Source organism: Lonchura striata, chromosome 9 (genome assembly GCF_046129695.1).
Source record: "Lonchura striata isolate bLonStr1 chromosome 9, bLonStr1.mat, whole genome shotgun sequence".
NCBI lineage: Eukaryota > Metazoa > Chordata > Aves > Passeriformes > Estrildidae > Lonchura > Lonchura striata.
Window position 1 is genome coordinate 23,014,419 of NC_134611.1, and position 143,826 is coordinate 23,158,244.

Genomic DNA, 143,826 nt, shown 5'->3' on the forward strand with positions numbered 1-143,826 from the left:
GCTTTCCCTAACACTGCTGTAACCAGCAGTGCATACAATTAATCGTGGTGTGTCTGCTAATGAGGCTAAACGTGAGTGTGAAACACTTGTGACTCTTCAGTTTTTAATCTGGTGTCATAAGCACTGGATAGTCTTTAAAGCTTTACAAATAAGGTGAAGGACTACAGAAGACACTGCAGCTGTTTTGTATTTGCTTTATTTTTGTGTTCATTCTAATTCTTTGTACCTACGTTCTTACACTGCTTTTTTTCCAACCTTTTTGGAAAAGCTCCATAACTAATGTGCTAAATATGACCCTGTTTGTTCCTGATTTGAAGCCTGAGAAAACCTCATTTTCAGTAGTAAGCACTATTCCACACAAGATACTCACGAGAATGAGACTGCAGTCTTATGTAGCAGCAAATTAAATAAAGGTTGTTGGAGGGTAGTTCCTTTTTATGGAAATCAGTGTTTATTTTTCTTTAGATTGTTCTTTACAACTTTCATTTGTGCGTAACCCTTAACAAAATCAAGTATTTCACTGGTGTTTTTTAATTTATAAGCAATTCTCTGAGGGGTACTGTGTAAGAGACAGGGTATTGAGGTATACTGTCCAGAACTGCAGGGTTTTTTATGCCCATTTTTACTCAGTCTTTCACTACAGTTTGATGTAACACATTTCTAAATCAGTGCTGCACTCTGCTTAAGGAGAGTTTGAATGAGCAGACTAGAAATGGCTTTAGCAACACCCTTGAGCAACAGAAGGAAAGATGGAACAGTCTACAGGCTACTTAGAGCATCTGTAGAAACAGAGTTTCTGTTAAAGCCTGAGATATGTAAACACATCCAGCTAGACTGGTGAATCTAGGAGGCAAATACTACTACATACTGAAGCCCAGCTGTCAAATGCTTATATACTGCTTATATGACTTGTGCAAAGCTAAAACTACAGTTTTCATTGTCAAAAAGTTCTCATTTATGGCAATTAGCTGCAGCCTTTGTAAGCATCAGAAATGAACTAACATTTCTTTTCTTCCCTGTAAAAATACGTGCAAAATAACCTCTGTTTTTTCAATTCCAGTAGTATGTCATAGCTATTAGTATGATTATTTCATGAATGTCACTTTGTAAAATGCTATCTTTAAGAATATTTTAAACTTGTACAACTTAGTTGCTCTAATCAAGATTATGTACTCATTTTAACATTTGAGATCAAATATCAAGGCTGCAGTGACATCTTGTGGCATATTTCTGTAAAGAAGCAATTTTCTTGTGCATTTTAGCACTATATCCTGATTTTTTATCACAGATTTTTTTAATATATATTTTAGATACCATGTTTAAAATCCTGTGTTGCATTAACAATAATTTCAACAGAACATTCAGAAGCGGTAATGATTCCATTTAGACTCCAAAATATTACTAAATGACACAGATAATCTCTCATAGAAATAATCACATGCATACTATTTTGCTTAAAATATAATTTTTTGGTACTGTATTTTCAGTAAAGAATCTTAAGACATTTTTATAACTACCAAGGGATAAAAAAATCCACTTTTTTAAAAAAGCAAACAACCCCTTTTGGTTCCAAACTACAATGAATTATGGCTGGAGCTTAAGTCTTATCTTTGTATTTTCTTTGCTAGCTAAGACTAAATTATTAAATCTCTTGGTTATTTTATGCATTTTCTTCCTTCATAAGTAGGCCTTACCTAAATTAAATGAATGTATGTTCCAACAAGTACACTTTTTTTAAAAAAAAGAAACTTTGGTGCTTCTCCTGAGTATGTAAACGTTAGACATCTTAACACTAAAAATTTTGGTCAATAATCTGAAAATAAACACATCACAAGTCTGCTTTCTGTATTTTATTTCACAATGTTGCAAATTAAATTTAACAGTATCATTAAAAGCTTGTTCTATTAATTCTTTCACTGATACAGAAGAAACCAAAACAACTCCTTCGCTCCAGGAGAAGCCCAGTACTAAGATTTGGCTGAATTGACAGTTCATTTCACATTTCAAAAATAAGGTTAACAACAACTCTGAGTCTTCACAACTCTGGTTGATACTGCACAGAACAGAAATTATGGAAATTTGCATTTCTAGAAAGATCATAGACCTGTTTGTATACTACTTAGCACTACAGCACAATAATTAAAAACTACTTTTCACTATTACAACAAAATTAAGCAGACTTTACATTGCCATGTTAAGATTCCGCCCTTTAAATCTTACAAAAGTACTAGGAAGACTTCACTTAACAGAAAGCAAATCCTTTAATACCGATAGAACAAGGCAAAAGATTACTTAATTCCCCCCAAAGACTCACACCCTGCTGTAAAGAATTCGTCATATTTTTCACTCTTAGTTCAGCTCACTTATTACAAAAATGACAGAATATACCATTTGTGCAGATGCTATTTGTGTACTAGGTATTAGCTGTGACTGGTTGCCCACAGCTACCTTTGAACTGATTCTAAGAATCAATTAAAAGCTGATGCAGATGAAACTAAATCTGCTTTGGATGCCAAATCTGATTCTGTGACCCAGGAAAATCACTGTCTTTTATTCTCTCCTCCATACCACAAAAAAAAAGCCCAACCTTCCTGCAACTTCATCGGTAAAGGTTTGCCCTGTCTATGTCAATAGAAGGCTTCCAGAATTACAGAGTCCCAGTCCAACAAAAGCCATTTAACAGCGGCTCTGTTTCTTGCTGTAAATAAAGTCAGGGAATTCAGAGACTGATAATAGTCCATTCCTGTCAAATATCACGGTACCTTAAAATACTTTTGTTCATAATGCTTTACCAATTTATTGTACATTTTAACTCTGTTGTCATAGCCACCAAAAAACAGAGGAAACAAGGAACTAAAAAATACATACTCATTGAAAGAGTACCTAAAAAAAGAGTAGACCTGTAAAATTACAAAATGTTGAACACCCTGCTCTTACTAGGAACTGTAAATAAGAATTTTTTTAACTAATTGAGGATTTTCCTGGGTGCATGTTTGTAACAATGTATATGCAAAATATCAAAATAAAACTAAGTACTAAAGAGAATATTAGTAAGTAACATTCCATCCTATTCTTCTGGCTGCTTATATAAGTTTCATATTTCACATATTAATTTTCTTATATTTCCAACCTCTAGGATTTACCTTTCAGCTGCTTGCAGTGTTTCAGCAACTCCAGGCAAATCAATAATAGAAAAAAAAAAGCCACATCAGAGATCATTTTCCATTAACTGAGCAGGAGTAGATATTGTAGGCAATGGTTTAAGGACTATCTGAGATTAAGGTGACGTACTCTTCTGGCTTTCATAGCAGCTTCAAGAACATCTCAGAACACCGAGTAGCTTATATACAAACTTCAAGAGGGTTTTGTACAGGAGGCCAGAAGCCTGGCCAGCAGTTCACTGTAGCTCTTCTACAGCTTCACTGGAAACTGGGTAGGAGTGGGTGAGGAGTGGGAAGGCAAGGAAGCATCTCAAAATGTAACTGTCACAAATATGCCTAGACCTCATTTGACTGGATAGGTATATTCAAAGGAAAAAAAATCCAAATGTTAAGATCTGAAGTGCATTTTTGTCTGCATGTTTCTGAAGAACTGGCCTAATTAATTCGAGTAGCTTTTCAGGTTTTAAGGAAAGAGGATGAATTTATCACAGCTAAGCATGACTATATATTTTTTAAGTTTTCTCAAAACTTACCTTTGTGAATTAGATAGAAAGGAAAGAGAGTACATAAAAAGCTTAGTGGAGACAAAATCAGAGGCTACAAAGAGGGATGGCCAAGATGCAGTAATTACACCTTCTTCTCTCCTTGAACTCAGTACAATTCACTGAGTATTGTTAAACATTTAACAGCTTAAACTCATTGGCTTACATTTTATTTTTGTGATTGGCATAATTAGGAAAACCAAACTGAGAAATCATGATATTAGAATATTTTAAGGGCATGCCATCATAAATATTAACGAGTTTATTTACACAGTAGGATCTCTGTAACAAATGCTCTGCTCGGTGCCACATTCCAGAATAGCCACTGTTAGTGTCTTTTTCTAAATTTCTTATGTCAACAGGCTTCACAAACACTCCTGAAGGCTTTCCAGTATGCTTGGCTACCAGAAAATTCATGGCAATATCATCACAGTTTTGAGTTTCATCTATTAAGGCGTAAACTGCTTCTGGCTGATGTTGAAAGTCTTCTAAATACCCACTGTGAAAAAATGCTGCACCGATAAGCACCATAGAATACTGATCTCCATTTCCCAGTCCAGGGTTCTGCAGTTCAAAGCTGCCATAACTGTACACGCCTGAAGGAGTAGAAATGTGCTTTCTAGGAACAAATCCCACTATATGCTCTGGAAATTGCTGGAAGAAAAAAAGAAATTCAACACATATTTCACACTGTGGGGTGATCATAAGTGCGATCATAAGAGATTTATGCATTTTTTAAATGAAAGAAGGACAACATTATTGCCAGGAAAGAATGAAATTGCTGGCATATGGTCCTTTGATCTGCATAAATGTTGCAATTAAATACTGTTCCACAAAACTAATAGTCTGCCTCATTCCACATCACATAGTGCCAACAAAACATCTACCCACAACTGGCAGCTGTGTATTTGGCACTGAAAATAACTTTACAGACAATTTCTGTAAACACACAGACTACTACACATTTAAATAAATTCAGCAGTTAGCAACTTCATGGTTTTGTAAACTAAGAATTAAAATTTTAAAGTTACAGATACTACTAAAGAACAAATTTTAGAAATTTTGCAATTTCTACTATTCAACACTTCAAACTTCCTAAAATCTTACTTTAAAGGTAGAAAACCAATGGTAGAGCAGTATGATACAGTATTGCTCTAACTAAAACTATTAATCTCAAGTGCAACTCACAAACTGCCTGCCAAGTTGCAAAACATTACCTGCCAAACGGAAAAGGCAAAAGCAAGGTCATGAGCACTGACTAGTGTGTCATCATCCATCATTAAAACAGCTGAAGGGAGGAAAATAGGAGAGAAACTTTTAATTGATCAAAAGATTGAATACATGAGCACAGTATGCAGCACAATATTTGACTAATGAAATATAAAATTTCTACAACTATTAGGCTGAATTGCAATTGCTTGAAAAGTAGACTGATAAAACATAATTAGATTTCAAAGCTAAAGCAAGTTTACAGCTTTGTTGTAACTGGAAGCAAACCTAAGTTCTAGATTATTTGCCAGGCTGTTACAAAACTCATCAACCTTTGATCATCTGTAGTACAGCTGGAGAAGTATGTGCTAGAAAACTTCAGAGTGTTTGGCAAAGCAACTTAAAATTCTACTAATCTTGTGTAAACATACAACTAGAATAAAATTAGATACTTTTCTTTAGCATATACACTACGTAAGCAAGTTAAATTGCCCAGGAAACATTCAGTATTATTAACTACAGAAGGAAGACTCTTTGCCTTAGTTTTAGACAAAAGACTACCAGGAAGTGGAAAAGGAAGGATATTCTTAGATCTGAACTGCAGATGCATTAAAACTTCTGAAGTTTACAGTTAGCACAGATCTTACTGCAGTAAGCAGAACACTTGGGAAGTTGAAGTTTCCACTGTCTTTCTAGAAATCATGTATCTGGACTAGCAAGCGTGATAGGAAGGGGGCAGTAAATACAATTACCTTTACTAATCATGAGTAGGGCCAGGTCTGTAATGCAACATTTGGGGTTTTTTTCCACTTGAAACAAACAGGATTTATTGTTGTACACGTCCTAGAAAGAGCTTAGGAAGAATATTTACATGAATACCCAAAGAGACTGGGGAAAGTACTCCTAAATAAAAGGGTGCGTAATTCAAGATAGAAAGCCGACAGCTGGGGAGGGAAGTTTCTCAGAAGAGCAGAACATGCTTGAGAACTTAGTTTTAAGAGGAATGGACTAAATCAAGTCTTTACCAGATGACTTAAGTCCAGATTAGTGCAGACAATCAACAAATAACTTACATTTTGAATTTCAGTTTATGTTACAGAAGGAAGAGAAGCTGAACTACCTATGTCTGCCTCACAAAGGAAATGGAGAGCTGTTGCAAAAGACCTTGAAATGCATTTAACATTTTTCTTTCCTTTACTCTTCACTGACAGCCTGGTGGTGGTATGCACTTGGTATCAGAACACAGGGTTCCTCTATACTACCTACACTTTATGAAGTGGTCCAAAAGATCCATTGATTTATTACACAGTATAATTCAACCATCTCTCTTTTAGCATTCAGATTTCAAGCATGAAAATAATATTAGTAATAATGATATGAACTGCTGATTACCTTTTGTTTCCAAGTCAGGGAAATTCTGCAGTCTGTTTCTCATACGATTTACAGTTTGAACTTTAAAGACAACAGGGACAGGATGAGGCCCCAAGGAATTCCACATTTCCTCTGGTGTCTTCTCACCAATGTTGTTCCACACAACAATTACTTTATGTAGGTGGGGGATTGCTTGATAATGATTTAAAAGCTTTAGCAGTAAGTCAGTTCTATTGTATGTCTGCATAATAAGAGTGAATGAATCCAAGGCAGACTGACTCTGGATTTTTGGTTCCCTTCTTGAGTTGGGCAATTTGTCATCTTTGATAGTGGGAAGCAAAGCTGTTAAAGCACCTGCCACAAGAAGCAAGACGATGATCACCACAGAGGTGAAGCGCAGGAGGCGGATTCCCATGACTCTTCCTGGAAGCTTACAGAAGTGAAAACACCTTTAAAACAAGTAACAGGAAAGGAAGTCATTACACTTGTGTACAGTTTTCTCTCTTGATCAAAACTCCCAAAATATTAAGTACATTTTCATTAAAGTAAGTAACTAAGGACTTTAGCATTTTGGCAAATTACTTTCAACTATCAAGACAGGTGTTCCTGTTACGTTTACTTGCTTTTCACTCTTTTTGGTTAACTTTGGATTTCATTGTTTTGTGAAAATAAATCTAGAGTAGTTCTTTAAAATGTTCATTTTTTCCTATTTTCTTAGTACTACATTTTTGATTGAACATTTACATATCTCACCAAATCTATCCAGCTGAAAGTAGAAACAAATTTGTACAGAGATTCAATGTTTTCAGCATTGCAGGAGCTCTACCTTAACTGAGAAGCAAAAAGGAGAGAAGGTGCCTTCTCCAAAGCTCTGGCAGGAAAGAGGAAATAAAGTGTTCACTCTTTTTCCATCGCTCAGGCACCACACAGAGCAATTTTTATAACTGATTAGCTGGATGTTTTGTCAGTAGTTTGTATAATGCTTGATAATGGTAATCAGTACAGAAAATGCGATGCTGATCATACTAAGGTAACAGTACACAGATGGAGCAAAAGAAACATTCCAAATGGAGTAATGCAGGAATGCAATGATCTCAGCAACATCTAGAACTCGTGAGAAATAGGCAATGCCAGATGTTAGGTGCTACCTATCAGCTAACTGTAAGTGTAGATTTAGTTTAAGGCAGAGGTTTCTGCATCCTCATGATCTTGGAACTAAACAGAAGCTCTTATAAAGCAGCTTCTAAAAAGATAGCCCCTCAGATGTTCTTCACACAGTGATACGATATCCTGAATTGGAAGGGACTCATGAGGATCACTGAAGTCCAACTCCTGGCTCTGCACAGCAAAGGCCCCAAAATTCCATCATGTGCCTGAGGGCATTTGGACTCTCTTTAACAGCTTTATATCCTTCTTATACTGTATTCTTATAAAAATGCACAGAACAACCAAGAGGTGAGGCTTCATCAGTGCACAGCAGGACAATCCCCTCCCTTGCCCAGCTGTGATGCTGTGCCTGGTGCCCCCAGGATGTCCCTCCTGGCTGCCAGGGCACTGCTGACTCGTGTCCAACTTGCCATTGACCAGGACCCCCATGTCCCTTTCCGTGGCACTGCTCCCCAGCCTCTTGTTCCTAGTCTGTACATCCAAGGCTGCCCCAATCTAGGTGCACTTGTCTTTGTTGCACTACAGTTTTCCTTTACTCCTTCTTATCTTGCAATATTAGTGCAAACTGAATAGAAGATGAACATTCTAAGCTTGCTACTAACTCATCTATACATTTTATTTTAATACCATTACTCATGTATGCATATTATTCATGCTACCCTGTGAGTAATTTCTAGGTTTTCAGCAGGGAATTCTGGTCAAAGTCAGTGATCCAGGACAACCAAACAAGTACAATTTTTGAGAGCGTATCTGTATATATTTTTTTTCACAGAATTTTGAATAATTTCTTTCCAAAGTGCAAATAACATGCTTGAAAATATGAGTGTAAATTATTTTAGTCTAAAATGCCTTGCTACTTACCTCATTGTTGCCACGTAGGATTGTTTTCCTTGCTTCTTTTTACAGGGCAAGTGTTTGTGATCTTTGAATCTGCTGGAAATGAAAGGCATTCTATAACTGGAGATCAACAGTTATCCACATGCTACCCAACATTCTTTTACAAGTAAAAGGTCCTTCTGTTATTGACTGATATATGGATTCATGGCAATTCTCCCATTCCTGTTCCTAATGCTCAGTTGAATAATTATCTCTGCCTTTCAATGAATGCTCCTGAAAGAAGACCAGATGGTTAAAAAGAAAAGAATAGCCTGTTTCTCTGCTTGTAAAATTGCTGCTTTGCGCCAGTGCAATGTCTGTGTGTTCCATCCCTAAGTTCAGCTATGGAGATATAAGTAGGTCTTCAGAATCTGACAGGTATTCCTTTGTTCATTAGGCACAACTAAAATATATATTTGGCTACCAGTCAGGCAAATAAAATTTTATCCCAATATTTTATTTTCTGGGTCATACCCTTCACACTCCCACTAAGATTATCAGTTGTATCAGAGGTTTAAGACACAGCATTTGGTCTTCCCATGAGGTTTGGCAGCTTGGAAGATATGAGTGCAAGCACATAAAAGAAGGATATACAGGACTCAGGACAGCAGTGTAGGAAAGCTGTGCTCCTAGGTTGTTGGAGAGAATTTTGTTCCTTTAAAACTCACCAAATGACCAGAGTCGTTAATTTTGATTTGATAATGGTATTATGAAAGTTTAGAGCACAAGAATTTGTTGAATTTATTGAATAACTGAACCTCTGTGAAATTCCATAAGAGTAATTTGTTCGGGCTATGTAAATTTGCTTCTTAAAACTAGATTTGTTATTTGTGTATATACCAATCTGACTATGTCCACATATACTGGTCTCCCCAAATCTGAGATCAAATCTTACTATGACAAGATGTCACTGAAATTGTTTCCAGAAGCTAACTGCTTGTTCTGGTTCATTTTATAGGGAACAAACAATCATGCCCGACTTTTAAAAATTATTAGCAGCAGTGGCAGCAAAGCATTTATGAGGTCCTCTATATTCCCATCAAATGAGCTTTTGAAGAAGTGAACCTCAGATCCTCTTTCAGCAGTTTGCAACCTAGATGCAACACATACCAGTGCTATTGTAATGATTAATTAAACTTTAAAAGCATATTTGAAACGAAAATATAAACACTGTTTGCTGTTTATGAGACTTTGCTTGCCATACCTTCTAGTGGTTACAATAGGTGTAGTGATAGGCAATGATGATATTACTATATATTCTCAAAATAAACGCCTATTTAGATGTTTTAAAATTAGTATCATGGCACTTTCTAACAAGCAAATGCAGATGTTTTGCCAATTATGAAATTTCAATACCAGATTGACCTCTTTTTAAAAAGTATACAATAGTACCTGCAGAGAACGCAAAATTGACGAAAATAAAATCGCTACATCAAAGACCAGTTTTTTAATCCTCGTTCCAAGAAAAAGAGTTCTGGAACGGGGTCCCCTTCCCTTGGCGGGCAGCACCTCTAAGAGCACCCCGCAGCAGCTGCTGCAGCACCGCCCGCCCCGCTCGGCGCCCCTCGCCCACAGCTTCGCTCACGTTCCGCAGCCGCCGCTGCCGCCGCTTCCTCCGGCCGGGCTGTGCTCCGCAGGGGTCACCGGCAGCACGGCAGGGCAGGGCGGAGGAGGCACCGGCCCGGCCCCGCCGCTCGGCCCCGCGCCAGCCGCTCCGGTGACTCAGGGGCGGCCGTGCGGGACCCGCTGCGGCGCCGCCGTGCCGCTTCCTGCGGTGCGTCCCTGCGCTTCCTCCCGGCAGGCTCCGGCCTGTAGGCCGGGTGCTGCGGCGGGCGGAGCGCTCCGGCGGCTCCGGCTGTCACGCACCGAGCGCGCTGCGCCGCCGCCCCGTGCCGAGCGCTGCCACAACAGCTGCGCTGGGAGCAGCCGGCATCACAAGCGGGACGCGAGCGAGCGGCTGGCACGGGACGGAGAGGAGTTCACGTTTGGGGCGTGCTGTGTTTCCCTAGCGGGCGGCGCAGCCCCCGCAGCCCCGGCCCGGCCCCCGGCGCGCCCCCTCAGCCCCGTGCCCGGCGGCGCAGGCGCGGTGGCGGCCGGAAGCGGCGTGTGGGCCGGCCGGGCAGCGCTCCCGCCCCGCCTGCCCGTGCTGCCGCCCGGCGCGCCGCGGCCCCGCCGCCGGAAAGATGCTGCCGCTCTCCGTCAAAGACGATGAGTACAAGCCGCCCAGGCTCAACCTGCTCAGGAAGGTGTCGGGCTGGTTCAGGTGAGTGGCCCATGGCCGGCCAGGCTGGGCGCTGCCGGCGCCGCGGCCGAGCCCCCGTGGAGAGGCTGTGCTGGCTGGTGCCGAGGCGCCCGGGCCGCCCGGCGAGCGGCTCCGGTCTCCTGGCGCCGTACCGGCGGCCGGTGACCCGCGGTGTGCTCCGTGCGCAGGTCTATCCTGGCGGACAAGACTTCCCGCAACCTGTTCTCCTTCCTCTGTCTCAACCTCTCCTTCGCCTTCGTGGAGCTGCTCTACGGCATCTGGAGTAACAGGTAAGCGGGGCGGGGGCGAGCGCGGCTGCGGCGCGCAGGAAGCGGCGCGTCCCGCCCGGCCAGTGCCACGTCTCCTCTCGGCGGGGCCGGGCCTCCCGCCCGCCGTCCGGTGGGGCCGCTCGGCAGAACCGTGGGGGCCGCTGGAGAGCTTCCCCCGACAGGAACCACTCTCGTGGGCACCGACCGGCGCCTCCGTCCCCTGTGCCGGGTCCCGGCAGCGCGGCGGAGGCGCTCGGGCAGTGGGGCCGCGACTCGGCGCGCTGCGGAGGAATGCTGTTCGGAGTGGTTGTTGTGCTCGGTGCTTTGCTGAGGAGGAAACCCGGCCTTGGTCCGATTTACGGGACTCGGGGGCTGTGGCTGCTGTTTCCCACAGAGAATCTCTGTTGGGGAGTGTGGCTTCATCCGTAGGCTGATGCCTGGATATGCTGCCTCAAACATCCTTGTCTCGAGGGAGAAACAGGATTTGACACATGCTTGTATAGCTGAGTGATACTTTACATAGCACAAAAATTCACAGGAGTGAAAAAAATGGAAGAGACTTGACTAAATTGCTACTGAAAAAGCCGTAGCGAAGTATAAGAAATGCAGAATAACTTCACTGCTGGTGTATAAAGGTAGAGAATGGGCAATGGTGCTAGTATTTCTGTCATGCTTCATTGGCAATAGAGTAGTTGTTTTATGATGATACTTTAGTCTCTCTTAATAGTTCAGCTCAGAGTGGACTGGCATGGAAATATCATCTAAGTCAAGCAGTGTCCTCCTTACCAAAAGCTGTACTATGGACATAAATTACTGGACCTCTTAAAAGTCTTGAGCGAATGCAGTGGTGTGGATTTGGAAATGGTTACATCCTAATATTTGCAATGTTGTTCTGAATTACTCAAATGACTATGAAATATTCAACTCTGATTACAGTAATTGGTACTGTGAACCAGAGAGCATGCAGTGCTGTCATGGGCACAGACTATCTTGGCAGCACCCAGACCATTTTGAATGTGTTTGGTTTTGGTTTTGATGCTGATTCACCTTGCAGTTGTTTGAGGGTTATTGAATACATAGTCTGTCTATTTGAGTATGGATTTTTTTTTCTAATAACTCAGCAGATGTAAATATTTTTCTTAGCTGTTCTGTTATAAAGAGCTTTGTGTTCATGTGACTTTGTTCTGATGTCTGTCTTTTAAACATAACAATTTTTTTGGCAGTGTGACCTTAAAAAGTCCTGTATATGAGGTAACTAAACTGAGAAACTTTAATGACACTCATAGAAATTTGTCACTGAAGAGTATGGCATATTGGAATTCAGAAGACACTCATTTTTATTCATACTTGAGATTAAGAATGAGGATTTATTGAATAGCCATTAACTGAACCTTTTGTTTATATTTCAAGTTAGTCGTTTTGGGTATTTCTAAGTCTAGATTTTGGTCTAGAGCAAAACAGGGCAAGTACCTCTTTAGTAGAGAGGGGTAGCAGAGAATATGATGAGGAATGTCTTCAGTCAAAGCAGACAGGTCATGCCTTGGAAGAGCGAACACGTAACAAGCAAACAAGGAGTCCTATAAGGAGAATAGTTTTGTCATTTTGAAGACACAGTTCTGTTGCTCCTTGCGTGAGAAATTCTGAGCTTCTGTTTGCCAAATAGATTGTTTTCTGAACTCAGAAAAGAGTGTTGTCCAAATGCTTCTTGAACTCTGTCAGGCTTGGTGATGTGACTGCTTCCCTGGGGAGCCTGTTCCTGTGCTCAGCCACCCTCTGGGTGAAACATCTTTTCCTAATGTCTAATCTAAACCTCACCCAAGTCAGCTTCATGCCATTTCCTAGAGTTCTGTCACTGGTCACGAGTTTGCTGGCTGAGAGCTTGTTTGCTTGTTTAAGGTTGAAATTTGCTACATGTGCACATTTGTTTAATTAGAAGTTAAACTAAATCAGCTGCAGAAGTGTCTTTATTTAGACAAAGTGTGTTTGAGTACAGGGTTTCTACTAGTTTATATTTTGGATGATGAGTTTGGTTCTATAGGAGTTCTTGCATTCTTGCATGCATCCCATGTTACTGGTGGTTCACTGTATTGGCAGTCGATGACTGAATCATTTGATCACTTTAGTAATCACTTTGTACTCATTTTTTCTAAGGTCTTGTTACTTTACAGGTCACTTTAAAAAGCCTCAGATGAAATGAGATTGGTCTCTTACCAGGCTTCCTGCTATTAGTGTAGCTCAATGACTTGTAGCTGTACCTATGATACAGAGCGTGGTTATGCTACGAGGTGAATTGCATTGCAGATGCAGTCTGCTGAGCCCTGCTGATAAATCCACGTGCCTCTGGCCACCTGGAATTGTTAGCTTAGGTCTTGAAAGCAGCACAGCTGTATTGGTGTTGCACTTAAGGTAAGTCTTGCCTTAGTGAGATTTGCAGGTGTGAGCACAGTGCCATGGTAACTTGCTGCATTATTTCTGGTTCTAGAACTTGTATGGGTTTTTTGTTAGAGTAGCAGTCCTTATAAAAGTCTCTTTTCCAGAAGGTTCTATTAAAAAAAAAAACAACCCAAAAACAAACAAAAAAAAAAACCACCAAAACCCTATCACCTCAGAAAGCTGTAGTTCTCTCTGCTTAGCAATGCTTATTCCTTCCATTTCACAGTCAGTACAACTAAGGGTTACTGTCACTAATTACCTTCTACCTGAATATTTGATGTGCTTTGTGGTGGGTTTTTTACCTCACTGGATTTTCCTAAGTGCTCAGAACCAAACCTAAAATGAGCTGTTTCCCTAAAGTTGTCGCCTGATTTTGGGGAGGAGGAAGATGTCACCAAAACCCTTCAAGAATTCTACAGCCAATTCTATTTTGCTGCTTCATAGGCATCCAGCCTGTGGGTCTTGTTTTAAAGTTTGTTTAGAACAGCTTCATCTCTCCTGCTTTGGTGGCTACAGCACCTTTAGGACAATATACCATGCTGTCATCCCTCTGCCTTAAATGTTATAGTTGTGTGTATATATAAATAAATAGAGCAAGACAATCTTGTCTCTCCTTCAAACCTACTTCTTCCTCTATTGACTGTTTCACCTGAAACACTTAAGATTAATCTTTTAATTATTTTCTGTGAGGCTGAAATGGTTTGGCTTTGTAATGTGAAGTGGTTGGAACTTTGGCTAATGAAACTTTGTATTTGACTTCAATGTGAATATGTGTCTATCCTCTGGAACTCGTTAACCCACTAATTGCTTCCTGTGCTTCAGTTTCCAGAAATTGAGTTGTACATGTAATTATTCTTAGATAACCAAAAAACTGGGAAAATGGAACTTTTGGGACTATTGATTAACAATTGCTCAACAGTATCTCTCTATCAAATGTCTTTTAAAATATGAAGCATTGTTTTTTTGTTTCGATGCATGTACTTCCCTGCAGACTTACAGAACCTGTTCATGAGTAATTTGGTAATCTTTGGCAGTGCTTGTGTGTGGTATTAACCCCAGTTTACCTACAGCCTACAAACTGATATGGGTTCTAGTGACTGGCTACCTCATGATGCTTTGAACCTCTTAGCATGCTGGTTCACTTTAACTGTGTTTCTCAATCAAGACTGACAAACAGTTGTGTATTGGTCTTTAAAATAAGTCATTTAAGATGTGGTCTCTCAGTCTCTGATTCTTCAGCCTCTAGATCTCAGAGGTGTGTATCTCCTAGTTAGTATCTTGCCACTGCTAAGGCAAAGATTTAAAGTTGAATTATGTTGATGAGAGATGTGGCTGTGGGTACATCTACTCCAGGGATTTTGGTTTCTCCTTTCACTATCACCAAAATCATATGCTAGGAGGATTTTTTTGCTAAGCACTTTTCCAAAGTGCCTTCTCTAAAGCTGACAAAAGCAGTTTTGGCATCATATTTGTGTTGGTGATGAAGTGTGGATTGCTCCTCTGTGCTAGCAAAACCATGCCTGAAGCTTAGAAACAGTGTATTCTGCTAGCGTATAAAAGATTAATGTCTCTGGGGCTTTTTTTTCATACTCAACATGTAGCATATGGAACATAACAGTTTTTTTCCTGTTCTCTTTCAGTTTAGGTCTGATATCAGATTCTTTTCATATGTTTTTTGACTGTACTGCTCTATTGGCTGGATTAGCAGCTTCAGTTATTTCAAAATGGAGGTCAAACGATGCTTTCTCATATGGGTAAGAAACTTCAGGCTGTTACCTTAATGTACTATAGTAAATGCTTAGGTAGTTATTTTTTACTTACAAACAAAAGCTTTTTGTAGAACATGGAAAAACTAGTTGAAAGTGAGATTTTCTTTAAGGTGAGCTGTGCAAACATCTAAGTTAATAGAAATAATAAAAATATGAAGGCATTGCTTTTGGGAAGAAGGTTTATCACTTCCAAATTCTCTCTGATCATACTAATGAAAACAAGTTAGAGAGCAGAAAGTTGTCCTGTATTCCCATGTATTAATGACACCAGTGGACAGCAAGCAGCCACATCCTGGGTTTGTCCTCACAATGCAGTGAGGAGCATTACAGGGATTCCCAGGCTGCTGGTGTCCCACTCCTTTGGAACAGAAGGTTACAACTGAAAGGAGCCAAGTCTCAATGATGCTGCATTGGAGATTATAAGGCATGATTCTTGGAAGCAGCAGGATTTGGGAGCTGTGATTGCCCTTTAAACAGATCCTCAGGGCTGAGGTGTGTCATCCCAGACTGCCCTTGGTGGATTTATCTGCTGCAGCAGGCGTTTGGCAGGCACTTGGTTCTACTGAACATGGCAGCTGTGCCCTGTAAAACAATACTGGTGGTACGATATTATTAATTGGTAATACTGATTAACAGCAAATGACTTAAACAGCAAACAACATGGGCATTCCCCATAGCATTATTGATCTGTCAGCATTTAGCTTCAGCTGCCTTGCTTAAGTGTGAATCATATAGTTTGAAACTTAAAGCACAGTTTTATATAGCTGGAAACTCCAGTGTGCATAGAAATCAATTTAGAGAGAATTGTATCATGAAATAATTGCAGTGAAAGCATGTTCTGTATTAATTACTGCTGAGCATTTAAACAGCTGGTGTTCCATTTATCAGAGAACAGACACACTTTAATAAAGTCTGATGTTTGCCACATTGAAATTACTAATTATTCTAACCTGGCAGTTTGTTATTGTCAAAATTTGATGTTTGAAATAATTAATTTGTACTTAAAACTTTTACTGAAAATCCACCTTCTAGATGGAAGCAAATTAATACATGTTGGTTTGATGTTGAACATAGCACCAGAAAACCTTTGATTAGGTTTTGTGTGCTTACCTTAGTTTGTGGCTTCCAAATTATATTTATACCATAACTTTGGGTGGACGTAATTTTAAATGGAAAGATTTTGACATACTGAAAGATTTCTTTCATCTAGATCAGAGAATGGCTGATCTGCATCAGGTAGTTTCTGTCCAAGTACAACATGGTCAGTTTTATAAATTCATCCGTAATTTATGTCATCTTCCATTTAGCACATTTGGTGTAATATAACTGTCTAAGAACTAGAAGATTGCACTCCAGCCTCTTAAGTTGCAATTTTCAGCATTTAAATAAAAGTGCTATTACTTTTTTTTTTTTTTGTTTCTTGCAGTTATGTTCGAGCAGAAGTACTTGCTGGTTTTGTAAATGGCTTATTCCTCATCTTTACAGCGTTCTTCATTTTTTCTGAAGGTGTGGAGGTATGTTATGAAATCAATTACTGTATTACGTTGTATAATTAATATGGATAAACATTTCTGGTTTTAATAGGAATAAATTATTGAAATTCATGAATTGAACATTTAAATTATGTTCATAACTTGATTAGAAATCTGATTTGAACAGAGAATAGGCTCATCTGAAATTGCTGTTTAATGACAGAGAAACCCAGCTTTTTCAGTTTATCTGTACTAGCTTCTGCAATAGTGTATTTTGTTTATGTGTGAAGATTCTGTGAGATGGAGCCTGTCTTTTTTTTCAGCCAGTTAAGGATGTCTTAGTGAGATCTTCCCTTCTCATTGTTAGAGAACAAATGAGGCTAAGAAAGAAAGGCCTAAACTAGTCATTCAGAGGATAGAAGTTAGTAATAAGTAACATGCTGAGAAGTTGGACTAGCTTGTTAAAGAAAGAACACTGTTCTCCAAATCTTGAAGTCTGATATAAATGGCAAGTAGCAATAGCTTAAACATTTACAAGGGCTCTTTTGCATTTTTTTTTTTTTACGTGATGGTTAAGGTAAAAATTGCAAGATAGAAATTTAGATATTAAGCACAACATCAAGGATTAAGAGTAAAACTGATTACTATTTCTAATCAGTTTGAATTAATGCTTTTGCTTTTTAATAGGAAATACACTATAGATTTGTTTAGACAAACTTAATAGTAAGTCTATTGAGTTTTTCTTTTATTAACAGAGAATTGGGAAGAGTTTTTTCACATTGATAGGCTTGTAAATACTTCAAAACCAGTTAAAACTGGGCTGAAATTGCCTGAAAGCTTGGGAAAATTTCAAATGTAAAAACAGGAGCAAAATTTACTAGAAAAATTAAAAACTGTAACATGGTCAAGGGTAATGCTGAAATATCATTCTCTTCTTGCTAATCTAAGCTCCCAGGCTAACTATTCTCTTTGCTTGTGATGGTAACTCTCTTTCTCTCAGTTACTTTAAAATTTTACTGTGCTAAACGTTCTATTGTCTTGCTATTTACTGCCTGTACCTTTGATCCTTGTGGAGAAATGGTGAATGTTGTTCTCCTCTGCCAGTAGTAATTTACACTCATCAACACTTATCTTCAGATGCAAATTGTATTTTGTCTATAATGTCTCATTGAGAAAAATATTCTAGAGGAAGTAGGGTAAAAAAGAATTGAAAAAAATCAATCTAGATTGGAGAGTTTTAAAAAAATGTCATAATTTGTTCTGAGTCTTCATTTCATTCCCCTCATTGCCTCACCTTTCTAAGGAGAAAGGAAGAAATGCATTCTAGACTCTTAGAAGTCTTATAGGTGACTTAAGCAATCTACATACTGCAAAAAACCTGAATGCTTTCAGATGGTGTTGAGCCATATCCCACAGCATAAGCAAATCTTATGATAAAACTGAGCTAGACTCAGAATATTCTACTGTACTTTCACAGCTTTAATAATAGAACTTTATTTTCAGACACTGTGGGTTGGTCTGTGTATCATCCCAAAAACTGTAAGTCCTGAGTAATTTTAAATTATGTCTGTATATATGTTATATATGAGAATGCTCCTGTATCTAAGTAGTTTTGTGGTGCCTTTTAATAGTATAAAGGGATTGTAAAACTCTACATTTGCTTTTTGGTTTGTTTCTCCTTTTTCTTAGAGAGCCCTTGAGCCTCCCGATGTGCATCATGAGAGACTTCTTCCTGTTTCTATACTGGGATTCATTGTAAATCTGATAGGAATATTTGTTTTTCAGCATGGAGGTCATGGGCATTCACACAGCTCTGGTAGGATGTAACTTCAGTGCTGTTTCCTTTCTTGTTCCCCGTGTTCCAGGGCGTTATAATGCCTCAGTGAGAGCCCCAGTATTGCATTTGATGTCTTGTTAATGGCAATCCTAGCCAAATATGTATGTGACCTCTTGCATGTTGATTTCTGTGTTTTATTACCAGCCCTGATATGCCACTGTTGTACTTCTCGTGTTAATACCCACTAACTGGAACACCTAGGAATCCAGAAACTGCTTTCTGTAGTTCATGCACTCTCCTGCACCTTATTGAAAGAGATTTGCAGGCCATCTTTTTAGACAAATTTAATCTGGGCTTAAGCAAGGTTCTGGCTAGAAAATTTAAAACCAGTATTTGAACCAAATTTTAAGCATGAGATGATTCTGCTTCAGATATTTCTCAACTTAGTGTCTTTTGAATTGAAATGCAGAATTTATTTGCCTAAATACACGTTGTAAGCACTCTGAGGTTTTTTCTGCAAATCCTGTGGGCCTCTCTTTGAGCTTAACATATAAATTTACATAGACTGGTGGAAGAACATAGTCTTTGGTCTTTAAGCAGCAATCTAAACTTGAATTTTTAATCTGCAAATGACAGTTTCTGCTTTCTTAAAACACCTATTTTTAAAGTGCTTATATCTAATAAAGTGTACATTTTTCAAATTGTACTAGAAGTCTAGCACAAGTCTCAGAAGTGGGAATGTATAAAAGCACTTGACTTCTCAAACCTGGTATATTTTATGTATCTATATATACATATATATATAAAATATGTCTGCACACCAGAGTCATAGATGACAAACACCTTGTGTTAAATTTCTTATTTAAAGCTATACCTTGAGATGACCTAAAAGATGAATAGGTTTGAATCACTGAGAAGCAATGTAAGTGTAATTTTATTCATCACTTATGTATTCATAAATTTACTGTAATGGTGATATTTGTTTATAGGGCATGAGCACAGCCATTCTCTGTTTAACGGTGGTCTCAGCCATGGGCACAGTCACAGAGATCATGGACACAGCCATGAACATAAGCATTCCCATGGACACACTCATGGTCATGGCCATGGACACTCTCATGGTCAGGATTATTGTCATGGTAAGTACTGAGTTGATATCTCAGACCATCCTGACTCAATGTAAATCTGCAATTTTACTGAAAAGTAAAAAGAGCATGATGTCAGCTGGTTGTGATCATACATGGTAGTAGCTTCATTAAATGTCTAGTATGCTCTGCCACCATCATGTTTTATGACTCATTTTGTGTTTTCCTTGCAGTAATGTCAGTGGTGGTTTTTAAAGATTTTGCTTTACCTCTGGTTTTTGAGTGTGCGCTGTAATGTTGTGTGTTGGCAAAAGATGGAACGGCTGTATGTTATTGCAATGTAGTGAAATTAGGTATCAGTTTCAATATGCCCTGATTCAATGTTTCATTAAAATCAATTGACAAAGTTGAACTGTTTTGCTACTGTTCTCCTTTTCTTTAATTTTATAGTATATAATTTTGTAGTTTGTATAATTTTACAGTATTAGACAAAATGAACTAGTGAACTTTGGGTACTTATGGATTGTTAGTTGTACTTGGTTTGTGATCTCTTAAATAAGACTTTCCCCATTTTGTGTAGTTGTAATCTGTTTTAAGATTGTTATGGAAAAGATGGTTGCTATGTAAGCTATGATGAAATCTTTTCTATGAAGGCAAACAATCTGAGAAGAGACATTCATGTTAAATATGGTCAGTAGCCTTCACTATGGGAGAAGAGGTTGTGTAGGTAGCACCTATTTGAAGCAATGCAAATTAAAGCCTTGTGGTAATGCAGGCTTGTCAGTCCTTCCTGCCTGAGCTATGAGTTGAATCTGATGTGACTCAAAATGTACACATTCAAAGCAGGAGTAGTGTGGGAACTGGCAGACAGGAGGTGACAAAGAGTATAAAAATATTGTCCCTTCCTTGCTATTCTTAGAAAATTGGCATATGTCTTCCAGTAGTCCTCCTGGAATTTGGCTGGAAAACAGGAGCTCCCTGCTTCTGCCTCTTCTTTGCCTTCCACATGGCCCCCACCTTTGCAGACCAGTGAATATAGCTATCTGTGTTGTGGAGTTTGATATTCAAATCAGCTGTTTTGTAAATTATTGTATATCTTCACTTTACTATCCTTTAACAAGTTCTTCTTAAAATATCTTTCAGATTAATGCTACAGAGGCATAAATCTGCTTGGATGAGATTTTTTACTTACTTGTTCCTTCTCTAAGTCTTGTATTTTTACTTTAGTTATAAAAGCAAGCATTTATTATTTCTGGTTAGCAAATCTGTTTGAACCTACTCTTCTCACTTCAGTTCATGGTTTGTGTTTTTGAGGGGTCTTATTTTGCTACATACTAGCAAGGTCTTACCTCTCTGTTTAAATTAAGAACAAATGGAGATAATTAATTTTATATATCCCTATGTAGAAATCTACTGTATAAAGGGATGTATTTTAAAAAATGCATTTTAAGACTTTTAACTTAACTGCTGCATTAAAAAACAATAGCTTGAGTAAAAGCTGGTCATTGGGAGCAGCCTGTCTGTCCAAGACATTTCTGAAAGGAAGAGTGTAACAGAAGGGCCACTAGAGAGCCTTTGTTTAGGTTAATGTGTCAATAATTGCTTTCACAGATGACCATTCCCTTGAAGTAATGGGTGGATCCAGCAAGCAGATTTTACAAGGTACGATGAGAATAATAAATATGATGTCTTATTGGTTTTATCACATTCTGCCTGCCTGGGTCTGTCACACATCTGTTACAGAAGGTTCCTCTGGATAAATGCGATGTTTTTCTTAAAGGAGGTATTTAATGAAGTTCCATTTCCCTTGTAAGCAGCTCTGCTGTCTTCTGTACATAACTAGATGTTGAGACATTCACAGAAGTTTAGATGTAATGCGCTGCCAACGCAGTTTAAAAGAGACATCCCAAAAGCTGGGATTCAGCTTCTGTTATTGATGCTGAAAAATCAATGAAAAACTAGGAAAGAGTAATTAAAAGGAGAAACCTAAAGAGCCTAATTGCAATATAAGTTCTGTAACATGAAGATGCAGATTGATATAATTGTTAAAGAGTACCTGAGCTTAAAACTTGCATTTCATTAAGCTCTTAAAATTAATTTAGAGCAGATGGTAATGCATCTAAATTTCTTGAAGTGGTATTGGAGTCCCTGATCTCTTGAGCATTAGTTATGGATAATTTAGATGTTGATTTTGAGCTTTGGTTGGCTGCTGTCCTTCTTTATTTTTCTTTTTTTAAATGTTCAGAAGTTCAAGGGAGATAATTATGAGATGTAGGAGGTAGCAATTATTTGGCATACCCAAATGTATGTAGGGTTTTCTCTTATTGAATTATCTTCTGGCTTGTTTGTAGTCCTTGAGAAGGAGCATTTACAAGTTCTTCCAGAATTTACAGTACACTCTTATGTATACTTAGTGCTTCAGTTGAAGATATTTCAAAGTCTTTTTGTGAAACAGTCATTTTAATTGAAGCATATTAAAAAGACTTGATTTTATTTTAATTTTTCAGTACTGGTGGAAAAACCCCACCAAGTGATGTAAAATCACTATCAAGACAATCACAAGCCAGCACATCCCACCAGCAGATCAGTGCCTAGGGAAGTCTGAGCAGCAGCTATTTGGGCAAGACAGCACTAGTGTTATTGGGGAGCATGGTGTTGGGTGGTATGAAGTGTCCCTCTGGTCCATTTGGATCAGCTGGCCTGGCTGTGTGTCCTCCTGGCGTCTTGTCCACCCCAGCCTTCCTGCTGTGGGGTCATGAGAAACAGAAGGCCCTGATGCAGGCTGCTGTGGAGAAACCCAGCTCTGTCCCAGCCAGCCAGTACAAATGCAGACTTGGAGAAATCCCCAAAGAGATGGTTTATAGCGGTGTGTTGTGTTTACAAGAGGGGATTACCTATCTGGAGAATTGCATCGAAAAAGCTGTTTCTGAATGACTTCCAGTCACTGCCAGCAGAGAGCTCCAAAGGCTAAACTTTGACTGGCTGCAAACTATGTGTTTCTTTGTACTTGAAGGAAGTGTTATTCTTCAGTATAAGAGTAAGGCTTTTCATGTCTGCAGTATTGTTTAATTCTCAAAACTATTTGTCTTGGATTTCTTTGCCAAATAACTTCTAGGAGGAGGTGTCAATTAAACATTAGCACATGCCAAAGCTTTGCACAACTGTTTCTGTTAACAGTCTGTCCATCTTATACAGACCTCACTACTGTAGGCATCAGGGAACATGAGTTTCTGTACTATAATAAGGGTGAGTATTGAATGAAAAAAGTCTAGCTGCAGCTGTTAATCACTGTTCAGGTTAATAGCCTTGTTGTGAAATGCCCAATACTGCTAAGTGCATAACAGAATGTAAATTCTTCAATTGGCCCATATTCTACAAATACATTAAAATCTTTGTGTTTGACCCAAAACTGACTGTAAATTTAAAAAGTATAGATCATATTATCTAGTTCTTGAATCGTCTTTTTGTAAAACATCTCTGAAAAGCTCCATTAGCTTTAATAATAGCAAGTTGTAATGGTATCACTTGATCTCTTACAGGTGTATTCCTGCACATTGTGGCAGACACGCTGGGAAGTATTGGTGTAATCATATCTGCCATACTGATGCAGAACTATGGTCTAATGATAGCAGATCCTATTTGTTCAATGCTGATAGCACTACTTATAGGTGTAAGGTAAGTATCACTATCACTGGTATTTGGTAGGATTTTTGGTGCTAGTTACAGCAGAAGTATCAGCTCAGAAGGAGAAGGAGTTTTGTTATGCTAATGGTTTACAACATTTGCTTTTCTTCCAAGAGTGGTATGTTACATTCTGTACAGCCATTCTGGTGAGCTCTTACATGATCTATCTTTCTTTCCTTTTTCTACAGCTACAACTTTCACTCTTAAATCTGCATATTTTGTCCTTTGCATAATATTAGAAAAATGTCTTTCAGGTTCAAGCTGTAGAAAGATTCATCATCTCTGTACATGCTTATATAAACCAATGTACTCCAGTAAATGGAGCAGAATGGTTTCAGGGCAGCAGGGTTGAGACTGCTGGCACAGGATGTGTTCTTGTCCTTCACAAATCAAGGCTGCTAGGTTTTGATTTTGTTTTCTTATATTGACAAGAACTGTCTTTTACTTAGCATTTGCACTCTGAGATATCTTTATTCCTTTTAAGATCTGATGGAAATGCTTCACATACTTCTGGATTTCACAGTTGTTTCTTACCAAGTTCACTGTGAATGTGAAGCTACTTGGATTAGACTGATCAAGCAAATATTTTATTGAGTGATGTTATGAGGCTTTTTAGGCAGCAGTTTCAATGGTGCCATAGGGCAGTGTGCCACAACACCAGTTACAACCTAATAACTTCTTTGTGTGGTCAGCAGTGGTGAGTGTCATCTGATGAACTGCAGCTACTTCTGCTCATACCATGTATGGCATGTTTATGGCTTGTGCATGGCAGCATTCACAGGATTATTGATGTGAATCTCCCTGTTAGTCAAAGTAGGGCAGCAGGCTTCAGACACAATGCCCACAGAAATGTTTGTGCTAGAAATCACTACTAAATCACCACTTTAATATGACCTTCAGAGATTTTGACTTCAACATTCTGTAATTTCATAAATGACAAATTATTACAAACTATTTCTAGTACTGAAATCTCAAAAAATGGGAAAGAAAATGTGCAAGTTTCCAAGGGAGAAGAAATTATTGCCGAGGTAGAGGTAATAGCTGAATAAAAGGTTTCCATACACTTTGTATTCTAAGGGTCCAGCTTTGTGTACAGCAGAAAATAACCACATGAATGACAATTCAGTTTTTTTCTTCCATTCATACAGTAGTTGAAATTGCATTCCACAACAGAGGTGTCATAATAATGCTGTTATATGTTTTCTAGCACAGATAGAAGGAACGTTTGAGACCCATGTTCTATGCTGAAAATGCTGGAAAAGTTCACTCTTGGATGTGTCTTGATCTTAGGCCAGACTTCAGCCTATAACATTATTTTGTTGGTCCACAATGTTGTAAATTATCAGTAGAATAATTCTGCTATCAGTGGAGTCAGCTGCATCATAGCTGATAGAAGCAAGCCTGCATTTTTTGCCATCTGACACATCCTGGCACACCAGTGGAGCAAACACTAATTGCAGGGTTGGGTGGTTTTGTGTTGGTATTTTATTTGTTTTATAAGCAGCCCAACAGACTGAACTATTGGTATTTTTACTTGAAATGCACTTTAGGATCATAATAAGATTACTGGCAGTTTCAGATGGCTGATGAAAACTTGAGTCCCTTTTTGTGGTGTTTGATTTTTTAGTAATCTTCATTGACAGTTCTGGTCATAAATCTACTGTTAATTTTGCCTTATTCTTCACTATGCTGTGTTTGAAGTGTCCTTTAAGAATTAGTGCAAAAGGGTTTTCAGATTTTCCCATAAGGTGGTCTTCTGTAACAGTAATATGGGAGCTTAGGTAATGCTTGCTAGGATATATAATAGTTAATCTTTTAGAGTCACCTAAGTCTAACCCAGAGGAAAAAAACTACTGAAGTTCTGTGAAATTTAAAATCTGAGGGTGTGTCTAGTGGGGTGGGGGGGAGGGATATTTGGGGTTTGAGGTTTTTTTTTCTAATTGTCAGTCTCCTCATGGGATACTTGTGGTTTGAGGTGGGAAGGACTGGGATGTTCAATTTCTAGTAAAGGAGTTGCTGTCGATTTCTGTGGGTCAATTTGAAACCTTGATAAATAATTTTTGGGGTAAATTTGGCTTCAGGTTAAATAATTGTCTTCTATTTCAAATAAATGTTTGTCGATTTTGTGTCCCTTTTACTGTTAAACCAGCTTTGGTAAGGTAAAGTGGAGAGTATGTGTGTGCCCCAGCAAGCAGATCCCATTCATGTGTGTTTAAAAATCAGGATGTTCTGTAATCAGGATCTTTGTGGCTCTAATAAAAGAAATATAGTTTTGAGCCAGAGATGCAACAGCCAGTCTGATAAAGTTTTCAAAAGTCATTCAAAAGCTTTAATGGTATTCAGGGACTTTGCCCTGATTGGAGCTGTATCCTCCAAGTTACTGCTTAATGGTGTGAGTTTGACTCAGAGAGTCTGCATGGTATGAGTGAGGGGTAGGTTAGATCCAGGACTTCTATTTCTCTGTTATTTTGTTAGGGTGCTTTCTTGTTGTGGGTTTTTTTTTATTGTGTTGTAGTTTGGTTCTGTTTGGAGTTTTGTTTTCATTTTTTTAATCTGTATTCTTTATATGATACTTTTGTATACAAAAGAGTAAAGGCTGAGCAGAAATCCTTATTGCCTTTTATGGAACTATGTCTGGTGAACCAGTAGAATATCAAAGCTGTTGCATGAGAATGCAGAGGAAAATGATTGCTCTTAATCCAGGATTGCTTGTGTCTGTGTGAAATAACTTCATTATTCATTTGTTTTATACTGAGTGTTTGCCTGCTTCAGTGTTGGGCAGCTCTCTCTGGTTTCTTTGAGCCTTGCCTGCTCTTATTAGTGGGTCTTCTCTGTTCAGGTTTCTTAAATGATGGCCACATTTTCCAAAGAAATCACAAAAATACCAGTATAAGATGATTAAAAATCTCACTGGTGCAGTGTAAAGCTGTACAGACTCCTCTTGATAACCTGTTTTGCCTTGTGCATGTGTAGAAGAGTTAAGCAATACTTCTTCAGAGAAGTCAGGCAGTGCTTTTAAATCAAATGGTTGAGCCTTCTTGTAGACATCTCTAATTAGTGCGAATTGTCAGCTGCTGACACAGTTGCTCTGTTGCTCCTGTGATTCTTTGCTGAGGGTGCTCTAGGCTGATGTTCTCTGCCTAACTCCTCATAAGTTAGCACAGAACATTCTGACTGCATGGTGAAAATCCTGTGTGGATCTGAATTTTCCTGGATGCAACCACTAGTATCTGATGATTCTTTCTTTGATTACTCTGTACTATCTCATGCAAGTAAAGCATAAATAGCACATGCTTAAAACAAAGAAGTCTGTTTTACCAGCATTTAAAATATTTTTAACAAAAGCTTGAATTGTAGTTTAGGCTGACACTGTTTAAGTTTTTTCCAAAGTGTTGTCCACATAGTTACATGTGCCTTGAATCAATAAACAATTTCCCAAGTCTTTGAACTGCTGTTAATATTTCAAACTAAATAATAATTTAGTTTTTAACATTAATATTCTAAGCCTTATTTTGAAACGTTGAAGCAATTTTAGTATTTCATTCAGCTATGTGAAACTAGTCACCACGCAAAAGCCACAACTCTGGTATAAATCAAGATTGTCCTAAACCACTATTAGACCCACATGTTTCTAGAAAGGCATAATAGACTAAATCTGATACTAGGTTGCACAGAGCAGGCAGACTGCATATTAAGTGGTCAAAGAAATGAGGCAATTTACTTCAGTCATTTAGTGAAGTTGTTTCCATGGGTTACATAATTTTTGCATAAAATCTTGAGCTGCTTGAACATGATATAATATAAAAGTGCTTTGGGGGAGGGTGTGCTTGAGGCCTTTCATGTTGGGGGCATAGCAGTATAAAAAAAAAAGACTTATTTTTAAATTAAGTGCTGCGTTCCTTAGGATTCAGAAGGAATTTTCTATAGCAAAACTCCTCCAAACTGGCATGTTTGTTGTTGGTGTTATTTTAAGCCATTATTGCTAAATGTCAAGCACTACCTTTATTTACAGGGTAATGGTACCTGCCAGCCTTGCTTGAAAATCAAGGTACTACATTGTTATGAGAACAAAGAATTCAAAATCTGTAAAGCAAATGGTAAACCTGTGGTCCTTGTCTTGAGCAAAGCTTGCAGTCTGATTAAAATTGCCGTTGCCTAATTAAAAATTCATTGAAGTTCTGAAATAGGCCAACAGTCTTCACACTGTGGATATGGACGGTGGCTGCGAAAAAAAAAAAACAACAGAATTCGGGAAAATGGCTGTAGATTTTGAGCTGTGGTATTTGACAGACCGTAGCTGGTCTTGATCCTTAGCAATGTTTGTTTACTTTCCACAAAACCTGTCACAAATACCCCCTCTTTTCTGTAGTGCTGAGAGCACTGAATGAATTTCCTGCTGTGCTCCAAGTCCAGTGTCTGTCTAAAGGGCTCTTTACCTGGAGTTGTTTTCAGTTTCACAGTCCAAGGTCATCACAATGCCAGGGTCTTGCTGGCTGTGCCTACAGAAACAGTGGCATAAACAGGATGGCACTGGAATGGGCATGAGTATTATCTGAATGGGATGCAGGTTGAGTAAGAGTCTAATGTTTTCATTCTTAATTTTTAATCAATCTATGTATAGTGTAGTGGTAGGCTTGATTTATCAGATTCAAGTCAATAGTTCATTTTGATTTGTTTGAAAACTTTTCACTTCTGTAAGAGTGTATGTGCAAGTGTGATGTACTCATACAATAACTGCCTTTGCATTTCTGGCTTTTGCAGAGCATATGTTTTTATTCCAAAGCTTGCTGCGAGTTATTTCCTCTTTCAAATTTTATTGTCTTGTAAAAGAGTGTGATATTTTACATTTAAGGCTTGGTAATCAGAAAGCAATGGAATTGTGTCTGCTTTAATAACAAAGCTTACTGACTGCTAATGCATGAGAAGGCTTTAAGGTTTTTCACTTGGTGAGAATTCAGCATTGTTTTCCTCAATAGTCTTGTAAATTAAAACAAGCAAGTGGGGAAGTACCAGTGCAATAATTGGTGTGGAGGCAACAAGTTTTTTTTTTTTTATTCATTAATGACTAAGCCAAAGAAAAGAAAGCTTTGACAAAATCTCTAACCATATTTTCAGCCAGCTTGATTTTGTCATCCCTTATGTTTTCTTCAGTCACATGAAGTGGAACTGCTATTTCTGGGGCCTCCTAGTGATTAAGTAATACTGGTTTTAGTTAATGTTTGAGAAAAGAGCATACTCTGTGGAGTTTTTGTTTTTAAATTAAAGGTTTTGTACTTCAGTGATATGCATGAAACAATGGAAAACATCAGGCTTCATAAAACTGGATTCTGTTGCTTGCTGTGTTAGTTTGGCTTACAGTAAGATACCATGTGAGATAGCATCTCTTTGGATGCAGAGGGGCATCCATGGACACCTTTGCTCTGAACAGCATTTGTGAGGGCCTGTCACATCACTGCAGCTGTCTTTTGGCTTTTCAGCTTTGCAAAAGATAAATGTTGTATCTGAGCACTGGCTCTAAGATACAGGAAGAAGGTGTGACCCGGGATATGCTTCAACTTTCACCAACAGTATCAAGCCACATCCTGATTTACTCTATTCTTTGGACTTGTAAGATGTTCTTGTTTCATAGCCTTTTCAAATCTACTTTACAATTAATTTATCTTCCATCAGATAATGTACATCAGTTTTATTAATGTAAATAAGTTGTACAAATTAGACATTTTTGTTAGCTTTTTTTCATGGCTATTCTCACTCTTGGTGGTAGGTTTCAATTAAAAGGCAGACTACTACATTTGCTATTCCTTTAGTTGTTTCCCTGGGAAAAAATATGCAGCCTGTATGTGTGTGGTTTTTGAAACCTTTGGATACATATGCTAGAGAGGCCTTGTTAAATTTATGGGAATGGAACAGTGTTCAAAATTCTTGCATTCACTTTGCATCCTGAACTTGTGTGTTGGTCTTTCAAGGTTTTTATTAAGAAGCAAACCTGCATTTTAAATAGGGAGTTAAACTAAAATCAATTCATCAGTGGAGTGTGTTGGCAGCTCCAGCTCCCTTTGATGTAATGCTTGTGACATGGACATTATTTAGTGAGATGGGTCCATTAATAAGAGAACTTTTTTTCCCTAAACTTCTGTAATCCACTGTAGAATGTGACACTCCAATTAAGCTTCCTTTAGACAGATTGACAGTTATTGCATTGCTAAATGTTTGTCTTGGTGACAGGTCTAGCAACTCCTGCTTACCCCTAATTGCTTCTTCCTATTTCTGAACTGATGCCTTGGTGGCAGTGCAAACGTGGGAGGCCATGTGCTGGAGGGCACCGGGCAGTGAATTTGGCTGGAACAACCATTCTGCCTGCAAGAAGACTTAATTTTAGGGTAGTGGCTTTTCCAGGGGTTCGTTAGACAAGAGTTACACAGCCTCTCACTCCCTCCTACCCTGGCCAGGTTTAGCCAGGGAGTGAGCTGAGCAGTCCATCAGCCAGCACTGCCCCATGTTCAAATGGAAACACTTTTAAGAAAATGATTAGGTCATCTGTTCACATCTGCAAATACACAGCTGGTCTGTGCCATGCATTCCACATCGCTTCAGGAGATTTTAAACAAAGGTTCTGGAGTGTCCTTTAACAACTGGTCCAGATAACATTACAAATGTTTCAGGTGTGCTTTTGATCCCATAACTCCATGGGATGTGCAGCTGTAATGCCAGTGCTGAACTCTGAAATGAAGCTTACAGTTTCTGCTATATATAATCACTTTCAGTCCAGAATGTTAGGTGACTTGCACACTTTTGAAACTAAATTGCTATTTAAGCTTTACTCTTGGGCTACAGATATTTGTCATCCACTTGAAAATTTTAGAATGCTCTACTGAACCAGACATGATGTACTACTCCTAAACAAAAAAATCCCCATGCTGAATACTTACTAAGAGTATAACCTATTAGTCGTAGCTTCAGGGTATAGGCTTACTGCTCTCCTGGTTTTATTAAAAAACAAGAAGTAATAATAATAAAAAAGGGTATTAAATGTCTTCTTAGTTTGCTGATTAAACAAGACCATTTGGCTAGGAGGGAACCTCTAATTGCTTCCAAATGTTTAACCCTTGAGCTTGGATGAGACCCTACACTTAGTTCACTTCAAGAATATGCCAAGTTGTCTGTTTCTGACAAAATAACTCTGTTGTAGCTGGACTGTTCCACACTAATTTTCTTTTATGATTACCCCATTATTATCTTAGTTCATAAGAAAAATATGCCTTAAACCAAACACAAAAGCAAACCCAATTTCAGTTGAGTATTTTTATGGTTGCTTGTGAATGATTTGCCATTGAAGTTGGTTTTGAACTATACAGCTGCTTTGTTGTATAACTTCCTAGACACCAAGAGATTTCATCTAAAATCCCATGATTAAACCATTAATCTTTTGTGACTGACCACCAGTTGACTCTGGAAACTGTGGGGGAGAAATAATCTTGCCTTTGATAGGACACCATTGTAATTCTGTCAATCCTTTTATTTTCTGTACTGGGTTTTCATGACAACTTTCTCAGCTTCTGCTGGAAGAACTAGAGAAAAATTTCTCAGCATTAAGGAATCTTAGGTTACTCCTTGCACCTTTTGAAAATGTAATAATAGCTAATTTCATTTTTTCTTTCTAGTATTGTTCCACTTTTAAAAGAGTCCATTGGGATTTTGATGCAGCGAACTCCTCCTTCCCTGGAAAATGCCCTGCCTCAGTGCTACCAGAGGGTGAGCTCTTAAGCTGTTTTTGCTCTGACTGATCAAGCTGCTGACTGACTGAGCCTCAGCTGCGTATGAGGATATTTTATGATGTTTTTCTAGTAAAAGGAATGATTTTATGATGTTTTGCCAGTTAAAGGTACCCTAGAATACACAAATGGAGGTACCAATTTAATTAAGTTTCCTAGAGTACTAAATTGCATGTAGCTTCACCTCAGTTTCTGTTTTAAAATTTTCCTGTTAGTTCAAAAAAGTAGATTCTGAAGCTACTCCTCCCAAAGTGCTTTGTGCTTATACATAACATTGAAAGTGTATTTATAAGAATACAAAGATTACTCTGGATTTGATTTGTTCTCCTACTTAACTTTCCTATTGGTATGCCATGAAGTGCCTTTGCAAAGTTAATACAAAGCACTTGAGCACTTGAATGAATGCTGCCTTTCCTTGGGAGTTACAGACTGTAATCATCACGTGGAGGGTTTGCTGAAAGTGGAAAGAGGAAACAACAAAAGGATTGGCAGGACACATCTAAGACCTCACAAAACTGTAAATGATATATGAATATATTTCTGTTAAACTTAGAATCTCACAAATTGTTTCATGGCAAAATAAGCACATTTGCAAAAAGAGCGGTTTTAACTGGATGACATCTCAAATCCAGACTTTTCTCTCCTGACCACCTCTATTTTTAGAAATTGTTTCAGTAAAGTGTATGTAGAGTGTAAATGCAGCAGGGTACAGAATCACAACACATAGAGAAAATCATGACCTGGACACAAATCCATATGTTTCAACTTCCTTACAATAACTGAGATAGTAATGAAAAATTTTGGTAAAAGATGACAAAATGCACAGGGAACTCTAAGTAAAAGAACGCATTGACTTTTACAATACTTTCTGTAAAAAACCATAATACAGAAAATTATTTTCTGAAATACACTTTCTAAAATTTGCCTCTATTTTTAGGTGCAGCAGTTGCAAGGAGTCTACAGTTTACATGATCCACATTTCTGGACCCTCTGTACTGATGTTTACATAGGGACTTTGAAGTTACTAGTAGCTCCTGATGCTGATGGAAGGTGGATTCTAAGCCAGACTCACAATATTTTTACTCAGGTATGTCTTATCAGTGGACGTCACATCTCAAAGTGTAAATTGCTTGATGTGACATTTTAATTTTTACCAAGAAAGGTTAAATATTTCTGAGTTTGGTATCTGTTTTGAAAAGCCTCCCTGCTCCAGCTGTATAGAACAGTTTCAAAATACTCAGTTGTGTAGATGGAATTAGTGTACCTCTCTGCATTAGTTTTTCATACCACTTTATAGGAATAACAGATGTAATTGTCTCAGGTGTATCAAATGGGGTTGATCTATATTGGACCTGTAAGGAACTAAGAAAACAGATGAGGCTTCTCTTAGGAATGAGTTTCTCACCACAGACCAGACCTACTCAGGCTTTTCACTGCATTGTCAGCTTGTACATGTGATGGCTTTCTGGGTAGATTCATAATGTAGAACTGGTTTGAACAACAAGTCCCATGTTTTGCTCTTGTACTTAGCTTCATTTTAAACTGACAGTTCTTGAAGCAGCTTGCTTTGCAGGAAGATAAACTGGCACAAAGGAAAGTAAGAGTTGCTTTTGTGCAGCTTCACATGTGGCAGTCATTTAGGATGAATCAGAAGAGGTAATGCAGCAAAGCTAATGTTGATACATCATTATGTGTGTGCACTTGACTGTGTGAAGAACTCCTTACTCATCTGGTGTTCTCTGAGTGATATGCTAAATGTGGAGATGAATTACAAAAAAATAAGTTGTTTAGGTTTTTTGCTAGGTCATTTACTGATGTGGGCTGATGTTCAGGACAGGCAACTGCTTTGGCTTTACAGTGTTTTTAACCCTCCTTCCTTTTTCCACAGGCGGGAGTAAGGCAGCTTTACATACAGATTGATGTTGCAGCCATGTAGTCAGTTTCTGGAATGGTGCTGTTGGACCAAAGTTTTCAGTACTGTACTGGTGTAGCAACACTTCTTGAGACAGAGCCTGCCTCCACCACGTCTGGAATTGACTGAATAGATTTCTGCCCTTGGGCTACGGAGGAAGTTCACTTCTAAGGAGTAAATATTGAATGAATGTTATGGACTTTGGGTCTTGTTTTTTTTGGGGCCCCTAAACTTGTACGTTTTTGAGGGTTTTTTTTACTTAAGAAGATTGTGGTACTGGAAACCCTGTCATGTCTTCAGTAAAGCTGCTGAAACCACTGCTCATTCCCATAAAACCAGTGTTATCGGCAATTGGAAACTTGTTTTGTAGACAATGTCACAATGGCTGACATGCTTCAATATAATTGTATGTTTGTACAATTGTTTGTACTTTGCAAACTTAATGAACCAAACCATATTGGGTTTTCAAAGTGCCTTTTATATCAGGAGAGCTATTTGCCAGCATAAATATGGAGCATCAAAGGGTTTTACTACTTTTACAAATAATCTTGTATGCATCTGGTTATTTACTAGCGATGTATGCGGGGGGGTTGTGTACTTACATAACTGTAGATGTTAGGCTTCCATTATATTTGCATCTTACCAGACAGGAAAATTCTAAATGTAAAAGACAAAGCTGTTGTGAAGAGACTTGCCTCTGAGACAAGCTGGGTATTTTGTTGCACGTCTTGTGAAAATTATTTTAGTTCAAATATTAGATTTAACTCCAATTCTTAAGTCTCTTCATACTGCTGAGAGTATTGAGACATTACATGATGTTGCTAATGTTCAGTCACTTAAACAATGGGCAGCTGAAGGAAAATGCTGGTGATGGAAGCAATGCTTGAAGTTTTTTATTTTCCAAATCATATGGTGGAAAAAAACTAAATCCTGAAATTGTGGAAGGTTAAGTCTCCTTGATTTTAATAGGTTGCTATAATTTTTATTAGTGATGAATTTCAAATTTTGCCTTTCCAAATATTGAAAATAGTTGTTTCTGGCACTTATGCCTGAAATGGAAATAAGGACCACTTTTCATGCTGTTTTAGCTTATGCTTTTCCCAGGCTGACAAATCTTTGACTATTTTACTGCAGCCTTGTATGTTTTCGTAGGGGAGAAAATTCTCAGTGCAGTAAGGGTTGTTAGGTTGGGGTTTTTTTCCCCAGAAACATTCTTCTGTCTTGTATTTACTAGCATTTGTAATAATTTTACTCAGATATCTGAGTGTCACTTTCAAAAGCAATCTGCTATGTTTGGTATTACAGATGATAGTTCCACTATGCTGTAGTAGTTCACTTAATGGAATACTTTTTAAGAGGACATTTTACAAACAGAACATGGTGAAGTAAAAAGCAATACAGGCATTTTTCTGAGAAATCATAGCTGCCACTGATTGGTATGGATTTTACGTTTATTTTGGTACCTGTCAGAGGTAATACTAAAATCAAGGCCTTTAGAAATTTACAGTGTCTGCGTAGTAAGTGCTAGGCACTATGAAATTACTGAAGATTGATTTGCAGAAATGGTTTGTTTGCCACTGATATTGTTGAATCCATCACAGATATGAAGAGTTTCTTGCATTCATTCTGTTGTTCCTATATAACTCCTGGTTTCTTTTTATGTGAAACCACAACACTTGCCAAATTTGATGGTGGTTCCTGAATTTTCTAGTTGAGATATTGAAACATGAATGTTGATTTTGTCCAGATCTTGGGTGTGTACACTTGTGCTTGGAACTGGAAACTGGGTCTAAAAAAAATGGCAGTACAAAGCTACCTATAATATTGGTTTTAATCTTTGCTGTCTCTTTCAGTTTTGAGATCCTTCCATTGCCATTTCTGATCCCGTTTGCTTTCCCTGGGGACACAGGCGCAGAGTGCCCTCCCAGCAGGCTGCATGTTCTACATCTCTTTCCTGGCCTGGCACTCGTGTCAGGCTCTCTCCCTGTCCCACCTGGCAGATGCTGTGCCAGGCCCAGAGTTCCTGCCTGGAAGATGGAAGTTACGTGGCACAGGACGGGGTGCAGGAATCTGTTTAGCAGATTGGAGCACTGCAGTTTAAGATACTATGTGCGTGTATGTTCAGAGAAGGTGATGAAAATCCCTTGTGATTATAGGGTGGAGGTACTGTTGTGTAGAGTGGTGCCTATATTCTGCTGCTTGCTGGCTGCCAGCAGGACTTCCTCATTTTTTAAGAGTTATTATTACTGCTATTTGGGGCTAAAGAAGATCAACTGATATCACTTTAAAGGCAAGCAGCAGACAGATTCATTGCAACTGTGTCGTGATCCAGTAGCAGGCTTTGGTTTAAGTCATCTTTACACCAGCATGTTTCAAGACTGACTGTTCCTGGACTTGTTGAAATGCTGTAGTGCTGCCCAAGTTGCTGAGCTTGGCCACTATTTTAGCTTCTTAATGAAAAGACAACTGCTACTATTTGTTTCCAAGTGAAAACCTTGGCAAGAGTGGCTGTTTCTTTGATGGTGGTGATGGTGTTCTTTTAAATGTACATCTACCAAATTTTTAATATGGGAAATGGAGTGAAAAAGTCTGTAAGCCTTTTACAATCACACAACAATTTTAATAACTTTTGGTAACTGTTTTTGCTTATTATGATTTAACTGATTGTTGGAAGCATATATACAAGTCTGAGTTTTCTAGCCAAGCAAGACAGCACTTCATTATGTTTAAACATTTATAGTAAGAAATGTATCATTGGTTTGTCAAATGTAACTGGGGATAGTGTAGGGAAGTCAGATTCAAAACAGACTTTAGCCTTTACAGGCTTTCTGAAAAAGGATAAACATCACAAAAACACAGTGTAGGACATGTTCAGTCAGCAACTGCAGTCACATGTAGTATGTCAGTAAACAAGGGACATCTGATATTTTTTTCACCTAAGGGGATACTTGCTCAGGTTTTAGGAGAGTACAAACCATGCAGTTGAAAGCAAAAGTGCAGCTTTCCTTACCCTGAAAGCCAAAGCACCATTATTTGTGTTTTGCTAATTACTTAACAGTGGTTGCTTACCTAACACTTTGCTATCGACACTTTATTGGAGATGTAAGGCAGGATTTAAACAAAGACTTGTGTGAATAGCTGACATCCAGAGATGGGTGAATGTCTGCAGATCATGTGCTAAAACTCGGCTTCCTGGTACCCACTTCTGAATTTTGAATCAAGTTTTCAAAGTGTGGTTTTCTCATGTTTCCATGTAGCTGATATTTAGTGTGGGGTTAGGTTACTGGTCTGTGTTTGTGGGTTATTTTTTTTTTTTTTTGTGATTGAGACTAGTAACTTAAAACCCTATTGTTCCAAAGACCAAGCCTGCAAACTGCATGAATTTTACCACACCTACAGCAAAATAAGAAGATAAAACAAATGTTACAGGGTGTCTGTATTAAAATGCCTCAGTGTTTTTTGGGCTACATAACAGTGGAAGAAAACTCCTCTTATGAATATGCACGGTAAGGACTGGTCCTTTATAGGCTAATCTGGTAAGTGTACAGCTCTGGATAGACTGGCTCCTTCCATCAGGAGGGCCCCTACAGAGAGTTGAGTTACTCGTTTGATTTGCTAAGCTAAGATGAAAAGTAAATAAATGACTTTGCTTTTTATGTTATAAAGCCTACTAAAGCAAAAGTTCAGTTGCATCATTAGTAAAAACTGCTGACACTATTTTTACACAAAAATTGAAGCTGCTACTACTAATAAAATAGACCTTAGTGACTTAACATTCTTAATTTACTTTTTTTTTAAAGATGTAAAGCTGGGTTTAAAGGTGAAGGAAAATTAATAGTTTCTCTTTTTAACTGTTGTAAGTGAACCTGTTCTGGGAATGTAAACAAGATACAAGAGGAGAGAATCGGCTGCTGAACTGCAGTTTTCCATCTTCTGCACATAGTGTACAAACAAATTACTGTAAAGTCCATGCTTTTCTTTCACAGTGCAGATTTTCAGTTGCATGCTTTTATAAAATGCAAACTCTTATCTTTCTTCATGACACAAAAGTCTTTAAAACCAGTTCAGAGCAAAATTTCAGTTAATAATTAAACCCTGTTCTGTTTTCTCCAGCAGCCATTAGATTGCTATGATTCTTGATTATCCCATTCCTTTAAACAGAATTTTTTTTTTTTTCAATAATCTCTCTGATCCTCAATACAGACTCAGTAGTTAATTCCTCCTTTACACTTCTGTGAAAATCCTTATCTGCAGATTGCTGAGGTTTCCTTTTGGATTTGTCCCCTGTTCAGGCTGTTGCAATGCCCATCCCTGTGGGGACCTCCTTGGCCAGACACTGCTATAATGTGAAGCAATGCCAGCCATGCTGGGCCTGGCATGTGAAGACCAAGTCTTGCTGTGTGCAAATACTGCTCAACCTACTTATCTGTTTCAGTGAGCCACAAAAGGTTCCTGCCTGTGTGGTAATTTGGCTGAAATAATGTGTTAAAAGAGCTGGGTATTTCACTTCCCGTGTGCATTGGAGCCTCTCACATGTGTGCTGGGATCTTGTACAAGAGTTAAGTGAATCACTACAGTATCTTGGCTGAAGTATGAAATAATGTGAATGAAGCGATTGCCAAAATAATTCCTGGTAGTATACAGCATATTGCTTGCCTTTACCTTTAAATTACAGGAATTACTCTGAGCAGTGAGCTTCAGTTCAATAGCAGAGTGTGTCAAAGTACCTGTGAAGAAATCTGGCAGGTAACACAAGGCAGCTCACTAAAATTCTGAAGACTATGTATGATTTTGTTCTGGAATGCTAATGTTAGTAGCTTAGCCACGGCTTGTCCAAGTGCAATATTAAGAAATTTTTAATGTAATCTTTTCTACTTGAATACAGTCTATATAAAATGTTAAATATCCTATATTGCTGAAAAGATATGGGATCAAATTTCTTTCCAATAAATCTTCAGTTTAAGAAAAATATGCGTACAGGTCTGCTTTGTTTTCATCATACTGTGAAGAATAGTTGAAAAAGCTGATTTTGCAGTTTGTTTCCTGAGACTTGGCTTGAGGTTAATTGTGGTTGCTGCAGTTGAGTCTAACCCTTCATAAATGCTAGCATTAACATACGAAGAAATCCAGTTCTATTTTAAGTTGCAGTCTTCTGAGCTAAGAGATTCTGTGCAGCTTCTCCCACTCTTTCACCAGCTATCCAAAGGGAAAGTTCCTGGTTTTCTTTGGCTTAGAGCATTCTCACCTGCCTGTATTTACTCTCCCAAGGCAAAGATGGACACAGACCTAACAGGTTTTGCACACTAATGTTTTCTATTGGTAAGAGAACTCCTAAGTTTCTGCAATGTTGAAAGGCAAAATTTGATATCTAATGCACTTGGAACAATATATGCAGTAGGTTTGGTTAATGCACTACAGCAAGTGATGCCACACAGATACCTGGTACTCCTCTTACCCTAGTCAGCAGCCCAAGACTGGTGTGGATGTCAATGATCTGAATCAAAGCTTTAGAAGTTTCTGGAGGTGTCTGCAGGGTAGAAGCTGATACCAGCAGGTGCAGTTTGCAGCCTCAGGTAAAAGCAGGTCCATGTTCCTGCACTGTTGTCCTCAAGCAATATAGAGTCTAACTACAGTTAGACAAGTCTTAAATAGTCATAGTGATATCTTTATGCTGTTATGCAATTAAAGATGGAATAAAAATGTAAATCCTTGTTTTTATTTAAGTAGTCCTTTGACATGCATTATTTTCAAAACTGGAACTATCTACAGAGAACAGTTTAAGCATTTCCAATTCCAGAGGATGCATAGTGCCTGTAACAATTAAGGAATGTAGTGGAGCACCCAATTCCACAGTGGACATCTGCTGTAGCGTGCCTGAAGCAATCTTCTCATCTAGAGCACCCACACGAGCAAGGCCAACACAAACTGTGTTTTCAGTAATTTCTGTAAGAAAGAAGATTAAATGTTTAATTTATTGACTAATGGTCACATCATAAGGGAAAAAGTACTCAAAATGCTTAAACCTTAACAATGTTTTCTTAAACTTCCAATTATTACATTATTGGAGTAGCCTAGAAAAGAAACTTGCTCTTCAAAGAAAATAAAGCTTAAGGAAGAATTCATTCAGGAATTGTGTTCAAGTTGAGGGAACTGCTGCTTCTGATTCCTTCTAAAGGATGTAAAGGATAAAATTAAGGGGTTTTCACTTTTAACAGTATTGAAGGAATAAACTAAATGAGGAGTAGACCTAAATGAATTTGTTAGCAAAAAACTATGACACAATTTCATAATCTTGATTAGCTGCTGTGGTTTTACCCTTGCTTTCAATAAATATTTCACAGTTTGCTGTCGAAGTGTTAAGAATTCAAGGTGAAAATCACAGTTCTGCATCTTTGGGTTAACCTAGATTCCTGCAGGTGTTCACATAGAGCAGAGTGTGACCAATCTAAGTAAAACTGAGCTGAGATTTTTTTTAAAGCTTGACTGATCTAAAATGCTCAGAATCTTTCTGCCTCCTGCAACTCTAATGGCTCAAAGAGCTCACAGTTCCACATGGATGGAAATGGTACAGGGTTTCCAGGCTTTGACTGTACCTCCAGGAGCCACCAGGGCACCTTCATTGATGTTCACTGAACTGTGCTGGGCTGAAGCTTGGCTAAATCCATCTCATGACCAGGATTTAAGGCAGCCCAAATCCACTGCAGAGCAGAATTCTGGGAGTCAGGGGAAGGGAGTGGAGTTCAGAGGCTCATCGAGGGGTGTGACTGGAGAGGAGTGGTAGCAGACAGAAGCAGTCCAATCATACCTGGTTTTTCTCCTTGGAGTCTTCTCTTTTGAATAATGGCAAGAAGCTGTTCTGCAGCTTGATTCACACTCATGTAACGTGGTGGCTCATAAATCTTTCTCCCTCTGCAGGGAAGGAAAAGCAGAGAAATTTCACATACAATTAATTTTGTTATCCTGAACAATCTTACAGCTTATTTCAAGAGACCTCTAGACCAGCAGGTTGAACTTAAACAGGCCCAGGCTCCCAGGCTGGGTCTTTTAGACAAGAGTGGAAGTTTTAAAGAATACAGAAATCTGTTGTGCTCTCACCACACCAGTGAAACAGATGGGCTCCAGCTGCCAGATCATTTAGATCCTAAAAGCAAATTCAGCTGCTAGAAGCAAGATGCAGGTTTTGCAGCTACTCTTGAAGGATGCATTAGACTTAAATCCAAGGGCATACAACTGTTGTTCTGTTAAATGCCCTGTAGACAGATGATTACAGACTAGAAATATATTCCTAAATGAAATGGTGCTTTCCTTGCCAACTGTGGATTCAGTCAAACAGATTTTATTTTGAAACTCCAGAATAAACAAACCTCAATGATACTGTGAGACTTCACAAATGTTAATTTAGACCAGTTACAGCATGTTTATAGAGGAGCCATTTATATTCACCACTGTGAAAACATATAGATTGCAGAAATGAGTAAGATGTGGCAAAAGCTTTTTGAATACAGTTAAATGAGCATAAGAACATTTTCCGTATATTGCTTATTTAACTCTTTAAGAAGGGTGCTTGTATTCTGCACTTTGCATTGTTCCAGCCAGTGTACGAAGAATAAAATTAGAACACTGTTTCAGATATTAATGTTTCAGGAGGTGACAGAACAGTAGAGAACTAACACTTCATTCACCAAGAGGAAAGTCTATCTCTTTCTGACTTAGTGCTTCTCACAGGAACAGTTATAAAAAAGATCATGTTCTGCTGCAATTCCATTCAGTTACTATAAATAAAGCCAGACCCTATTGCAAGGAACAAAAGAGCTTCACTCTTTGTAAGAAACAGAAGACAGGGGCCACAAAGAAGCACGAGAGAAGTGGGCAGGTAAGTTCAGTATTAAACTATGGGCAAAGAACCTTTGTTCCTTGTACAGAAAAGCCTTTGTAGGGGCACTGTGTGTTTCGATGTATTTTCAAAATGGTGACTCACTTCATGAGATTCTCCAGAGACTGCTCCTTCACTTTAATATCTGTAGAACAAAACACATTAAAACACAGATTTCCTACAAGTTTCTTACTTGGTTTTCTATGTAGGTGAAACTTTAACAATATGGATCATACTGTATTGTTTCATCTGTTAGTAATCTCAAAATCCTGTGACTTTATGCATGTGATTTTACCCAATAGGGCAAATTTCACAGATTTCAGAGCAACAGAGACAAATAAAAATCCTGGTAAATATACAAGTAGGCATATTTACCATCAGACAGTTAAATACTAGCACATTTGAGCACACCAGTTCATTGGGACTACTCTTAAATTATGAGCACATTATGTCACAGAATGTAAAGCAGTCTGACTGCTCGACAGCGATTACATCACTGCCATGCAGGAACCTGACTTTCATTAGCACTTCCTTCCTGTGCCAATCAAAATTTAGAACAAGCTTCTGTTATGGGAAAAAAAAGGATTTGGGCAAAACTGAAATAGAGGAGGGGTCTGGTAGGTAAGACTCTGCAGAGCTGCAATTTTATTGAACAAATTGAACATAATCTTTCCAAGAGGAATCCAAATATTACTTCCACTCAAACACTCCTCCTCCCCCAAAACTGTCATAGAGAAATATGGATACATTTTTAACCTTGAATAAGTACTCCTTGTTACAGAATCAACTTGTAAACCAAAGTGACTCAGATGAAAGGGGGTAAAATGCAAAACCCCACAACTCTAAGTGCCCAGTTTACCAACTTGCTTCTACATCCATGAAGTCACTTTCAGTTCAAAAGTTTATCAGCACTAACCTTTTTAATGCCACATTTGCTTATCTGGTGATCTAGTCAGTTGGGTAAACACTCAATACATAGATTAAAAGGCAGGAGAGTGGCTGCTACTCACCAAGTAAGCACAGGGTGTGCATTCCATTCTGCCTGTTCTTCTCAATCTTGTCAAAGAAGCTCTCTGGCTTCCATGTATCTGTCCAGAACACTATGGAAACAGTTTCTCCAAAATTGTACAACTGTAAAACAGAGCAAATTCAGTAACATACATGTGCAATAAGAAAAAATAAGAGCATGCAATAATGTTAAAGGCCAAGTCATGAGCTACCTGTAAAGTTTTTACTGCATTCATTTTTCCAATGCATAGTTAGTAACTTTCTATTTCTACTTTCTTTTGTTACTCAATTCTGAAGTCCTTTTAAATGCAAAAACTTTGTAATATTATCACCAAAATTATGATTTGTTATTTCTTACTTGGTTAAGGTTAGACAGCTTGGAATAATGCCATAATTTAATGTTTTGATTCTACTGATTAAAATGGCATTTTGCTGCAGATGGAAGCTCTAGCAGGCGAAAGAAGTTACATTCTAAGGAGATAGTGGATATGAAGATCTGAAGACAGATTGTGCAGGAAGCAGAGAGGTACAACATCATTTATGCACATATGGTAAGAATATTGCTAGCAGATTCTATGTCAAGCATACTCACTGATTCTGTTCTCAGTCTTAACACATTTATTACTGTAAGTCCCTCATCTTGGTGAAGACATTTGAAGCACTATTCTTACCAATCATCTCTGATGATGCAAAAGTGAATGTCACATGTAACTTAAGGCAGTAAAGTAAATTTGGCTTGGAAGTAGTTTTTGCTCTGAAATAGGGGAATACCATGCATCAGTTTGGTCTATTTAGCTCTGGACTGGGGCCACTCCAGATGGATTTTACAGTTTGCCAATATTCTGTCTGCTCAAACCCACCAGAGAAACAAGAGCTACACGGACTACCCTTCTCACTTTCTCTGTACTCCTGGAAGGAAAAGCTGCTTTTCCAAGCCCATGAAAGGAGACAAAGGCACTGTGTGTGCTTTGGCAGAGGACCCTGTATAGAAGCAGCTCTGGCAGTCCTGTGCCATGTGGGGATTCCCCTACACATACTTCTGTTACCGTGGCATTAGGCTGTGGCTTTAACTCCTTTATGCTGGTAGAGCAGAATGTAAATCACAGCAGAAACATGTTTCTTTTCAAAAGCTCAAATTTTAACCATTCATGCTGATAAAATTGATTAAAAGATTCCTGGAAGATAACTGAAAACATTTCCTCTTTTAAGTATTTCATTCTAGCATAAGGACAAGAACATATTGGGTACATTTCACAACCTAAAGGTTCTTCCAGTAAAGTAAATACAGGTTGAACCAAATAAGTTGGTCCTGATGTAACTTTCCTGATGTTAGTTATTTCAAGGCTATGTTCTAGAAAATGAAAAATCAAACTATGCTTTGCCTCTTTTTCATGTGGCTGCCTAGAACTCATTCCCATTTTGTACCAAATCTGTAGAAAAACTATTATTACAAGAAGTTTCTCCCCTTCACTGTTAGAGCATCTGGGAGCAAGATACCTTTACCTCCCTGGTAGCATTCCTGCAATCTTCCAGAAGTGCTGCAATGTCTGATACCAACCTAAGTGCTTCCCATCAGCACCTGAAACCACTGCAACCACCACTCTAAAGCAGCAGTCCTTGTTCAGGACAGAAAGTGGCCTCAAATAACCTTAAATCTTACCATGGCCCTTTGGCATTTTGATAAACCAAGGAAGAAAAACTTCCCCCTCTGCCCTTTAGGAAAGGAAAGGATACGCAGAAATGGGAAAAATGTAATTATCTGAGAGGTATTATGTTGGGAATCAGAATCCTAAACCACTCTGCACATGTTGAGAATGAGTTGGACATTCATCTTTATATCATACAGTGCTAGTTCTGATTGTTATCATTCTCTTTTCCATTACTCATTACAAAGATTCTCCATCCTCTTTGCCAACAAGAAGTTAAGCAAGTTATCTTTTTTTAATACAAGATTTGCCAGTCATTCACTGATCTGTCCTTTGTTTACAGGGTTTTGCATTAATACTGAAGCCTGGATATCAAAAAAGAGTAAAACATTTTTGTCAAAAATTGCCTGTCTATTCAGTAGAAATACCCTCAGAATACCTCCATGAAGAATTGATATCACAGAAAACTGTACTTAGTCTCAAAAAAAATACACCTGTATTCTCAGCACCTGGAAAGCACAGAAGTAAGTTTTTATACCAATAAGATAGAATAGGATATATTTTATTAACCTCCTAGAAATGCTTTTGCAGTTTATACCCCTCTACTAACTAAACTTGTGAAGAACAGATTTCCTAGGATTAATGTGTACATATTCTTACTTTAAATTACAGAGGGAGGAATACTACTTTGGAAAGTCCCTGGTACACCATAAATCTGAATGCTGAGGAACTAAACTAGTAAGTGGGATACCTCTATTGTGCTTGAATACTTATAACCAATTACCTTATAAACACTTCTACAGACACAAACCAATATTTCTTTCTCATCCAGTATTTGATCTCTGCAGATGTGTGACATTAAGCAAACACAGGAACTGCTCTTCATCAGGGAAAGCTTGCATTAAGAAGGACATGACTGTATCAGAATTTACACTTTAAATGCTCTCCCTGTACCTCATGCAGAATTCAATTTGTTCCTAATTTACTTTCTTCTGCTGTGCTCTAATTTACACCTTTTGCACTTGTGCGTGAAGTATCTGACTTTAAAGAAATGCCTTACAACAGAGAGAGCAGTAAATGCCAAAAAATGCACTACTATCCCAAGGATTCAGGAGTTACAGAAGATAGCAGGTTCACTAAAGACAAAGCCCACTGAAATTAAAATGCATTCTTTCCACCAACCATAAAAGGGTGCAGAGGGTCCCAAAATCCCAGGAATCACGCTTCTCACTGAAATAGAACTGACATGTTTGTTAACCAAGGAGTGTTACAACACGACTAAGGATTACTGCCATGCTTTGGGACTGTTCATGAGTTCAGTAAGATGATGAGCTGTGTGCATTTGCAGATGGGATCGGGCTGTACAGTGGCTGGCACAGCTCTAAAGGGAGGCAAAAGCAAATCAAATTTCAAAGCCAATTTCTGTATGCTGCACTCTACACGAAGCATGTGGGGTTTAGGAGAGGGCAATGTGTGGTTTATACAAGCCCCAACATCTGAGGCATCACACTTGCACTGAGGAGCAGATTTGTTAAAGTGCCTGCATTCTGCACAGGCTCAAAAGTGTCAGAATTTCAAAGGGGCACAGTGAAATGGTTGGACAGATACTTCATGTTTTCAGCTTGGAAACCAAACTTCTTACCTTCTCCTCAATGCTCAAAAACATCACAGAAAAGTTTCAAAAGGTCATTTTGAAAGACCTCAGTCTTTGGAAATACCCCTTTCTCCACACCCTCCCCCCAAGTAGTAACTGGCTTAAGCAAAACTCTGTGCACTCAAATTTTGCAATGCAATAGCTCAGGTCAGCAAAGGAAGCCAGCACTCTAGTCTGAGGCAATGCCCTGCTGCTAGAGTTTTCTGCCTCATAAAATACTGCAGAAAGCTGTTCTTCAACTCATAGTTACATCACCTCAGAACACCATATAACTTCCTATTTTATTTACACACATGATATGAAAGAATGACTGACAACTTTTGGTGCTTGTTTTCTGTTAGTATTTTAACCTTTCTGTTAATGCTTTTCTTACTTTACTTCTTTACACAAGCAGAATTGATTGCAAATTGAGAGGCCAGAATGAACTGTGAGAGAAAGTACCATGATCTCACCTTAGAAAGTCTTCATGCAAGTGGAATTTCAATGAAACTGCTGAGCTACTTTGTTAAAGACCAGTCTGAATGATATCAGATACATGAAACTGTCCTGATCAATTGTCCTCACTTGAAATCATGGTGTAGTCAATCACCACAAAAATTTAGGGCATAAAAGACGGAACAAGCTGGGACTAAATAGGGAAATTAAAAAAGGAAGATCCACCAACCCCTCTAAAAAGTACTAAAGCAAGCAGGAGAGAAGATGCAAATTAATATTAAAGGTCAGTTGGCCAACAGCTGCAGAGAAACCAAGAAGTCAACATTTCAAAACACAGACATCTATTTTTACAGCATCTTTCCCAGAATTATTGCTGTATCAGCTTCAATGGTGACACAGCAATTTTTCACTTAAGAATCTATCTCCTTTCCTAACATTCCAAATAGCTTCAGGACTGGTCACATGTCTGGGGTTCTTCCCAAAAGAAGGAGTTACTGCATTCTTCAGACATGCCACCATACACAACCAAATACCTGAGACCTGGTAGGGCTGAAATGCTATGGAGCTATGCTCTGGTCACAGGTTACACTGCAGATGGTTCTCACAGCACAGGTGAATTATGGAAATTCAGACTCTTCTCAGCCTAATCACAACCCACTGGTAGGAACTAAGAGGCTTTTTCTCCTAAGACTTTTCCTCAATGGATTTAGATACTGCAGAGAACCTTGCATAATCCCAGGTTACTTCCTGATGGATCCCAAAGAACATACCCAGAAAAGCTAAGGTATATTTTCTTTGTCTTTGTCACAGGGGTTCTGACATGATGCTATGCAATGTTCATCCTCAAAGATAAGGAACCTGAGTCAGGTTTTTCAACCCTCCAGACCACACACAACAAAGGGCTCCTGCTCTTCTTTGTATTATGTATTGTTGCTTGATAGCAGCTTAAGAAGTAGTGCGATCATCAACAGAGGTAACAAGAATCACTCAATCTTTGTTTTTGCTTGGAATTGGTCATATGAAACAACCACAAACCTAGCTCTAGCCCTTTACGCTACCTTATTTAGTACCAAGACCTTTCACAACTTCAAATGCCTCTTGTGAGAAACCTCACATGAAACTGAAATGTTTAACCTTCACTTATATGTGCTTTGACTCATTTTTGTACTGCAAGCCAAGAAACCACCCCAGCTGTCCCAAAAACTCCCAGTCCCCTTAGTACATGCCAGAGAGAAAGGACCTGTGAAGAAAACACATTTGGCTGAGGGAAACCCACTCCACATAATTGCAGTCTTCAGAAGGCAGCTGAGACAAATCACATAAAATCAGTTGAAGGGACAAGCACATTTTGCTTTGGCTGCCTCTTGGATCTGCTTAGGAAATAGCCACTCCACAAGCAGAACAAAATTCAGCTATCAAAATACTGAGAAAGCAAACTTGAATAGGAGAGGATTCGCCCCCGCAAGGTAATGCCACCTTATCTTTAAAAACCTTCTAAGATTCATTCTGTCAATATCAAGCAATGTTTCCTTCCTGCCCTGAAGGTGACTTGGGTTACTAATATGAAATGAACATATCTAAAAAAAAAAACCAACTCCCAAACCTGATTAAATAGATGTTTCTGGGTCATGTTTGCTGGTGACAAATGGCACTAAGTTGGACAGCAATTGTGAGTAATTAAATAGTGTGACTAGCACTGACTTAACCTTTCATTGGCTTGAGAAACAAATGCCAACTTCTTAAAGGCTAAGAAGCTGTTTGTAACTGAAAAAATAACCAGTGATGGAAAGCAGTTTAACAGTCAGTAAATTTTGTGTAAAGCCCCTCCTATTAGAGCAGAGTGTTTTTGAATATTCGGGCACACAGAGAGGGTGGGACTCAGAGGCTCCACTCCTGCAGCTACTACATGGTTTCTATTTGACTATGAGCATAGTGATTAATGATAGCATCCTTCACCTTTTCATCTTTAAGTAACATTTTTCAACTTGACACTGGAAATGTACTCACCTATTCTGCAAAAACAACACAGTAAGCATTGCTTTTGCATTTAAGTGACCAGCTGCTAGCAAAAGGGCTATTTTCTATTTTATAACTGTGTTTTACAAGAATTAAGTGGACTGCAAACAAAAAACCCGAGATGTGTCACTTGAAAAAAACAAGGGCACATGCAGATGTTTGTTCTGAAGCTATTCAGGTGGAAAGTGGGTACATCTCAAAAGAAAGGCAGCTCTTTGCTGTAACATGTTTTTTTCTTAGCTACCAACCAAATGCTTTCAAAACGAGCAACACCACTCCAAAATAAGCATCTCATTTTAGCCTTTTATCTCATCCTGTGACTGGCCTCCAGCTTTGCACTTCAGTTCTCAATCCTCTTTCTTTATGTTAATGCCATGATCTCAAGCCATTTCAAGTTGCACCATTCCTTCACATGCACCACAGGTCAGAGTGATACAGAATCTTCCAGACGTGTTTGATCACCAATAGTTCTACCTCAAGGACACACTACCAGCCCTGGGTGAGAGAGAATTCTGTCCTGAGAGCACCACTGTGGTCAGTGACCTTCCCAAACCAACCCAGATGTCACGCATATTAGAAATGAAGGAGAAATATGCAAATTAGAGATCCTAATTTTCCTGCATCTTTATTCTAGCACTAAAAGCCTTAGTGATCAGCCCTATTCTGAAAAACAGAGTGGGCACAGGTAAAGCCTGTGCTTCCCTGGCAGTGTGATACCAAAGTGCCTGACTGTCCTCACTGGTGGTTGCTCCCCACTACAACAGGAGTCAGAGTGACAAACACACCCACGTGGCAGACTCCAGACAAGGGAGGTGAACCTGCAGAGAACATGCTAGGAGGCACAGACATAAGAATAGGTTTCATGGCTTCTCCCCCATAACTGTATTCATTTGTTTTTAAGGGAAAACAGCTTCTTCAGCCTTAGAAAGAAAAATTCTGCTACAGTGAAGCACAGCAAAAACAGTGTAAAAGAGAGAGGCACAGCAAATCACAGAGCCTTATGCACAGTCAGACTACCACTTTGCAAAGTTATACTATCCCACCACAGTTTATCAGTCTGTGAGAGCTTCCAAGAAGTTTAATTTTCAAAATTAAAGCCCCACTCTTTTTTTCAGTATTCCAAAACAGCTTCACTAATTCTGTTAAATGAGGAGGACAGTTAAAAAAAGTATTTGAAAATACATATGCACCCCTCTTTATTATTTGGCAAGAACTACAACTATGGAATGAAGGTAACAAAACATCACTGATGCTGTACCAACCTCACTAAATCACTGTACAGGAAAACTGCACAGTACCAGAATGTTTTTGGCTGCACAGAAACATTGCTCTGATGACCAGAGATGTTCTTGCTGTAGCTGCATTTCACTGATGGCCTAATCAGCAGTTACAGCTCGCTACGCACATGGCTCTCTGAATGGCGTATAAAGGTGTTTCCTGTTTTTCTCTACTAAGAAAGAGAAAGGGTTTGTATCACAATCAGATTAAAACAAGAAAAAAAGCAAAGCCTTTTCTGTGGTGAAGCAAAAGAGGAATCCCTTCTATACTTGACAGGAACTTTACAATTTGAGACACAATAACTCCAAAATTAAATTGATAGCAGGAGACAGCCACGGAATGTAGAGGATTTGAAAGAAACTATAAACTTCCAACACAACTCTAGTTAATTCAAAGACTACTTTTTTGTAAAATATACCTCACTTGCTGTTTACACCACTAAAGAGCAATCAAGACTTAAATATACAACTGGTTATATTCTGCCTGGTAATACAATCACTATTTCCTAAAATGCCTTATACGACAACAGGAATGTGGATTTAGGAGAAGGCAGCCCCTCCCAAGCCAGAATGGAAAAGGGGACTAATGCCAGAGTGAATAACATCACATTTCCTTTATGGTCTGCTCTATTCAGCATGGGATAAGGAAATAGCAATCTAATCTCCAAAACTCTGCATATGTGAATAACCTTATGGACTGTTTATAGTATACTCATGTTAGGTTTCTGGTCTTTTCTCTCAATTAACCTAAAGACTCTATACTGCTCCTTCCTATGTCTGGTTAAATTGCAAGGGAAGCAAACTTTCAGAAAATTTAAAAAAATCTCTTTGGGCCTTGCATCTTCCTCCCTCATGAATGTAAGAGAACATTAAAGAAGAGAGCAAGTAGTAGAAACTACTTGTCAACAGCTTGACAGGAGAAGCAAACTTTGCACCAGCAGCAAGCCAAAAGAGGAAGGGTGAGCCCCAGCCACAACTCTTGTTTTACCCACCCCAGTAAGTGCAGTCATGCGACAGCTGCTGTCTGCTGTACAGCAGATTTTAGACACCAAAACACAAATGTAGATTTTAGACACCAAGAAGCCTATTTCCTTCCCAAAAGATAATTTTGCCCAAGTCTTGCAGCAATAGGCAGATATCACTAAGAAGCTGCTCACAAGAAGAATTATAAAGAGTGTGAATGCTGTGCAGCATTCCCTTTAGCATTAGCTAACAGGACAGGTGTCACTGCATTGGTTTTGAGCCAGGTGAGACAGGGTGCTCAGATTTCTAACCAAAACCAAAGATAATACCCAAACTCCTTGCAACAGATTTTCTGCTGTTGGCCAGCATTATTATTTGAATGGAGTTTGGAGTATTGGAGTTAGTCAGTGGAAATTGGAAGGTACCAAGTGTTTGCTGAAATTTAAAAAATTGTATTCTTTTGTGTATTGCTAGGAAGGAATTCCTCCTTCAGTGATGGAAAGTTATTGTTCAAGCCCCCAACTTGTCTGTAGTACATTTACACTCCTGTGCTTGCTTTTGGCTTTTGTAAAGTGTGAACTTGGTTTCAGGGTCCCATACACAGGGAATCATTCTGAACCTTGAGAGGGCAGGTTCTATGTCAAAGTGAAAACAAGAGGGGGAAGCTTCATCTAATTTATACGTGATTAGTTATGATTTATACACTGCCACAATATCTTTCATGCAGTAAAAATAATAATGGACCTATACATGTGTAAAAGGAAGTATTTTCTTGGGGAACACTAGACCTTTTCTACTTTAGCTATTCAAGATGCACAAAAACTCATTTGTTTTACTAGTCCTTGGCTAGGTAAATCCCTCTGCTCTCATCAGATGGGCAGAAAGTGGAGACAGATCAAATTTATTAGAGAAAGAGTGCATCATATTCAAGGCTTCGGAATTATGATCTGAGTTGGACATATATACATGCTTGTGCATGTATTTCTTATATGACAAGATCAGCATAGTTCTCTACAGGATAACAACCTTATTTAAGACTAAATGTATCAGGTATTACCTGATACCTGTAGAAGGAAGCCAACATGAGCAAAGCTTTATCTGTAAAATAACTTTAAATATCAAAGGCTCCTGGGGCTGAAGGAAGTTAGAAAGCAGAAAAGAAGTGTTACTATTCATTTTCATATGCGCTCATCAAAAGGGGCTTTTGTTGACAAGTGTCATGCTAAAAGGAAGTGTTAAAAATTCTAACATTATGTGTACAGCTGGTACAGATCTTCAAAGTTGGGATTGCAACATGCACTCCCACAGCAGTAGAAGAGCTTATCAATTCTAAGCTTAGCAGTTGTGAAACAACATATATACACATACAAAATATTACCTGTAAGCCACAGCAGCCCACTGCATTCATTATTGAAGCATTATGAATGACCTTGTAAGGAATCCCCAATTTTACTGCACGTAGCACTAAATCACTGTGTGTTGTGGCCCTGTGGCAAGAAAAGGAAGGAATTAAACATTGAAAACATGATGTTGTCAAGTGTTACTATCACTCTAGTTTGTTTTGAAATAAAATTAAATCCTTCACAACAAGAACAATGCAGAGGTGGAAAAATGGCAACAATAACCTAGTGGTTACAGGAAAACAAAAACTCCAGTAAGGCTTCCATATCATCTTCCCCAGCTGAAATGCCAAACATCATCAGTATGGTACAGCTCTTTGCAGCTTTCTGGCATCATTAAAACTGCAACACTATTACAATGTTACTTTATAAAGTAGCCTTGGCAAGTACTTGGAAAGGAAAGTTCCATGTATCCTTTGTCTTCTGCAGATGTCTGTTGAACATGCATTGAACTGTAAAGGTCAACTCTGTTTGGCACAAACTTCCACAAAGCTCCAGGATTTTGTTACTGGCTGTACAGCCAGGCCCTCTCCCATCTGCACCAGTGTGTGCCAGGAAAGCTCCACGCTCAGACAAGAACTCCAAACAGACAGAGGAACTGCATGTTTACTTAGAAAAAACATCCTTAGACGGAATCAATTTTTCTAATATTTAGTCCAGATTACTCAAATTAACAATGCCGAAATATGAGTGATAAGGTTTATTCTGAAAGAGTTAAGAATATTGTAGTTTCAAACAGAGCTAAGTTCAGCTCCAGGTCTAATGCTCACTGAACACATTGCAGTGATTGACAGCCGCAAGAATTACTGGGTTTGCAGTTTAAGCAGTTGAGATTAGAGCCTTTCTAAAATGGTCAGTACACATAGATTAAGCAAATCTTTGAAGTGCAACAATGTTTACATATGTATTTTGCCTGTATGTATGCTTATATGTATGTAAAATATGAAAATGCACCTAACACTTGCCTAAATTTATTAGACTGGATCAATGACCTTAATCATCTCATTCCCAAGGTGAGACCACACACTTTTGTGTAGCCATTCCAAAGAAGGAAGGAAAGAAATAACATATAGCCATCAGAACAATGAACTAGGAAAATTGCTTTCACCCTGGCCTTGTTCAATTACCCTAACAGAATTCCCCTGATTCTAGCCTGATAATTTTGGTGCTGCGTGTCTGACCAGCACCCAGTCAACAGATCAGGTGTTTCAGACTGGAACACAAATGTGGCAGCAGCTGGCAAGGCTGTAAAGATCAATATTTTAAAAAAGAAATCAATTTCAGTGGAAGAAAAAAAAATTAGGAATGTGAATTTGGGAAATCTGACACCCTTATACAAAGAGGCTCCCAGACCTAGGAGAAGGCAGTAAAGTGATCTGAACCAATACTTTAGTTACTACACAAACATTGCTCCTGACTTCCAGAAGCAAAGGTGATTTAAGAATGTCTACTCTAAGAGAAGAGCAGACTGGTTTTACAGCCTTGTGTTATTCCATGCACATACAAAGGACAAGGAGCACTGGAGGATTTTGTGGTTATGCTAATACCAACCAAGGGATCAGCTGGCTTTATTCACTGAAATTTGCTCCAGCCAGTATTTTTTTTCTCCCAGTAGATCTGTCTATAATGACTGTAGCTAAAGGCAGAAATGCCCTTATGGGCACTCAGTTAACACCAGGAAAATTTTCATGGAGTCATCTCTCCATCCCTTCACAGCCAAAACTGCAGCAGTATTTTCTGTCACTGATACAGAGGTTAAGTTTTTTGGGTAGCAATAATATGAATGTTAACTCCAGCCTAGAGTGGTGGACTTTCCATTGCACTACTAAAGTTGTCGGGTTCTGTAGCACATCCATCCATGGGTGTAACCACACACAGATAAAATCTTCCAGTGAGGATGACAGGGCACAGCCTGCTTTATCACTTTGACCATCAACACCTGGCATCTCCTGTGGCTGCCAAGTACTCTGCTCACCTGCAAATATACTTAAAAGTCTGTGATCAGATGCAAGTGGCTTCTGTCCTGCTCCCCCACCTCTGGCCTCTCTTAGGACAGAAACATTCAGTCCTCTGTCCTAGTAACCCCTAAATCCTTATGGTTCTATGTGAGCATAGGAGCAGTTCTAGCTGCAGTAGTAAGAGCTAAGAACATAAACATTCAAAAAAGGGGCAGTTTCTAACAATAACCTAATATGTTAACCAGAACTGAAGTATTTTGACACTGAAACTAATGATAACTGAGGCAGATCAGAATACTGCTTACAAGTTGCAGCTACATGTAATCCATGTGATTTGTGTTTTTCATCTTGTGTACCTGTATCAGTCACTGGATCACAGCACAAGGATACAGGTAACATGCCTCTGCACTCTGCACGAATCCTAGTTTGAATGTAAACATGGACTGCAAGTATAATTAATATTTCTGAAATACAGGGTCATCTGCCCATACTTAGTTTAATATAATATTCGCTTGCCAATTGCCTTCAACCTATATTTAAATAAATTATCAGCTTTTGACAGATGTGCACGTTGCTCCTTTTTTCATAAACTCAATTTTTTCCCTCACAAATAAGGTTCTCAGATTTCATTTTTCTTGTACCCCTTACCACTGTGGTATAAATCTTGCATCACCAGCTGGAGATTAAAAGCTCTTCTGCATGGCTTGACATTACAGATTGATGATGCCTGACCAAAGAGACAGAAGGAGATCCTTCTGGTCATAGAAAAAGACTATACTTTCCATCAGGAATAAAAAGTGGAAACAAAAGGCCTAATAAATCAACAGAAGACGTGATTTTAAAAACTAGCATATATTAAAGCAAATGATACGACCAATAATCTGTATTGATTCTAAAACAACGGAGTATAAAAGCTGCAGTTTATAAGTGCAAACAGCAACTAAAAGAATATTCCCCCAAAACAGCACATCTTATTTATGTGATAACCCAGAATTTCTTCTGTTAGCAGACAAATCATGAGGCAAAGCATTTGTTATAAAAGGTAGCACAAAGAATAAAATGATAATGAATGAAATTATAAGTATCTGCTGAAGGAAAGATTCATACATCCTGGAGGGTCTACATTCCTATCTATAATGGACATCTGGGCAAGGAAACTCCAAAGCAAGATAAAGTGTAGACAATTATATGTGTATTTTTAATACAAAAAGGAATATACAGACATAAAAAGTGTTTCTGGTCTGAAAATCAGTTCCCTCATAAAGAAATACAGTTACAGAGTTGGCTTCTTCCTATTGAAAAAAAAGTGATGAAGCTATAATTAAAACATTGCTCTGTCTTACCCAAATGGATCACCAACCACAAGAAATGCGACATCACAAACATCAGCTTCTTTTAAAAGGCTATCTGCTTCTTGTTCCACCATTTCTCGGTCAGCCAAAATCAATTCTTTTCCATAAAACTCTTCCTATAAATTGAAATTGATAATAAACAACAAAATAAGACACTTAGGAATGTTTTTGTATGTCTCTGGGTGCTCACTCAGGAACACAGCCAATGGACACTGGAATAGGTACTTTCATTATTCTCCCCAGCAGCCTGCCCCATGTCTGGGAGAACCTCACCTCTGCTTGCAAGAACACCTGAGCTTTCCATAGAGCAGCTCCTGAGCTGACAAAAACTAGTGAATGTGAACTGTATCCTGATACTGACTTGGTGTTCCATGCTTTCTGTGTCAGCTGAGGAGCTGCGCCTAAAGCAGCGCAGTCCCACCTGCACTGAGGGTACGTGGGTGTTCTCCAGGCAGAGTTAATTTAACTTGCTGCTGTAAGGCACCCCCTCTCCCAGCCTGAGCCTAGCTCTTAGGCTACTTACAATACTGGCACCAAACCAGGTACAAATACCACACTGGCTGCATCACAACCTGTTCTCTCACATTTTTCCTTAGTACATTTTAGCTAACCACATCTAAGGAATGACTTCATATTAATCCTTCATCTTGAGCTCTCTTTAAGAAGTACTTTACCAAATATACAGGTAAACATGTATTTGATCATGTCCTTAATTTTTCTTTAGCAGCTCAGTAATCATTGTGTCTCTTTGTACATTTTAAATGCCTTTATTTTCAGAATCAACTTCACACATGTAAATGAAACTTCAGTTAGTTCTAGAACATGTTTTCTGATCATACTGAAAACATCTGCCATGTCATGTCACCATGCATTTTACATGCTCTTTACATGACTAAAGTTTTTTTTCCGGGGCAGAGATCAAGAAAGGTGTTTTTGTTCTAAGTAGGCGACAGCAAATTTGGGTGGTATTACAAATATTAATAAATTGATAAAACAAATCAAGTCAGTTATCACCCAGAAAGGTTTTCCTCTGACTTCTGTGACTTCTTTGCCCACACAGAACAATGACTTGATGAGAGAACTGTAACACCTGTACAGAGGTAGAGTGGTACTTCCATAAAAAAATCCATCCCACAGTGAGAGTAATAGGTATGGGACCTCTGTTACCAGGTTACATGCCCTTCCCTGAAAATGAGTTTCTGCTCATTTTTGAGTAGGTATTCCTAACTGTATAAAATCAGGATATTATTTTCTTCATGAAGCAGACTGCAACCTGTACAGATTCAAGAGGGGACCAAATAAATGTGTAAGCAAATCTTGTATCTGTGATTTGGAACCACTGACAGTCACCCTGGAGTAATGCTGAGATCTGTACTGAACCAACTAATCAGCAAACTGATCTGTACTGAACCAGCAGCAGCAAATTTTGACACCCCACTGGTTTTCATTAGGTACATCAGCCCAGATGCACATCAGCACAAGGGGAGCTGGGCTGTAAAGCAGAGCACTCCATAACACTACACATCCCTTTCCATGGGCTGCCATTGCACCAGCCTGGCTTTGGCCCAACACTGTGAACATGCCCCAGAACAGATTGGGTGCAGTCCCAGGAACACAACTTTCAGTTTGGCTTCATCCAAGGGAATCTATTTGCATGCTTCGAGACTGCTCCACAATGCTAATCAAAGCATGCTAAGTAGAGAATATATAAAAAGTAAAATGCAGACTCACTGGGAGGTCACTGGGTCCGAACAGTTCTTTCACCAAACTCAGGGCCAATTTGGATGGTCAACATCAAATAACTTTAACATACATTTTAGGCCAACCCAATAAACAAGCAAGTCTTGTCATTTGAATTTTATGACCTGATTTTAATACCATCAACAGAGAAGGATTTCTGGGAAGCCTCTGCAGGCAAAGATCTGCTCTTCTTGAGAGTTTTCCTCTAAATTTTCATCGTGCTTAGGAGAGAATGACCTTCAGATTAGTAAATAAACGATTCAGCATTGTCACTTGTATGTAAATCAGGCTGTATTATAAACAATTGGCTATTAAATCCTATATTCCCTCTTAGGTGTTTTAGGTAAGACAACATCTTTGTTTTTATTCATTTTTTTGTCTCATCTTTGGTATTTCAAGGTTTGCAAAATACTTAAAGCAGTAAGAAATATATTATAAGAAAACCCAAAATAACCACATCAAAAACTATCAGCAGTTTCCTATTATTCAGTGTTAGATTTTCAGATGGATAGGAACCCATTAATTTTTCTACTGATAGCAAATGCTCATTTTGAAAAGTAAAAATCTCCAAGTAATCCTTTCCATTCAGCAGTTTTCCAACTATCAAACAACCACAAAGAAGAACATTTTGTTTTCAATGGAGTGACTGCAATTTAGACTGCTTCAGTGTACTGAAAAGAAACATAAACTACAGAGCATATCTGCATACAGCAGATAAACCAGAGATGCTCCAAATATCCTAGCCTACCTTGTACATGGAAACCACATAATGCTTATTACAAGCTGTAGGTCTCACATGCTCTATGTATCTGCAGCTCTGCATACAGGTACATTGTGGCCATACAGCACCAAGGCCCAGACAGCATCAGCTTATTCAGAGGCAAGATCTCTGATCTGTGGGCAGCTATGTTGTTTCTGGTATTATTTCAGCATTAAACTTCATTTTTCTATGACCATCGATGACCTCCTCAGAGTTATGATTAGCAAATTTTTAGTACCCTTGTCTTCCATGAGGTGTGTTTACTAACAAAACCTTTATCTCCATGTTGTCCAACAGCCCATCTCTGACTGAACTGTGCCTGTTCTGGGAATCCCAACCCGGTGAGGCAGCTTGGCCCATGTGGAAACGTGGAAATGTGAAAATGTGACATAAACAAATTGTTATTCCCGGCAGATATGCCAGAACACCTCAGGCTGATACAGAGGTGCAGGGCTTCAAAACACGTGTTTATCTGGTATGACTTTTGGGTGGGTTTTTTTGTTGTTGTTGCTTTCAAACAGATTAGACACTTTCTAACTAAGTCCTGCAGTATCTCGGGGTTTGCACATATTGGTAGGTTTTGACATGCAAACTAGTTGCCAACAGTTGTAGGAAGGTCCATTTTATTTTTGCTGCAGTCTTCTTGCAAAGTAGCAAACCAATTTCTCCCAGAAACCATAGTATGTGAAGGTCACGTATATCTTTCCCCCGGGAGCGGGCCCCGCCGATTTCTCCCGCGGACCCACCAGCCCCAGCACGCCTCGGGCCTGCGGCCAGACCTACCAGCGCTTCCTTGCCCACGGTGAGCACGGACGTGTAGGCCTCCAGGTACACCCTGCGGCAGCGCCGCACCGCCTGCAGCCCCTTCACCGTGATGTCCTGGGCATCCCCCAGGCCCAGCCCCACCAGGTACAGCATGCCGGGGAGCGCCCGGCCGCCGCCGCCCGCAGCCGGGACACGGAAGCGGGCTCGGCCGGGGGGCCGCAGGTCCGGGGACAGCCTGGCTCCCCGCTGCTCCTTTCCCGGCCGCCCGTTTCCCGGCTCCCCGTTTCCAGGCTCCCGGCCGCCCGTTTCCCGGCTCCCCGTTTCCAGGCTCCCGGCCGCCCGTTTCCCGGCTCCTGTCGCCCAGCTCCCGGCTGCCCGCGGCGCCGTTAAGGCGCATGGGCAGCCGGGAGTTGTAGTCCCAGACGCAGCCGGGTTATGGCATGGGCGGGCAGCCCCGGTCCGGGCGGTGTCCCCGCGGTGCCGGTCGCCAGCGGCCGCAGCATCCCGGTGCTGGGGCTCGGTAAGTGGCGGCCGGCCCGCCCGGAGCCCGCCTCGCTGCCGGAGGCGGTGTGAGAGGCGGGGGTCACGCCGGGCCCGGCCGGGCCGGCTCGGCGGGTTCGGCGCTGCCTTGGCCCGCAGCCGGAGCCGCCTCAGGGCGGCGGGGCCGGAGCCGCCTGCCGAGCTGCCCGCGCCGGGCCGGGCGGGCCCGGTCTCCTCCGAGAGCCCCTGGCTGCCGGGCGAAGCTCCGCGCTCGGGCCGGGCGCGACCAGCCGGGCCTGCCGGGCAGCGCGGGGCTCACACCCCGCTCCCATCGCACCTGCCCGGGCCGGGCGCGGTGTTGTGGCGGCTTGGGAGTGTCTTAGGAAGCTTGGGAGCACACCTCTCTGTAGAGCAGACTCTCGTGGTAGAATTAACCTTACTGCGCCTGTTCAACAGAGATCCTGCGTAGGAATCTCAGCATCTCTGAGGCACAAGGGAATGGTGGTTGATGAGAATGATGAATATTTGATGCAGCTCTTACACAGTCACTGTGTAGTGAGCAAAATGGCTTATGTTGTTCAAAAATTGCTGGTTTTTTTTAACACTTACTGCCAATTTACTTTTCTTGGAGATATTTTCATAAAATTGAGGAAAAAAATAATGTAAATAGTCTTTTTTAGAGAATGGACTTGGTTGTCTTATGTCCATTTTTTCAGTATATGCTGAACTGTGCTTCAGACTGTCTACAGAACCACCTTTTTATTGGAGGTTGTAATGCATTTCTTGGGTTATGGGTAGAATAAACTGTCTGGAAAACAGACATGCAGAAAGACTCCTTTGTACTCTCCACCCAATAGCTGTTCCCTGTCCTTTTGCTGTATTGGAAAGTTCTGAGTAGTTTATTCTTATGCCTGGAGTCATACCACAGTAGATGGATAGTGGCATACAAGAAAATCAAGTTTGAAATTTTCTGGCCCAGTAACTTTTGGCTTTCCAAGAGCTTCTCTTGACTCTCAAGGAACTTCTCTTGGCTTCTCTTGACTTAGAGTGGTGGTGTTGTCATGAGCGGGATTTAATTCTTTGGTTTCACTTATTTGTCTTGCTGGAGTAACACTTTACATACTGCTTTATACAGTCTGCAGATCTTCGAAGATTTTGTAATAGATAGGAAAAGGAGGGAGGAAAAAAAAAGGTGAAACTTGTCACTCTTGCGTTTGTGGTTATAAGCTATAAAAATCACAATAGGCAGCCCAACACAATGGGATCTTTATGGTAGCTGTTCTCACTTAATTTCTCTTTTCCACATTAATGGCTTATTTTTGTTACAGTCTTACTGCATTAACTAATATTTGCAGTGCAAAAAAATTTACTCAGCTATGAAGTACAGGCAGGTTTTCTTAAATGAGAATGCATTTTCTGTAAGGCCATTTTCTGCAGGATTTAAGATTTGTTTGGCATTTCTTATCCCTTTAAGCATGCAGACCTAATTGTTATATGGTGCCTCAAAGACTACTTTAATAGATATGGATGTTGCATCTGTTGCTAGATAATCTTTCTAAGATCTTCAGAGAGATAAATATGCTTAATATGCATAACGATGGTTTCAACTGTCCAGTTGTGCCACCTGGAAGGCAGCTCAGATAGCTTTGCAAGTTATTTGGAGGTGAGGAAACCCCTTTTGTAGTGTCTGAGAGCTGAATTAGGAGATAGGTAATGTGTTTCTTGTGCAGAACATGTGACTCAAGAGAGTGCAACCACACTTGGAATAGGATTCTGTCAAAATTATCTCTTCATGTTCAGGCTTCAGTTATCAAAAGGTATTTGTGATGGTGGTTTTTTTGTATGGTTTCCTTTTTTTAATGTGTTTCCATGCCATTTGCATTCCATGTCATTTGTATAGAAGTTCAGTAAGTTGGTCAAGGTTTGATGCAAAAGGGAAGATGTGAGGAAGGAGGTTAAGTCTTTCATTAGGTTACCATTCACTTTCTGGGGCTTTGTGCTCTTGTATAAGCTGTTCTTAGTGAGAAGAATCCATTTCCATTAAAATCCCTAGTGAGAAAGACAAATTTTTACACCAGAGGAGGCCATGGAGTATGCAAAATGTGTGTTCAGTCTGAAGGGTTACTTGGAATAACATGCCAAATTGTGTACATCCAAAATCTCGTATCTACTTAGATGCATATTCTTAGTATCTTGTATCTGGCAAGAAGACCAGTCTACTAGCAATGGAAAACAAGCTGACTTGCCTGAGAAACCAAGCAATTATTATAAGGCAGCTCACCTTTTTTTTAGAAATATGTTGCATGGCTAAAGTTTTAATAAAGAGATAAAAATAATCTGCACCTTGTATATTGTCTGATTCTGAAAACTGCTAGTAACCTTCTGTTTGCTATGGTTTAATGCTATCTGTTGTGTTAGCCAACATTATTCACCTGCAGAGGGTCAGGCGTGTTTATGGTCATTTTCATTACAAAGGCTGCTTTCTACTGGAGTAGGCTTAAGTCTAAAATGAATTGGCATTTTGGCCCTAATGCTTGTCTCAAGGGTAAATCTGTGCCCCAGAGAGTACATTACCTCACAGTGGCTGTAGATTGCATTAGGAAAAGGATACATGCACTATCTTGCTGCTAAGATTAGTGTTTTAGAATTGCATGGCAAATAACTGATACAAAACCTGACACTGTTTAGAAGTTACAGATGTAGCCACATTTTCCATAGGAGCTACATGTGTCTTAGAATCTGTTGGTGAGACTTTGTACTATAGTAGAAAATTACATTCTTACAGTTTCTTAACTACAGAATATTTGGTGTTTACCTAAAGCCGGGTCCTCCAAAAATTATCACTTGTCAAAATGGCATACACAGTATCATCCTTGTCAGGTTTTGGAAGAAAAATGCATAATTTGAACTGTTCATGCTTACTTCTGTAAGTAGGAAGCTCTCACTTAGACAGTTGTCACTTCCTTTTTTTTAAGTCTGAGGAGTGAAAATGCCACTCTCTATAGCATTTGATTATAATTCAGTAGCACAGGGGCTTTTCTTCCTGTAACTGAAATACTAAGACTTTTGTCAAGGTCATGTGTGAATGGTTGGTATCTCTTCAGGATTGTTTTGGTGCTTTCTATTGAAACTCTCTTCATTCCCTTTATATGGTAGTTATATTCCCATTAGAACAGGGATTTGTGTGTGTGTGTGTGTGTTTTTCTTTGTTAATTTGTGTTTGTTGTTTTGTTTGGGGTTTTTTTTAGGGATGATAATTAAATTTTGGTGGCTTGATCAAGTAGCCAGTGATTTCTTGAAAATATGTGCTGGTGATACCAAAAATATATAAAATCTTTTTATATAAAATTAATTGCATACTTGTTTGGGAAGGGGCATCAGGACACAGAATTACTAAACAAAATAATTAAGTCTTTATACTCATTGTGCCTTACTGAGGTCATACAGAGTGAGTATTTTATCAGGAGTAATAATGTTCTTTAAATAAGGTCATTCAAGAATGCCCAGCATCATTATTGTAGGTACTGTAGCTGGGAAAGCAGTCAGGTACTGCTCTGAGCAGTTTTTGGTCAAACGACCAGATCCTGCAGGAAAGTAATGCACACACAATCCTCCCAGACTCAAAGGAAACAATTAAAATATCTCTGTCCTCATTTCAGGGTGTTTCATAGATAACGTTCCTGATACTCTGCTCTACCCTTGTCTAAGTAAATAAATCGTAAAAGTAGGTTTTGTCTGATTTTTACTGATTGCATTTAAGACATTGCATCATTTGCATTGCAGCCACTCAGGACTTGTATTGTTCCCAGTTCTTTTCACAACAAATAGACCTCCTGGCAAAAAGCACAGAATCAGATTGCTCCACTTTCTTTGCATCAGACCGTGTTTGTTTTTTCATCAAAATGCTACATAAATTTAAATCTTAATGCTGAATGGAAGTAGTTTAACATTCCATAATGTATTAGTAATCTAGTTACCTATTTCTTAATAATTAATCCTAGAGTTGCTTATTCTCATTCGTAAACATAGCTGTGGTCAAAAAAAGACCCAGTTCTGCTGGACTGTGCATTCAATTCAATGGCAGTAGAGTCAAGCCTTCACTTGTTTTCATTTTCTACTGTTAATGCTTTTTTTTAAATTCATGGCTCCTGTTTCTTCATGGCTTTGGTTCTTAAGGAAATTTATGTAACAGTGGTCCTGGTACCAAGACCTATGGCACTCCCTGCTATTAATCTTATCCTGTAATAAGAATTGGCTGTTTATTTCTTCCCTTTTTTTTTTATGTCTCAACCATTTTTTTTCTCTTGAGGCTCTGCTTCTCACCCATGGTTACCAAGTTGCCTTAATAGCCTCTTGTGATGAACAAAATGCCACCTCTATAAATCTTTCTGTCTCAATTCATCCACTGTTTCAGTAGATCTGACCTTGAGAAGTTGTACTTGATCTTTGAGGGCCTCCAGATATTTAAGGTCTCTTCTGTAGGGCCTGGGGCTGTACCCCAGGCAGCTGGGTACAGAGTGGAGCAGAGCAGTGTCCTCTCCCAGCCTGACTGACCCTGTGAGCTCCTACCTTCCTTGCTTTCTTCCAGCCTCACCTCCTTCCAGCCTGCTGCTGTTTTACTCCTTAAAAAAGACTGGATACTATACAATGTTGTTTTAAGGGGTACTAATAAATGCATCTGGGGCAAAATGCTGGGCCAACTTTTGTTTACATCAGAGTACACAAAACAGAAATATCCTTTTTTTTCTGAGGGAAATTGGTGCTTTGTCTCTGCTCTCTTGTATATCTACAAATCTATGAGGTCAGCTTTTTATATGTTTGCTGGGGATTTTACCTTATATTATGGCATATGAACTGTGATTTAATAGTAGAAAAATATCTTCCTTTCTCACACTGGATTATTTTTGGTAATCACTGTATTGCTGATGTGATACAGATGAATTTTAGATAGCCTTCCCTAAGTTTAAGTAATAACTCAATTTACTGTATAATAATCAAAATACTGTTTAATAAATCAATCACTGTTTAATAATTAAAACTTCTGCTAGTGTAAGCAGAGGCACTTAATGTGTGTTAAATGCTTTTAACTTTTCTTTGCCATTAAGACTTTGAAATGTTACAAGCCTAATTGCCGAAGAGAAGAAAAAATGTTTTGTAAGCAGTTTGAAATTAACAGAGAAGCAAGCTGCAGTAGATATCGGTTTTTGTATTTCAGCATATTTCTTTAGTGTAAAAAAAGAATATACCAAACTTTGGGATGGGGTGAAATAGAAAGCTAAGCTTTATCTTTCAACCTTCATGCAACAGATTTTAGTCATCATACCTTTTTTTCTTTGCCAGAGCTTGCTAGCATAGTTTCTGCAGCATTGGCTGGTGCTGCTGTAACCTGAATTGCAGCAGTTCCTCTGTCACCAGATGAGGAGAAGGGAGGTATTAATTCCCAAACTCTCTTCAGTTCTAATGTTTATGCAAAGTACAGCACAGGGAGTGATACAAAATCCTCGTTAAAGGGAAGTAGGGAGAAAAAGGGGAAAGCCCTTTCTGTGGCTTTGCAGCAGTTTCATAACTTGAAGGTCTGTCATTCTTAGTGCCTGAATGGAGGTGCTTTGCATTCTAATGCATAAATTTCTAAGGCTGGATATGCAGTGTGAGAGGAGGGGCTAGAGGAGATATTATTTGTCTCAGAAACTTTTAGAAAATGCATTTTAAATTCTTAAGATGATATGGGGGAAAAGAAGCATTTAATCAGAAGTGTTGTTTATTGTTCATTTCAGTTTGCACTGCGGGGAGCTGGGTTGTTGCTGTCCTTGGAGCTGATGAACAGTTACCAGTGGGACACGCGAGTCTCAGCCCTCGTAGTGTCATGTGGTAGTGCAGGAGGAGGATCTGTCATCATTCACAATTGCACTTTGCAAGTAAAGAGCACTGGTATGAAGTCAGAAATTACCCATCAGCTCAAATTAGGATGGTAATTATTGTCACAGTGGTAATTACTGTGCATACATTTTCATTGTGTAAAGCTATGAGTCACTACAAATCACAGTTCTCTTTATAATTTTTCCTATAATATTATCTTTACAGTATTTTAAGTGGCTTTGAATTATTGGTCTCACGTTCAACTCCATATCTTAAATTTGCTGTCCCTCTACTTAATTGGATGCTGTCCCTCTACTTAATTGGATGTTGGCTATGTGTAATCATAAATTATCTATATAATTTATTAAGTCATCCTTTCACAGCAGAAATTATTTTGATAATGTTCTAATTAAGTACAGAATATGGGTATTTTATTTTCTTTCGATCATTCGTTTTTGTGGAAGTTTTATAGAGGTGAAAAAATTTGTCATGGGTTTGTCTCATTTGTAAAGTATTCTCCAAATGTCTAGTGTTAATTAATTAATGTCATCTTTATCAGATAGTCTCTATCTGTTTCAAAAAGGAAAGAAAATAATATTTCTGTTCAGTCTGTTTGCTGCATATAATAAATATCCTCGTAGTTATGAAATTAAAGGTTCTATCAAGGTGTGGTAAGTTTTGAAAATAGTTTCAATTGAGTTAAGAAGGGACTAGAATAAAAATAATTTAAAACTGGTTCACACCAGCAATTCTTCGTGCACTATTAACTGCTAAGATCCAGTCACAAAACATTACTCTGAGGAGAAAAGGTTTAGTGAACCCTAGAAATTGGATTTGATTTATGCCAGAAAATCTGCCTTTTCACTGCTTGAGATTTCTATGGAAGGAAGCCACAGTCTTTTACCAAATGGTTTCTAAGGTAACATCTTATAGCAGAGCATCTGAAACCAATTTGGTTGTTAATGAGAAATAGTTCTCACGGTGGTGGGAAAGTGTGGAGTGAAAGAAAGGCTTTAAAATTTGGCAGTCTGTCTGTAAAGGCATTTAAATAAATGTGTGCTGCTGCTCTGCTTATGAAATTTCTACAGGAATTACATTCATAATTGCCTTCCAAATGTACAGGTCTCTTTTCAGATTTTATTGATAGACTGTTCATGATTAAAATATTTGAATACTACAGATGAATAATTTAAATAGCTGGCACTTTTCCAGAGGAAATCTCTTCACTACTGCTGAAAGAAAAATTTGCATTTTTGGGGTGATAGTTAATTCTGGTGCCAGAAATCCATCAGTGAATTGGTGCCATATCAGAGCAATAGCGTCCCACTGATATCAGATGCCACTTGCAGACTTCCTGGGACTGCCGTGAGAGACATTCTGAGAAGTTACTCTTGCACCTACTCTCTGTCTAAGGTTCTGAGGAGATAAATGGTGGGTCAGTGAACAGAAATGTGTGGTCATTTTACAGTAGGTGATCTGAATATCCTCTACAGTCAGAGCCTCTTTGGGATGGAGGGAATAGAGTGCTTCTGTCAACAATGGCTCCTTGCCATTTCTTCCTTCCTCTCAGGAAGAGAGCAAACCAGCAATTCTGGCTTCCCTTTCCCTGGATACATAATAAACACGTAATGGCTCTCTCCTACCCCTTGCCTTGAGGCAAGGCTGTATTCCTGCATTTTGTTTCTTATTGCCTGTGTAGACTTGCCTGAGTAGAACTGCAGAGTTTAAAATCATGCTTGCTTACTTTTTTTTGTTCGTGTTACTGTTACAGAATTCTGTTCTGAGTTGCACAGGGGAAAAACAGTCTCCCATTAAGCAATGGATCATATTTAGCAGGCAAACAAGCAAATAAAAGAATAAGAAAGAGAAGCATTACCAAAGTAAAACTGACATACTAAAAAATATAAACTGTACATAATCCAAATAACTTTTACAGAGGCAAGAGAAACTTGCCTTAAATGACTAAGTTTTAGATAAACCTTTGTGCTGCATTTGTTCTGACCAATTATAAACCATTGATTATAATGGGAGTCTGCTCAGTGTTTTTCAGTTATTGTTGATGGTGTCCTACCAGTTTTTCCAGAAGCCCATTGTCCCCTTAGGCTCCATTCCCTCAGGAGTAGCTGCCCTATTTTATATACACATTGGGTGCCAGTCTTGTACTCTGAATAAAATATCCAAGTTATTTTGTAAAAGTAATTGTTATTAAATTTGGATCTCTTATGCTGAAATAGTCTCTAGTTGCCTCATGAAAATTGTAGAGTGCAGTAACTTCATGGCAAGGTTTGCTTTGGTTTCACGTGCTGCAGAGGGAAGCCCTACACTCTAGAGATCTAGAGAGAGGATCCTTGAATATTTTGTCATAGGATTTTCTGAGTAACTGACACTGTTAAGATAAAACTATACCAAATAATTTACTATGGCAAATTTAGTTGGGTTCTAGTGCTGTGGTAGTAGAAAGTTAGTGTGACATTATTGGCTTGTCTGAGAGCAGCTGTAGAGATGGCGCTGGGGAATATAATAGAAAGAAGGGCTCCAGGAGAAAAGTTCATGGAGAAGGTCATTCTGATCTTTTGTTGATTGGCTAGGATGCATCTGTGATTTTATTTTTTTAAAATTTGAATAAAAGCATTTATTAAATCAAATTATTCAACTGCTGCTGCTAAAGGGGGAACTTGTTTTGCTCCATTCCTTGCATGAAATTTAGTGGGTTTTCCTCTCTGAGGAATTATTCAGGTTCATGAATAATTCTGAAACCTTACTCTCTTTTTTTGGCCATTTAAGAATCTGAGTCAGCTTGTCAGAGGATCATATGAATACAAAATCAGAAGGAGGGTATAAGACAGACAGCAAGGACAGCAAGTAAGGATTGTCTGTCCTTGAGCCTTTCCACAGAAGAGGCATGTGGTTTTGTGAATGCGTTAAGAATTAACTTTGAAATGTGTTATATGTTCATTTTCATTATGTATGGCCATTTCATGTTTTATCATCTCATTTGCTCATAAGGTAATTAGGAAATCAAAACTATATGAACACCAAAAAATTCAATATGTCATAAGATGTGTTATATTGATGTAATATTAAATAGTAGAAATAAAACAAATAGAATCAGGTATTTCAAGCCTGGTATGGTATAAAATACCATATAGACACAATGAGTGTCTAACAGTTGAGTAAAGAATATTTGAGCTTTAGAGAGTTTTTAGGTGATTAATTTGAGATTAAAAAATCAGCAAGGCATGGTATCTTTACAGATGTTTTCTTTGTCAACTCTTTAAATTTAGTACTGATGTCAGTAGATCATTAGTCTCTGATGTGATCTCTAAATATTCTGGTTGGGGTTTCAGCAGGAACTTTTCTAATGGTATTCCACTGAATTCAAGTAGCCAAAGTAATTAATCTCACTGGTCATTTTCATATATTCAAATGAATAATCGTTTCACATTTCATAAAGAACATGACACTTTGCCACAAAGGGAGGGAGAAAGCAGGGAGAGAAAGCAGATCCGGCTTCTGTTTTGAAAAACAGTTGGTGCTTTGGATTTCTCTCTGTAGTTCTACAGCTTTGTGAGGGGGAACAGAAAGTTTAATGAGGCTGAGAGCTGAGATTGTGCATAAATCTGGAAGCAGGGATAGCGGGTGGTTTCTTACTTGTTTTACATATTTGGTGGGGAGAGGAGTGGAGGTGTTGCTAATTTTCTGGTTTGGAGGGGTTGGGGGTGGTGTTGCTGAATGGGATGGCATGTTGGGGCTTTTTCCCCTGTAACAACTGCATTGTGAGCAGGAGTCTGCTTTTCTAATAATCTTTGTATCATTTTATGGGTTGTCAGAGCGTGTTCTCATTCCAGTTTTGATGGCAGTGTTCTACCGAGAAAGCGATGAGTAACTGTGAAAAAATAACAATGTAACCAGTTAAGCCTACTTTCCATGGATCTGTGTCCTTTGACCTATCCATATTTTCACTGCAGTATCCTTGTCCCTTACCACCACCAATTTTTCACAAAATCCATAGAAATGTAATTGGCTTGCATGTCTTGTAATCTGTCAAATTTGGCTTAGTTCAGTCAGTAGGGTAACAGTGCTATTTCCCTAGGAAAGAAGTTAAAATATTAGCTAAAAAATAGGAAGCTTTTCCAAACTTACTGATATTTAACATAGTTTCTCGAAATGAGTTCCTTTTTCTTATCAGCAAATTCTAGGGAAAAATGTATTAAATATTTTTAGAAACTGGAATGTGATGGAAAGGGTGCAGATTCATACTAGTTTTAAATGCATGATTGGATTCTGTTTTTAAATATATATGTACAGCGTGAATTACATCTCTGTGAGCAAAGGGGAATGCCAAACATGTGAGAATGTTACTGTGTTCAAATAGCATTGTTTAAATTCCTAATGGAAAAAGAACTAGAAAGTTCAGTCCTTTCACTTTTGTTATCCATCTGCATCTATGACTTGTAACTTCTTTAATCAGATGTATAAACACAAGAAAACTGTGGTTTCTGAAGTCTGGAAATGTTATATTAGTAGCATAATTAACTTATCAACCTATTGTTCATGATTAAGTTGGCTTGCAAAGTGGTAATATTAAGTAATTGTCGATTTCTTTTTGATTACTGTGTAGTGCACCAGGACTGTTGTAGTTCATTTTTAGGCATAGAAACTGAGATAATTTCCTCCAGATTGATCTTGCTGTCTTTTTTCTTGTGTAACAAGTGTGCATGCCACCACGGAATGGGGAACAATACCAAAATTATTCTGATTTTTCTTTCTTAACCACTCTCTCCCTTTAACTTAAAGGGTTAAATAAAAAAAAAAGAAAAAAAAAAGTTGTTTGTCCTAAATGTTCTTACTGAAATCCATTATGCATGAAAAGAGTCTGAGTCCATTTGCAAGACCTCTAAATGAACTCCATTCATTCTGTGCTTAGAAATGTCCATTCAGCCAGAAACAGACACAATAGTTACAACCTCATTTATTTTGCACCAGTACCAGCATATTAAAAGTGAAAGGTTTGTTGTGAATAAGTATAGTAATTTTTCTGTGCTAGTTATATAATTCTGTAATAAAATTCCTTTAGCATTTCAATAATGTACAATTTCATATATATTCTTATAAGTGTAATGTAGTAGTAGCATTGCAGTCATCTAAAATTCTTAAACATAAGGATTTTGAAATAGCTATTTTGAAAATCAGATTGACTTAGCTGAAGTTACTTTGATGTAAAACAAGTTGTAGAGACATTTATTTATAGTTAGGTCAGAAATTAAGCCAATTAGTAATCATAATTAGTGGCTATGGCAAAAAAAATATTTAAAGTTTTGTCTTCTAGACCATCGAATCTTTGTTTATGTTTGGAAAGTAAATTACTTATGAATGCATGTCAAAATTGTAGGAATGTAGTATTATAGTTTCATCACTTCAAAATCCATGACGATAAGTCAAGAGTTTTGTTCTTGATTCCACATTTTGTTGGTCTCAAATGTAAAGTGGAAATTGTTCTTTTGTGTGTAGCAGGATGTCATCATCCTGATTTGTATGAGTGGGAGATCAGACCATATTATATCTTAGTTTAAATGACTTTGAGCGTTGAGCAAGACTCGCTGGCTTTCCTTCTAAGATCAGGAAAGCAAAAAGGATAAGCATTTAGGAAAACCTGGTTCACCTTCCTTGCAAGTCAGACTTTTCCAAGTTCTTCTCACTGATGCTGGTAGTTAAAAGCATGTGAGAATGTCCTGCAGCCTCCTCTGGGCGTTGCTGCCCTGCTGGGGTCGGGGGCTCTGCGGAGGAGCACCAGTGGTGCTTTCAGTGGTGGCCTCTTCCTGCCAGCCTGGGTGGCCATTTGCAAGGCTACTTCCACAATGTGCAGGTAGCATTTGGGTTGGAAAGAGAAGGGTAAGAGCAGGTACAAATTTCACTTTAAATAATTCTTTAACTGGAGTTCTTTATTAATTTGTTTAGATTTAGCAGTGGCTGAAGCCCTGTTGCTGTTCAGGACCGTGCAGGGCTGTGTCTCAAGTCGGTGACGGAGCCGTTTCGTGCTGCCTGTTGTTTACAGGGCTTTAAGTACTAATCACAGCTTGGAAGGAGGTGACTTTGGGAACTGACTGAGCATTTCCTCCAACAAACTGTAGAAAATACTGTTTGTGGGAAGTGTGTGGAGTGAGGGTGAATGGGTGAGGGGCTCATGGCAGGAAAAGCAACTAACAGGAAAGGGTAAGTAGAAACATCATCCTCCTTGCTCTCAACCAGTTCTTTATCTGAAGTCCTCCTGGTGGTTGCTTTTCCTGCTGAGTCTCCTCCTCCTTCCGTACCCTTGACATGCAAAATACAGATCCAGTGAATCCCCACACAAGGACAGTAACAGGATTTTGTTACTGAAACTCCCTGCATGTCCATTCTGTAACTCTTTTGTAGGATTCCATTGTTTTGGTTACTGCTGAATGTGATATTATGTGACTGGCACCTGCACTGTGGCCCAGCCTGGGATTGTACAATGCAATAATGATTTCAAGCTACCAGGAGTTCAACAGAGTAAAGGTTTCAGGATATGCTTTTTGTGAAGTAAATGGTTTTGAAAGTTTTTCAGGTTTTTTGGTTTTTAAAAATATTTTAATCTGTAAGTGTTATGTTTCTGCATGTAAATTAAGAGACATATACTAATTTTCCATAAAAATTGAAAAATATTTTCTCTTTGATATTTAGCCTAGCTCCTTGACTCACTTCTTTACAGTTAAATGTTGTTGACATTTGATTTTGATGGAGTTGCTTTTGATCAGCACCAACTTCTCCTACTTGATGTATTTTCCAAGCCTAAAGATCAGTCAGTTCCCATTTCTTTACTATGAGGAAATGAAAACTAAATAAGAAGGTTATGTGACAATATATATATTAAAAAAAAGGAAAAATTGAAAACAATGATAAAATATGCCCCTCATAATTCACTGCTGACAATTCACTTCTGCTTTTGTGTGTTTAGGTACTTCCCACCATGGTGGCTATTCTCATGGCGCGGTGGTCCATGCCCTGCAGAAATGTGGCATTCGTCATATTGACACAGCAAAGAGATATGGCTGTGAATCCCTCCTCCAAAGGGCCATCAGAGAGAGTGGTGTGAAGCGAGAGGACCTCTGGATAACCACCAAACTGTGGCACAGTGATTATGGCTATGAAAACACAAAAAAGGCCTGCCTGGAGTCATGTGAAAGACTTGGTGTTGAATATCTTGGTATGAATCTTTGCATATAGCTCATTTGTTGTGCTTTCCATGGGAGTATTTGCAAAGAGGAATGAATTCTGAAAGAAATTTGTGTAGTACAGATGGGTCACAGAAACCAAATTCTGCCTTTATTTACACATTTGCAGGTTTCTTATTCTGTTTGTTCTCTAGGAAGTTCACATTTGTACTATTAGGAACACAGAACTTTTTCTTGTTGCAAATGTTTTGCAAAGGTATTTTTTATTGTTAAATGACTTAAGGAAAAACTATATCAGGTTTTTATATTTTGCTAAAATAATCCAAAACCTACAAAACAAGGATTCATAAACTTTACAATAATATATTGGCAACAGGGTGACAAAGATGCCTCGTTTCTTCTGTGATCTGTTTTCTTTTTCTCAAGGAATGGGGATCCTTTCTAAAACTTACTTTGTAGGCCTTTCAACTGTTTAAAATTCTGAATACTGCCTTTGGTTTGGTCTGTTTGATGGAATATTTTTTGGAGAAAATGTTGGAAATATATACAAGAATTTAGAAAACTAAAATTAAAGCTTAACTAACACTGCATTTGTAAATTTACCCTGATCATAAACTACTTGTCAAAGATGTTATATTGTTACTCCCTTACTAGACAGGCAGAGTTGTGGTAATGATGCCAATTAGATCTTAGCAACAGGTCATAGGAGTGGAGGTACCTGTAATAAACATGATATTTGCATATTTTAGCAATAAACAGACTCCAATGAGGAAGTGAATTTTGCTGAATTAATAATGTATAATATCAATGGCAGCTGTGTGTTGTATTCATTGCCTTTTTCTGCTGGAGTATTTTACAAGGTGAACAGGGGAAAACCTGTATCTGTTAAAGACTGAGATACTTACATGCACATCTTTGGCTCCATTCGTTCTGGAAATGTATCCCTTAACTTCCTCCACAGGTACAGAATAATACAAAATGAATGAAAATTACTTTTTGTTTGTCCTGTGCAAATGCAGGTCACTGCAATGAGACTTTAATAAACAAGGTTTTGAGCCCTGACTTTCTCCTTTAAACTGAGAAATAGCATTATTCCTTCTCTCTGTTTTCTGCTTGTTATATTTTGTTTGCTTTCTTTTTTCTTCTGCTTGCTCTGGCACTGGTGCTGAATGTTGATGAGAGAAAAGCTTGACACACTTCCAAGAAGTCATTTGCAGTGATTCCTTCTAGTACTGTAAGTTGTTCTTTTTTCTCAGGTAGTAGATTGGAGTAGATGCTCACACAAATACTGAGTTTCTGCTAAGCAGAAATGTCTAAAAGAAGAAAAAGAATATCTGAGAGTAAGAAATGTGCTAATGCTGTCACTATGTGAATGAATCCTCAGAATCGCATAAACAGAACTTGTTTGTCAAATGTGTTCAGAGCTGAAACTTCTTGTGCACATATTACTAAGATAATTTTAGGAATGTTACAGCTGCCTACACAATTAGTCTCCATACTAGATTTTTCCTCATTTTTTATATTTTTGTTTTGGTTCCTTATTACCCTCAGCTATCTTCCCTCCTTCTTCACCTTTCTTCCACTGATGTGGAGATGTGTCAAAAATTCACAAACTGTTCCTGAACCATTTAATCTGCTGTGGTGACCTAAATCAATGGTGAACAGAATAAATCAGAATTCCCTGATTTCATTCTGGTATTAACCAAGTACATGGGGGTTTACACGTTCTATAAATATACATAGTTTATAAAGAAAGCTGAAAAATCCTAAATAATATATGTGTGATGTTAGATCTTTATGTTGGAGGGAAAGTTAGTAATTCAGAGGTGTGCAAAAAGAAAAAGCTAGAGGAGCCCTGGCAGCTTAATGTGCAGCTAATGTTCATTTTCTGGAGGGTCCTTAGGAGTTACCCAGTCTATCCCTAAAGATTGAATTAGAAACCCGAGAAATAATCTAACAGGAATTAATAAATCTTTGCATTATCAGTATATGGAATGTGAGCTGTTGAAAGCAGTCACGGCTTTTTAAGAGAAAATGTAAAATACTCCATGCAGAATACTTGTTATGAAGCCTTTTCAATGAACACTTTTCAGACAAGTGGTACTAGGAGAGCAGTGTTCCAGGATTTTTTTTTTTAACTGGTAGATTATATATCCATGACATAGTGGAAATTTGTATTATATGTGGGCAGTGGTTGTAACAGATACTCTGCTCCTTGCATTTTCTAAATGTGATCCTCAACTAATAGTAACAGTAAACCAATATGGAATGGCAGCAGATTGTACAGGTTTGGCAGTAGCAGAATACATTCCTTGGGATTTAGATCCGACCTCTAAAGTAACTTCTTGAATGCTGATTTGTGGGTTACTGAATTCATAAACAATTTTATTTTCCTTTTGACAGTTCTGAGTTTGTCCCATTCAGGCAAATCTGGCCTGTCACAAATCCCCAGCTGGAGCTGGACAAATGCTCTATCAGCAGCTTCACTGTAATAGATGAATCACATGAAATTAGTGTGTTATCATAATTCAGACTCTCTATTGCTTCAGAACACTTTGTAGATTGTTTCACATTGATCCTTGTTCAATAGAAGGAAACACAAAACAAAAAGGATTGAGTGAGAAAGAAAAATATATCAACATTAAGTGACTGTTGAGAAAAGCAAGAAAATAGGATTCCCATCATTAAGACAGCTGGGAAACTTTGCAGAATATACTTCTGATTATAGGCTTGATAGAAGACTGGGCTTGTTTTTCATACTACTAGGTTTGTTTTAGTCAAATTTAACTTTTTTTATAATACTGTATTAGGGATTTTGCATAGAATTGCAGACTTTTATTTCCAGAAAAACATAATGTTGGCTTTTAAATGTGTAAAATGGCCCTGTACTTTTCAGTTAAGAGGAAGTGTGTTGATTGTAGGTGCTGCAACCACTAAGAAGCAATAAGCCATTATATTTTAAATGTCTGTGTGAAAGCAGCTCGGGTATTAGCTTTAGTTTTGCTGCACCACTGTGCATTGACATTTAATGACCTTCAGGCCTCTGTTCACTGCTGCACCATTGCTGCACCATTGCAGCCTGACTGTATGCAAAGGATGTTTTTTAAAGCTGTTAAATATGAAACCAGACTGTGAATGTTTGGAGGATTTTTCCTTCTTTCTCAAGTGTCTCCTGATACTGTGAATAAAGATGGATTTTTTGATTTAAGATTATTTTAAAAAATACATTGTTGGAAGGCATCTCAAGAAATTGATTAATCTTTCCCATGCTAGAAGGCACAACCTCGTTCTCATTAAAAATGTAGTCTGTTTTTAAAGGCCTCCAGTGATAAAATTATGTATTTCTTGATTACTAGAACTTAAGCTATTTCAGGCAATGATTTAAAGGTAATTTCTTGCCTCTGAAAGGAATTTAAGAGTGTTTGTTTCTCACAATACCCCAGGAGGGAAAATATTTTAAGCAAAAGAAAATGTGTGTGTGGGTGTAGGGTGTGAATGTGTGTACAAATAAAGATGAAATCACAGACCATGGTTTGTGAGGTGGTTGTTGTTTCTATTGGCCTGCAGGTATGATGGAAAGTTTTCTAACAGCTGCAGTAGAAGGAAGGTCCTGGCTGTGCTGGGTGCTTCACACATGACTGGCAGAAGGACTGTTCTACTCTTTGTCTATGAGATAAGGCACCTTTGCCCCACATCATTCATGAACACTTCTTGCAGTCAGGAAGACTGTACTTGGTGATCCAGGAGATGCTTTCTAGCCCTAAGTTCCAATATTTTGGAATGTGAAGTAATTTTTATTTCAGTGAAAAAGCCTAACTTAAAAGAAACATAACAGGATGATATAGTGATGGTGTACCTGGTAACAAAACCTTTCTAAAATCAAGGACAACAGCTAATCTTGTTTGCATCAGAGGCCTCAGACATTAATACAGAGAAAGGGGATGTGTTGCACTTTTTGGGATGTCTGAGGCCAGAGATCTTTCAGTTATCAGATCTCTTAAAAGTCTTCCTTTGGAGAATGTTTCAGTTTCCTGAGCAGAGTACAATGCATCTGTGTCTGTGGAAATCCCTGATGTAACTATTTCTGTAAGCATTTCCAAACTGTGGTGTCTAACTGAACAGTCAGGCTTTTGGAGAAGTAACTGGTGGTGAAATTCTGCTGAAGTTTGATTATTTTTGCTAAATGACATTTCTTTGCATAGTTAAGCAGTTATTAGTCTGGTTTGGAGAACATGGCAAGCAGCAATTAAAAATATATCATTCTTCCATTTTTCTGGGAGGTAGGTGTGAGATCCCAGTAACTTACACCTACTTAGATATGACACTTGCTTTATACAAGCAAAAAGGTTTAAATACAAACATGTCAGTCTGTATGCAGTAAGTAGTCCTAGTAGCATATATAATTTTAGAGCAAAATGAACACTTGATATTGGGAATTCCTAATGCCAACCCTTTCGGTGTATGTCTAAAATAAATCAGTGGAAATTTTATTGGCAAGAGGATGTGAGTAGTCCTGAGTTTTGAACATAACCTCACCAAATGCTTTAATCAATATTCCAATACTAGTTTTCTGTTAAAAGTCAGAGAATTGATATTTATTCCAATACCATGTATTGGTATTTAGTTTTAATAAACACAACTTCGTTTCTCAGAGAAATTAGTAAAGAAGTAATTATTGATAGATTGGGGATCAGGAAGATTGCATGTAGAATTGGAAGTAGATTTTATGGATAAAAGGGCAAAGAGCAATCAACTTTTTCCTTAAATATGATACAAACCCAGACTCTGCAGATGATTATATATGAGTGATTATTGGCTTGTCTGAGCTCTTGTATTTAAAAAGTCTAGGGGTTTAAAATTTTATTTAAATGGATCATTGATGTCAGGAAATGCAAATATAGCTTGTGGATTTTTTTACACATCCAAAATAATGTTTTCCTTGCTACATCCCTAATGTATTTTGCTGTACATAATTCTGTGCTGTTCTAATTAGATTTTTAAGGTAAGTAAAGCACTTGTTGCAATGATGTACCAAAATTGGAGCCAGTGTATTATAACAAATTTTATGGTACACTTTCATCTTAAATCAAGGTTGAATTTGTATTTTTAGAAGGAGAAAGCTAACATACCACCCCACTGATACAGTAATTGTTAGTGTAGTCTTTAAATTGTGAATAAAAGGCTTTTTTTTCCTTTTCCCTCCTTGTTTTTCATGATTCCCAAAGAAGAAAGTCTGCATTTTCACAAAGAAGTGCTGTAAATGAATGGATTGATGTATCCAAAGAACAAAACACTCTTCTCATTGAAAACAAGTCAGGTTTTTTATTTCTTAACACTATTTGAACTGCCAGAAAAGGAATATTATAAAACACAAAGAAAATGGTACACATCTCAGTCATCTGGGTTTTTTTTTCCTGTTTTTCATCAGACTAATATATGCAGCAAAGGCCAAAACCTGTTTGACTGGGATACCTGTAGTTACCTGTTTAATCTGCAGTTACAATTTGAATACAAATGTAATTGTTTTCCGAGTATCTCTACATTTCTCCTTCAAAATGTCTAGCAATGTCTACAAACTTGTAAAGGAGTTACAGGTCTGTCATTTTTAAATTGAAGTCTGATTTGGAACTGAGTCCAGTACATGTGCATTTCTCAATGTGTGTTGGAAGTGCTTCTTTTTCAATTGAAGCACAGTCTTCTCTTGCAGGGAGACAGCACCCAAAGAGCCTCCTCACGAGGGGCAGTGGAGGGGTAGCACTGGTCCCTTCTCTCTGGTGACCAGTGACCCAAGAGGTGGCAGGGAGCAGTATCAGGGAAGACTTAGGTCTGATGTTACAAAAAGGTTCTATGATTCTATGATAATTTCATCAGCAGTAAATCTTAATTGTGTTTGAAATTGTGCTAACATTCCAAAAAATGTAGTAAAGCATAATTTTTTTCTGTTAAAATATTATTTTTTTAAACTTCTTTTAAAAAAATCACAAAGGCTGACATGAAACTTAGGCAAAAAACTTAGACAAAAAATCTGCATAAAGAATGTGCTATAGTTTCCAACATAAATTCAGAAGAGGAAGTATTCTTTAGAAGGGAAAAAGACAGACCCACTGCTGAGATTGTATAAATTACCTGCACAACTGTCAAATATATTTATCTTCCATGAAATGGAAGGCTTGCAGCACTTAGTAAGTAATAGTCCACTCATAATTCTAGTGACCAAAATCCTTTTGATTTAAATAGGACTTGTTATGTGTGGAAAGTTTATTAAGTGCATATGTGACCATGAAATTCTGATTACAGTGACCTAAGCATGTGGAACATGTGCAAGTTCTGCTACCCTTAGCTGTTAATGTGATGTTATAGAATTAATTTATTACAGCTAACTGCCTACATCCAGTAATGATCACTGAGTAGTGATTGGAACTATTATGATGATAATGTGTTAGGGGCTACTGGAGGGGAAATGCTGTCTCATGTAATTTGATTATTTATTTTCTGGACACTTTAACAAGCAGTCTGGTTCTGTTTCTTTTTTAGATCTTTATTTGATTCACTGGCCTGATGCACAAGTTCCAGGTAAAAGCAATCGAGAGGTCCGAGCTGAAACCTGGAGAGCGATGGAAGAGCTCTATGAGAAAGGTGATCTAATAACAAAGCCTATCTTAGAAGGAGGAATTATAATGTGCTTTGGGATTGGGAAACTCACAGTGAGAGATATTCAAAAACTTAATTTTAACTACATGCTCATATTTCAGTGGAATTTGGATGTGTAAGTTGTGAAAATATCTTTGAAAGTTGCAGCATACAGAATTTGGTCCTGCTTGTAAATAATACGTTGTCAGATTCTGTCCATGAGATCAATAATGGTGTGCATACTTTTTTTGAGGAAATCTACTGATTCATTGAAATCTCTATGCCACCACAGAACACCACTGAGCACTACAGAACATCTTTGTAGTAACCTCCTTTTTAAGTATAAATCATGGCAAGTTTTGTCTCCTTTAGGGTTTTTTTATAACTGTATGATGCCATTTTCCAATTTATCATATGTTGTGGTATTTTATAACTGCATTTTTATTTTGAAACAAAATAAAATGTCTAGATGAGGAACAAATACTCAACTGCAGGATTTTCAAACAGACCTACTCTCTCAGGTTTGGATAATTCACTTTGATTTTCAGTGCACAGCAAAGTACAGTTTATGATCATAGCTATAGGAAGAGTAGCCTGTAGATTTAAGAGGATTTTGCTCCTGAAGTATGCAGAATTATTAGAAATTATGTGAGAGAAGATCTTGTCATGCCTTTCTTGGGCTATGTGGACCACCCTGTTTACAGCTTCAGAGAAGTTCCACAAGAGGGGAGAAGACTTCTTGGATAAAGTAATCTTATCACTGACCCAGAGCTACTGAAATAGTGATTATAGCAGGGGAGTCGTACAAAAGCAGTCACAGGCTGTGTGTCATTACCAGAGCCTCTTACACTTCAATCCTTCCTTTAATTTGCTGTGCCTCTGCAAACACAGAAGTAAATTATCTTTGATATATCTTTTATTCTTTTTGTATTGAGCCTAAGGGATGTTGCTAAAAGTGTTTTCTGCCATGTAAGACAACATTCGATTTTTAGAAGAAATGTTTCACTGACCTAGTATTTAAAAGCATGAATAACACTTACATCCAAAGATGGATTATTCCACAATGTGTTTCATCTTTTCCACTGTGAAGGATTTTCTGATGAGTATTTAAGTTACTGCATGCCATTTGTGCCTAGATACGCCATCCTAATTTGCTGCAAACAGGTTGTATTTTCCATATTCTTTTATTATTCCTGTCCTATGGGATTTATTCTGGTTTTGCATGCATCTTTGTGATCTTTTCTGTCTTACAGGATCTTTCTTTGTCTGCATCTTCCTAACTGAAAAGACTATCAGCAATTCAGTGGTCTTTTTAATAAAAGTCACTAGAAATACTGTTGCTGTTTTCACAGAGGGGAAAATAGCTTTTGGTCTTTGTCCTTGTGCATGATGCCTCTTTAAAGACATCTCATGCTAGATTTTTTTTTTTTCCTGTGGTTGCATTTCTTCAAGGTTTTTTTTTCCCCAGTTTTCATGTTGTTACTTTCAGTCTTTTTTTGAATTTAAGCATTCTGTAGACTCATGTATCATTTAGCTGAGGATAAATTTTCCAGCTCTGGTTGTCGAAATTACCTCAGATCATTTACAGGGGAAGGAAAATGTAATGGTCTGGTTGAGTCAAGTGCCTTAGAACCTTAACTTCCACATTTTTGCTTTAGGGGATACAGACTCTGGATGTCCTGACCATAACTATGTGTTCCTGAAATGCCACGCAGATGTTAACCACTCTAGAGTTGGAAATGCAATGATTCCTGAGCAAAAAGTTAAATAATTTGTTTGCATGGTTAACCACTAGATTTTCCACTGAAGATTAAACACTTGCTGCATATCTTTGTGACTTGCTATGTGTTATGTGAGCAACATGGTTTGAACTGAATGTAGGATTTGGTCAAAATCCTTACTGGAGGGAAATAATAAAATCTTCATTGATTAAGGGAAGAAATTAAAAGTTCTTATAAATGAGGGAGTTCTTTGTCTTCTCTGAACTTGACATTAGTTCAGGTAGTCAGTGGTTTGTGTTTGGAATTCTGGGGTTTTTTGGTTTTTTGTTTTTAATGTTTATTCTGGAAAAAAATATAAACTGTTTCATATTCAAAGATTGATATTTTAAACAAATTATTTGCTTCAGCAGTCAATTCACAAAGGTAATATTGAAATTATTCAACTTGGTAGTGGGTTTAGTAGCTAGCTGTGTCCATCCTGAAGAGCATCTGAAAGTGGAAAGGCAAAATCCACTGTCCTCTGTAGAAAGCAAATTGTTTTGTGGAACTGTCTGCAAGAGTTGTGCAAGATGGTTAAAAGTTGTCAGTATTGACCTAAGTCTTTGATCTGGCTGAAGTTACAAGAATTTAATCACTTCTTTGTATTCACAGATAGTTTGAATGCAGGTATTTATAAATCTCATTCTTCAATTTAAATCCAGGTTAGTATTTATTCTGCAAAATTCCACCTACCTGGGAAAGGAAACATTATTTTAAAGTAATGTAAATTATAAATTATTTATTATCATTATCAGTTACACTAGAAGGAGAGTAAATAAACTATAAGTACTCCAGACTAAAAGTCTGTAATGGAGATTTAAAAAAAAATATTATATTAACGTTTAGATAGGTTACAGTGGTCAAAAGTTGACACAAGCAAAATACCAACTCCATCTATAGTCATAGCTCTGAGAGAATTTTTTTAAAGTTATGTCTACAAAGATTCATTCAGGTTCATCTGAGAGCCTACACACAGCTGCTGGGACACAGGGCTGCTGTAACACGACTTGCAGGACTCTGGCCTCAAGTGTCTTCCCACCCAGTTACCTGTGGAGAAACAGAGCTTCTGGGTCAGTCTAGGTTAGTGTGCACTAATTTATAAGACCATGTCCCCAGACTTTGTGCAACAAATTTCAAAAAATCTGAATATTTTTCAGCATTACTAAAGAAACATTTTAGGAAGCAGAAAACTTGCATAAAGATTTAAACAAAACTCGTGCTGAGTCTGATTTTCATAAACTCACAAGTAACTCTGGCTTAGAGGATTTATTGTTGCAGGTTTATGGCTATTTGAAGGCTGCAGGTGCCAATGAACTCGGTGTGGAATTGGTAGATGTGCTTTCATTGAGATGTGTGAGCACCTTTATTTACTGTTTCTTAATCCCTAGCTGCTTAATAATGCTTCTTATACATACTGCTAATGCAGGTTTGGAGTTGAGCTGTAACATCAGAATATTATCATAAATAGAAAGTAGTAGTTTCAAGTGATGAGAGACATCCTTTGCTATCACTGAATAATCCCCTCTCTGGTTTATGACTGTTTCTGTATTTCATCAAAAGGGATTTGAGGTTAGCATTTTGTGAAATACTCTTTTGTCCTGATACGATGTAAACTGGAATTATGAAGATTAAAAATGAGACTCTGAGTCGTTTTCTGGGGATCTGGTTACCCTCTCCAGTTGATTGCTCTCCATACTGAAGTTTTGGGCTGCATTGCTTGGATCCAGCATTCTCTGGAAACTGAAGGGAATGTGTTTACTGCCCCAAGGCTGGAGTCTCAGGAACACTTGAAAGAAGGTTTCATGTTTTAGTACTCTTCCCTGGGCTTGAATCCACTGTTCAACTGCCTCAGGCAAGTGAACAGCTATCTCAAGATCACACTTCATGTTAAAAACAATTTCCCAGAATCCTAAGGGGTACCATGACAGATATGAGAGCATGCCCAAAAATACTCCTGTAGATTCTATAAAGCCATTGTTGTCTTTTACTGTAACAGTATGACATACTACATTAATTATCTGTGTTAAAATAACACACCCTAGAAGTTATGCCTTCTTCAGGTGTTTTAATCGCTCTGAATTGCATCAGGAACATGGTCCTGTGTCTTTCTGGTTTGCCCCTGAGCTAGAGAGTCTTTAGCTAAATATACTGTTCTTTTTTCCTGGCTAAATCCTTCAGTAGTCTCTTAGAGTCCATTAAATGTTCTACTAGCATCTTTCCCTCTTTAACCTGAAATCTATATATTTATACCCTCTATCTTCTCTTTGCTACAAAGGCAAGATTATACTTTTAGTTCGTTTTTGTACTATTTCTATTATAATAGTCAGAGCCAAGTCATTAAATTTGCTGGTTTTCATTACTATCTTTCCAGGGAAAAATGTGATAGAGTTCTGGTTAGCAAAGGTAGATAGATATTTATGGCGGTATCCAAACCTATAGCAGTTGTATCATTCCATACCATGAACCAAACAGACAAATTTTATGTACATTTCCCCAAATCATACAGAAAGTATTAGAATGTTTCCTTCTCATGGTGATGAATTATATCACTGCTTTATTCATAATACCTTCACGTGTTGATTTAAGAAAGAATTCTGTTCAGAGATTTCTGTTTTGTCTTACAGTCTGTGTCTTCCATGTCTTCAGACCTGGGATTTGCATGCATTTAGGCCTGACCTTGCTTCCAGAGGGAATTTTGCCAACTTATACAGTAGCTCTGTAACTTGGGGATCAGAATTCTGCAGAAAAGAATTCTGCACCTGGTCTTGGTATTCAGCCCCAGTGACCAGAAGATTTTTTTAATGAACAACCTCATGTAGAGCTTCTACTGATAAGCCATTGCAACTTCTTAATGTTGAGCGTTAAGAATAAATGTTGAAATTGAAATTGAAGAATTTTTGTGGGTACCTGAAAGTATAAAATCAAGGATTTGGAATGGAATTTAAGATAGTGTTTATCTACACTAAAAACTGCCATTAAAAAATCCTGTGTGACTTCTGACAGACCAAATTGATAGCTCTCTATTCATGGCAGAAAAGATCTTATTGCTAAACTGACTTCTGCTAGCTCAGGAAAACATAGTTTTGATAATTAGTTATTTGAAAGCTGTTAAATTATTTTATTATTATTATTTTTATCTTCTCTGACTTGTTAATCTGCTGCAGTTTGATTGGAGCTGTTTCACAGGAGCCTGATGACTCAGGTCACAGTCAGAGAAGACTATCTGTGCTGCAGTGCTGAGAGGCAGAGAATTCTAGGCCTGTGTCTTTGTTCAATAGCCTACATATGTGTTTTCCTTTAAATAGTTATGGGATAAACACTGCTGAGGGAAAAGAGAGGAAAAAAATTCTAAAACTTGGTCAGTGAGACATTTGTGCATAATAACTAGTTATTTCTGTTGTAACAGCTGAAATCAACTAGAATACTTGTAATATCAAGGCTATGGTTTAAATTCTTGTGGTCTCAAAATTGTTCTTTTGTGGAATTATCTTCTCCAGTACCTCAGAACAGGCTGCCTACAGAATCCATTCCAAGATACATACATTGAGTAATATATTCCCTTGACAGCTGCAACATTCCTGTATAGGCATTTGTTGGCTGGCAGATGAAAGCGGGATGGAAAACTGACATGGGGAATAGTCACTGCATGTGCTCACTGGTAATTGGGCAGTTCCTAGCAAAGTGACTCTTTCCATAAGCAGTGTCTCTGATGACCTTGATTTTGGCATTGTGGCTAGCCCATCATCTCAGCAAGCTTTTCATACACACATGTGTATCATTACTCGTCCCTCTGTCTAAAACTGCTGGGAAGAACGAGGGCTTCCAGCCAGGGCTTTTGCCTGAAGTTGGCAAGAGTAACACTGTGGTGGTTGTGGGTTCAGATCCCACTAGAACTCACTGCCATTTTACTAAAATGGTTTGCTTATCTTTTTAATGTTTAGCAGTGCAGCTTATGCTGACATGAAATATTCTTACTTGGATCAGAAATTCCTTGATATGTCTTGATATATGTTTTTGTTATGATTATGTGTGTGGTTTGAAGAGAATCTCATAAAGTAACAGAAATTGTTTAGCTCAATAGTAAAGCCACGTAACTTTTTTCTTGGAAAAAAGTTGGGTTTTTTTAAATTCCAAGTGAGAGGAGATCTAGTAAACCTTAATATTCTTACCATCTTCATTGCTGGGTGTAGACCAGTGCAGTCATCATATTTTCTTCTTCCATTTTCTATCTGTTCTTAAAAGTAGGAGGGAAAAAAGTTCAGTGAGCCAAATACAGTTTTTGTGCAGATGGCACAAATTTCTAGCACATCCTTTGCTAGGTGACATATTCTACTTTAAGTCTATGTGATGAACACTGGACAATTCAAAACTGATGTGTTACAGCTTCAGAAAACTTTTGCCTCAAATGTGTTTATGGTGGTAGAAGTCATATGTGAATGTGTGTTCATAAGCTGCACTGAAATTTTAGTAAGCAAAAGCAAGTAACTTATTTGCCTAGAAACAGTTCTTTTTCACGTTGATAATGTTCTGTCTGCAAAGATACGGATGTCTTGTGGGTTATTATTATGAGAAGCACAATTCAGAGATGTGCTTTCATGGGGAGGTGGTTGCAGGTGGAGGAGGATTTTACTTTTGCATCACACCCTCTTCATCAGATAAGATAGCAATAAAGACACGTAAAAAAAATGTTGCACATATGTATGTTAAAGATCATAAAGAAACTTTCATAATTTTATTATCTTATTTAAAAATAAGAAATTACCATAGAAAAAGTTCTTTTTATGCAGATGGAAAAGTGAGAATGAATCTAAACTTGCATTAACATCTGTGCTCATGTTTTGCTCATTTTTCTTTCTTAATGTCAAGGACTTAATGGGTAATTCTAAGAGTAAAAATAAACCTTCAGAAGACTTTGTTTCATGACTTACCGTAGTGTATGGTTTATGCCTTTTCTGCTAGCAAGTGGATCCTCTTTGTCAAAACTGTAAATAAGCAAGCTAAGCAAAAATATTTAGAGCAAATATTCAGAGTTGTGTTCCCTTACAGATGTGCCAAGAGGTCCCAGTGTTAATGCAAGAACTCTTGTGAAGAAGGCAATGTTGGAATATCTTTCAAAGGAAATCCTTGTCCAGAATAACTTTTTTTCTCAATAGATAGTGTATGTGATTGTGGAAAAGGAATAATTTATCTGTTTTGCATATGTTGAAGAAAAGCCTTAGATTCTTAACTATTTTTAATCAGTATTAACATCAGTTAGGTTGCTGTTATTCATACCACTTGGGCATAATTTTCTTCTCTGATACAGAAGTCTAAAAAGTATTTCAGTTCAGGAAACCATGCCATCATAGTTATAGAGAGAACAAACTATTTAGAATCTTACCTATGTGCTTCTGTAATACCTCCAAAGTGCTACTTTCAGGGGTACATATTCTATTAGGCTCTAGACATGTAGCTGAGTTGCTGATAATTTCGATCACACTTTCACGTCACAGTATGTGGTAGCATTATTGAATACAGGTATGGTGGGAATGATTTTTTTTTCCATGCAGTGGATTGGGTTATTTTCTCTGGTCTATAATGTCAACTGTAAGGATAAAAATATGTCAACATAACTAAAGTAACATTGCACTGAAGTAGTTAGAATGAGCAGCCAGGGTCAGAGACAATGTGCATGAAGCCAGTACTATGCTGCATGAAGCTGTTTAGTTAGCCATTTAACAGTTGTGGAAACTGACTGCTTGTAATGAGTTTTCAGTCAGGAACAGAGTTGGACTTGAGTCAGGAACAGAGCTGGAAATGACTTTTCAGTCCAGAACAGTTGGCCTTTACTCGTGCCTGCTCTCCTGTTGTCCTCATGGTTTATCATGGTTCACAGGTGACATGTAGCAGGTGGTGGTCACAGAATTGCAGACAAGCACCTGTACTATGACAATGAATAGGTTAAAAAGAAATCCTTTGGAGGAGGAAATATGATTTGTGTATTTTATTTGCAGTTTTGCCACAGTCTTCCTGTGTGTCTCAGGGAGGGGCACATAACCTTCTGATGTCTGTGTGTTTCAGCCCATGCTGTGGGAAGATGTTATTTCATAGATTTAGAAGTAACTTCAGACTCATTGAGTCTGTCTAAAAGTAGTCTGCTTTATTTATTTATTTATCAAGGTATATCAAGTCTTTATTTATGCCTTTCAGTCTGCATATGGGGCACACTAAGCCTACAGCTTTGATACAGCAAGTTATGCTGAAACGAAATCTTGTAGGGTTTCTATGAGTAGTGCAATTTACACCCAGTGTGCATATCAGAGAGAATGTGGACCTTTCCAACCTGTGCAACCTTTTTTAATAAAGATACAGTGACTGCAGTTGACCTCTTGTGAAAAGAAGATCCATTTGTGTTTTTATTCTGTAGCCTGAATAGAAGATATAACAAAATGGGCACTGTTCACTCAACGTGGGAATTCTCCCTTGCTCTGACTCATGTAGAGCAGCAGGGAGGGGGAGGAAAATGGGCTCCAAAAACCTGGTATCCAGTCTTGTAATTTACAAAATCTTTTTGATCTGAACTTTGTACATTTAATATTCTGGAGGGTATTTAGGAGTTTGATAAAAGTCTGTAGTAGTGCTGGAGAAAGATAAGGCTCACTATTGTACTAAAACAGTGTTGTGGTGCCAAGACAGCCTATTTATGCTTTTCTGTTGCAAGACTAACAGTGCCCATCAAACTTTGTATAACTTGGTATTATGTGGAGTAAAGATAAAAATACCCAATCATTCTCTAAATTGCAATACAAAATACATTAAGCTTAATACTCAACTATATTGCAAACCAATCCATTAGCATGATATAGTGCTTCACAGTAGCTGGGAGAAATACAGCGTGGTGAAATTACCAATGTGGTGTGGGCCAAGATTTTTTTGTGGAGAATAAAAAAGATCCTTACTTTTTCCCCCATTCTAATCAACTGTTATTTTGCCCATATGTTTTCTGATGTGTCTTGCAGAGTTTCATGATAGGTTTTCAAAGCTGGATGAAAGTTTGTGTTCCAGCATTGTGGTCAGTCAGTTTTTAGCATGCATAAAGGAACCAGTGTTCCTACGTTTTTCTTTGAGCCTGTGAAGTCAGAGTCGCAAGGAATAGAACAAAACCTCAGAAGATATAACAGGAGCCTTTGGGAGCTAATGGGGGGTTGCAAACTCTTTGTTTATTGCACCTGGCACTTTCTCAAAATCTGTTTCATAGGGGCCAGACCAATCATTTCCTTAAGCAGATAAGGAGGGTGCTTTCTCTCCCTGAGTCAAAGCTCTGTAAGTTTGTAAATACCACAGTAAAAATGTATATTTTAAGACTACTTTCTAGAGGGATTATAGCTAATATATTGCAAACTTTTATCTCAGGAAACATGAACTTCAGGACTAGTTCAAATGGTTAAGTTAAAAAGAAGTATAGACTTCAAAACCACCTGCAATCACAACAGCTCTAACAACATGTATTGTGGCTGAATTGTCTGAAATGAGATTTTTAAGCATTCTAAACAGGCATTAAATTGGGGGGGATGGGGGGGGGGGTGTCTGCCCCCATTTTCAAGAGCATTCTGGTGTTTTTGAGACCCATGGCAGGAGCTCTGGGGAACTTACCTCTGTTGGTGCTCCATGAGAAAGGAAATACAAGGAAATGTGTCCCCTGCATCTCCCAGGTTATTTCAAGGCAGTGAGTCAGGACCATTTTTCACTAGTTTCTCTATATGCAAGTTGTTTATTTCTGCTGTTGATATAATTTAAGGGATCTTGTTTGATAGACATAGTCACAAGTGTAAATCTGTCAGATAAGGCCCAGGAGATAACCAGACCTTCTGTTTCTTATCCATCTTTTCTTAAATCTTCATTCTTATGAATTAATCCAGAAGATGTAAATGTGGAAATAATTCTGCATAATCCTCTTCTTAAAGTCAGTCTTTCTGAGATTTGGACAATGCAGAGCAACTGTGTTAATCTTCCATCAGGCAAATGGAAGCAATTCTCTAGAATAGAGAATTGACTGATTGTTCATATTTAAGCTCTATTTTCCAGTGTTTTGAATTCATGTTTCCATCATGCATTGAAATAAGATTTTTAATACTGTTAGACTGAGCAATTGTTTAATCACTTTTTGTATTTTATATTGTAATTTAATGCAAAAATCAAAACACTAAGTGTCATATAGTCAAACTGTAACTAACACCAAAGCAATGGAGTTGAAATGGAGGGTTCTAACTTCACCCAAACATGTATGTGTATTTAATAAACTGAAATGTTTTAAGTGTATTCCCTTAAAAAAAAAATCCCTTAAGAAAATACTGGTTTTATAAAAACATCAAAATTCTAATTATTTCTCTGTTTTCTGGGAGAATGTTTACTTTCTTCGTAGTTTTGAATTAAGCTTTCTCTGTGGGACATCACTTTGAACACATGAATGGTATAATTCTGATTTTAGTAGGAATGACTCAGATGACTTCTAATACAAAACATAAATGACCTGAAATTTCTTGATGGGAAATCTTAACACCATGGAACAGACTTCAAAGTCTCCTGTGAGAAATATGCTAGAAGCAAAACATCTTAGAGTATACAGAAGGGGGAAAAAATTGAAGCTTTTTGTGGAAATGTACTATTTCATGTCTGTGACTGAATTTTGTTTTATTTCAATCTGAAATGAAAGCTTTATTCTTCAAGGGCAATAATGGCCTGTTTTTTGTAACTCCTTAGCTTTCAACAATAGTGTATAATATTTTGGTTCGCCATTGTGTTAAATCAGTGTTTTTCTGACTGCTGTGGCATAATGATTTATTAGTGTTGACACTCAATGGTTGTTTGTCAAAAGCTCGGCTTTTGCTCCTTCTGGCAGATTACATACAAATTATGTAAATCACTGTAGTCCTGGTTTTAACCTAATTATGTTATATATCTTGAACAATGATAATTTCTGTAAGGGGAAGGCATCTGGAATTTTAGTTGTTAGTGTATAATTTCTTCTTTTGGTATTCCATGAAAGAAACACATCAAAAAGTGATAGTATGTGTGCAGGTTTTTTTGCTACAGCTTATGCTTTAGTTTATGCTGCTAAAATGTGTAAAGGCTGATTTTATTTTTTTTAAGGACTCTAAATCTGTTTACACAAATTAGCAGTAAGCTGCAACTTCACTTACATAATTTCACAAAGGACTAGAAAAATGCAATTTCTTTTGTTGTATATAGATGCACACCTGTCTATGCATTTTATAGAATGAGTCTGCTCAAATAAATACTGGATTAACAACAGTGATCAGACTTCTGTGTTCACACCCAGAGACAGACTGTAGCATTACAAACTGAAATGCAGCTTAAGTCAATGCAAACAAAGTTCACATACTGAAGAAATTAGCCTGAGCCGTGGTCCACAGAGCACAGAGCCTAAAGAGACCCCTCCTAACCTAGGCCTAGCTGCCTTCCTTGCCAGCTGTGCTTAGCAAAGTAGAAGGACCAAACTATCCCAGAGGGGTGGTGGCAGGCCAGGACTGGGAGTTGGCTTTTATCATATCTGAGGTTTGAAGGAAGACATCTGATTTCTGGCCTGTGAGCTCTTAATTTGTACACATGCGTGCACACTTAAGGTTTGTTTAAAAAATAGCCTTCATATCACCTAGGTCCCATTTGACTTCATTTGCTTGTCAACAGGAGCTGAGAAATCCAGCTGCATTAATCTTTGTGGTTCTTGCTAGGCTCTGCTTATTAACTTGGAGATTTTACACTGAGTTTCATGTAGCATCTTGTAATGATCTAATAGAAGATAGGCAGTATGAGATGGTTCATTTGGGCTGCATGTCCTTGGGTTGTATTGCTCACACCTTATTAGTCTTCAGCAAATGTTCCACTTTCCTTTAGTTTTGGCAAGCTGCTTGGAACACCATTTCCTTCTTTTCATTCTGGTGGAGTCCAATTGTTCTTTGCTTATACTACATTAGCCTTTCCCAGAATTTAGCCTGGAGTTCTTATACGCTGGGGAGTTTCCAGTGTGTTTAGATTATAAAATGATTTCCTAACATGACTGTGACAGATCCACACTTTCAGATAACACTGTCAAACTAGATTTCAGTGCCATTTTTCTGTGTTCCTTTGTGGTATTTTGCTCTGCAGAAATCATGTGAAAAATAATTTTGTCTCTTGAAAGTCATATTTTTCAAATCATTTACCCAAGTAGTTAAGATTGTCCTAAAGTTTTTTTCTTGTTCTGTTTTTCTTTAGGTTTGTGTAAATCAATTGGCGTAAGCAATTTTCTTATCAGCCATCTTGAGCAACTAAAGGAGGACTGTGTGATTACTCCACATGTTAATCAGGTGAGTGTATACATGTATTTAAAGTATCTGGGTTTGAGTTTTTACTTTGGTTTTTTTGGTTAGCAACCTCCTCCCCACTCCTATGGATGAAAGGCTACACCCAAACTATTGTCTTAGTCATGCAATTTCTTTTTTCATTTCTATTTGCGTATTGAAAACCATTCAGGAAGATGACCTGAAGGGTAGGGAAGTCCTTCCTTATATTTCCCTGTCTTACAACCCAGGACATTCCCCCACCTTGTTTCTCGCAGGCTACTTGTTTGTGTCTGGGTATACAGACACAAACAAATGGTCCCTGTGACAGTTTTTCGATGATAAAACAGTTTAGAAATAAAATTCAAGAATCACAAAACATTTAGCATCTTCAGAGTGAGCCAGTTTTTGGAAAGCCTGTGTTTGAATACTTTTGTACTTCCTGTAAGCAACACTGAAAGCATCAGTTAATTACATACCCATGTAAGGGTGCCCTTCCCTTGCTCCCCCCTCCTTTCCTAGTTCACATAAATTCAGTGAGTTCCTGCTTTAGGCAGGTGCTGTGACAACCCTGGCAGAATATTTTTTGCTGCCCTAGGCAGATCTGGGATGGCCACCTACGTACTGGCAGGCTGCCAGGATGCTCGACAAATGTTCCCTTGTTGCAGGTCTCTGCCTCCAGCTGTGCTGGAAGTTCATGCTCCCATTCCTTCCACCTCTGCCAGATAGTGTATGTGTGCTGACATGGATGTGGGAACTGGAATGGATGGAGTGCAGGCACGTGTTTTTCCCCTTCGTACAGGTGGTCAGGATTTCTGGGTTTTTATGGTTTAATATCATTAACAGTCATAAAAGTGTTGCTCAGAGTGTGATTGTCAGAACCAAACAACTCTGATTTTGGCTGTCCACTATGTCCACTATGCTGAGGGTTACAAAAGGGCAATTAATTAATGTTAAATAAACATAAACCCATATAAAATATTTAAATCCCGTTATTCAAAATAAACCATTAAAATATATGTTAAGATGGGCAAGTTGATGATTGTTTACCAAGGTTCAAGAAATGCACACCTACAAAGACTTACTACAGTTTGGCATGAATTGTTACTGCCTGTTAAATAATAGTAGCTTTTCAATTTTCTACTAAAGCACTGCAAGGAAAAAATAGTGATTTTGTTTTGAAATTTCCTCTTACCCACAGTTTCAAAATGTTACCAGTCTTGTTTTTTCAGTGGTCTTCATGGAGACAAGCTGTTTCTTGGTGCTATTTGACAAAACTCTTTTTCTGAAGCTAAAAAGAGGAGACAAAAAGTAGAGGTGGTGGTGGTGATACTGAAGGATGGGAGAGGGCCCCTGCTACCCTGCTAGTCATTTCTTTGAGAGGCTACACAGCAGTTCTGAATTGAAAGCAAAAACCAACAATTAGTTACCCATACCATTGCCAAGTGTTCCACCTAAAACAGTTTTGTTATAGCATTAATTAATACATTTTTAGAGTTAAAGGAATTTATAAACCATGCTTTAGCTTATCCTCAAAAATGTATGTATTCTGTTTCTTGCTTAGTGTTGGAAAGTTACTGAGCCTGATGGTAAGATTACTTAAGTACTATCAAATAAATAATGAATTTCTACATTCAAATTGGGAATGCTGTACTGAGTTCTTATTTCACTGTCCACAACTTATAATACAGTTTTTTCACTATATTTATGCATAAAATTGTATACTGTTTCAATGGACCTACTAAATATAAAACATTTGCAAATAGTCATTAGATACAAAGTCTAAATATTGAAGAAACAAGTGGAGGAAAAATACTTCCCTTTTAGAGTTCTTACAATTACAACAGTCCCCTTATGATGTTAAAATTGAAAGTTCTTTTTTTTTTTTCTGTGAAGGGGAGAAAGTAGGAAGGCAGGAGAAATAGGCAATACTTCTGTTTTACAAACCAAGTAAGTACTGCCTTTCTTCTCAGTTCCTGGGAAAAAAACAGTATTGTCATGTTCTTTTAAAGAAGCAGGCAAGACCTGTCTTTTCAAGAATATGGTGTTGCTAAGTTATTTATTAACAAGCAAGCACCATTTAAAATTTCAATATACTATTAAAAGTACTGGTAAAAACTTTAAAATGATGATACTTTATTCTAGCATCATGAAGAGTGAAACTTACATCCTAGAAGTTCCAATTTTGTGTGCCAGAGTTTTGCAATTGACTTGGCAGTAGGAAGTTTGGATTTACACTCAAAAAAGAAATCTTTTTAGTCTCTCTGAAGGCTCATTGCCCTGTCACTTGTTACAGGAAAAAAATATATTTTATAAGTACTTAATAAATATGTATGTTTCATTTACTAAAGTGATGCACTGAACCCAAATAGAAGCTGTTCCTCTATTAATTCCAGATAGGAATGTTCATCAATATTTTTCCAGTCCTGGAGAAGTGTGAATTACTGTGTAATGACCTCAGGGAGATTTGCTACATTGTTGATATTGCCATTAATACTGAGCTCTGTTGTGTAAATTTGTACAAGGTAGAAATGCATATGAGACATCAGAAAACAACCCCTTTGTACATAAACTCAGTTAAACTGTTCTTCTATATAGAAAATACTCATAGGCTTGTATTTCAGTTTCATAAAGAGAAAAAATTGTAAAACATTCCCATTGAGAAAATTACTGAATTGTAGATGTGCAGAAACTTTATCATGTGAAAAGGACCAGAGCAGGGTAGAAAGAGTGCATCATCATCTGAGGTATGACTTTCTAGGGCCATGTGTCAGGGTTGTTATTAGGCTCAGCTTTTCCCCATTTGCTAGGACTTGTGAAAAACACTGCTTTAGTTGGAGGTTCCCTATGGCTGGGCATGTCACAGCTGTGAAGTTCTGTGATGTGAACTGCAAACTGTTCTATTAAACAGATGCCAGTTTTTACATGTCAGTCAATCAGGGCAGAGTGCCAGAAATAATCAAGATCTTCCTCTGCCATCACATGACAGCCCTTCCCTGAAAAAAGTCTGGTGACAAAAATAGCAAGGGTGGGGCAAGACAGGAAGCAAGAATTGTTATTTTGAGGGGAAGCATATGTTGACCACTCACCTTATGCCTCTTGTAGCTCAGGATCCTAGTGCCTAGCATTCAGATGCTGCTAGAAGCTTCCAGAATGTTCTAATTTAAAAAAAAAAACAAAATCAAAATTGTTTATTTTATTTGATGCATTTTATTATTTTAGTAATATACTTAAGAAGAAAAATACTTGCTTCCGTCAACACAAAACTGCATGTGTCAAAATGTCAAAAATTCAATTCCTTAAAATTGGGAGTCTCTGTATTCAGTGAAAGCCATAAAGTATGATCTTTCCAGATGGGAAGTAGTTGTTGCTATGATTCTGCTTGTGAAGCAGGCGGGTGATATCTCAGCATACTGCTCTTGATTTGAACATTTCTGGTGTAACCTGGAACTGTGCTGCCTGTAGTCTTACTAGACCAGCAGGTAAATTCTACTTGCAGTTTAGTTAGTAATAAATGTTGAATAAATCACATAGAGGCACTGCCAATGTTTCAGCATTTGTCCCAAGTACATAATTTTTTGTTTCATATTTTCTGAGCTACGTTATTTGCTATACTTAATGTAAAGAACTGTTAAAATTGCTTATTATTCTTTTATTAATCCAGTGATACACCTGGTTTGCTCTTTCACTTTTCCCCTCGTAGTTTTGCATAGATACAATGAGAATATTTTGTATCCAGCTCAGGTGCAAACAAGTGAATAACTGTATGACCTAAGCACTGCTCTTACACATACAAACATGAAATACAAAGGGTACTCAAAGGTCAAGAAACATCAAAGGTTGAAGACATGGATGTCTGCTGCTTGAACCTTGTTCCCAAGTCCACCTAGTAATTTAGATCATAGCAGCTTAAGGCTGACTCAGCCCAGCCTTCCAGGGGCACAGTTTTTTCTTAGCTCATATTGAATGACTGCCAGCCTATTGTTCCTGACTATTGTTGTTTGAAAAGACAACATGTACTAAAGATGAGAAACAGGAAATGTTCATTTGTCCTCTTTGTGGCAGAAGAAATTTTCCAGATTCCACGTATTGAGGTGATTGCTCAGAAGAGTATTTTTCTTCAAAATGCGTAAGAGTTCAATCCCTGGAACAATGCTGATGACCAGTCACAAAAATACATCACATGATTTTGTATTTTGTTAAAGAAAACACTACCCACTTTCATCTAAATGCAGAGTAATGTATGCTTCTTACAATGAATAGACTGTGAAATACTTATTTAAATAACTTATTAAGGAACATTACAGAGTTTCTTTTCTTGTTTTAGCTACATGCCAGAATATGTCTCTCCTCTGAGATTATTACTGTCCAATAACTTGTTTTTCCTTTTGCTTCCAACAGCAATGTCTTTGTAGCTTGTTACTTTTCCTCTTTTAATTGGTTCGTGGCAATTCTGATCTTCCTTCCTACAAAGGGTCTCCCTTCACACATCAATTCCACAGCATGATTGCTTCTCTGCACAAGCTGATGGTGACACCACACACAGAACGCAGGATTTGCCATGTGCAATCCATGCCAACAGGATTTGCTTCCAAGGTCAGGTCCTCATCCTAAGCAAATTGTTGTGGTTGGTCGCTTGCAAACCCAGCCCCTGCTCAACATCCTCCCCTTGACTGGGCAATTCAAAGATCATTAGAAAGAATCATTAGTAAAGAAGCAGGAAAGAACATAGATTTGGGGAAGAGAAAGTAGTCTCAGAATATCAATAAAAATGACTTGATGCTGACTTCCATTGTGCATTTGTATATAGTGAAAGTCCAGCTGCAGGTCAGACAGACAACTGTACCTTGTTTCTGAGGGAAACATAAAATACAGTTAACTTTTTATGCCAATTACTCTTAAAATATGTGATTAATACCCTTCTTGTATCTTGTAAAACTAATACCTTTCATCTACTTCCCAGAAGCAATGACATCACTCATGTTCTATCTTTAAAACAGGAGAAAAGTAATTTTAATTTTCATGGATGTTTTCTATGAAATTTATTTTCAGGGGTTTTACCTGAAGTTTATTTCTATTTATCTAAGGTTGAATACCACCCTTTCCAAAGACCTCAGGAGCTGGTTGATTATTGTAGGAGCAGAGATATTGTTTTTGAAGGCTACTGTCCTTTAGCCAAAGGTGAAGCACTCACTCATCCTGCTGTAATTCAGCTGGCAAAGAAGTACGGCAGAACTCCAGCACAGATTTGCATACGCTGGAGCATACAGGTAATGGAGGGTGGTAATAAAAATGTGTCTTTTTTCTCAGGAAAAAGATGCAAATAGTTTGGGGTTTGTTCATCAAACCAGAATTTGTACAGAAGGTGTTTCTGCTTTCAGTATGTTGATATTGTGTGAACTGGTGGCTGTACTGGAAATTTAGAATGTAGTACACAAATCATGCCAGTATTTAAAGCATTAAGTATTATAAATAATCTGGTTGTAGAGAATAAGAAACACCATTAAGAAGTGTTTCCAAAGTAAATGTTACAAGCAGTATCCCTCATAATTTCATTTCTATATAAAGTATATAGAATATAAAGTACTAAGCAGTGAAATAATGTATTAAGTTGATATAAACCATGTAGTGTGTCAGAAATCAACACAGTGTATATAACTGCAGTTGCAAATGGCATGGAAAAATGTCAGTGTCCCCCAGAAAATGAAATTAGAACCTCAGAAGATGTGAGGAATTTATTGTAATGGCTTGAAGATATATAATTTTCTTAAAATCTGCAAATTTTATTGATGAGAAGCATAATTCTTTTCAGAATGGGATTGTCACTATTCCAAAGTCAACAAAGGCAGAACGGATAGAGGAAAACTGCAAGGTAAGATTTGGTTAAGCACTTAAGCCTGGCTAACATCCAAGTAAGAGTTGTTAATATTTTGGGTTGCCTTCCCATTTTCCTTTCCAGTTTTGTACTGGGGTAACTCAGTCAAAATTGGCAAATGATGGTACCATGAAATGACCACAATGTAGGAAAAAAACTATAACTAAAAAATATCAGAAAAGACCTGGAGAGAAAATTACTGTATATAAAGAAAAATCCACAGAAGACCATTTGTAGTTGATTTTTGTCATTAGTAGTTCTAGTTATTACCTGTCTGGTTATAGAACATCCTAATCTGGTTATGGTTACATTCTTTTTGTGATAGCCACATAGGTCAAATGGAGGGAGTTTGGATGTTATACATAACCGTTTATGAAAGCTTTAAAACTCACTTGGGGATAGCTCCAACATTAAGACCTTCCAAGGAAATCACAGTCCTGCCTGTCCTGACTCTTCCCCTGTCTTCTCCTTCTACTCAATGTTCAGAAAAGCATGAAGGGGCTGGAGAAAGAAAAGTGGAAATGAATGATAATTGGCAGCGTGATTCCTCCCCTGCACCTTTTTTTAATTTTCTTTTCATACCAAATAGTTTTCATTCATTACTTGCTTTGCGTCTCTATTTCTCTAATCTGCAAGAGTTCTTTCTTTAGGGTAGGTGAAACCACAACTTATTTCCAAAAATATCAAAGGGGTATGAACTACTGTGGCAAATCTAGAAGAAACTTTGCAAGAAGACATGAATGTTCCATCTGCTATTTTTATCCTTCTCTGTGTGTGTGAAGGTGTGAATCCATATACATGTAATGAGAATTTCTGCTGGTGGCCTGTTTGTACAGCTCAGGCTTTGACTGTTAATTCTGACATTCACACAGCCTTCTGTGGTACAAGCACAGCTGCTTGTGGGAACTAGATCAGAGAACAAAACCAGTTTGAAAAGCCTTCCTTGTACTTTAATTTTCTCCAGTAATATTTGAAATCTAGATTAATTTCATTTTTTACAGAGTTTACTCTATGGCACCACCAATTCATTTCAGGCAACTCAGGGAATGTGTTACAATCCAAACTGTAAACATTTAAGATGGACAGAGGTGACAACTGGCACAGTCATTGAGTGTTGTTTATCACACCTGCCTTCTTTTTCTTTCCCTCATGTTTCTGTGTTGGCCTGTCTATACCACTTCTGGTCACACTGGTCCTCATTAAACCCTCAGTATATAATACATAGGGTTTCTAGTTCTGGGACTGCTCCCTGGTTTAAGCTTAAAAGGCTTGAAAGAGCACTGAGATTTGATTACAAGGATCATTCCAGAAAACTGTTGCTGGATAATGCAGGATGGGAGGAGCTCATTTGGCTACAGTTCAGGCTCCACACAATCTTTTTACTGAGCACAGAGGAGCTCTGACAAAGAGAACAGAAGCAACTTCCTGATGATAACGTCTCAATAGGACACCTGCTAAGAAAGCATTGGCACCATCATTCACATAGCAGGTATGGCCACAGGAGAAGGCAGTGGCTGTAAGAACCCATGTTTGAAGACAGGTAATTGCTTTCAAGTTTGAGTTAGTACTGAGGCACTGTAGCACTTTTTCTGTATTTAGCTGATTTGTGAGAATTTTGTTAGAGTCATAGAACAGACAGACACAGCCTATGGCTTGTTAGCTTTTTGAATGTCCTGGTGCCTTCTAAAAATTCTCTTTGTCTAAAGATCTGAGAAAGAGAACTGTAACCCTCTAAACTGAACATTGGGATGTAAGTGAAATACTGAGCTAATTCTTCCAAAGGGATTTCTGTCAGGATAGTCCTATACCTACCTCTGGCAGTGACAATAGAGAGGGCTGTCAAAAACAGCTTTGATACTACCTTTGTCTTGGATCCTTGCCTGAGGCCAGAGTGCTACAAAACCATCTTAACATAGTCTGCATATAAAAATGAGTCACTAAAGGAGCAAAAGACTCAATGGAGCCTGTCAGCTTGATGGAGTATTTTTCTAGGACAAAATATAAGAATTTTCTGAAAGAAAAATATATAAAAATTGGGCCTCACATTTAAGTGAATATTGGTCAGTTAAATACTAGAATATCTCTGAGGTTGTTGATTCTCTCTGTGTTCATGATGTTAACTATATATGCATTCCCACAGGTGTTTGATTTTACAATAGCAGAGGATGATGTTGAAATTCTGAATGGAATGCATGATGGGAGACATGTTTCCTGGGATCCAACTTCTATTGTGTGAATCAAGGTTTGAGCTTTTTTTTGCTTTCTCGGGAATCAGTGAGTCACACCACGTAATTTTAATTCAGAGAAGGTTACAGTAAGAATCTAATCAAGATAATGATGTCTGCTAATAATGATGACTGATTTGAAATCCTGAACATTGGCAACAGACAAAAGATATTTTTGAGGGTAACAATTTTGTACAACCCTCAGAGAGATTTTAGATTTCCATCTCAAATGCTGTTCCACAGTGCACTGAAGTCCATGCAAAGACTATTTATACCACAGACCCTTTATATATTAAACAGCATCAGGCTGTTTAATTCAAATGAGGAGATACTCCTTGAAAAATATAGGGCAAAAGTGCTACCTGTTAGTGTGCAATATAGGTATTGGGTATGAAATAATTTTTCAAATACTTTGAGCGATACAATATATGAAGAAGAAAAAATGGATAAAAAAATGTTCATGACTTTATCATAACAGCATTTATGGTGTACAATAGACTGCAAATCTCCATCAAAAATATAATTTAATTACAGTACACAATTTTTGAGGATCACCAAAAAAGTTTTATGCATATCACAGCATTACTATGGCATTGACTCGGAGAATTCTATGCATATTAGTTACTAGCCTGTAGATAAACCAAAGTAGAAATCTTTCCAGCCAAGTCCAGGCACAAATAAACTATTTGCAGGGCCAAGAGGTGAGAAAGCTCCAAGAGCCAAAAATACATCTTTATTACTAATTACTGGAAATTGGGGTGAGTTTTTATAGCTTTTTGTGAGAATTAGTTTAGATTTCATTTTGGGTTTGTTCAGGAAATCCCATTAAGAGACTATACAGTTCCTCAGATTTTCTTATAAAATAGGTGTCTCTATAGAGAGAACGAATATGGATAAATGTAGCTCACAGATCGGTTTTGAGAAATATGCCTGCCGAATCTATTGGCTTAGTATTTAACTAAGTCACACTGGTTTGATATTTTAGGAGTTCCTGTGTCTAGAAAGGTATGGAAAATCTGATTATGATTTATATTGTGTGTGGACTTCCTGAGGCAGTTTTCCCAGTGCTGTTCTGCTTTAGTCATATTGTGAAACAAAGCTCCTTAGCTTTTTTATCAAGAAGTGGCTTACAGCAATCACATGTTCTAGCCTGCATTGTTTTTCCTCAAAGTGTAGAGCTTCTATACAGCTTGGCTAAAATCCAGACAAATTTACCTTTTAGATAACAACTTCTCAGAATTATTGTCTAGTTTTTTTTCTGGTAAACTTGTCCACAAAAATTTGTCTAGATTTGCCTCTGGAATAGTTTCTATGAAAAACAAGATATTGTATGAAATGCTGGTCACTAATACCTTCACAGTGTGGTGTTCTGAGAAATATACACAATCTCCAGAGCAAGGTTATTTTCTAGTTTCAAGCATGGCCTGCAGTCTGAGTGGCTCCAGTATCTGGGAATGCCACTCTTGGTGTCTAAAAACAGCTCTGTACCTGAGCTCTGGCTCAGCTGTTGTGATGAGGGGTTCAAGAGTTTCAGGCAGTAAGGCTCATTTATAAAATTTTTAGGCGTTTCTCTTAGCTTTTGCATAAAACTGTGGCAATGACTAAGTGAAAGTTGGAAAGATTGTCCAGAAATAAACCTTTCTACCAGTGGCTATCAGCTAATACTGCTTTTGAAAAGAACAATGCCTTAGAAGTATGAAAAAAATGCAAACTGTGCTGTTGAGGGACTCCTTCCTTCACAGTGTATCTGAATCAATGAAACAAGGACTAGAAGTGAGTCATGTGCCTGATATTTCCTAAATACGGCTTTTGGCAGTGATGACTTTCTAAGATTTTACAAAACACAGGCTGGAGTTTCACCTCTAGTTCTCTCTAAAGAAACAGACATCACATCAATATACTGCTTCAAACATAAATGATGTGTCAAAGGAACCAAATATTTATGTTGGCTAGCAAATTCTAGCTCCAGTGTTACCAGAACAGTGTCACTTAGGACTACATGGTTAAAGCTCCATGCTCGTTGCAACACTTACAGGGTTTTGCACTTGATTCTGACTGACCACCTCCCTGTTCTGAGCTAATAGAAATTAAACCAGATTTTCTTGCCAATGCCCCACACAGGGTAGTGTGAAAATGGCTGTGAGTTCATTAATATATTTCAGTGTTCCTTCTGTCAAAGAGATTTTACAATGTTTTTGGTTTTTGGTGTCTGCACACCTGCTTTTGCGAGAAAGGCAAGCCACCATTTTCTCAGGCTAGGTCATGGTTTCTAAGCAGTTCAGTGAGTAATGAGAGGAATAATCAGGAATAGTATTATTAAAAGAGCATTCTTCTTAAGGAGTAGCTGGGGCAAGTTACAGTTTTAATCTGCTACTTTTCTAATTATGTTCAGGGTGAATTGTTGTTGGTTCAGGCTTTTTCTCTGTGGTGGGTTTTTTTCATTATTATTTTGTAATCTTTCCTAAAATTTCCATTGCTGCCAATTAGTGCCCTTAGAACTACAGAAGAGTTTAATTTAGCAATGTACTAAGTGAGGTGTAACTTGAGACGACGTAAGATTTTAAGTGCTGACTCAAGCTATCTTTCTCCCAGGTGTGATGAGCAGTTTTGCACATTGTGCCTCACTAATAGCCATTGTTTCCTGTTAGAAGCTATAATTGCCCAAGAGACTGAAACCCTGTTATCTCTTGTGGCCTTGGGATAGTTCACTGAAGCCTCTTCCTTTGACTGTGGTATTCACAAATTTTACAGTTTGTTAATTTAGAATAATTGAGCAAGTCCTCTTTTACTTTTGGTGAAGTTGCAGAAGGAAAGACAGACTCAGTGGATTCATATTTTATGTTCCTGTCTACAACTACATTGGTATTATTCTGGCAGTAATAATTCTTAAGCAAGGGCTGCTGAAGAGTAAGTGCACATAACCTCATCTAAATGAACCTTTCTAAAGTACTTCCAACATTGGTCAAAGAAATAAGACAACTAATAAGAAATTGACAAGTGAACACTAACGAGATTTAGGAATAGCAGGGAGGAGTAATTTATGATAAGAGACATAGAACACAGAAGACCAAAAGAGTATAAAAGTTCTGGACATATAAAACCAGAAAGTTTATTTCTGTTTTTTATTTCTTCTTTGGTCAGATAGCCTAGAGGTGCTCATTTTAAAGATTTTGCTGTTTTAAACTCAGAATTTATCCCTCAAGTGAATTCTTGGAATTATATGCACATTCTTCCCCAGGGTTGAAATTCTTCCTCTTGTTCTTATTTCTGTAAAACAAACTTCCCCTAGAGAGAATATTTGTTCACCTTTCTACAGTGACCTTTTTAAAGATACATCAATGCATCAATTTCTTCTTTGTAACTCATCGTCTTACCAGTAGGATCTGGGAATACACCAGAAAACTGAAGGCACTTTTTCTTCCCTATCATTATGTCATTTATGGTAGTGACTGACTGGGACACTCCTTTTCACTGTGTCCCAATAAACCATTATTTAAAATAAGATGCAATTTATCAGTGCTATCTACCTAAATGCAGTCAGCTGCCTTTGCAAGAGCTCTGTGACTCCTAATGGAAGGAAACTCTTGAAACAAATAAGGAAAAGAAAAATATAAACTAAAAGCCAGTGGAAAGGGTGAGGCCATTTTCTGTGCTGCCAAGTAGCTTCCTGCCTGACTCTGAGTAGCTCCTTCTCCTATTTTTCTTTTTTCTTTCTGGTTTTCATCTCTTATATTACTGGAGATGAAGACACCTAAAAATGTTTCATAGGAGAATAATGGAAATGGGTTTTTAAAGTGAATATTCAGGAATTTTTTTAATCGGGCTGCAGAAGTGTTTCTATCACACCTGTTCCCCCAACATGACTTCCAAGGCATTATTTTCTGAGTAGAAAATAAACTGTATGCTTTTGAGTTCACAAATCTACTAGGCCAAGCCGACTGCATAATATTCACACCTCTGTGGTTAACCCATACTTTTGAAAATGGGGGTAAAGGTGGTGGAGCTCTTGCTGCTACTGATTGAATCCAAAGCAACTAACTCTTTCCACATTGCCACACCCCTCCCAAAGCTTTGAAGCTCACCTCTGCCAATTGTGCATTGGGTAGAAATAACAGATAAGACAACTTTCTGATAATTTTTTTGTGTTGCTGTGTTGGGAGACTTGTTCTGTACCTAGTTTTATAACTTTTGCAGCCTCCAGTAAGATGTGTGCAGGCTGGAAAGGAATTGTTGAGCGTGTGCCCTGATCCCCAGCGCTGTGCCGTGTGTCAGGCCGGAGCGGCTGCTCAGAGCCCGGCAGGGACAGGGACGGGCTGCAGCAGAGCTCATCGCTGTGCCCGGGTGGAATCTGTGTGACCCTGACAGTGGCCTGGCCAGCCAGTGCCCTTTGAGAAACATCCTGTAGTTGAGCTACTAGTAGGAAGTTCAAGAGTGTATTAGCAATTTTATCATCCTATTAATGATTGCTCCATATATTAGAGTGTGTTAGACTTTTGGGTACAATGATATCCATGCAAACTATTGCATGTCACTTTCTCAACTACTTCAATTCTTTCCCTTCAGACTTGAGCTTTTCCTAGTAATATATTCAGCTTAGTGGGCTAAAAATAAAGTGCAGATTCTCACAAAAATGTATCTAGTAAACTTTTTACAATTGCCTTTTTAAACAAAAAAGGCCATTTAATTAATATCATTTGTCAATATCAAGCACTTAAAACCAGACCTCAGTTATAGAATCTAAGTTACAGAATACTAATACTGAAAAAAATATGTGTGCTTTAATCTTTGCAATGTTCTCATTACTTTTTTTTTTCCTTCAAACCAGGTTTTTGATTCTAATCTGAAGAAAGAAGATAGGGAATTTTTTAATACTGTGAATATCAACAGAAAATTAATTCATCTAACATACTCCCTGTGGAAAGAATAATTTAAAACCAGATTGTTCTAAACTGGAAAAGTGATGTAACCTGAACATTAATTAATTTTAAACTGAACAATAAATCTGAATTGTTCTCTTGGGCAGGCAGTATACTCAAGAATCAGTATAAATGGTTTGTAGTTACTCTTATGTTAACAAATTAATAAAATAATTTAATTTACTGTGTGTAGCTTTCTTACAGATGCAGAAATACCTTCAGTGTCTTTTTTGCTTTCTTAGAACTTTCCCGTATAGTCTCCCAGTATGGGTTAGTTATCTCACAATATTATAATTTTCTTCTGCCTGCATGTATTTCATTTAAGGTGTCACTGGAACCCATCTGAACACATTAATTAGGTGTATTTTTTTACTTCCAGATTTTGAAAAGTATTAATTACTTGAAGGTATGTAAGAGCATGGTACAATGTATGTAAATCTTGACAAATGATTCAAAATATGGAATATTTGTTCAGGGATTGCAGCAGAACAATGAATCCAACTTTTTTATTTCTTCCAGTCAAGAGAATTTTGGGGGATTCTGCAGGCCATTCTTGATATTTTCTTGGTGACCAAACCTGCAATTTGGTACTGTTTCACAGATCTCCTGTCATGCCCCAGCACTTCAGAGAGGATTGTCTCCCTTTGTGACCTAAGCTACATCGGGATGAATAAAAGTAGTTTTTGCTTATATGGACAAAGACTTTTGAAAAGTGCAGAAGAATGACGTGTTGGAGAAAAATCCTTTGCTAATCTCCCTTGCAGGGATTGTCACTATCTTTTCAAGATGGATAGTGTTCAGACACTCCTCTGATGCAATTGTGAGCTGTCCAGCTGCACTGGGAGAATTGGGTCTGGTGGTGTCAGAGGCCACCAGTCTTTTGATATGCAGGCATTGGGTGGACCCCAGCTTACAGCTTCTTTTCTGACAAGATCAAAGCATTTTCCTGCAAGGAAATAGCTCTGTGACTAGCCATGTTTCTGCAATCCTGACCAAGCTAAGCTCTCACTGGAAGTTCCACAAGAACTTGGGTTGTCACACACAGTCAGTGTTATTTTGTTGTTGTTCATGCCATTCCCTATAATGTGAGTTTCTGCTCATCCTGGAAACTATCTAAGAGCATATACATACTCAGGATCCCTGTGAAGAATGTGTCTTTCTCTTTGTGCTAGTAGACATGTCACAGAACATTTTTTTAACCAGTTTAGCCAGGTGAGGCGTCTGTTCTGTGTCAGGTTGGTGTCCTGATGTGCACAGCCTTTCTGCTGGCATTTGACAGAGACCTGCATTCTGGTTATTTCTGAAATGCATTAATAACATTGTGTTGTTCTTTCTCCTTATTCTGACCATGGGCAATTCCAGAATCGAGTTCTCAGAGGAGCCGTGTATACACTGGATTTCTGTAGTAGAAGTGCAAGCTTCCTTATCAGTGGACACGGCACTGAGAAAGAGTTCTCATTCTGTTGGTGGCTTGTTTTCCTGGTGAGACTGGAGTTTAACCCTGGTTTAAACCCCCTTGCTAAACACTTACCAGCAACTACAGTTTTGGTAGAGTTGGCTGGACCAACCTGAGTAGTCCCATGTTTGTGTTTCAGTCCTTGTAAGCAGGTTAGAACCTGTGCAGTTGAGCTATGTTAACCTATCTTCTCTGAGGGTTTAGAAAGCCTTCAGTGCAAATCCAGCTGATCTGCCTCCATTTACCTGTGAAGAGTGAAGCTATGTTTCAGTTTCCTCAGTGCCAAGGTGTCAAGAAGGCTGTAAATGTATGTGGTCATCTAAGTTTAACGATGCCTTTTGTGATACAAGTACCCACTTTTTGGAATGGAACTGAAATTGCCTGCATATTTTGCCCAGTGCTGCACCTGTGTTGGACAACTCCCTGTATCACTATCGGGTAAGAGAGGCAGATGTGAAGGACTTGGGGGTGCTGGTGGATAAGAGTCTGGACATGAGCCTGAAGTGTGAGTTTGCAGCCCAGAAAGCCAGTGGTATCCTAGGCTGCACCATAAGGACTGTGGGCAGCAGGTCAAGGCAAGAGGGGATTTTTCCCCTCTGCTCCGCTCTGGTCAGGCCCCACCTGCAGTGCTGTGTCCAGCTCTGGGGCTCTCAGCACAGGAAAGACATGGACCAGACATGGTCAGAGCAGGTCCGGAGGAAAGATGCAAATAATGACCACAGGGCTGGAGCACCTCTTCTAAGGAATGGCTGAGAGAGTTGGGTTTTTTTAGTCTGGAGAAGAGAAGGCTCTGCAGTTACTTTCTTGTGGTGCTTAAGAATATAAAGGGGCCCTACAGGAAAGCTGGAAAGGGACTTTTTACAAGAACATGTAGTGTCAGGACAAGAGAATGGCTTCAAACTGAAAGACAGTGGGCTTAGTTTCAATATTGATAAGAATTTCTTTGCTGGAACAGGTTGCCCAAAGAAAGGGTGGATGTCCCCATCCCTGGAAATGTTCAAGGCTAGGTTGGATGGGGCTTTGAGCATCCTAACCTAGTGGAAGATGCCCCCACCCATGGCAACGGAGTAGGAACTGGGTGATCTTTAAGGTCTTCCATTCCAACCCAAACCATTCTGTGGTTCTGTAATTTTACACAGGCTCTGACAATTAATTTGCTGAATGTCACATCTCTGAGATGGTATCCTCTCAGCTGGTAGCCAATAGCCTGGACATGAAAGCCTGCACATCTGACTAATGAAACCCTGAATCATTCTATCCTTTAATTAAAGCATGTTCCTTTAATATGTTCCTCTTACTTAAAATTATGTAATAATTATTTCCTAGAAGAAAATGCCTAATTAATGCACTTTTATTTAGTATTTTCTATGTATTAGATAAATAAGGGGGAAAGCTTGAAATATCTGGGGTATGTCAGGCAGTTGCAGGGGATACATATGTCAGCCTCAAGCATGATTTATCTCGTGCATTTTCTGACAGTTGTGACTTAACGGCTGCATTTTCCTCCAGGCTCTCAGGAGGCTAAATATCTTTTCAAGTTTCTAGCTTTGTGGTAGAAGAGTAAATGTCTGTTTGCCAGTGTAATTTATCTGAGTCATTCTGGGACGGGTGTGGAGCAGTTGAAGCATGACTATTAGCATAAATAAGAGAGGGACCCTCTTCCTGAGGGTAGAATACTTGTACTGTCTTTCAGAGGAAAGCTGCTTCCCCATAACAACTGCTACAGCTAATTGATGGGCACAATACTTTAAACTGAAAGACCCAATTTATTGCACTTTGGCCTATTGTGATATTCTTTTACATTTCAATTTGGAGTTAACAAGAGCAGAGCAAGGAAGGAAGAGGAAATTTCTGCAGTAAGTGCAACGACTAGAATATACCAGAGCTGGCATTTCACATATGCCAAAGGTGCTTTTTCTTTTAAAAAGAATATACAATATGATACAGTGGTAACAGTGTTAAGTAGTTGCCATTGCCAGTTTTGTTTCTGAAAAAAATGCATTAAAAACTTTTCTTCGTACTTTCAAACATAGTTGTTTTACAGCATCCTCTGAACATGCAGAGGTTAGTTTTGGGGATTTTTAGTTTTTTGGGGGGGTTATCGGTTGGGGGTTTTTTGTTTGGGTTTGTTTGGGGTTTGTTTTGTTTTGGGGTGTTTTGTGTATTTTGGTTTTTGTTGTTTTTTCGGTTTGGTTTTCTTTTTTCATGTGGAAACACCAACACCTGGTGCTGTTTGACAGTGGCAGGAACTGAGTTTATCCCCCATGAGCCAGTTCTGGCTTCTTCCCCGCAGAGTGCAGCCTGGCACCATCCTCGCCCCATGGGGCTGCTGCCTCCCCGGGGAGCCGCTGGTGAGTCACTGCGGGCCACGAGTGCGGGTGGCAGCCACCGGGCCTGCCACGGCAAAAACACCTTGGTTGTAGTGAGAAAATGGAAGAGCTTCTTTCGGGTGTTTCCTTAAACAGGACTTACACTGTCCTCTAAGAGGGGGAACGGAGGTAGCATACGGGACGCTGCCTTTGGCCATAACCTTTCGGGGGGCAGGAAAGCCGGGCGGGCGGGAAGCTGCCCCCGGCACCCCGCAGGAGCCGCGCTGGGAGCCGCCGGGCCGCGCCAGCACCTCCTTCCCCGGAATGCCGGGTGCGCCCGGCGGCGGCTCTCAGGTCAGGGACGGCTGCAGCCCGGCCGCGGCGCCCCCCGGCCCGGCGGGGCGAGCGGGTCCCCCGGGGCAGCTCCTCGCCTCACGCCTTCCGGAGCCGGCCGCTGCTGCCCGCGGGCTCCGCACCAGCCGGGCACGGCAGCGCCGCGGCTCGCGGGGTGGGGCGGTGGGCGGGCTGTCCCGCCGGCTGGGCTGGGCTGGGCACGCAGGGAAGACACGGGAATCGGAAATGAGGGTGGAGAGCAGCAGCTACAAAACATTAAAACCACCGAGCCCCCTAGCCCGCCCACCGGAGTTGCTCCGCGGGCACGCAAGATGTGCGGGGCCGGTCTGGGCTCCGCGCCGCGCTTGAGCCAGGTAAGGCTCGGGGAGCCGCGGCCGCGCAGTCCCCGCAACGCGGGGACGCCTCAAGTCCCAGCGCTGCGGTCCCCGCTCGGCGCGACCCCCGGGGCCGCGACACAAACCAGACGGGGTGGGGAGGAGGCTACCTGGGCGCCGGCGTGCCCGGCTGCTGCCGCGTCCGGCAGAGGCGGTGCGGGACGGGAGCCACGCGCGCGGAGACCGAAGCGGAGCCGGAGCGCTGCGAGTAGGAGCCCCGGAGCCGTGCGGGACAGGAGCGGTGCGGGACAGGAGCCATGGCACTTTTATGCCCGGGAGCGATGCAGACCGGAGCCCGGGAATAGTGTAGGGAGCCGAACCCACTGCCTTGCCCCGCTTAGGCTGTAATTTAGCAAATCTGCCTGTTCTTCTTTCCTTGCCTGATATTATGGGTTTAATTATTTTTAAATGTACTTCTACAAAACCTTTATATGTAAAGGGGGTTTCCTCTATATGTGTATTACTTAATTATGCCCACTTCAAAAGCTTGCAATACTAGTTATTTAAATGCAAGGGGGTTTTTTGACATTCTTACTTTTAGATCCATGGAATGGGCTTGCTCTTCAGCTTAATTCCATATTTTTCTTGTTTTTCTTAACTTTTTACTGCTGTGGGCTTTGTAAAGCATATTCTTACTTGTATTTAGCAAGGGCACCCCTTAAGCTGTTTACAGCTTTGAGATGATTTCTTGTGTATATTTACATCAGTGAATTTACCACTGTTTGAGATGGCATCAGTAAATTGCATAACTATCCCCTTCCAAAGTGTATTCAGACTTTATTAATGGAGGAGAATACAGGTCTGTATCAAGTAATTTCTGTGCAAACTTTTGTACATTTAGAGTTAAATCTCATCAAGCAAGCCCTTTCCCATTTTTAATCTCTGATGTTGTATTTCTCACTGAAGAAAAAAAGACTAGAACTTACTGCTGGAGAGCTTTGAGATCTTTTGTGCTGGAAGAAGTCCAGTAATACAGTCCTTGCTGACTCCAACTTGTTCAGTTCTGCATGACCGAACTTTTTTTGTCTTATTAGCTTTACCTATTCAATATAGCTAACCACCTTTTAAATGTATTTTACCAGCTGAATGAAACTGATTCATGTATGAATACATTTTTTTACTCTGATGTACAGTTAAAACAGCAGATTATTGAACCCTTTAGCATTTGCTACATTTTTAGTCTTCCTTCTTTTAAGTCTGGTTTTCATGCCTCTTGTTCTCAGGGCTGCAGTTTGTGAGGCTGTGCAGCAGTGTCGGGCCAAGGATTTTCGGGGCAGCCACCGGGTTTGCGGTTGGCGTCACCATCCGGCGGCTGCTGGGGGAGCAGTCCCCAGCCAGGCACCATGAACTCTGGCACCACTGCCCCGCAGAAGGTCACCAGCAACCCTACCAACACTGATGTCAACTATGTCATCAAAGAGCATTATAATTACACGGGAAAGCTAAATGAGAGTGTGGACACTGGAATTAAAGTGACGTCGGTGGTTTTTATTATCATTTGCTGCTTTATAATCTTAGAGAACATTTTTGTCTTGCTTACCATCTGGAAAACCAAGAAGTTTCACAGACCCATGTACTATTTCATTGGGAACTTGGCTCTTTCAGACTTACTGGCTGGTGTGGCTTACACTGCCAACATCCTGCTATCTGGACACAAAACCTACAGCCTGACCCCCAACCAGTGGTTTGTAAGAGAAGGCACCATGTTTGTTGCCTTGTCAGCTTCTGTGTTCAGCTTGTTGGCCATTGCCATCGAGAGATACATCACCATGCTGAAGATGAAACTCCACAATGGCAGCAACAGCTTCCGCTCCTTCTTGCTGATCAGTGCGTGCTGGGTCATCTCCGCAATCCTTGGGGGGCTCCCGATCATGGGCTGGAACTGCAAGAACCTCTTGTCCAACTGCTCCACCGTGCTGCCTCTCTACCACAAGCACTATATTCTCTTTTGCACAACCGTTTTCACTGGCCTTTTGTTATCTATTGTGGTCCTCTACTGCAGGATCTACTCCATGGTGAGGACTAGGAGCCGCAGGCTGACATTTCGGAAAAACATTACCAAAGCTACCAGGAGCTCAGAAAAGTCACTAGCCTTGCTCAAGACAGTGATCATAGTCCTGAGTGTCTTCATTGCCTGCTGGGCTCCTCTGTTCATCCTCCTTTTACTGGATGTGGGGTGCAAAGTGAAGACCTGCCCAATCCTCTACAAAGCAGAGTATTTCTTAGTACTGGCCGTGCTCAATTCAGCCACAAACCCTATCATCTACACCTTGACAAACAAAGAGATGCGGAGGGCATTCATCAAGATTTTGTGCTGCTGCACATGTCCCCCTGCAGATTCTGGGACCAAATTCAAACGGCCAATCATTGGGGGGATGGAGTTCAGCCGGAGTAAGTCTGACAACTCCTCACACCCACAGAAGGAGGACGGTGACCATCCTGAAACCATCATGTCTTCGGGCAATGTTACCTCATCTTCTTAGGAGTAACCATGGGGGTGTATTTCAGAGTCTTCCTCTGAAATGAGGGAGCTGGGACGCCTCCTGCTCACAGCAGCAGCGTTGGGCTGAGTGAGCAAGTAGCATTAGTTCTAATGAGGCAAACAGTGCACTTGCGAGGCTGGAGTTCAAGAAATGGGACACACTGTTCTGGCTTGAAAATCTTTTTCCCTGGAGCATGTTTTGTCTTTGCGCTGAGGCAGCTCAGGATTGTCAGGCGCATTCATATCCTGAAATCTCCTTAGTAACTCTGAAAGACTGATGCCTTGGTGAAATGATGCCTGGTGTGTGTGAGAGAAAGAGAGAGGGGGAGGAGGGAAAGGGAGAATGAATATTTTTTTTTTTTCCTGTGAGAAGAATGTGAAGTTTTTTCTCTTCACAGCAAACCACTGACACAAAGATCTTTCTGTACTGAATTTAATGGTGGCTCTGGTATTGTTGGTAAGAAGTGTGTTTGTTTAGTACATAACATGGAAAGAGATCACACAAATATAACTTAGACCACATACAACCATAATTGGCATAATTTTGCAGAGCTTTTAGTTAAGTCCTAAGGTTTTATTTGCAGAGTCCAAAGTCTTGGGGTTTTACTTAGCAAGATCATAGCTGTGAATTTTTGCTGTCAGTCTGTATTACATTTGAAGACCACGAGCTAGACTCTGAAGTTACTTTCGCCTGTACAATTCCATTGGCTGCGTCAGATTTAATGGAGTCACTCAGAATGGCATTTGGCCCCATATTTTGATTGCCTTTTTATTCTATAGCATTAAATAAACTGCATTATCGTGAAAAATGCAAGGAAGAACTAAACATCATTTCTCTTCAAGATGACTTGAAAGTCTACAAAATAGTATAAAATACTATTGGCAACAGTAGGATTTTTGCCTAAGCAAGAAGAGCTAAAAACTGAAGGGGTATTTCAGTGTCAGGTTCACAGTCTTTCCAAAAGTAAGGATCAGTTGGAAAATCAGAAAAGAGTACGTTTGGTTTCAGAAAAAATAAAAAGAAAGTTGAAGTGAAATGACTATAGATAAATGCACTTCCATAACAAAATGCAATACATTTTGGCACATTTTATTAATGTTTATAATTTCAGCAAAGATGTCTGTATTTTATCATGGAAGAAGTACCTGTCGTTAAATTGAATGTATTTGTTTTACAGCAACATTTTTACTTCTCTATTTTTCTAACCTGTGCTAATGGGGTTAAATGTGTACTATGTAAATAAGATACAGGAGTCTTCATGCAACTAGAGTATTACTATAACAAATGTCTATCTGGGATAGCTGAGAGCAATTGACTTATCTACAGTCATCAGCAACTCCTAGGACTGGTATTTTGTAAAGAAAATGTATTGCCTTTGTAGTAAAATTTCCAGTGCAATTAAACTGTTGGGGTTTTTTTTTTTTCTGGTTTAAAAATAGTATTTAAAATGTTTCTGACTTTTATTGTTCAATTTGCACATAGCTTTATTGACTTCTAAACATTAATAAACTGATTTTTTAAATGATTTTATTATCAGATTGGTAGCAGTTTTGTACTATTGTGGTGGTTTCATACCAGGTATGGTTTCCACAGAAGTCAGTGAAAGAATTCCGTGATTTTAGTACGTGCTGGGATTAAGTCCATTCTGTGGGGACATAACGTGTGATGTCACAGGATTGTGTAAAATACAAAATTAATTTCAAACCATAACTTTCTTGTCAGCATATGCTGTATGGCTGAAGTACCACTAGAAGAATCTCTGCAGTAGCAATCCTTCTCTGACAGCCAATGAAGCGCAAACAGAAGGAAAACCAGACCATTGCTAGTTTTACCATGACTGCCTAGAGTAGAAAAGTGAAGTGATTCACTTGTATCACCAATATAATTCATAAGTTCAATTCTTAGCTTATTGCAAAGGAAGTTTATGAAACGCAGAATGATGGCCTCAGCTGTGCCAGCGTTGCAGCTCCACTGGGTTGCCAGCAAAGACCCTGGCAGTGTAGTTGTTACTTCTCCCAAAGGTTTGACTTCCATTTCCTTTCTCCTGGCCATTCCCTCTCTGAATTACTTTTAAGTTCCATGGAGCTCATACCGGATGCAGTTGGAGAGTGAAGATAAACCTCACCTTCTCGTACCGCATGTCATCGCTGTGCAGAGTTTACTGTGGGAAATGAGAGCCTACTCACCGAGGAAGGCTCTGGGTCATAACCTCACTTCCTGAAGGAAATTCCAAAAATGCCCTGAAGACAAAAGAGTGGAAACAGGCTGGAATTTCTCTCCATCTGTCTGCGTATGGAAGGAATGATTTCATGTGTGCTCACTTCCTAGCCTTTTAAATACTGACCTGAGCAGGGCTGAAAAAAGCGTCAAATCTGTGTTTGTGTACAAGATAAAGTCTCTTGGCTCAGGCCTTCATTTGAGCAGGGATGGTTTACCCTGAGTGCTGACAGTCATGAGGGAAAGCACAGTTTTGTCCCAGGGATAAAGTCACTTCTGTGAAGAGCACCAAAACTGTATAAACCATAGAAGTCCAAGTTAAACCCTTGTGCTACCAATGAGTAAATAAATGCAATTTACAGGGATGAGGCAATGCACAGGGAAATCTGAATTTGTAGGGGTGTTTTTATCTGAGGGACTGGGACCCTTCTGCTCCTGAAGCCTTACAGGCATTAAGGTTGTTTGTCCCACACGTCTGAGATCCTGTGACAAGGGCCAAGCTGTGTCATAGCACGGTGCCACCGACCCCTTGTGACTACCACCCCATTTCTGTACTAGGAGCTGATAGCCCACAGGTGAGTCATTTCCCTTCCCTCTGCTGGTGTTTCTGTATCCCTTGCTTATCTCATCTAGGCACTGTGGGCCTTTGTGGAAAATGACAGTTTCCCTTGTGGAGGTGACTGTGTGATGGGAGCCCAGTTCTGCGAGGGAACTCAAAGCCCTACGTAATTCACGCAGTAAAAGATGTGCACGCCCTAGATTGTGGCACTGTGCCATGGGAAGCGTTTCCTACGCTCCTGGTCATGGTGACTGAAATCTGCTTCCTCCACAGATGCTCCACATGCAAGTAGACAAGATTCAGACAGGCAATAATAACTGTAATGAAATAATAGCATTAATAACAATAAGGTGAAAAAAATGAAACTTTGTCCTGCTGCTGGGGGGGAACCCTGCAGCTCCTCAGCCATGGCCATGCATTCCCATACACCAGCAGGTTAGGCCAGAGGTACTGCACAATTTTGAGGCTGCAGTGTAGAAAGCACCCTTCTGAGCCCTGGCCTGCCTTCTGTGTGCATGGAAAGGGCGTACAGCTTTGTCCTGGTGGTGGCCGTGTGACAAATAGGCAGAGAAAATGAACTGAGAACTGAAAAGGTTCATTATACCAAATGTCTACGTGAAATAGAATAGCCTGAATTATTCAGAGCAACCTGGTCCTTTGATGTTTATTATTTTTCCTTGCTGTTCTTCCAGTGCAAGGATTAGAACAGGGATAGAAAATTATCATAAAATCTGTCTGTTACTTCCCTGGCAACTCCCTGCCCAGGTATTCCTGTGTGAGAGCCAGGTATAACAGGGTGCATATTGAGCAAGAGAGGAGCTGCAGCTGGAATGCCCCATGGACCACTCAGCAGGAACTAACCTTGAGCTTGCTGTACACCACAGGCTGCCAGGACTAAAACTAGAGAACAGAAATGTGTAAAAATACTGTTATCCGTCTTTATTTTATCCTGTCACATAAGAAATACAGGGATTGCCCGACCGTAACATTTCTTAATTCCTAATCTGGCCCAGAAGATCTCAATACTGATTGCATTTTGTATGGGATGAAGCATTATCAGATGTCGTAAAAAGAGTCAAACTGACAAAGCATTCAAAAACATGGGTACTAAAACTAGAGGTATGTAACCTTCTCAGCTCTGAAATGCTGGAAATTCCCCAGGGTTCTGAAGTTTGCCAGAAAACATCTATTGTATTTCAATAATTCCCCATATGTTTAGTTGTTTTTATTTTTTCTTTTGAAAATGAGATTACTTCAATAGAACAAAAGTGTCAAGATTTAAGAAACAAACAAAGAAACCCTAAACAAAATCCACCTAAATTAAGTTCTTATAATTTGCTTTCACACACTTTTCTAATCCAATATTTCTATTTACAGATGGAAAGAGTTTGCTTATTAGCCATCACTGGATTGATTCTAATAGAACCTTACTTCATTTTACACAGTCAGCAAGAATTGCATAGGGTCATGAAATCTCCCTTCAACTATTACTCTATGCAGAGGATTTTCTATGGTAATTAATAGTAATTAAATCCACTCTGCACACATGAGCTATAAGAGCATGTGGCGCAGTAACTTGTACAAGTTTTCTGATTAAATAAGAATTTAGAGAAATCTGGAAGCCAAGCAGCCAATATAAATGACAATATTATCCAAAAGATTGTTTGGGTGTGTTTGGGGGGTTTTGTTGGTTTGGTTGGTTGCTTGCTTTGGTTTGGTTTGAGTTTTTTTATAAGTTTGGAACATAATTAGTGTAGACTTAGGTGATCCACTGAAGAGAATGACAATGTTAATGACCATGTCCCCCGCAGCACCAGGATGACTCAATCGTCGTGTGTCACGATATGAAACGTGCTATGACAGCAGCAGCAGCAGGAGCAGCTACTGGTGCACGTACAGTGCAGCACGGTACGGGAGCTGCCAAGCCGGCTCGTACTCCGATCCCTCCTCTGCTGAAAAGCCCCACACGGCGGCTGAGCGGGAAGTGTTTCCTTGCACTTGGAGTTTCCGTGCTACCTCCACAGGGCAGAAAGGCAGGAAATCCCATCAGCCACACCCAGGAATGCTTCGGCTTGGAAAAGTCCTAATAAAGCAGAGCTCACAAAGCTCTGTCAACCCTCTGTGAACCTTCCACTGAGCCCGGGGTAGCAGCCGCATAATGGAAACCTGATACAAAGGGCAATATTTATTTTGAGCTTTTGTGAATGATCTCTTGGAGAAGACTCATTTTTAGCTGCACGGTACATACAAACAGCCCGTCAGAAACGTGCGTGACCCAAACCCCATTAAATATTAAGATGTGTCTGTAACAATTGCAGTGTTTATTCAGAATCACTCTGCTCAGCTAAAAGTGGGATTAAAATACCAAAGGCACAGCTTCGAAAACAAATGGACATTTGCAAAGCATTTGGAAAAGTCTAGAGGGAAATCACCAAATAAACACCTGGGTTAAAGTTATCTGCTGGGCTTCGTGAAATCATGGATGAATACTGTTTTACTACCTGGGGAAAATCTGGCGTGAATCACGGGTGACAGCTGACATTTACAGGCCCTGATCTGAGCTGTCTGCTAAAGGTAGTTTTGCTCTTAAACACAGAAACACTTGGCATAAGCCAAGACTTCTCGATTTAGCAGGATAGTGGTGTAAATTGCTGGAATACTCTCTTGAACAGATTCTTACCCATACTGAGCAGCCAGAGATGAATAATGTGAAGGTGAGGGTGTGAATTACTTTAAGCAACAGAAATAGAATTTATATGGTGACACAGCATGTACAATAACAATTTTCATGATGTAAAAAATTCTATTTGGCACAAGAGTGTGATTGAGTATATGGGAGAACAGGTTTCAGGGATAATATTGGATTGCTGGGGGAGGGAGTTGGACTGCACTGTGATATTTTCCGCTTGAAATGAAGGAATCCTCTGTGGTAATGCAGACACAAAGCTGAGGATTTTGAGAATTTTCACTTGTGAACTCTACCCTTAGATCTGTAATTCTTCCTGAGCAACTCTGGGCAAGGTCTCATGAACCCTCCCACACAGAGATATGTATAATAGACACACAGGAATGTTTACAAGTGAATACTTTGAATTTTGTGGTACTATTCAAAGAGCTGGTATCTGTGTCATTTTGAATAAGGGGGAGAGTCTGCCAGGTCGATTATTACCCAGCTACTTGCAGTATTTCCTTGTGCTTTGATAAACTGGATGCTGCTGTATCAGTTACTCTAAGGTGGAAGGAAAAAAAAAAATTCTACCCAACATGTGCAACTCTATCCTCATGTTTGGAAGAAGGATCAAGATGTTAGCTGGAAAACACGTTCTGATGAAGTGCAGAAAAAAAACTCACCACAGCCTGCATTGTTATCTTTCTTGCTTTCAGGCGAGACACAACTATGGTCTAACGATTTCTGCTAATCTGGTGACCACTTCGATGCCTGTTGAACAAGGAATCCATGTGAGCCATTTCCCAAACGCCAGGCGCTTTTACGTGTTTTTTATTTCCATCACAACTCCCACTTCTACTGCTGGTTTAGGCACAAGATAAGAAATTGCTTGCAGCTAGTGTGTATTTCTCTCTCATCTGTGTAATATGATCCATGCACCTTTTGAACCAATCCTCTATGCTGGCACAGAGACATTACTTCAAAGCAGCCTACAACTCCATTCCAAAAAGTATAACAACTTTTTTCCCCCTGCTGTTCTCAGAAATTCTATACATTTTGCATTTTATCAGCTCTTTTACTGTTTTTATATGTCATATCACAAATATTGTTTGAGAAAAATCTTCCAGATTAACCTTCATCTCAGAGACTTTCCATTCCCAAGCAAAAATATTTGAATTTTATTCTTCCAATAAATAACATCAGTGTGAGGGAGAGAGCTTGTCTGCACAACTAAGGTAATAGTAAAGGAACAGTGAATCTTTCAACTTGAAATAGTTCATCAGTGAATGTGGCTCTAGTCATGACTCTAATGATATAGGGTGAAGTTTTTCTTTGCACCAAACTTGCTGAAAAATGCAGAGGCATTAAAGAGGGTTCAGAGGACAACAAAGCAAGGCGCTTTAATAGGATGAACTAACATAAAAGGCTCAGTGAGCAAAGCCTTTTCCCACCACGTTGGCTAGAACGGGGAAACACAATACTCAGCCCAGGAGCTAGGCTATGGAAGTATGCTGGGTGGTACAGAAAGAAAACGTTTTAAAACTCCAGACAAAAGGAGAGTCTGTCTATAGAAACCAGAACCAGTTAAAACATGTAAAGTATTTCAGAGCATTTTCTAAGTATTTTGATGTTTGAAGATTCAAAGTCCCTTAGTATTTCAGAATACAATTAAGAACAGCTGGTTTTTATTGTTATTTTATTTCTTTTCCGAACACGACTCCTGCACTTGAGCAGGGCTCTTTCCTGCGGATCCCGCAGTCACGCCGCGCCCCAGCTCCGAGCACACGGCCCGGGCCGGCAGCGGCGGCCCCGGCGCTCAGACAGCCCAGCAGCGGCTCGAGGGACGCGGTCGGAGCGAGCACGACCTTCCCTTCCTCTCCGAGCCTTCCCCAGGCCGGCGCTCCAGCGCCCTGCCCCCGGGCCCTTCCTGCGCTCCCCTCGCTTTCCTGCCCGCCCGGCCCGGCGCTTCCTGCGCCGCGTTTCCCTCCCCGGCGCTTCCCGGCGCTGTCTGGGGCCGCGGCTGCGGGGAGCCCCGAGCCGCGGCGGGGCAGCCGGCAGGACCAACCGACCCGGGGGGACAGAGAAAGCGCTGAAAATAGCTTTTCTCTTGGTGAGAAGCACATGAGCAAAAAGCCTGTGCTGTGAAGGGGAGAAGTTCAAAGGGTCTGGCAGGAGCTAAGCGCAGTCCCGGGCTGCGGGCGCTGCCGCAGCTGCAGCCCCGCGCCTCAGCCATGGAGAGCTGTCAGCAGCGCGAAACGCCGCCCGCCCCGCCAGCGCCGGCTCGGCAGCGGGTGTTAAACCAAGCCCGAAAGGTGAGAAGCCAAGAGCGGCAGCTGCAAAGCTGGCCAGGCTTTCACAGAGGCAGTTTTCCTTGGTGCTTAAGTACTTAAAGAAGTCTGTTTACTGCAGAGTATTTCACAGGCGCACCAAATCACCCACCAGATCATCGGCCGGGCGCAGCCCGCGCCCCTCAGGCGGAGCGAGGCGGCCCCTGCCCGGCACGGGCAGTCTCTCCTGCCGGCAAGGGGGAGCTTTGTGGCCATGTGAAAACAACCAGAAGTCCCTTTTTCTTTTCTTTTTTTCTTTTTTTTTTTTTTTTTCATTTTCTTTTTCTTTTTCTTTTCTTGTTTTTCTTCCCCCCACCGAAGTGCACTGCAGGTCTAGGATGGTTCTTGAAAGCCCGGCAGGCCCCAGCCCGGTGCAGCTCGGCGCGGGCGCTGCTCCCTCCGCGGGCCGGGGCGCTGGGGCTGGGGCCCCGTGCAGGGAGCCGGCTCAGGCTGGGAAGGGTCTCTCGGGCCTCGTGTCCAAGAGGAAGGAAGACTTCTGGTCTAGCTTGATTTGTCCCCTCACACTATGAGTGGGCTGTGGTGTTTGTGTGGGAACGGTGTAGATTTACAGCGGTAGTGGGGTGTTTGTGTAAATTCGTATTTACGGCTACAAGACAATGCCCCTGCTGACGTGCAGGTAGAGTAGATGCTGCTATTTGAAATGAAAGCCCAGGGAAATGAAGTCGCGGTAGCTGGAGTTTAATTACAAAATTCATTGAGCACACGTGTAAAAGCTTCACGGCACAGTTCATAGACGGTGTTTATCTCAGTCTTGCCCTTACTGTGGTCCTTCAAACTTATCTGAGTATTATCTCTAATTCACCTGTGGGCAGCCTTCTGGGAACATGTTAATGAAGACACAAGACATGGAACAGGCCGGTACCACCCCTACCTGACACCTTGGGAATTATGATACAAATTAATGCTTGCTCGGGGAGAGGACCCAGTTTTCTCACACAGGTTATCAAGCAACCTTCACACTAGCCTTTGTCGATTTTGTGTGCATTTATGCAGATAGTTGGTTGATAAAATCACCATTGTTTTGATCTCCCTTCTTGAAGACGCTTCCTTGCGACTGGTTCCTTTAATCAAAGCATTTATTTGTAGGGATAGAAATTACTTCAAACAAACGGTCACACAGGTACACTGGAGAAAGCGTAAGTATTCCTAGAGGTCATGCTTTCTGTCCTCTTTGACTGTGTCCCTGCATGAAATGAGGCTAATATGCCTCTGATCTACATTTGCCTTCAGAGTGAAGTTGAACAAATAGCAAAGGATTTTTGGCTGTATTTAAAGGCATTTTGATATGTGCCTCTTGCAGCCTCAGCCTTTTGTGTGGCCTCTACTCTCTTTCTGTTATGGGAAATCAACATAATAAAACTGCTCCTTCCCTTCTAAGTGAATGTCATTGTTAATAATACAATGACTCAGGAAAGAAACAATATTAACTTCAAAATAATGGCAGTCAGAACTCACCAGCATGAGTTCCCCCTCCCAGCTGGAATGCCTTAACTGTGTTTCCTCACTGTGATCAGAACCTGGCAATAATTTAATGAAACTGAAAGTGGAAGAGTTCCCACAAATCAGAAGTAGGATTTTCACTGATATAATTGCATGCATGCGACCTCCCATTTGGAGTCAGGAAACTGAAAGAAAGCTTCTCCCCTGTGAGCATTGCTTGGGTACATCAAGCAGGTCCACTTGTAGGGTTTTGGAAGTAATATAATTATGACTTTAACATGCTGTGAGTCTTTATGGCCTTTAAAAGCTTGAAAACTTGCATATTCAGGCAACACTGTAATCCTTACATTTTGTTGGGTTGTAGGTGTGAAAAGGATGTCAAAAAATGAACTCCTTACATGAAGAGAGAAGCAAACATGTCTTAGGTTTCTGCTCAGCTCTCTTCTAGGGTGACTGGTTGCTGAGTTGGCTTTGGTTCTGATTGTGGCCCTCTTTGGCTCATGGCATGCTGGCCTGGAAATACTATGTAAATTGACTGCCTCTAGAGGTTGTTTTTTCTCTGCCATTAGCCCTGCTGTTAGACTTGGAATTTTAGAAAAATGAGGAGGTTGTGGAGGATAAATAAGTTCTGCAAATTAAATTAAATTTTGGTCTAACAGAAATGATCACAAACATAATACATAAGGGGTTCATGAGCAGAATTCCCATGCTGTCAGGATAATACTCAGGGGTGCAATCACTCTCACACAGACTGTGTGTTACTGCTGTGTCCATTACAAAGAAATGTCTGGCCTGTTCGACTAGTTGTGGTTGAGGTACAGCAGTTTCTGTTGCTGATGATATATGAGAGGAGAGTGTAAACGCTGTCATTTGCCTTTGACTCCTTGTTCTGAATGGCTGTGTGTGTCTTTGCATTTTAGTTAAACGAACTTGATCTAGAGATTTAGGAAAGAGGTTTGGACTTTTGTCTGCCTTGGTCCCAGCAATCTCTAAAATGCTGCCACCATATCTTGTGGATTTATCAGCTTGCAAAGGTGATGTTTGAAGAGTAAGTTAGATGAAAAGCAAAAGAAGACCAGAAGAACAGGCTGCCCTTCTTCTTTCCATTTGTAGCTACACGTTTCTGGAGGTTTGTGTTTGAATTTAATTTACCCTTCACATGGAAGGCATGTCAAGTGCAGACACGTCTTCTCTGTGCTTTGACCTGGTCAGCTGAGCCTGAATGCTGTAAAGCTGAGTAACTACAAGGCAAGCTAAACTAATGTACCATATTTTGTGTGGCTTACAAGTTTCAGCAGTGCTAACATGGCTAGCTGCTGTCTGGACTTGATTTCTCTTTCATCCCTCCAGCCCTAGATACTCTCTGCCCCCGGGCATGCAGATTTACCCAAAGCTGTTTTGATTGCAGTGCCATTGCTGCAGTTCCGTTGTGAATTTCAAAAGCAAACTTTTATATGTAAAGTTCAAGGGAAGTTGAAATTAGACTGTTTACTTGTCTTTTTTGGAGAAGGATGAAAGTTCATATTTTTTGTCTTGCTTTTGTTGGTTTGATTTGGTGTTTTAAAGCAGCTCAGGTGTCCCCATTATTCCTTGTTCAGTGGTCTGTCACAGAACTCTGCTGATTGGTCTCTAAAAGGCACTTTTGCTTAATCTTTGTTATTATATAGCAGTTAATTAGCAATGGGACTATGAATGAAAAGCATCATAAAGCAAAAGGGAGACTGCACGAGCAGTGCATGAATGATACTCATTTAATGCAGATTGATTTTGTTCTTGGAACAAATGGAAGTTGTGAAAGTTCCACCAAAGTTGATAAGAGCTCAGGCCACTTAAACAAGACCTGCATCTGACAAGACTGCATTGGTACTGGCTCTGGGTCAGACTTTGAACTCTTGATGTCAGTGAAAGATTTACCATGAGTTTGGATGGAAGTGGTGTTGGAACTGTTGTGAAAAATCAATGATTGTTGCAGCTATTACTTTTTCCTCTGCTGCTCCTTGCATGCTGTTTGCATTTTTGCTCTCCAGCATGAAAGGGAAATCCGGACAGCTGATCACGCCTGTGAGTTTCAGAATGACAATCTGAGATGTTAGAGAAACCAACTTCAGCCCCACCCTGCCAGGCTGTTGAATGTGTGGTTGAGCAAATTCAGAGAGAAACATCAGCAAGAAAATAAGCATTTTATACTCATTCTTGAGAATCCAGGATAGAGCAAAACAGGTAGATGTGTGAGGGTCTATTTCTTTGCATGAAATGGGATTCACAGCATAGGCACAGAAGTATTTTGTGGAACAATATTTGTCCCAATTTAAGGTACAGAACAAGCACTGCAAATGGGGTCCTTTCTCTGAAGGGGCTGGTCCTTAACAGTTGAGTTGAGAGCTAACTCTGCTATCTCAAGTTAACTTGCGCTAAATCAGAAAACCACAAAACAAGAAAAGGGTAAGTCTAGGGTGACCCTGTGGGAGATTAAAGCTAACCAATAGTTTAGGAGGTGAAGTTGAAGGTTTTCCTGTGGGCCATGGACATCAGCACCCATCTGTGCCAGATAGAGCTTTTCTGTCTCAAGCCTTCACACATCACAAGAATGATAGGCTTATCCACTTAAATACATTGTATGTTTCTTTAATCTCTCAGAATGCGCATCTTTGTTTGAAACTCAGGTTGTGGGGAAGATGAACCCCTTCTGAGTCTGCTGTGATTCTGCTCATTTGTAAACTTAGGTGATTCCTGGAAGCTGGCTTCTATTTTTCTTTCAGTTTTTGGAACCTGCCTCTGCCTTTCCTGATTTTGCCAGGTGTGAAGGAGAAATAGAAAAAATCCACGAAAAATTAGTATTCCCATGTGGTTATAGTATGATTGGACACAGGGAAAACACTGGTGTATGTTTCATTAGAGGTCAGTCAACATTATCTACAAACTTTTAAGTTATAAAACTTGCAATATCACAAAATACGATTGCATAAATTAATGTAACAGAAAAGATGATAGAAAAGTAATCTAATATGTTGTTGCAACTTTAACCATAATGAGTATAGAAGGTCATCATAGAGACATTTTTAACTTGTATAGATTATCTTTGTGGGTGAAGATTTGTAAGTTCTTTAGTCTATCTATCCTAAAACTTTGCTATCCTTGCCACTAAAATCCCTAAAATTCTCTTTTTTACACTTTAAGGCTATCATTTCTTATTCCATCTATTTTGCCAATAGAAGTTACTTTTCCATTTGCAGTTGTGAAAATTTTTATATATTTAAAATCTGGCAGGCTGCCACCTCATTCTCTTAGTTTTTAGACTAACTTATGAAAGTAATCATTCCTCAAAGGTAATTTTTTTCCTATATCTCCAGTGATTTTTATTTTTTCCCTCTGGACTCTCTTAATTCAATAATACTTGATGTGAGCATGCATATACATTTTTTAAGAATAAATGAAATGGTCTTAGAGCTTTGAACAGAAAGCATTGTGCACAGCAAATAATGTCTATGTGAATACATCATGTTACTAGTTTTAAAAATAATGAGAATGCTCCCTTTTAACAAATGCTAGGGAAGTGAGTACACAGGACTATTTCAAATGCAAGCAGATTGTGTCATCTATCAAAAGCTATTGTGTCAGCTCAGATGAATGAGTAAGACTGGCCAGTAATGGGGACAGTTTTCTAATAAAAGCAGGAGAAATGTTCATGCCTGCATTTGGATTTGTCTACAGATGCTCTCTGAAATCATTGCCTGGTTCTTCTTGGTACTTGCTAGTGAAAATGGATGGAATTCTGTGCTACTAGAAATGAATTGTCTCTCTTGTTTGGTACTTTGCTTGCAGCCTGTCACCTGTAAAAATTGCAGAGAATTTATTCAATCAACTCAGCGTATGACAACTTAGTAAAGTTGTTTTCATTTTTTTCTGCCCCAAAATCTAATTTAAACCCAAATTCCTCTGTGACTGCTGGGCGCAATGGAATGTGTTTTCCTATGGATGTGTGTTCTGTGCCTGTCCAATGCAGTCATTTCTACCACCCTTATCTTTGCCACAGCCTTCTGACATCTCAGCATTCCAGCAGCAGCTAGGCTCTGGAGACGGCTTCTCCAGGATTCAGCAATAGTGACAGCCACGGGAAATCCCACTGCTCCAGCATCTTCCTGTTCCTCCCACATTCACCAACTGCCTGAGTTCACCCCCACTTCTAGTCTTGTCTGCTTTTCCTTTTCCATTAAAACCTGCTCATTTTGCAGAGCAGAAGGGAGCTGGCAGGAGGGGATGCTTACAGCATTGATTTTTTGGGAAAATAGAGGGAAGTGTGTAGCTATCCTAGAAGGGGGAAAATGATCCTACACCAGCTGATAATTTTGCCATGAGCCTGAAACAGCTGTCAGCAGACCTTTCCCCATTTCTGTTGCGTTCCTGGTTTATCCTCCTACTCATCCTGTGTTCTGTCTAGAAGCAGTGTTTAGCTTGACCTTACTTAGATGCCAATTTACATATACAGACAAAAAAGAAGAGTCAGCTGTTGAGCCTGTGATTGGGTAAGGTGTAATCTGGGAGTGATTAATTAGTTCACTTCCGAGCTAATACTGCTTACGGCTCTTGGATGCTTTAGTCAGAGTGGCTCAAACAAACCCTCGCCGTGACTCTGAGCTTGGCTGCGGGAGTCGAGGGATCCCGTGCGGGAGCTGAAGTGTCCCTGGATGCATCCCAGCGGCCCTCGCCGTCTCAGGGCGGGCGGGTGCGATGGATCGGGATGGATCGGGATGGATCGGGATGGATCGGGATGGATCGGGATGGATCCCGGTGCCGCCGATCGCTCCCCGGGCGCGGCGTGACCGACACCTGGCGGCGGGACGGGCGCTTCTCCTCCCGCTCCCTGAAATCCGGGGCTACCCGTGCGGCAGACAAGGAATTACGGAGCGCAACGACGTGGTCCCGTGCGATAGTTTGGTAAAGACAGACGTGTGATATAAAATTAAATTTATGCAGGGAAAGGATTTAAAACAATCTAAAGTAGGTCATAAAATTTTGTTTTCCATAGGAGAACTTTTTAGATTCAGTGGTATTTAACATTTCTGATGTTCTGACTATTCTGATTTAGTCAGAAAAAGATGGAGATGTGACAGAAGAGAGGATGCTGTTACCAAATTTTTGTTTGTAAGGCAATAGAAAAGTAGATGCAGTAGATTTTTACAGGTGACCTATGGGGCTGTGACTGCAAATCTATTTCTAGATTAGCCAGAATATCTTATGTATGTTATGAAATCTCATTTGAGACAGTAATTGCCTCAGGTTCCTAGGATTTTTTAGGTAGGCTTTGCACATGGTGCTTAGACAGAGCACTAAACTGTTAAAAATACATGTATCAATTTTATGCCTCTATTAATAATATTTCTCAGTATTGCTGTGGGCCATTGTCTTCCTTGAAAACAAGCAATGCTCCCAAAACCAGTGAGAAACAGTGAACGTGGCAATTTGTAGTGAAATTATATGAAATTACATTTGCCAGCTTCATCTGCTAGGAGGAAACAAAACAAAGCACAAAAATGCCAACATTAGGCTATGTAAAAAACTTATCAATTATCAACAATTTGGTTTTAGATGTTACTTAGGTGTACAAGTTCAGTGAGGTTTAAATACCTAGAAGAATTCTGCTACTCTTAATAAAACCAGACATTGAATCTCGTAATGATGGACCTCAGTTACTTAATCTACAAATTAGCAAGGATGTAGGAGGCTGATTAAGAGTAAAACCCCTTTGTTGTTAATCTTATTACAGGACAAAGTCTTTTACACTGGAGAGCAGCTTATGCACAGGGAAAGGTGAAAAGGGAAAACATTAAAGGTGATAGATCTTAATCAGTTCTGAGGAGAACAAAAGGTAGTCAGTGCAGCAATACAAAATCCTTCTATCAGCACTCCAGATTTGAGGATTGTTGACATGTAGCAATTGAAACCACAAGGGGTACACTAAAATGCTGCGTGGAGAGTTTCAGACAGCCTGGCAATAATGCTGGACTTGAGGTGTGATTTTGAACCTGTCGGAGCATCCCATGGGAAGTGTGACACTGGGTCAGCTGTCAGTCTGGTGAGACAAGGCTGGTGGCTGGGAGGCTCCATCCAGCTCTCCTCTGTCTCTGCATTCTCTCATTTTCCACACTCCACAGTCGGGAGGACTGGGGGCTGCCTGCCTGCTGTGTCTCTGCAGAGCTTCTGGCCTAGAAATAAGCTCCTGCTGCTTTCATATGGATGAAGGAGGGTGCCCTGAAACTGTAGTCTGTCTCCACCTACTAGAACTGTTGAATAAAATTGCAATAATTACAGCCCATACCTGAGAAATATGAGACTCCTCTGTCCTGACATTCTCTGGGAGGAGAGTAGATGCTATTTTGTCTGAGCCCCTTCTGTGTATGCACTTTTTACTCTTTTAAACACTTTTATGTATCAATCCTTGATGTGCATGGCTTCTCTTCCCTGTGTGCTGAAACGTGGAGACTGGCACATGCATGGAGATCAGGGAAGGTCTTGGGGTGCAATTAAAAAGGGGGAGCTTAGGCTTAACACCAGAAAAAAAATCCTGCCAATGAAAAGTATTCTGTAGTGAGCCCAACTTCCCCTGGGGAACATGGGAAATTCCATTCACTTGAATATTTAAAACTACTGTAAAAGTCAAATAATTATGCAGTAGGAAGAGTTTTGCCTTGGCAGTGAAACAGAACAGATGGCTTAGCAGATATCATCCATCCATAACATCTATGGTTTTGTCAGTAAGATGTTAAGTCTCTCGAAATAGCCTGCACACAGCTTGTGTCAACTGGAGCTGGGTAAGTCATTGCAGAAATCCATATCCCTCCAGGGTTTATTTCGTTTTCCTTTTAGAACAACAGTTAAAGTACAGGGTATATGCTGGAGGTAAGTAACTAGGTGGAATTAATGATGCTTGGTTCTGTGCTGTGCCATCAGTTTTTGTCAGCTGATCATGAATTGAAAGAGAACAACTTCTGCCTCAGTCCCAATTACTTAACACTTTTCTTCTGTCCCCTCCTGGACACAATCAGCATGTAAAAACCCATATGATCACCTTGGTCAGAAGTTGCATGCCTGCTGCTATGTATTTATTTAATTTCATTGGCTTAGAAATGTACTGCTATAATAAACACTCTTAGTAAGTATTTCACATCTTTGTTCTAAAGAATACATCTGCACCGCACCCCAAATCCTCTCTGATTTGAGACAGCTGTTAACCTGAAATATTTAATTTTGTTAATGTTCATTTTAATGGCAAGATTCTAAGGATTGGCAGTGGAAATTGGCCTGGTAGAGATATAATAACAATACAAAATGATTCTGAAAAATGCACTTATATTTTCATACATCTTGCCCTGTTATCATGCAATCACTTCATAAAGGCTACCTGGATATAATGTCAGTGTAAAACCAAACACTGCAGAAGTCAGAAAGCCCTGAGTACCCCTTGCACCCCAGGGGAGCCTTGACTTTGACAAGTGACTCCTGGGAAGTCCCATCCTGGGTGCTGCAGCCTTGTCTGTAGCTGGTGTTTTTATGGTTTCATTGCCTGGTAGGAAGTGTTGGAATGTGCTGTGTGAGAGAGACTCCTCTGAAAATTCAACCACTGCATTTTTTATTAATTAGCACTGGTGAAAATTTTGGAAGGATTTAGTCAGGTTTAGGTGGTGACCAGGTCCAATGAAAGTACACTTCTCAGCTGGACCCATCTCAAAGGTAGAGGTGCTGGAAGTTCCCAGTGAAAGGGGTAAATTTGCAGAGCTGAGAAGGTGATTTTGAGATCCCTTGTGGTTTTGTCTTTGTTTTGTCTTTTTGATTGGTTGGGTTTTTCTTTTTTTTTTTTTTTCTCCCCTCTGCGCTGCAAAAAAACCCAACAAAGACCTAAAGCCAAACCCTTAGTCTGATGCAAACAACTCAGTGGTAAATGAAGACAAAATGTCTAAAATCTGGCAATGAGAAGCAATAGGAGAGTTTAGAATGGAAAGGCAGTTGCTAAACAGTGTCAGCTGTGTCTTTTGTCCTTTTTATGTACCAGGAATCATTGACCCCTTCCTCTCCTGTTCTGTAAGAGTGAGCTTCAGTCTTACAGAGCAGGAACCAACTTTGTAGCAGTGTAGCAAGCTGTTTTTTAAATATACTTGTATGTTTCGATACACATACAATATTGGGAGAAACTTTCTAAAACATGGTACGTGGATTCCCAACTGCTCTTTGCAGCTCTGAAAGCCTCCCATTAAATACAGAATCCCTTTCTGCAAGCTCAGAAGGCAGAGATGGACTGTAATCCAAAGCACAGCTCAAATGCCCATCTTAGCACCTTGTAAAAAGGAAGAGCATCATGATTGAAGCTGATACCAGAGATAAATGTGAATTAGAGGGCTGCTAAGAGGCAGCTTTGTCACAGTGTTTAAATTGCCATTTTAGAAATGCTTTTGACAGTATGTGATGAGTGTATGTTTAAAGGGGGATGTATCTGGGGAAGAAATTGTTTAAAAATTAATTGGCAATAACAACATTATTAGAAGAGGACAGGCTAATGTTTTATTTAAATGTCTTTACCACCCTATGTTTCTGCAGTTCATTTAATAAGAAAAAAAAGCACAAAGGGTGAAGTCTCTCACTAGGTGAAGCCAAGCCCAGAAGTGCTGCACAATGGCCAGTGCAGCATTTTTCCATTTCTCGTGATGATAATCCACACCATCTGAATGCTGAAGATCCACTACCACACAGACTAGCTGAATTAATGTCCAATGCATACAGAGTGCAGCACAAAGAGCGATGCTGCATATATGCCTCATAATCCTAAAGGTTGTTTTTGGAAAAACATCTGGGATCTTTGAGGTTTGGCTTGTCTGAATCAGCTTATGGGAGGAGATAAGCTAAATGCAGAGCAGGAAAAAGGAGCAGCATGATTTTTAGAATACAGTCTGCATGTTAATTAGCAGGTTGTTTCTGTCAGCTTTGTCTTATGCTAGCTGGAATTCTGGGCTAAGTGCTGGCCTAACAGCACAGCTGGACCTGGGTGAAAAAAAGTAGTAGCACAGCAAGACTGCAAGAAAATCTTATGACTGCTATTATTTTAACTAGTAAGTTATTTCAAAACTGCTGGGAAAATATATGTTTGAGTCAGATCATCGAATCCCCATGGGAGTCTTCCCTCAAAAAAAAAAAAAAAAAAAAACCACCCAAAAATTATGGACTGAAGTCAAGGAATAGAAGTAAATTCTTAAGAAAAAGTAACATTTTCTGGTAATGTCAATTATGGGGAGGAATGACTTCTGAAGAAGGGTAAGTGTAGTAATGGGGCTGGATATGTTTTGTGTTTTTGGTAAGTCTTTTGCATCCTCACTGTCCTGGGGTGGCTGGCATACACAGTGCCTCTGTCTGTGAGTGTGGCAATGTAAATGTCACTAGTTTCATTTCTAACAGTGTAATTCAGCTTTCACTTAAACGGTTTTCTAAAGCATAGTTTCCTTGATTTCCACAGAGATACTTTTTATTTACTTCAGTTTTGGATCCCAGCATTTACAGTCAAGGCTGAGCAAGTAAGACAGAGTTTATTTTGACTAGGTTCATTAAACAAAATCCAGCCGGTGTGGTGTGCAACTGCTGAATTCGTGATGAAGCTGATCTCTATGTGGAGGGGAACCATTTTTTTGCCAGTGCTGTATTTCCAGCAGAGGGCACATAAACACTCCTTTTCCAACCTCTGTAATGTTTGCAAAGGAAAGTTCCACTGTGAAAACAGAACAGCAAGTTTTAGGTATTGCAAATATAGCCAATGAATCTGTGAATCTGTGAAAAGAAGATGAAATAAAATCAAAAGAATAATTTCATGTAAAAGTAAGGACAAATGAGCAAAATTTCTTAACATCACCTTTTCTGTTGATAGTTTAGCATAATTATTTTTCTAACCTTTTTAAACATTAATCTCATTACATTAGCTGTTTTCTTTCCAGTTTTCCCCTCTTTGGTTAGTAATTTTCTAGTATTGTATACATGATACATAAGGATGGGGAAATTACATCTACTGTCAGCATTCTCTGTTGTGCAAAGTCCACTCTTTATTTTTCCTTAGCTGCAGATTCTGATTATCCTCAAATTTCCTGCCAGATTTCTCCCAGCTGGTACTGCAGCACTCATCCTATGACCCAGCATATGCTTCTCCCTTGGGCACCCATTACTTCTTTCCTGAAGCACAATCTGAGTAATCTGTGGACCTGCAGATTTCAGTTTGGTGAGTTACAAGCAGCTTTACCTGACCTGCCTTCTCAACATCTCACCAGAATGACCCTGGTGTCTTCCCACACAGAACCTGTGCCTTCTGGGAGAGTGCAAGGATGTCACTCTTGATGTGAAATTAATTTGCTTCCTGCAGAAAACTGATACCCCAGTCAGGGGAAAGAACATGACAGAAGGAAAATTTGTAGCTGCAGGAATTTCACAAGCATGCAATTGTCATGCAGAGAAATTTCAGAGGTTCACTTCAACCAGTGATATCTGGTGCTTATGTCTCACTCTGACTCCATGTCTCTTTTGCCCAGACCACTTTCATTTTCTTATCATGCAAATGCCAAGAGTTTGTTTTTAGCTTTGAGAAAATATTCTGAAGTAGTGTTCACATGTACAATTTTGCTATTTTTTCATATTCATGTGAGGCACAAATGCATACAATGGGAACACTATTATTTTTACTATGTCATTATAGTTTGATTCATATGTCCTGCAGGGAACATGTCCTATAATTTCTGGGACCTAAGTCAGTATCAGAATGCTCAGGTGATTATTTTCTGTATTTGAAATAGACCTGAATTTTCTGATAGGTTTTAACTAAGTTAAGTATATCACAAAAAGAAAATATGTGACTTACAGCTCTTTAAATGCTTATATGGTTGTATTTTCATTGCATTCCATGCAATGTCTCCAAGTGATGTCCAGTCACTTCAGATATACATACTTCATCACAGCAAAATACTTCTGTGACTTTCTGGAAGCAAAAAGTGTATCATGTCAGTTAATAGCTGTTATAAATATCGGTAAATGAGGGATAATTCCAAAACCAAGTGGACTTTGCTGTGTTTGTCTGCATGCTGGTGTTACTATTTATAGCACCACAATGTCTACAAATCACAGTGACAGACATCTGTGCTGTGGTGCCACCCAGTGAAGGGCTGCAGTCTATGTCAGTAACTACAGATGCAGCAGAACAACCAATGCTCCCCTGCTTGCATAATCCCAGGCTTTGGCAACAAGGGGATTATTTTGATGATCAAGTATATGACCCAGACTCATGGGCTTTGAGAGTCATGACCTCTCCTCTCTTGGAAAAAAATGTCATGTCTGGTCACACTCACTTTGCCTTTAACAAGTACTTTATTCAGCATGTGGAGGGAAAGGAAAAGTGCTTGGGCTGGATTTTCCACAGCTGATGGTCACACAGATTGCTGTTGAAGAGGAGTGTAGGCTAAAAGCCTCTCTCTTCCATGGTTAGGTCAGAAATAGAATCACCACAGGCTTCTCAGTACTCTCTTTTGTTGAGTTCTAACAAGTGGCAACAAGTCTGAATAGCCAATGAAGTAAGGTGAATCTAGAAAACAGCAGCTTTTTTTTTTTTTTTTTTCATTTACCTTGCTGTTCTGTTTGTGTTTACAGTGTAAATTAGTAGTCCTTTACTGACAATTTTGTCTTTCATATGCTTGTCTTTTCCAAAGGCTTATGCCCTTCTGCATCAAATTAGATTACTCCTGTAGCTGGCAATTGAGTTGAATATGAAGGGACTAAACCTGTAAAAGGAAGATGGAATAGAGGATGAATGCTGAATCTGGCATAGGAGGAGGCTGTTTGGCTGGCTGCAGCCCAGGCTGTACTCCAACAAAAAATTAGAAATAAAGTCTAAGGCAAGCACTCCTAGATGAATTTCTTTTCCAGCCCTTTTCCTTTATTTTTTTCATGGCTCGATTTAGTGTCACATCCATCCATTTTCACAGTCTGAGAGAGCTGAGAGTTTAGTAATTGCATAGTTGTAATTCCTAAGGCATTCTGACTCTTTCTGTGGCAATGGGAGAAGAGTAAGATGTATTCTGTAATAGAAGCAGATTACTTCAGTAAGAAAAATGGAGAATATTTTTATGGGGCAATAGACCAGCTGGATGTTAACTCAGAGATGTCAGATGATGTCATACCTGCATGACAGAGACAGAGACAGGGCTATTTTTTTCCTCCACAGAGGACATGTAAGGCCATTTGGATATTTTTTTTATGGCTTGAAGCAAGGGGGTGGTGATTTCTGTGCTAAATGGGACAGGGTTTTGAACTATTTGGAACAGATGGAGAGAACATTGGCCTGTTGACATAAGAATGGGAAATTTCTATGCAGATAGATTAGACTGTTATAATCGAAACTGCTTTTTCTATCTGTATACCTAGCATAGAGTTAAATATTTGCATCCTAAATATTAGCCTCAGCAAGTGGAGGGGACTGAAGACAATGGCTGTAGTTTTGATTGCTTCTTCATAACTGGTTTCAGATTTTTGGACATTTCCCTGCAGCCTTACAAGATGACCATTGCTTGTTTGTTTTCTGGAGTCAAGAACATATTTTTTTTAACAGTGTTTCCCATACCCAGGAATTTTCATCTTTTTCCACAACAATTAGTAAATATTTGAACGTGTTTGTGAGAACTGTAGGTCGGATTATTTGGCAAAATTTCAGGAGCTTTTTAAAAGCTTTTTAGCAATTCTCAATCTGGTTACCTGGAAAAAAGCCAAACAATAATACCTTCACATATCAGCCTGCACAGTAGTACAAAGTCCTGCTGTTTCTATGACAACAAATAGCTATTTCAGCTCCCCCAGATAGGTTCTACGAAGTACAGTAAGTAGCCTGTACAACAGATCAGTGGGAAGATGACAAGCCTTCTGGATTTGAAGGTGTACAGGTGCCTCTAAAGGCTCATATTTCTCAGATCTGAGTTGTGCTAATGCTGCAGCAGCAAAGTGCAGTGCAGCAGGGAGATGTCTGAGTGAGCTCCGGGCTGGGGAGCTCAGGTACACACAGCAGCCTGCCAGTGCACAAGGCACTGTGAGCTCAACTGCTCTGCTGAGAAGTGACTTGTGCATGTTGGTTTGTCTTGTCCAAATGCTTCCCACTGCAAGGAAGCTGTAGTACAGAAGGGAGATATTATTAAAAAAAGCTGTTTGATTGTCTCCATCCTGTCAGCATTCAGTGGTGTCACATATCACATTAAAAGAAATTACTTGAGACTAGGAACAAATTTCAAGTTTTTCTCAGGTCATCCCATGCTTTTGTTTCCACATTTCTGGTAATGCTTTTTACAGCCCATCCCTCTGCTCTTCCTGAATCTTCACAGAACACATTTTTGCATCTCCCTTCTTTTAATAATTAATTATTTATTTAATGGACAAGTTCCAGGTTGTGTTGTCCTTCCAATGCCTTCTCCTACCCTTGATCCTCACTATTTCTTTCTCCCTTAATTTTCAAAACACAGCTCATCCCTGGAGGCTGATTCTCAGAAGCTTCTCTGGCTGTCTGCTCACTCTACCAAAGTTGTGCCAGTTTGTGGGGAATTCCTGGCTGTCATTTGCACCTGGCAGTGCTGATAGAATGAGCTTGCTGCCCTCCAGGCATGTCCTCTCAATCTGCCGTGGAGCTGTCAGAGTAGCAGATTTTTGTGGACTCTTCTGATGCAGTTTCCTTGAAACCGTTTAGAGGAGAAACCACAGGCTACCTGCACTTTTCACTCTGCAACCAGAACAACCACACTTCTCACCTATCTGTTGTTACAGCTTCAGTGGAACTTGCTTTGCTGCCTGACCAGGCCAAAATACCGATACTTGTCCACAGGAGACAATCTTTTCTTCTGCATTACCTATTGAGGTTTTAAACTTAAAGAGAGCAAATTGTATCAGAGATGGTGCTGAACAGGCCCTTACCCAGCTGTTAGTACTGTGTGCTGTGAATGTACATCTGTAAATATCATTCTGTGTTCTGGAGAGAAAAGGCCTCCTCTTCAATCTTTTTTGCTTCCACATTTGGTGTGCTGTATTTGTTGAAGACTTTCCAAATTGTAAACTAGATCAAGACAACAGCTTTCCTCTACTGTCTTTTAAACCAGAACTCTAAAGCTTGATTTCTTTACTCACATGTACCAGAGAGGCAAAATGAACCAATAGAAAAATGCTATTAAAGATCTTTTCATGAAGGAAAAACTGCTAAAATTCCAGCAGGGTGTGACTTTTGACTCTAGTATAAATGATATTTTCTTAAGTGCAGATGTGCCAGCTGTACTCTGCATTATGTCCTGCATTTTTCACCTCATAATGTGGCTAAAGTTATCAAATGGACTGGAATACATGCAGCAAAATACATTAATATTCCAGAAGCTGTGGTGGGCCAGGGTTGAAATACTCCCTTGTTCCTCAGGGAGCCCCAGAGTCACACCAGCATCCTACTGAAGTTCAAGTCAGGTATTTAAAATGTGGTATGAAGACAGAAAATGAAGGATTAAAAAAAGGGGGAATTTCAATCTTCTTAATCAAAGTAAATGAATCTTCCCTCAGATAAAACTGCCTGTGCAGGGTTTTCTTTAGGAAGAAAAAGTGTTACAGACTCCTGTGGTAGACTTTATGTTTGAAAAACCATTGTGCAGTCAAAACCAAACTACCTGGAAATGAGATGAGAGACACTTAATTGTATTGTAAGAAGGAAAACTTTCAAAACCTCCAGTGAGATTTTGCTGTTTTCCTGGTGAAAGGCCTGGAGAGAAGTGTCCCCCATGGGCTGGGAATGCAGAGGGCAGATGAGGACAGGCTGTGACACAGGTCTCAGGCACAGTGAGTACAGCACCAGTCAGTGAGATTGCAGTTTGCTTTTTATCTCTGCCCCTCAGACAATTTTCAGAGAAGGAGACAAAGAGCATTTATACAGGCTGAGGATGCCAGTGGTTGTTTATACTCTTGAAGACTGGTCAGATCCCTTGGCAGGACTGGAATTGTTTCCAAAGACTTCAGTTATGCTCAAACTCCAGGAGCAAACTAGTAATATTACAGACCTTATATATATTCTCTAACTGCTGCAGAATGGGATGGGCACTTGGAGGTATTCCAGTTAGACACACCTACCCATTGTGCCACAAAATAATTATGTGTTGAATATGAAGATGATTTATTAATGTTGTTTGTTTCTCTCAGACTCAGGAGCAAAGTCGAGTTGCTTCTAAGTATAAGAGAAGAAACAAATGTTCTTTAGTGGAATTTTAAATTATGTCAACCAGATGTCCTTTGCTGCCATGGCAGAAAATATCAGGGAGATATCCAAGAACAGGAAGATTGATGGAAAAGGAATTGTCAGGGGAGTTTTAGCAGGAGTTTAACAAACTGTGTGTGGTAGTAAACATATTATATTTTTTATTTGCTTTCTGCTCTGAGACTTAAAAAAAAAAAAGCAATTTTTCCTGGCTTCAAGCTAGAACTGTAAACCTCATGAATACCAAATATATAGATAATCCAAACACATTTGCAGTCATGGTTTGTACAAGTAGATAGGCTAGTTCTGTGAGCCATTTGAGGAAATTTGCAGGTGATATGGCAGGGTTTGACCTTGCTAATATTTTATACCAAAAGAAGGAAAGTTGCCATTAGGTGCAGAGTTAAGAGGGAAAGGTCAGATAATTCAGTAAAGCCACCATTTAATGTACAGTTTGCTGAGCACAAGTGTTGATATGTGAGAAGTAGTGTTGATTAAATTTGGTGTTTTAGGTCCCTGTTAATACTGTACCACTTAATGGATTGCCATGGAAAATCACAAGCAAGAAAAACCACAGGAAGAACAGCATGCTTCTTTAATTATGCAAGGAGTAAGAGGGTCAGCTATTTTTCCTAATCAAAATTGCTAGCAGCTAGAGAAAATGTGAGTTGTTGTTGTTTAATGTGTAAGTAATACAACCCTCCTTTTAAAAATATTCCCTGCTAATGCCTAGTGCATGGCACAAACACTCAGCAGGCCACTGGGGTCAGGGCAAATGCTGCTAATTCCTGTCATAGTTTCACTGCCACGGGGAGTGTCAACAGTAACAGCAGGACATGGAGCCCTGCTTCCGCACCCACCAACAGTTTTCACATATTCTCTATAACTTAATTAATTAATAATGACCCAGTGACATCTGCACTGGCCTCTTAGTTTGTCGAAGTCACTGCTGTGTTCTGGGAATACCTTTGGAGTTTGCAGCTCAGCTCATGATCAGAGATGAGGAAGGGCATGGAGAAGTCTGCACCCCGCTCATTCAGCCTGTCAGTGGTTGATTGGGCCCTTGGAGCCTGCTGTAAAATGACAGGGTAAAGCAAGCCTTGGCTGCACTGTAAGCCTGAGATGAACTCCCTGTATTCCTGTTTGTATGAGCCTTTTGAAACAGAATTGCAACAACAGCAAGAATGAGAGATGGGAGCCGTCTGTCCAGTGTAAAGGCCAGTAGTGTGTGCTGTGATGAAGACAAACAGAGCACTGATTCTTTGGACATAGGAAGAATTTGCCACAAAGTAAAAGTTTCAGTGGTTGTGCAAACCTCTGCTTTCTCTTTTGATTGATGGTCTGGTCTCTTTCTGACTACATCACACTGCCAATCTGTGTCATTCCTAGGACTCAGAATAATTTTGGGTTAGTGCTAGCTACACAAAGAACAAAAGACTTATATAAAATTTTAGATGCTCTTTTACTGTGTGGAGTTTCGTAGCAAAGTCTTTCTTCTCTCTGCCTTATCTCTAAGTTTTGATGAGAACAGACACATGTCATAGTTTCTTCATCAGGTGCTTTTCCAAGTATTGATTAAGACTGATGTAAATTTCAGATGTTGTGAATGCAATCCAGACTTTAACTACAATTGAATTTTAAGCTTCTCTTTCCATGATATTGCATGTCAAAATCTTTTCTGTTATGCTTACAGACTAACATAGCAACCAAAAGAAAAAATTTATGAAAATAAAGGTACCAAAGCTGCTCTTCTTGTCCATGTTGCCATCTTGCTTTTTTAGGGCTCTGGCAGCAGCAAAGAGGCAAGTAGCAGAGGGAAAGCCCAGTTTGAAAATAAGAATTACACATAGCTAATTAATTCTAGAGGGCTGAAGTAACAATCCATTGCAACAGATCCTCCAGTCCCTTGAAAATTTTGTGAGCCCAAGATAATATCCCAGGGAAATCCTTCATACTTGGGATTTGTATGGTAACTTGAAACCAGGTAAATTATGTGCTGGATTTAATTGATCATAACTCTTGTAGGGCCATGCCTATTAATGCATCTCTTCCTTACAACTTTTCTTCCCTAGCTCTGTTAGATTAGTCTGAAAAAACAAGCCTAATGGGCAAAGACTGCCATTTTTATCCAGGTCAATAAGATTTCTTTTTAACTTACATCATTTAACAGTTGCTTTTTAGCCTTTTCCTGTTGTCTTGCATTCGTTTTTCAACATGACATGCTAGAAGGTCAGACACAGAGCTCTGACAATCTTTGCTCCTCTGTTCCAATACTTAAGTTAAATGTTCCAACAGAACATTTGCCTTGGGGAATAGAAGGAGAATATGGCCATAACTCCTTTTTGAAAGTTGTATCAGCTCCTAATTTAAGGCTGGACAGCACTCACAGCAACTCAAACCAGACTGTCTCACAAATACCATGACTTCATTTTTCAGCATCTCAGAGGCTTTCTCTTGATGTTACTCAGCATTTCACAGCTAAATATTGTGTGACTGCTGCTGCAGGGGGATTTTAATCCCTTCAAAAGATGAGGCTGTTTAAGGTGTGTCACAGGTCTGTGTTGTTCACGAACCCTTTTATAACAGAGCCTCAACATCTCTTCACACACGGCTGTTAAAGGGGCTGAGTACTTTGCAGGGAATGCTCTAAAAGACAGAGGCATGGGCTTTGTGGCCCCTTTAGCCATGGAAACAAGCACTGTTCCATAGACATTCACAAACTCCACAACTAAAAACTCAAGCATATAGTTGTTTTGAACATAAACTGACAAGAAAAAAATAGTCTTAGCATGGTTTTTGAGAAATGCCTGCTATTGTCTTAACACCATGTCTCATGACATTGAAAAAAGAGTCATATAGTAATTATCCAATTTTAGTTTTTAAGTTATTTGGGAACAATGGCTTTGTTCATGCACTAGCAGTTATCTTCTGTTTATCACTACTCAGAATATCCCTTAGTCATTTGTTATATCTGTCCCCCAACTGTGTTAAAACCAGGACAATTGCACCGAAATTTGCATACAGACAATTTGGTTGTATCATGCTAACTCATATCTTGAGTATGGACAGGCTAAAATACAACTGGCAAAAAAGAAGTGTGAAATTAAAACAGGAATAAATGTCAGTTTCCCTCAGAAGTGTGCTGCTAATAAATACAGTCTATTAAAAAGTGCTATGCATAACTTCCAGATATATTCTACAAATGCTATAAATCTGCAGGAAAAAAACTGATTTACACATCCAATTAAAATTATAGTTATTCCATTTGTGGCACGTCACTTTCAGACAAAACAGTGTTTGATGATAAATAAAAATCTGCCTTTGGTGCTAAGCCAGAAGCACCAAAGGTGGAACTGTTGGAAATCTGTTAGAGTTTTTAGATTTGCTACTGGTTTCCTAACTGGGAATTAATAATATCTTTTAAATTATTATGTCACTACTTGCCTTCATTAGAAAATGCATTAGTTAGATTAAAATTGATCTTAAATTACAAGCACTTGTTTAGAAAATGTTCTAAAACTGATGAGCTGTGAAACTTTCTGCACACTGTATCATTTCCAAACCACTGCAAAACAAACTGTTATGCTGAGTTGATTGTTCCAGACTTCACAGATTAAAAATGCTGGGTGATGTTAATTCTTGTATAGGTCGAACTGCTCTCTCTGAGTTTGCGTGCTGTGGAAATTAAAGTGTTAGAAATGGGAAGAAAATTAATTTTAAAAGGTATTTGAAAGGTCAGAGCATGTTATGATCAAATTAAACCAAACTGTGCAAGGGATTAAGGGTAGGCTTTTTGTGCTGAAAGGGTTTTTAGAATAGGTTTTGTAATTTTTCCTCTTTTCTTTGCTGTAGTAGCTCACCATCTGCAGTCTCTCCAAATGGCTCCAACAGCAGGGTACAGAAAATATGCAACTTATTGAGCTTCTTTCAATAAGAAGGTGCCATTCTCCTCTGGGCCCAGTGAGTTAGCTCAGATCACTTATAAATTCATGCTTTGCTAGAAATTCTGCTGGAAACACTATGGATTACACAGTGACTGTGTTGCTTTTTTTTTGTTTTGGAATTTTTGTCTTTTTGTTTTGGAATTTTTACATTTTTAAAATTTAAACCAGTTGAAAATAAACTCTGCTGACAGCCAAACACAACAAAAGATAAAACAGTAATGAAGAAATTTCTGGGATGGAAGGTTGTATAAACAACCTCAGCTGTCTGAACACATGTGTTTATTAGACACATCTGCCAGAAGGAACTTTCTCTGAATTTTATTGGTTCTCTGGTTGCGGTAAAACAACCTTTGTAAATTACCTTTATAGAGACCTCATTGCTTCTGGAAAGATTGATTCTCCTTGAGTTGATATGACTTGTGAGTTTTCCTCGTTTTTCCATTTATACATGAGCACAGTCTAGGCTGCATTCTAGAAGTCACCAGTCTGATTTGTAAAGCATATTGAATAGTGGTGTAGAATGAGCTTAATGGAAACTTGTCCTGTTAGAAAGAGCCAAGTTCTTTCATTTTTACTTTTTACTGAGAGCTGTGCTATCCTTTGAGCAAAATTCTTTCCACACAAGCATGGGAGGGGTGGTAGTGGTAGGTGAAGGAGTGGGTGGGAATCCTAAATACTAATAGAGCTACTTAATTGTCATGGAAAAAGGATTTAGACAGACTTAGAGATATAGCAACTTAATTTGCTCATTGTTCACTAAGATTAATTTTCTGATTTCCCTGTAATGATACCCTGATGAATAGAGCATTGACAACACCTTAAAATTTGTTTATCACCAGTTGTAGTTCTTTGGGGTGAGTGCCACACTTCTGCCAACAGCGAGCTTCAACAGGGTAGCATCCCACTGATTTCAGGGACACTTTTGCGAGTGTCCTGGGCCACTACAACAGTCCTGACCAGCCTTTCTGGGGCCTCCCACCCCAGGAGCAGGATTTAAACTCAACCCTGAGCTGCCAATGTCTGTTTAAGCAGTGCTTCCAGCTGTTCTCCACCTTAGGCACAGCTTGTCCTTGTCTGTGGACTCTGGCCCACACATGGGATTCCTGGCTTGGAGGTAGAGCTTTCCTGTCACTGAGGGTCTGTCTGGAAATCTCTAGACTGTGTCTGACCCAGTGAACAGCAAGCCTGGCCTCAGAATTGCTCCATCACCTTGAACCCACCTGATGGATGGAGATCCTGGTTAAAGCTGGCTGCCAGCTCCAGAGCTGCCCTGCTCTGTGTCAGATGCCCTTGGATGGGCCCTGCTGCCACCCCCAGCTCCCCTCTTCACCTTGTCTGGGCTCACACCTCTATCTTCAGACCTTGTATCTTCTTCTGCTTAATTATATATAACCCCACATTTATTTGAAATCAAGATCTCAGAAAAATTGTTCTTAAGCTCTTTTAAATTTAGGAACACAAGCATTTGGCATATATAAATTGCAGAAGACAGTTGCAGAATGTTGATGACAAAGACAATTTTTTTTACATTTTGAAAGTGTGAAATGTTAGCAGTAAGAAGTTCTATATATCCAATAGCTTTAATGCCTATGCTCCTTTGGTATCTCTGTTGGATTTAGGGTGTTTTATTTCTTATATTGGTGTACCAGGTTTCTTCCAGCTTCCCTAACCCTAGTATCTGTTTCTAATATGATTTTTCAGAATACTTATGAGTCTGTATAGCTAAAAATAATAATGTATCCAAGTATAAATCAGATCACTAGAGGCTGAAATATGCCTTTATCCATCTAATCTCCTTGCTTCAATATCTAGAGAAGCAGAAGGCAAAAATACCACTGCATGACTTTGTAAGTATAGTGCAAGCTAAATTGAAGGTAATTTCACCTAAGCAAAGCATTCACAACAGAAATAAAATTTGGCTATAAAAAAGAGCATATTTGGGTCAGGGCTGTAATTTGGCTTGTTTTAAAGATATTGAAAACTGCATTACTTTAGTCAAGGAAGATATTACATGTTCTTTATAACTAAAGAATGAAAGCAAGTTGTGTGTGCATAAATATATATTTCTTTTTAACAAGTGTACTTATGTTTATGTGACTTTCTGCTAGAATTCAGGGTTATACTGAACAGGGCTGGAAATATAAACTAACTGGAGCTGAAGGAGAGCTTGATAGACTCCACAAAATGCCAAGGGTCCTTGAGGACAATGAAGCAATGATAAAACTTGTGATTTGTTTTTGTAGCCTCTGCTAGTCTGGTGAGGTTTATTCATCCTAGACTTGCAGCTAAGATCAAAGGGAACCTTTAAAATGTTGGCATAAGGAAGAGGAAGGATTGAGCAATTTGCCAGGGGTTGCCCCACGAGTCTTTCTGAGGGCTGATGGGAATGCAAAGATAAATGAGAATGACATCAAGTGAAGCAAACTGTCTTTGCCCATGGCTGAGGTGGAGATAACTGGGTTGAATAAGAGCTACTAGTACTTTCAAGGAAAGGTTAAAGTTTAGGAAAGGGTCAGTGTGCAGAATATAAATAAATGCCACAGGAACAAGGGTAAGTATAATTTGGGTTCAAGGCATAGTTGAATTAAGTAGTAAAGCATCTTAGTGTCAGGATGATTCCCTCGTGTAGGTTTTTCAGTGATCACTCCATTATAATTTTCTTGTACAATGAGTATGAGTGTTCACTGTTTGTCTTCTTTTATAATTTTCTAATTGACTCATACTTCTATCCAGAGTACCATTTCTTTCTAAGCACAGAGGAAAATTATCACCCATGAAAAGATGGTGTAACTTCTTTCTTGAAAGTATTATAAGGATTATACAGGTATTTGTGAGGAATGACATATATATAGTTGAGTATTTCTTTATGTCCACTTTGATTCTAGATACATTTGAAGTTAGAGTTATGGATACATTTTTAAATTAAATTTATAACTTCCCAAGAATCCTTGTTTTGATAGCTTATATAACATTTGAATTTGAGTAATCATTTCAATCAGTTGTCCCCCTGCTACACTGAATTTGGCTCAGCATCCTGAGTCCAGCTCTATGCATTGTCAACTAATTTGTTTAATAGTATTTTAAAGTTAATTTTAATATTCATTTGAGCATTTTTCCTCAGTGTTTCACAGAAAATTGGAACTAGTTTATGAAGTGTCAAGAATAATGCTCTGGAATATATAAATATTATTTAATAAGCGTAATTTTTTTTTTTTTTTTCATGTTTGATAGCTTCAGCTGGTTTTGGTAGGTCTGGCTGCTGTGGAATAAAATATTGGCACCTTTTCATAAATACAGATACATATGTATATGTACCTACCTAAATACACTAAAGTTATTAGTATTTGTTCTTTAGCTTTACTGAATGGAATTACTACAACTTTTGTGGTTGTTTTGGGGCACAGCTCCAAATGTTTGAGTCAAATCAACAGCAGTTAAAATACTGGAAGTTGGAAATAAATTGTAGGGGAGTTCACATTTAGGTACTCAGTACAGGAATATGCCAGTTCTAGGAAAAAAAAAAGGTGCAGAAAAAGGTTCTGCTGTGCAAGTTGCTTTCAGCTTGGCCAGCTGCAGGAATGTGGGGCAGCCGTGGCAGGGGCACCAGCGCGTGGCTGGAGGCACTGGGGGCTCTGGGCAGTGCCAGGGGCTGGCAGGGGCAGGAACTCGTGGGGCCTCTGCTTCCAGCCTGAGCGGCTGCAGCAAGCTGCCCTTGAAGCATGGTCCCTCTGCCTGCAGCATGGGCTCAAGCCAAGTGGCCTTTTTGTTCCTGAGCTCCTTCTTGCTGTTATTTTCCAGCGAGCCCTGGCTCAGAGGAAAGCTCTCTGCAGTGAGCTGTTGAGCACTCAGGCTGTTGGCTCTGTGGCTCTGCTGGGTCCTGCTGCGTCGCTTCACCGCCTTCCTGGCAGCTCCAAGCTCCCTTGCTGAGCTGTCTGGACCTCAGACATTGGGGCCAGCTTCAGTCTCATTTTTTCTCTCCTTCTCTCAGCTTCCCCTGCAGATCCTTGCACAGTTTTTGAAGCACTGAAAGGCAAAACACTGCACCATTCAATACAGCGTCCACAAGAGAGCTGAAAGTAGCAGATGGTTGTTATTCTTTCCAATTTCCAGCACAGATTAAGAAAAAAAATCTTATTTGAACTACCACCGTTTTGGACTTTTTCCAATATTGAGACTAAAGATTTTGGTTTTAAATACCTCTTCTCTTACAGCCTGTATTTGAAAGAAAATTTACCCCTTGTGTCTTTATATGGTGTGCATTCATATGGTGTGTGCCTTTTCAGGAGAGCTTGACACTGAGAAGGGCAGCAGGGCTGGGGGGGGAGCTTGCTAAGTGTGAGGGGAAGTGTAGGAAGGGCTCAGTTTGCATTAATGAGGTTGGCAATAGTGTAGGTATCTATTTTGAAAAATTAATTATTTTTTTAATATTAAGGAAATCAGAGGGTTGGTTGTTTAGAAGCAAAAAAGAGCACAAAAAAATACAGAACAAAATAATTTGCCAGACTAGTTCCCCTGAGGTACAGAAAAAGCACAGTGGTCTAGTCTAGAGCAAGTAGCAAGGCAGCTCTGCTTTGCAATGTCATCACCATTATATAACACTACTTCTTAAAATTCCATTTTATGGCTTGAGGAAATATGGTAAAATACAGTTCTACAATAAATGGTTTGAACAGAAGGGCCTCTTGTTCCTACCACATAAATACCTCTCTATTTTTATGAATTTTCATGTGAATGCAAATCACTGTTATATTATGTTCTCCCAAAATAATCTCTTCTGTCTATTAATGTGTTGTGCAACATGAAATATCCTTTTAGAATGCTATGAAAACACTTATTAAGGTGCTGTGACATTTGTTTCACATTGTGGAAGGATGCATTGCTATGAAATGCTCCTCCCCAGCCCCAGTGTGCAGTGGAACCTGTCTCAGGATGCACAAACCAATGCTTCCTAGGTATTAGGCTGCCTCTGGCTCTTGTGTTCTTCTGAGAACCAAGTAGTAGTTGAAGTCTTCCTCCTCAGCCCATCAGTTTGTGAGTCCCTACCCTCACTGATCTGTGTACTGTGGCTCTCATCTGGGAGAGGATTCTATCTGTGCCCTCTAATACTGGCCAGCAGGTTCATTGTTGCCAGAAGTCTGCCTGTCCTGCTTTGATTTGTTCTTGGCTGTCTTAGAAGTGTCATTCTGCTCTTTGATCTGGAGGACCTTTCTGTGACCCCTTTCAGCTACCCCATTAGCAGTAGCTTGGTATGGGCTCCTATTGTGTTATTTTTTCTGAAAGGTTGCTTTTTTCAACCCCACAGGATAAAGAAGACTATTTCAGCCTGACTCCAGCTGAACGTGGGGGTGCTGGGACTGTGGTTATAAACAATTTGAAATGGATTTCCCCTGCCTGGGTTGCTGTGGCTGTGGAGCAGCAGCCAGCCTAGAGGTACCTGCAGTCTGAGTCACTCATAGTGGGATATGGAGTACTACGTGGTGGTAGCAGATGTGAGTCTAAACCATCACAGCTGATAGGTCATGGTAATTTTATAAGCAGGGAATTTAGTGTACTCC

The 143,826-nt window shown here is 39.2% G+C and overlaps 5 protein-coding genes across 9 annotated transcripts; 3 read left to right on the plus strand and 2 right to left on the minus strand.

The window, feature by feature from the left end:
- Window positions 1-1,835: 1,835 nt before the first annotated feature.
- EXTL2 (exostosin like glycosyltransferase 2) lies at window positions 1,836-10,078 on the minus strand. Of its 3 annotated transcripts, none has more exons than XM_021543283.2 (5): window positions 9,912-10,072; window positions 8,312-8,380; window positions 6,305-6,732; window positions 4,921-4,991; window positions 1,836-4,357 (listed from the first exon to the last, which is right to left on the minus strand). In XM_021543283.2, exons 2-5 carry the CDS (start codon window positions 8,314-8,316, stop codon window positions 3,866-3,868), a joined length of 996 nt encoding a protein of 331 aa, XP_021398958.1. In that variant the 5' UTR covers window positions 8,317-8,380; window positions 9,912-10,072; the 3' UTR covers window positions 1,836-3,865. The 3 variants fall into 3 exon arrangements, with proteins under 3 accessions (XP_021398958.1, XP_021398957.1, XP_077641598.1); XM_021543282.2 differs by having other exon boundaries at window positions 8,312-8,383; XM_077785472.1 differs by lacking the exon at window positions 1,836-4,357 and adding an exon at window positions 5,665-5,765 and having other exon boundaries at window positions 4,943-4,991; window positions 8,312-8,383; window positions 9,912-10,078.
- Window positions 10,079-10,443: 365 nt separating this feature from the next.
- SLC30A7 (solute carrier family 30 member 7) lies at window positions 10,444-36,422 on the plus strand. 2 transcript variants are annotated; one of them, XM_021543285.3, is made up of 11 exons: window positions 10,444-10,589; window positions 10,757-10,858; window positions 14,911-15,024; window positions 16,466-16,553; window positions 18,201-18,327; window positions 19,278-19,427; window positions 20,985-21,035; window positions 22,913-23,048; window positions 30,719-30,809; window positions 31,767-31,916; window positions 32,718-36,422. In XM_021543285.3, exons 1-11 carry the CDS (start codon window positions 10,510-10,512, stop codon window positions 32,763-32,765), a joined length of 1,137 nt encoding a protein of 378 aa, XP_021398960.2. In that variant the 5' UTR covers window positions 10,444-10,509; the 3' UTR covers window positions 32,766-36,422. The 2 variants fall into 2 exon arrangements, with proteins under 2 accessions (XP_021398960.2, XP_021398961.2); XM_021543286.3 differs by having other exon boundaries at window positions 14,916-15,024.
- Window positions 36,423-38,441: 2,019 nt separating this feature from the next.
- On the minus strand, window positions 38,442-57,979 carry DPH5 (diphthamide biosynthesis 5). The gene is made up of 7 exons (XM_021543289.3): window positions 57,607-57,979; window positions 54,315-54,439; window positions 50,992-51,100; window positions 41,625-41,745; window positions 40,720-40,759; window positions 39,547-39,650; window positions 38,442-38,684 (listed from the first exon to the last, which is right to left on the minus strand). The coding sequence occupies exons 1-7, from the start codon at window positions 57,739-57,741 to the stop codon at window positions 38,461-38,463; spliced, it is 858 nt and encodes a 285-aa protein (XP_021398964.2). The 5' UTR covers window positions 57,742-57,979; the 3' UTR covers window positions 38,442-38,460.
- LOC110477491 (putative oxidoreductase ZK1290.5) lies at window positions 57,980-102,945 on the plus strand. 2 transcript variants are annotated; one of them, XM_021543287.3, is made up of 8 exons: window positions 57,980-58,108; window positions 70,901-71,149; window positions 77,652-77,753; window positions 89,762-89,853; window positions 94,914-95,096; window positions 95,639-95,698; window positions 97,842-97,943; window positions 102,752-102,945. In XM_021543287.3, exons 1-7 carry the CDS (start codon window positions 58,024-58,026, stop codon window positions 97,935-97,937), a joined length of 867 nt encoding a protein of 288 aa, XP_021398962.1. In that variant the 5' UTR covers window positions 57,980-58,023; the 3' UTR covers window positions 97,938-97,943; window positions 102,752-102,945. The 2 variants fall into 2 exon arrangements, with proteins under 2 accessions (XP_021398962.1, XP_077641599.1); XM_077785473.1 differs by lacking the exon at window positions 77,652-77,753.
- A 4,239-nt stretch (window positions 102,946-107,184) lies between these two features.
- Window positions 107,185-111,343, plus strand: S1PR1 (sphingosine-1-phosphate receptor 1). Its single transcript, XM_021543291.3, has 2 exons — window positions 107,185-107,314; window positions 108,559-111,343. The coding sequence occupies exon 2, from the start codon at window positions 108,679-108,681 to the stop codon at window positions 109,816-109,818; it is 1,140 nt and encodes a 379-aa protein (XP_021398966.1). The 5' UTR covers window positions 107,185-107,314; window positions 108,559-108,678; the 3' UTR covers window positions 109,819-111,343.
- Window positions 111,344-143,826: the final 32,483 nt, after the last annotated feature.

What these genes read in the sequence shown, in the direction of transcription:
- SLC30A7 (XM_021543285.3), top strand. Translation starts at nt 10,510, where the DNA reads ATGCTGCCGCTCTCCGTCAAAGACGATGAGTACAAGCCGCCCAGGCTC. An exon ending in CAGCAAGCAGATTTTACAAG is followed by an intron (nt 21,036 to 22,912) that starts GTACGATGAGAA and finishes GATCTCTTACAG; the next exon opens with GTGTATTCCTGCACATTGTG. An exon ending in GCACTACTTATAGGTGTAAG is followed by an intron (nt 23,049 to 30,718) that starts GTAAGTATCACT and finishes TTTTCTTTCTAG; the next exon opens with TATTGTTCCACTTTTAAAAG.
- LOC110477491 (XM_021543287.3), top strand. Translation starts at nt 58,024, where the DNA reads ATGGCATGGGCGGGCAGCCCCGGTCCGGGCGGTGTCCCCGCGGTGCCG. An exon ending in CATCCCGGTGCTGGGGCTCG is followed by an intron (nt 58,109 to 70,900) that starts GTAAGTGGCGGC and finishes TTGTGTGTTTAG; the next exon opens with GTACTTCCCACCATGGTGGC. An exon ending in GCATACGCTGGAGCATACAG is followed by an intron (nt 95,097 to 95,638) that starts GTAATGGAGGGT and finishes AATTCTTTTCAG; the next exon opens with AATGGGATTGTCACTATTCC.
- EXTL2 (XM_021543283.2), bottom strand. An exon ending in CCCTGACTTGGAAACAAAAG is followed by an intron (nt 4,992 to 6,304) that starts GTAATCAGCAGT and finishes TCCTCCCTTCAG; the next exon opens with CTGTTTTAATGATGGATGAT. An exon ending in TTGCCTTTTCCGTTTGGCAG is followed by an intron (nt 4,358 to 4,920) that starts GTAATGTTTTGC and finishes TTTTTCTTCCAG; the next exon opens with CAATTTCCAGAGCATATAGT.
- DPH5 (XM_021543289.3), bottom strand. Translation starts at nt 57,741, where the DNA reads ATGCTGTACCTGGTGGGGCTGGGCCTGGGGGATGCCCAGGACATCACG. An exon ending in GTGGTTGGTGATCCATTTGG is followed by an intron (nt 51,101 to 54,314) that starts GTAAGACAGAGC and finishes TTCTTGCCACAG; the next exon opens with GGCCACAACACACAGTGATT. An exon ending in TCTCTGGAGAATCTCATGAA is followed by an intron (nt 39,651 to 40,719) that starts GTGAGTCACCAT and finishes CCTTCCCTGCAG; the next exon opens with AGGGAGAAAGATTTATGAGC.
- S1PR1 (XM_021543291.3), top strand. Translation starts at nt 108,679, where the DNA reads ATGAACTCTGGCACCACTGCCCCGCAGAAGGTCACCAGCAACCCTACC.